Genomic DNA, 144,179 nt, shown 5'->3' with positions numbered 1-144,179 from the left:
ACGAATGATTTGAGGATCAGCTAACATGTTATTGCTTTCATTTTGTTAGTATCTACAAAAGGAGAGAAACACCTAAGGCAGACTTTGTTATCTGTTCTTCAGTTAATATATCAGCCGTCAGTATAATAATTTCTGAGTCAAGACTTTAACTATAATAATTATTTATGAAAGTCTTTGACTTTTTAATAAGACTAAACTCTCATAATTGATAGAGCCTTTTACCTTTGACACAGAACTGTTATCTAAATTTGCAAGTACTGCAAGCATCTTTATGTCAGGGTTTCCTGATGCTGTAAAACCAGCAACCATTTCTTACATATGTATATATTTTCAGATTTATATCCATGAAAAGTAATTTTACTGTCTTAAGAAGACAGATTAGAGCAAATCTCAACTTTTGACCACCGTTGTCTCAATTTTCAGGATCCTTCTTATGATCACTTATTCACTTCAATGGTAACAATAAAGCATAAGAGTGTTGCAATATATATTGTATCCAATAATATCTAACTTGTTGTTTTACTCGTGAGTCATCCTCATTACCGGGTGCCATTTCAGTAAAAAAAATGTTGGACTTAAAGCTGCAGTGTGTAACTTTTTTTTTGCATATTCGTTGAAACTATTGCTATGTATTGACAGCATAGTATGAGACAGATAATCTTTGAAAAAACGTTGAGCTTCCAATGCTCACTAGAAACAATCAATCAAAGCCAGGAGGCATGTCTTAGTGCTGTCAATCAACTTCTGTGTGGCGCTGCTCTTCCTTTTTCTCCTTCCCTCCTTTGTTATTGAGCCTGTTGCGAATCTTCAGGCTAGTTAGCATGGACACCAATGACAGTGGATAAACGGTTTTCTTGTAAAGGTGTTTCTCTGCCATTAGCACATTTAGCAGTGACTACATGAGGATGATTAAGAGCGCTAAGACCCTCCTCCTGGAGAAACATCTTTCCTTAAGTCCAGTTATTAAGCGGAACAGCAAGGAAGCATACTGTGAGCTGAATTATAACTGACTCATACAAAAAAGCAGTGAACGCTGTCCTGCAGAGGCTCTGTGGGGGAAAAAACACCAATCACTGTTATACCATAAGGCAGGAAAAATTGCAGAGTCATGAACAATATTGGTGAGTCAGTAAAGGACAATTATAGTAAAGTATGTAAAACTCAGAAAGTGCAGTGTGAATCTGTGTTAAAAGCTGAGTTAGTCGTATTTTTTTAAAACCAGTTTTATTTTCATATAAAACATAAGTTAATTAAATAAAAAAAGAGAAAACAGGCTATATAAATATTTTAAATGACTAATGGGTAGACCCATAATTCTGTCTTTACTGAACACTTATGATGCTCGGAAAGCTACTTTTCAAGTTTTTCCAAACAAGTTTGTGACACTTTTATGGAAAAATACCTGCTAAGTTCATTACTGATACAGATTTTTTTCCTGGAACGTAATTAAATATTAACATTTAATGTTAGAGAGCAGGGAAATGAATAACAGCTGAATTTAGACTCAAACAGTTTGCTGATCAGCTGATAATTTTTTTAGACCGTTTAGCCTTAACAATTGAAAATATGCACATAAACCTGCCTTTTATGTGATTTTTTTTCTTGATCTTACCGTATGATGGCAAAACCAAACAGCCATTTTTAAATCGCCTTCCTCAAGGCGCCTTTCTTGCCAAGGTTTGGAACGGCAAGGCTGTCATTTAAATGTGAGGATTGTGAGAGAAAAAAAGTCAAGTTGTAGTTTTAAAGGGTGTCCTCAAGCTGAATTGAGTGACCCTCAGTCAAAATTAAGGCTCTTATGAATGCTAACTGCAGTCCAATGATCATTAGCTCTGCATGAGAAGTGCAGGGCTAATGCCGGTGGTCCCTGCTCACCACAAGACCCCCATGTCTCCTCCCACATCGAAAACTTCACTGTTTAGACTTGGCAAAGGGAACAAATGGAGGAAGAAAGGTCTGGTTTCTGACATGAAAAAATATTTAATTGTGGAGGTTCTGATGGCTTTAAACAGTGTTGTTACAACAGCAGAGCTACTTACTGCGATATTTTCTTTGACATTTTTAGATCTGTTTTGGTATCTTTTGGGGATGAGTGAAAAGCCTGATTTACCTTGACATATTTAATCATTGGTCTACTCTACCTGTTTTGCCTTTTGCTCCAATTTCTTATTTATGCATTTTTCAGATGAACTTAATTGAGTTGCTCATCTGATCCAAATTGATTTGCTGACCAGTCCAAGATCAGTAGTTTGATTGCTTGCTCTAAGTCAGGATATTTGCTTTTCAAGGATAAGAAATGTCCTTGAAATGATCTACTGATCTTAAAGTAGATCAGGTGAATGATCTACTTTAAGGCCAGGTGCTCAGAAAAAACAGTTCTTTGCAGTTTCCATTTTTTCCAAAAAACAACCTGGCATAATGAATATGTAAATTTCAGGATGACTGTGTGTGCATAATGTTCAAAACTATGCAGAAGAAGCGCAAATACATCATGAGGAATCCCTTTACTGTGTCATAGTGAAGCATCTATATAAATAATCTGATATAAATAATCTAAATTGGAAGGTGTTTTCATGGCCAATAGCTGAATGTGTAAAAACAAAGCTATCGCTGCAGGTAATTAACATCAGCTAATGTTTTGACTAGAGCTAGCAGGTGGTCCCTGCTCGCCACAAGGTCCCACACAGAGGGATAAAGGCTAACATATGATCTTCAATGCCACTCATTAGATGACCTTTTAAACAATTGCTTTGATTAAGCTGCACATTAGCTTCCTGTAGAGCTGCTCGGTAAGCCCAATAAGCCAGGAAATCAACCTCAGGGACAGCACAGCAAGCCTGCAGATAAAATCTGCTTAGTTGATGAATCGCAAGAAAGAATGATAAAACTGTGAAATATCTCATTCATCTTTCTCAGGCAGTTTTTATTAATAATTTCCAAACCATTTTCTGCCTTCATGCATGTGAAAAAGTATATTTTTTATGCAAAATGTACTATATTTACAGGGATGTGATCTATAAAACTAACTTTTAAAGAGATGGCAAGTTGTCTGGTTCAATTCTTGTTTCTTTTAGGTCTTCAGTGATGTACAATCCAGAAATGGTGACAAAATGTACAATAATTCAGGTTCTGGTTGATAACTTTTTACATTTTCCCACTCTTCATCATCTCACTCAAGCAGGTGTGTAGCAAATCCCAAAAAGCACAAACTAGCTGCAATTGTTTTGATATATGTCTCAGAAAGTCCTCCCAGAAACTGAGCAAACGGCAACAGTCTGTCACCATTAGCCGAACCGTGGAAACAAAAGTAATCCATCGACTCTCTCACTGGAAAAACCTTTTCCGTCAGCAGAAAATAATTCAATCTAGCCACGTAGGCAGAAAAAGTTTTATATGCAGAATTTAGTTAACAGTTCAATTATTGAAGAAGTGGAGGGACTTCAGACACAAAGCAGCTGAGGTGTAGTTCTCCCAACTCATTCCTTCTCCAGCTCCTGTCTCCCGATATTTTTTCCCCCCCTGCAGGTTTTTGAAAATGCAGCTGTCAGGAATAGTATTGTCAAGAAAATCCGAGCTCATCCCACTTCCCCATGCTGGAGATTTAAGTTTAACAGTAATAATAAATAAAGTTATCTTTAAAATGAATCACTCAAGTGACATCAAGGCCCAACAGTAGACTTAAGTGTCAATAAAGTTAGTTTAACAGTAATAATAAATAAAGTTATCTTTAAAATGAATCACTCAAGTGACATCAAGGCCCAACAGTAGACTTGAGTGTCAATAAAATAAATCTGGTTGTGTGTGTTGTTTTTGTCTCATGCAAACTTTGCTTTAATTCTACTTTTTTCTATCTAATCATAAGAAATCATAGTCAGACAGAGAGAGTCATGAAACAGGAAAAGCAGGTTTCCTGGAAAAAGAGGAAGTAAGTTTCCAGCCTGCAGATTTATAAAAATAGCTGAGACTATTCCTTATTTTAAAGCATGAAAGTTTTAAAGAATTAAATCTAAACATTTTGGTAATTTGATAAGATTCAAAGTAAAATACTTATATTAATATTGGTTTACTTGTAATAATATTTACACGTACATTTGTGAGAACACTTACAAGAAAAACAAGTAACTGTAACTTTGGCATCAAATAATTAGAATCATGTATTATTCTTGGTTTCTTTTCAGAAAAACATCTGTAATAACTCACATTAAGATCATAATAAGAGTAACTAATAAGTTATGGTTATAAAATCATAAATGAATGCTAGATCAGAGAAGCTAAAGAAAATAAATGTGATATAAATGTGATTTTTACATTGAACTTGAAATGGTGTAAAAAGGTGTAACTGCAATTAAACATCACTGATATGTTGGAGGTAGAGAGTAGGTGAAAGGTGAAAGGCAAGGAACTAACAGGAGAGCAGAGATGATCAACACCTTATTTAGGTGAAAGGTTGTGCAGGCAGCAGACATCAGGACATAATGTCGGGACATAGGAGGTTGAGCAACCCTGAGACATTAGCACAGACATCAGGAAATGTCTGTAAGACAGTGATGGATATGAGATCATCTGTCTGAGCAGTCAGAAACCCTATAAAAGGTGGGTGCAAAAGAGGAACCTTTTGTTGGATCCTCCGGGCAGCTTCGAGCCAAGAGATGGACAAAGAACTCTGCAGCTGAAGAAGAGCCGGAGCCACAGAGCCGAAGACTGTCCCGCTCATGGAGACCAACCGGTCAGGCCCACAACCTGTGGCTTCACATCGCACTTCTCTCATCAGCTGGGTTCAGACCCCAAAGACAAAGATGAAGATAAAGACAAAGGCAAAGACAAAGAAGAAGAACTGGTGCCTTTTTTCCTGCCAGCACCAAGTCCTGTGTGACCTCACCATCCATGCGGAGAAGAAGATCATCAGACCTACAGAGATTCCTGCCTTCGCCGATCAACATCTTCCTCCTGCTGCAGCACCTTCTTCATCATCAAGCCAGGTCTGGGGTTCGAAACACCAAACTCCGTCCGTCTCTCTCAAAGGTTCTCTTTTTTAGTTCTCAGTCAGCAGTAGGGAAAGACAGACTAGATGATTGATTTTACTTATTTGATTATTTCTGCTACTGAATTAAGCTGTACTGACCCTTGCAAAAATGCTTTACTAATAAAATATTTAGCATAAAGAAAATCTAAAAGATGTTGTGGACATTCAGTTAATGAGTCACCTTAAAGTTCTTTGATGGTTGTAAAATAGCTGTGATGTTTGATTCTGGAGAGGAAAAAGTTTAAAATGTTTTTAGGTTGCTGGTAGCCCAAATTTAAAACGTCATCCTTGGGACTCGCCCGAGTCACTAAAACCTACCTGGTTCAATAACAAATGCAAGTTGTAAAATAGAGAACGAGCGACCGTTAACAGGTGTGCTCTGTGAAACTAGTTGGCTGTAGGCTGCTCAGTCTGGCTAATTCACAGGGGGAAGAAGGGTGGGACACCTGGATGTAGGCCGTCAGAAAACCAGGCGAATCGTTTCTCGAAACCAGCTTAAACAGAGTTTACTTCAGTCCTGGACAGGGTAAATCCCGGCAGATTTAGGAAACTCAATTAACCCGTTAGAAGGAGAGCTGGTAGCACATCTCCCCTCTCAGAAGAGGAAGTAGAGAGTGAGACAGTAGAGACAGAAAGGAGGGGGGGGGTGTTGCGCAACAACAAGTGGCGCCCAACGTGGGGCAGTTTTCAAGAAAACTGGCATAAGGGTATGAGATCTTTCCAGGCACACGCAGAAAAAGATGCATAATGGCTTGGAAGAAATAAAGTAATCCTGTAGTTTGATTAAAAGTTAATTAAGTTGAATAAGTCTGAATAACATGAATATAAGTAATCACTCAATAACTTTCTGCAAAGAATCTCTGATTAATGATCTGTAATGATTTAAATATGTAATGATTATGTTAATAATTCACAATATGGAAAAGATGTGATGTATTGTCAATGAATATGAAGTTATAATCATCTGAAATCAATTTAACAAGAGGTTGAATGTGTTTACTGAGTTTTAATAGATAAAGTGAGTTACAGAATATAGAGAAGACGAATGTGCAGTACAGCCCTGAAAACAGGAAATGTCGCAAGCAGTTCTGAACAGATGGCCAAGGAGCACAGGAAGAAAGGAGAAGGACGGGAAATTCCACTATGGTCAGCAAGCAGGTTGAGAAGGGGGGGGGGACTTTTTCATGAGACACAGCGGCCGTGAAGGAAGTCACGTAGGCCAAACCTTCCCATACACACACATGGTGAGGAGAGGCATAAAAAGGGGCTGAAAAGAGGAACCAGCCGTTCCCAGTCCGGCGGCGGAGAAGAAGAGACAACACCTGCAATAGCATGCAGGAGCAGATTGAAACACGGACCGCACTTCAGAACTACGGGGAAGCTCAGACTTCACACCGCGAAGAAAGGACTGGGTCCCGTTGCCCCATCTCTAGTTCTTTATTTGACAGACGGTCTCGTCTCAACTCAGCACTTTCAAACTCTGCAGCAGGACTTGGAGGAAGGACAAAGGTCCCACAAGGAGGAAGAACTGGGTCTTGCAAAAAGGATTCAGACCCGTTCTGCTTTGTTTCCTTTCTAAGGAGGATTTTTCCACACGAGACAAAGACCTCAACCAAGGATGCAAGAAATTCCTGTTGCCAAAAGATCCATCATCGTCTGGGTATGAGTTGAATCTGCTCATTGAAATTCCATTTCAGAACTTGCGACTTAATTCTTAGGGAAAGGAGACAGAGTAGTGGGATTGTACATGTAAATTTTATTACACTGTTTTTGATCTATATACGATTGATAATTGATTTGTATGTCGCATATCCCTGCTTAAGCTTGCTTAATAAATTTATACCACAAAATTCTAATGAGGTTGGTGGACATTGGAATTAATAGAGTCATTTAATCTTTGTCCAGTTCTTTTAATCAAGGTAAAACTAATGTACATGATTCCAGTAAATAGGAGGCTTCATAATTTCCTTTGGTGAGAGTAAATAATGACCCTGGGACTTACATCTAAGTCACTAAACATAATCTAGCCGGTTCCAAGTGCAAGTTATGATTAAGAAAGTGGGCTACCGTTAACAGAAGTGGTTATTGGAATTATGCAGCTGCGAGGGCTACTCAGCTGATTGTTCCTTAACTGTAAAGGGTCATAACTTCTGGATTGGAGGTAGTTAGAGCTAGACGAGTCACTTTCGCTACCAGTTTAAATAGATTATCTCTTATAGAGTACTCTTAGGGTAATACCCAGGACTCAGAGATTTTCCGGACCTGTTAGACGGAGAACTGGTCAGTAGGCAGCCCTGGGGAGTAGTGAGGAGTGGGCGGGGCTGACTATTGCAGGATAACCTACATGGCGCCCAACGTGGGGCCCAGACTAACGGGAGTAGGAGGGCCCTATGCCAAGTCAGTAAAAACAGATGTGAGGATCTGAATAGCTCACTTGGTTTGTTAACTCTTAGGGAATAGAGTTAATGGTGACTGATAAGGCCGTCAGTCACAACCCTGGCAGTAACTGTATGGCATACAGGTGAGGGAAAGCTTCTACTGAGGATAAATGACCGGATCCAGACAGTGAAGCTAGTAGCCAACATAGTCTAGACCCATCCCTGCTCGAAGGCTAAAGAGAGGCTTTGGGGGATAGACAACTCGAACCGACAGAGAGACGGAGTGATGGATGATCACTTCGAGGAGGAAAATCTGGGGAAGAAACCGGAGGAAGCCGGCCGTCCAGATCGTTTGGAAAAGGAGGAGACCTCAACAGAACTGCATCAGCTTCTACACAGCTACTGTCACTCAGACCTGAAGCAAGAGGGGAAGTTGGTTCCAAGAATGAGGAACTGAAACATCAACCCCTGACAAAGGAAAGTTGGCTCAGTCTTGATGGAGTGGATCGTGATGTAATGCTGACAAGAATAGAAAAGACCAGCCAGCAAGCATGCACAGGAAACAGAAAAGTATCATCAGCTGACGATGGATGAGGAAGCACACCGCGTCCTCCACTGCAGCCATCGAGAAGACATCCGGCAACAGAGGAACAAACACCAGCAGCTGACATCATCACACAGACGCAGACATGGTTAAAGACATCCTGCTGGACCCGGAGCTTGAAATTGGGCCAGCACAACCCACCAGTAAGAAACGACCGCAAGCGACATCTGAGAAGCCAGGACAACTGGAAGGGACAATCTACACCGATGGATCCAGAAAGGGGTCCGACCAGTCGGCATACTGGGGATTTATTCTGAAGCAAGACGGCAAAGAGAGATGCCGTCAGAAAGGAAAAGCTCCCGGTAGTGCTCAAGCCGGAGAAGTAACGGCAGTACTGGAAGGATTGCTGGAGCTGGTGAAAAGGAAAATCAAGAGTGCCAGGTTAGTAACTGACAGTTACTACTGTGCTCAAGCCCTTAGAGAGGACTTGGCCATTTGGGAAGAAAATGGTTTCGAGACTGCAAAGGGCAAGCCCGTGGCACACAAAGATTTGTGGAAGAAGAAAGCAGAACTGAGGCTCCGCCCGAAACTTGAGGTGCAGCGACAAGGCGCACACCTGAGAAGAAGCCCTATGGAGGGGCAAAGATGACGACCTTTCGTGCCACTAAGAAAGGTTGTCTCTGCCGGTGTCGAGGTGGGACAGAACACCTAAGGACAGGTGGTCCTAGAGTAGCACGGGGACCAGGTAGTACGGTGCGTGCATAAGGCCCTCGAATATGCAGGCGTGCTACACCCCCGTGAAGAACTGAGCAAGCAGGACTGCTGGATGTCCCTTCAGCCCATCCGATGCAGCTGTGTGACTTTGAGGTATGTGGTCGATACGCAGGGCACCCAGGGCAGCGGATGGAAGGTTTGTTCATCAAGAGCACAGTCCCATGGGGTTCAGTCTGCATGGATGTAGCAGAGCCAATGGGGACAACAGGAAAGAGAGGTGAGAAGTACCTCTTGGTGCTGATGGACACAGTGACAACTGCTAGAAGAGCAGGTCTTCCCCTGCAGAGGAACTCCGTTCACGTCACAGAAAGCAGGGAGGCGAAGACACTTCTCCTTTTTGCTCAGAAGGAAAAGGGAAGTTGCAGCTCGAAGTGTCACTGAAAACAGGGCAGAGAGTTTGGATTAAAGCTCAAGATCGGCCTGAAACTACGGTGATCAAGCTGAGATTCAACGCCCGAGATTTTGTAAAGCAAGTACTGAACTTCAACACAGTACTACTGATGAAGAAAGGGGTCCATGAGGAAGCAGTGCTCAAGCCAGTTCTTAGCTACAGCGAACCAGAACATTACGAGAAGATGGCCAGAGAATCAAGCACCATGCCATCCTACAGTAGACTGGCCACTATTACAGGAAGGTTGCCGTTCAAAGAACAACTTCAAGGTTTTGGACTGGGAGGGCCGTGAAGAAATTGGACTATGCTAAAGAAGAACTCCTGTCACAACCTGATGGATTAAAATGGAAAAGGATCATGATTACGGATAAAGCGTCATGATGCTTATGCTTTTTGCTTTGCTCTGCTGAACAGCCAGAATTTTTTTTTTTTTGAGGCCTTCTGTCTCAGCCCACCTTCCCTAAAGAACCATTCCACATCCTGAAGAACCGACAGTTCATCCAGCGAAAGTTCCTGTAGAAGAATCAGAACGATCCAAGTTTTCTTCGACATTCATCACCTCATGGGGGAAATCAAAACTCCAAGGAGGGGGTGTCAAGAGAAGTGGAGTTTTGATGACTACACTGAGCCCTCTGTGACAACTGAGGATGAAGAATCTGCATCTTCACATCCCAGACGAACATCTTCTCTTTCCAGGGGATGAGGACGGCGAACTGCAGGAGGGTGATGGACTCCCAGCATGTGAAAGGTCTGACCTCGTGGAGGGGGTGTCAAGAAAATCCGAGCTCATCCCACTTCCCCATGCTGGAGATTTAAGTTTAACAGTAATAATAAATAAAGTTATCTTTAAAATGAATCACTCAAGTGACATCAAGGCCCAACAGTAGACTTAAGTGTCAATAAAGTTAGTTTAACAGTAATAATAAATAAAGTTATCTTTAAAATGAATCACTCAAGTGACATCAAGGCCCAACAGTAGACTTGAGTGTCAATAAAATAAATCTGGTTGTGTGTGTTGTTTTTGTCTCATGCAAACTTTGCTTTAATTCTACTTTTTTCTATCTAATCATAAGAAATCATAGTCAGACAGAGAGAGTCATGAAACAGGAAAAGCAGGTTTCCTGGAAAAAGAGGAAGTAAGTTTCCAGCCTGCAGATTTATAAAAATAGCTGAGACTATTCCTTATTTTAAAGCATGAAAGTTTTAAAGAATTAAATCTAAACATTTTGGTAATTTGATAAGATTCAAAGTAAAATACTTATATTAATATTGGTTTACTTGTAATAATATTTACACGTACATTTGTGAGAACACTTACAAGAAAAACAAGTAACTGTAACTTTGGCATCAAATAATTAGAATCATGTATTATTCTTGGTTTCTTTTCAGAAAAACATCTGTAATAACTCACATTAAGATCATAATAAGAGTAACTAATAAGTTATGGTTATAAAATCATAAATGAATGCTAGATCAGAGAAGCTAAAGAAAATAAATGTGATATAAATGTGATTTTTACATTGAACTTGAAATGGTGTAAAAAGGTGTAACTGCAATTAAACATCACTGATATGTTGGAGGTAGAGAGTAGGTGAAAGGTGAAAGGCAAGGAACTAACAGGAGAGCAGAGATGATCAACACCTTATTTAGGTGAAAGGTTGTGCAGGCAGCAGACATCAGGACATAATGTCGGGACATAGGAGGTTGAGCAACCCTGAGACATTAGCACAGACATCAGGAAATGTCTGTAAGACAGTGATGGATATGAGATCATCTGTCTGAGCAGTCAGAAACCCTATAAAAGGTGGGTGCAAAAGAGGAACCTTTTGTTGGATCCTCCGGGCAGCTTCGAGCCAAGAGATGGACAAAGAACTCTGCAGCTGAAGAAGAGCCGGAGCCACAGAGCCGAAGACTGTCCCGCTCATGGAGACCAACCGGTCAGGCCCACAACCTGTGGCTTCACATCGCACTTCTCTCATCAGCTGGGTTCAGACCCCAAAGACAAAGATGAAGATAAAGACAAAGGCAAAGACAAAGAAGAAGAACTGGTGCCTTTTTTCCTGCCAGCACCAAGTCCTGTGTGACCTCACCATCCATGCGGAGAAGAAGATCATCAGACCTACAGAGATTCCTGCCTTCGCCGATCAACATCTTCCTCCTGCTGCAGCACCTTCTTCATCATCAAGCCAGGTCTGGGGTTCGAAACACCAAACTCCGTCCGTCTCTCTCAAAGGTTCTCTTTTTTAGTTCTCAGTCAGCAGTAGGGAAAGACAGACTAGATGATTGATTTTACTTATTTGATTATTTCTGCTACTGAATTAAGCTGTACTGACCCTTGCAAAAATGCTTTACTAATAAAATATTTAGCATAAAGAAAATCTAAAAGATGTTGTGGACATTCAGTTAATGAGTCACCTTAAAGTTCTTTGATGGTTGTAAAATAGCTGTGATGTTTGATTCTGGAGAGGAAAAAGTTTAAAATGTTTTTAGGTTGCTGGTAGCCCAAATTTAAAACGTCATCCTTGGGACTCGCCCGAGTCACTAAAACCTACCTGGTTCAATAACAAATGCAAGTTGTAAAATAGAGAACGAGCGACCGTTAACAGGTGTGCTCTGTGAAACTAGTTGGCTGTAGGCTGCTCAGTCTGGCTAATTCACAGGGGGAAGAAGGGTGGGACACCTGGATGTAGGCCGTCAGAAAACCAGGCGAATCGTTTCTCGAAACCAGCTTAAACAGAGTTTACTTCAGTCCTGGACAGGGTAAATCCCGGCAGATTTAGGAAACTCAATTAACCCGTTAGAAGGAGAGCTGGTAGCACATCTCCCCTCTCAGAAGAGGAAGTAGAGAGTGAGACAGTAGAGACAGAAAGGAGGGGGGGGGTGTTGCGCAACAACAGTATCCTTTTTCCCATGATGCAATTTATTATTTAACAATCCTCATCCTTTGATCTTCATATATTACAATGACAGCAAAATCTAAAAGTTGCACGCAACAGCGATTTATTAGAAAACTGCAACTTCATTGGAAGGAACATTAGGATTTGAGTTATAGAATGTTTTTAAATGGTTCTGGTTTGGTAATCTTACCCAAACAACGTGGATCTTAATAAAAAGGCCACATAATTGGGTGGGGGAAAAAAAATACAATCGATTTGCAGCTAATTCTAGCAGATCACTCTCTTGCCTGCTGTAATTACAGCATCCATCACACATAAAGAGGCATGCTCTCAGCACTGACACCTTTAAGGCAGATATAGGAACCACCGCTGCTAAATGGGCTCTTTAATTACAAACTGCCAGCTGGCCTTGATACAGAGTATGAACTCCAGCTCTCAGGCGTACACAAACAAACCCAAGCATGTACAGAGACCATCACACACTAAACTTCCATGGCACCCCCTTATTAAACCAATTAGCAGATGTTCTTGGACCCACTAAAAAGTTTTACTTCCTCTTAACTTTTATATTGAAGAGTGATTTTCTAATTTTGGTTTCTAACGCAAGTCAAAGGAAGCTGGTCTTTGAGATGTAATCTGTGAAGACACTTTAACAGATTACATTCACATAAAGCTTTACAGAATATAGTTCAGACCAAGTTAAATTAAAATCAATGGGGTTCATTTCAAAGTAATATGGTGATATAGTAATCCTTTAGGAATAAATATGGCTGAAAATCATCAGCATTTTGTATTAACATAAATTCCTCTCATGCTTTTTATTGATTTTAATGGAAACAAATGAATTGTAAAGAAATTTGACCCGAGCAATAAATCCTGTGGTACTCCACAACTAACTCTGGAGAGAGGAAGATTATTTTTTCTACTTATCTGCACAGTTCAGGAGATCATAAATAGTGTGGTCATCATCAATATATTTATACTGAAATGCTTAAATAGCCCTAATTAGCTCATTAATTCTTTAGAAAAGAAGTGTCAGGATGTAAAATTTAAATAAACTTATGTACTGTATAGCAGTAGCAATAAGATCATCAGTTATGTTTCTTTGGGAAATATTGTACTTAGAAATTGTAGATAATTTCAAAATGACTAAATAATTCAGAAAAAGACATCTTAAGATATACAGTACAGACCAAAAGTTTGGACACACCTTCTAATTCAATGGGTTTTCTTTATTTTCATGACTATTTATAAGGCAAGAAATCTCACTTATTAACCTGACAGGGCACACCTTTGAAGTGAAAACCATTTCAGGTGACTATCTCTTGAAGCTCATCAAGAAAATGCAGAGTGTGTGCAAAGCAGCAATCACAGCAAAAGGTTGCTACTTTGAAGAAACTAGAATATAAGGGGCATTTTCAGTTGTTTTACACTTTTTTGTGTAGTGCATATTTCCACATGTGTTATTCATAGTTTTGATGCCTTCAGTGTGAATCTACAATGTCAATAGTCATGAAAATAAAGGAAACTCATTGAATTAAAAGGTGTGTCCAAACTTTTGGTCTGTACTGTATTTAGTAACTTCTGTTTGCTTGAGTAAAATGATTTCTAGCATATTACACAACAGTTTAGTACATCAAAGTCTGTGGTGATTTACACAATTTATTTGCACAATAAAAATATTCATTGTCCTCTAAATGCATTTAAAATGTATTAAAAATGTAACACTATACGCAAGAGAACTGTCATTATTTCTACTTTTTGCTTCTGTGATTACGTATCAAGACGCTTTACTACTTCATTTTTTAAAATAAAATTATAAAACGTATTACAGCACACTAAAAAAATTGTTTTTTTTATCTCTTCCTCTATTTATTAGACAAAGTCAATATGAAAATAAAAGTTTAACATTAGTATTTGTTGTACAGTATTTATTTTTTTAGTACATTAGCAATGTATTATATAAAATCTAAATACTGTATATTCAAAATAAATTAAATGACAGAATTGCATGGAAAAACAACAGAGAAGTTATTTAACGAAGGGATTGCCAATTTTTTCTATAACTGTCAATTAACATTCCTTCGTCTTGAAGTCTCAAAAATCCTAAGTTGCCAATTGGATTCCACTTAATAAAATAACACATAAAAGTTGCTTTTTCTGGACCTTTTTTGGTGAAAGTCTAAAATAAATCTGCGGCTGACTATTCTTAAATAAAACTTCCCCATCTGCTGCTCCTCAGAGTCGGCCTTTATACGACTGATGAGGGATTCTCCCTGCAGTGCCAGTGGTTCACTGAACCACATGCAGCTTTCTTGTGTCATCTTTAGCGTTCCAGCTACATCCTTGTTTTCAGATAACATTTAAACTTGTCTCGGCAGATGGACTTTCACACTGAGCTGGTTTCTGCTGGTTTTTTCTTGTTAACAGGGGTCACTCCTTTCAGCTGCTGCCTCATTCACGGACCCAGAATCACGGTTCGCTGGTGCAGTCAGCAGTTATAGCTTACAACTACAATCAAAAGATACGTGATTAATGTAATGGGAAGGTACGTAGTTTAAATTAGATCTACCTAAATGACAGGACTGAAACGACTGTAAATTAGTTTTGATACAGAGTTATAAAGATGAACTAAATTAAGCTGAACTCAACCTGAAGCATGGTGATGGTAACATTTAATACTTTAAGCCTGGAAAATCATTATAAGCTGAATAAATTCACAAAAACAGTGCTAAGAAACAATAGATAAAAGATAGAGAAAGACAAAATATCTGCATTAAAAAACATTAATTGTTTTCAGCACTGAAGGTTTTGTTTATATTCTCTACTCAGATTTCTCCCGTCATCATTGTTGATTTAATGTTGTTTCAAATACCTGCTTTTAATAGCTTTCAAAATACAATTTCATCAAATATTTTGTTGGTTCCACCATTAGATAGCAGTAAACACAGAAAAATATCCTCAGTTTTACCAAACAATGACTAAACAGATTTGTCTTGGTACAGATATGACTTAGTTCGCTTCAGGTCTTAACTGAACCCGAGTTTCTTTAACCTCATTAGTTTTTTCTCTCTAAAAGGCTCAAGACTTGTATTTGTTGTCCTTCAACAGGTTTTGGATTTGAATGAACATTTAATTGAGGTTTGTTAATGAGTCACTCTCAGGGGATTTTAATGAGGCTTAAAAAAAATTACTTTATTGTGCCAAACTACTAAGTAAAATCTCTGTGATAATAGCAATTTTCCCACTTTAATGCATGAATGTAATTTCTCAACAGCTGTTTAGTGAGGCTTCCTATCGGTTTTTGTTAGACGAGAGCAGAATATTCGTCATTTATCTTTTTTTATCTCACAGAGAAACAGAAAAAAACTTATATTTTAAGCTCTTATTTGCAATAAACCAATATTTTAGGAAAGACTGTGGTTTCATTTAAAGTGGTAAAGTTTTTCAATAAAACTAAAATTAAAACTGGTGCTCTTTGCTTATTGCCTACACTTTCTTCTCTTCTAATTACTATTTGACAGAGAGTCTTTTCTATGGAGACTCTCAGTGCTATTTGACAGGATAATCTTCATTTTATCTCACTGTTTTAGAATGTTGCATTACATTTTATGAGCAAAAAAATCAATACTTTATCACAGTATAAACTGATAAATGATTTGTTCTTGGCAGTTTAGTAAATTTGCAGGCAGTAAATTGTGTCCATCAAAACCCTTAGAGTGAATCAAATTAATATTTGTGCTTTCTTCTGGTGCTTATTATTAAATGAAGTTATAATTCCTCAACCTTTAATTTGGTTGCTATTTCATTGATCCATCCAGTTCACAATCACCAACTGGGCTAAATTTGTGTTTTATGTTGCTTGAATATTGTTCTTTAGTGTTTTCCTTTATGTTTTGAATGTACAGCTGATTCTACTGCACAATTAACTCAAAAATCATCATATCTTATCAAACTATGCAAATCTTAGCTGGTTTCCTTTGCTGCCTCGAGCTTCTTTACATCATATACCATTTATTCTTTTTTAATTCAATACAGACTCGAACTGACTGACTTGGCCTAATTCTTCAAAATATTACCATTAAATGAAGAAGAACTGGGGGAACATGCACTCCTTTCTGTGCACCTAAATCCCACAGGGAGCTGAACACTGTCACACTGAAAACATCCAAATCTTCATTTACCAGATTTCTAAGATAGAAAAGCTTTCTTTACTGGCACACACAAGACCTGCCTTGTCGTTTTTAAAAATCCAAAGCACAAGCATATTTGCGAATTTTCATCCCTTTGACAGATCTCTGTTGTGGGTATTTTGGCAAAGCAGATTGCATTGTGTTCCTGCTTACAACCAAGACAAAATTAGACTGAGAGAAGGGGAGGGAGATGGAGATTGCACAAACAACTGTATTCCACTGATGAAGACGCATTGCAGATGCACAGGGAAAGCAACACTCTGCTGCCATCACGTTTCTGCTCCGTTCTGCTGCACGGGGCTTTAGAAACCCCCTGGAATGTGGCTGTCACTGAGAAGAGCTTTTAACTATTCCCTCTGACTGGTGTCACACTATTCCCCTGCTGTTTCAGGGTAGAGCTTCTCTTCTTTTTGAGGGAGATGTGAAACCAGATGAGGTACAACAGCATATCTTTTTCCATAGCATAAAGCCAGGAGTGCTGGTTCCCCATATGGGGTCTACGTACAGCTAAAGAAGTTTCAATGTAACAAAAGTAAAACCAGGTTTCAATTTAATAACTCATTTTAAGTGAAAATAAAGGAGGTTTAGTTCTATCAGGTTTAGATTATTGAGGTTATCTTGATTAAAAATTTCTTGTAGACATGTAACTGGATCTTTATAAAAACAAATATCTATGCCACATCATTAAAAAAATATCATACACACAGAAATGTTTTCATCTTCATGAAGTCACACTATGTCAATGAGTTGTTTTAAACACCCCACACCCATAGGGGGCAGTACAACGCGAAGCTAAAACCTAAACTGCTTCACAACAAACACAACTTCCTGTTAGGAATTAAACATGGTGGTAGGAGGTTCGTTTGTGTGGACAGATATAGAGGTTGAGTAACTTTTAAATTGGATATTGAGTATAAAGTTATTAAAATACAAGACAATGTCGATTGGGAATCAAAACAAAGCAAGTATGAAGATATATTAGCACATTATTTGTCATAGACTGTTGCGTGCACAGCCCTGAATCTCCGTTTTTCCGTCTACACACGAACACATATACAATGTTATCTAGAAACTAGTCAGACATTAAACTAAGTATGAGAAATGGCACTTTTCTGGTTAAACAAACCAAATTAAGCGTTTTTACATAAGAGCCATATTCACAAACACATTCATACATTTTTATGTATGAGTATAAGTAGCTCAGGTGTCTTAGACAGGAGCATATCAGCTCCAGAGAAAAAAGAAATGGCAACAATACCAACAGTACCTTGTTACTTTGCAGCTGTAGTTCACTTAAAGGTGAACAATAAAAAAATTAAAAGCTCAATCTTTAGACATAAATGCTAGAGACTATAAATCCTTCCAGCTCGACACAGAGGCACATCACAAAGAAATATTAAAGGTTTTCTGTATTGAGTTTTCATGTCCTCCCTGTACCTGTTCTTTCCAGGTACTCCAACTTCCTCCCGCAGTCCAAAAATACAACTGTAAAGTCAATTCTTTTCCCTTAGCTGCCAGATAAGCAGGTACAGACACTGGATGGATGGATGCTCTGTATGAGATGATAAAACCCAGGCCTATTTTATTTAGATTTTTTTTACAGCTCATTTGAAAAGCAGGGATTTGCACATTCCTACATGAGAGTGAAGAAATGTCACAACCTGGACAAAATGTGCAAGAAACGCAAGAGCCTTTTCAATACAGAAAATAGAGTCTCCATAATTACATATTGTTGCTTTTGACAACACCTTGGTATTCTGCCAGGGAAAGTTAAATTAATTTTCAAAACCATGAATGAAAAGAGTTATTACCCATTGTTAAGCAAAAATAAGAAAACACAAATTAAAGTTGTTAAAGTTTACTTTTTCAGCAGGGCTGATTAAAAACTGTCAGTTGCCACTAGAGGAAATGACTAAAAAGCTCGTAGAAAGCTTTGTCTGCAAAAGTGGAATGGGGATGATAGATGGGTAGTCAAAATACAGCTATTTTTTTATTATTTTCATGACATAAAAAGTAGAAACAGTAGCTCAGATGGAAACTGAAGATGACCTGCGGAGAAACCTGAAGAAGAAACAGTGGTCTACACTAACCACAGTTTTCTCAAGTACTCTGTAAACCATGTACACTTTTTGTTTTATAAAAAAAGCTAAACTTCTTGTGATCTTTACATTTACTTTCTTTGACGTCAAACATAAGTCTCCTATTTTTCAAGCTGTTCATCTCAGAAGCTGCTCAGAGTTGTAAATCTGTGACAGAACTTCAAAACTAATGATTTGAGTTCTATTAAATAAACTTTTTAATATTGTTCTAAAGTATTCAACATGACTGTAGGTTTTGACTTGATTTTTAAAAAAGATTTTTTTCAGTCGAATGAGACAATCATTTCAGTTTTGTTCTATTTTGTGTTCATCTGTGCACAAAATGCCACAGAAATAGTCTGATCTTTATTGATGTCGTGTGTCAAAATGCTCTACAAAAACACAATGTAAAAGGAAAAGGAAGAAAGAAAAGCTTTGCCACAGCGATTAGAAGTTTGCTTCCCAAAACGTGTTTTGCAATTAGAAAACAAACTGAGTTTGCAGGTGATAAAGGCATTAACAGTTTTTAGGAGATTACAGTTTTAAGTCCTAATTAGAAAGCAAATCAAAGGATGTAGTGCGAGTTAAATGCTCTGTCTTCACAACATGCGAGGAACAAAGTACCCATTTAAAGCCACAAAGCCAATGGAGAATAAAATATGTTTAACAAATTAAAAGTATCCTTTTATTGTTCTCTGAGTTAGATGGACGCTTTGTTAAAAAAATGTGTCGATCAGTTTTACTTAATGCCATATCTTCTTATTCTTTTCAAACAAAATTCCTATTCTTGCAATTATTCAATTAGTACACATTCATGCTGTATGTGGGAAAAATAAAAATAGAAGTTGCTGAACAGATAAAATGCAGATTTTTTAAAATCAACTTTCAATAGATCAATTTATTTACTAAAATCTGCTAACAAATACTTAATTTTTTTATTCTGAAAGGGGGGAAGTTGCAATTATTGACTGATTGAATTTGATCACATTTCATCAAACTAAACATTCTTGCTCAGTTTTGTTCTGATTTTGTTGTGTAATCTCTCAGCTAAGAGAGAAAACAAAAGCAGATCTGCTGAGCTGTAATTTAATTTAATCTAATCTAAAGCAATAAGATCTAATTGAATTGTCTGTTTTAATGACACCAGTCTTCCTGTTTCTTTTGTATGAACAAGGATGTCATTACTGTGAAGCATTTAATCTCATTTTATTTTCTCCCAGTATCAGATTGCGTGACGTCAAGCTTGAGTTACAGGAAAAATCTCATCTCCAGTTTAACCAGTTATTTCGGCTGGGCTTTGCAACATAAGCATAACCTCCTTTTTGTCTACATCCCCTCATGTAGTGGTGACTAAAACCATTTAAACACAAACATCTGCGTACTGTAGGTTTGCTGTCATCCATATATTCTTTCACTCAGATAACTCTAAGCGCAATAAAAAGGAAGCCGCGATGCTGACAATAACAGAGTTGGCATTTTACCAGCTGGGAGTTTGTTAGCTTTACAAGGGTTTGAGTCAGGGTGAGATTTCACATGTGAACCAAAAATGATTCAGTGCAACTCATAGGAGAAGTGTTGTTTTGGTAGAACATCTTATTTTTATCCAGACTGTCATCATTTCATCTCATAGCTGCTTCTGTTTTGTTTTATTCATGAATTAATTCCATGCTAATTGTTTCAAGCACAAGCAACATATTGAGTTGAGGTACCACAGTTATGCATACTGATAACTTTGTTTTAAACATGGCCAAAATAAATCCTGAAGTTAAACTGACTATAACTATAACTACTATAAATGAAGAGAGTTATTAAAAGATTCAAATACATATCATGATTTTTTGGAGGGAGTTTGGAAACCTGCAAATCTTGATTGTACAAACATAAATAAATCTAAATTTTGCAGTGATAATAATGTAATAATTTGAAATAGTTTACTGAAACACTCAGATTTTTTTGAAGGCATTAAACAGAAGCTGAATTTACTATTGAGCAAAGTTATTTATAACCCTGAAAATATTTCACATTTTTTCACATTATATAAAACTTGTAACATATTTGTCTGATATATATAAAGTTTTACTTAACACTGAAGCTTTTTGTCTCTTTTTTACAAATGAAAATCAAAAAATGGTGCATGCATTTCATTTATCACCAGAATCACTATAAATGGGACTTGTTAGGACTCTCTTTAAATATGGATTTTACATGTAAGGTGGACAACTAATACTTGTCCTATCAAAGTCTTAGACTATATTTTAGGAGCATCAGAGTAGATGGGGCTGAAAACAAATGCACAACATACTTTTCAGATTACAATTTATCAAAAACAAAACAAAACATGAAAACAGTGAGTCAATTTCCTTTCAATTCATAATTATGCACTACTTCATGTTGGTCTATCATAAAATCTTCATAAAATAACCTCAAATTTGTTACTGGATTATGAAAAACAGAAAAAGCACAAGCAGACGGTATTAATTTCTCTTGTGCACTATCCAGATTTTATTCTTAATAAACCATGCGATTTTCATAAATGCAACATTTTCTGTCAAATAAATCATTTCCTGCTGCCCCCATTCAGTTTCTCTGGTTGCATGTTCGAGAATTCAGAGTGAGAGCTGAGGTTGTTATCTCTCCCTGTTGCATGTGCTTCCAATAGCAAGGTGACCTCCAAACAGGAAGGTAAGTCACTGAAACTGGTTTGGAGATTTGACTCATGCAGCAAGGCTGGAAAATAGCCAGAGAAACCACACAAAACCCAAGTTGGTTTTTCACTCATGTCAGCTGAGGTTGAGCATGGATGTAAAATAATTATTAAAAAAAGGTAATGTAGCCAAGCATGTAATAACTACCTGCTGACTCATTACACCTTCCCTGTTGAGTGCTGCAGAAATACTATTCTTCTACTATTGTTTAAGTGCTTACTGAGTTGGTATAGTTCAATACATTCATAGTTAGTTTTACCAAAACATTAGATATTTGATGTTTAAACTTCATTAATAGTAAAAGGAATAATACTCCTCTTTAATTATGATATCATCAAAAACATGGAAAATGTTCAAAAAATGTTTTCATCTAAACAAAATCAAGTCTAAATGATTCGATTTGATTAGAAAAGATAGGAAATAAAAAGCACAATCAATGCAAAGAACAGCATCAGATGAGTTTACAGCCTTTCCCCTGCCACCTCGTATTTTATTTCTCATTCCATTAAAGGATTCACTTCCAGATGGGGGTGAAAAGTTTATTACCACCATTAGCTCCTGGATGGATAAGGATGCAGACTCATTCGTTCCCAGAGGCGATTCGTACTGGACTGAGAGATGTGATGGGAAGCTAGCTGAGGCCAAACCAGGCAAAGGTCAGACTGGCTTTGCTTTAATGTTGTTCTTTTAGGTGACTTACAACAGCATTCAAACACTTAACTAAAAAAGTGTCTACACCCCTATTAAATGCAGCTTTTTGTCATTTTTCCACCTTTAATGTGACATATAACTGTGCATTTTATTGTGGTTTTTATCTGAAAAAAAAAGACTGTTTAGAAGGGGAACAAAGTAAAGAGAGAGTCCTTTTTGATTAAATCCAAACTTCTGAATTTATTGAAGTACATTTTGATTAGATTTTAGCATTAAGGTCTCATGGACAAATGTGTTTTGGTTTGATGAAATCAAATCTTCGTGCCAAAATTAGGAAAGTTAAATTTGATACAAAACACTGCATAACACCAAAGGAGTATCACAGCTGCAGTAAAACTTGGCAGTGGCTGTATCATGCTCTGGGTTTACTTTTCTCTAAATGAAGCATAAACAATGTGAGTTGAATTTGGTTTGAGTGGAAGTGTTATTTTCTTATTGTTTGTTAAAGCATATATATATATATATATATATATATATATATATATATATATATATATATATATATATATATATATATATATATATATATATATATATATATATATATATATATATATATATAAAATTCCCTTCTCACCCACCGCGGGTGGTTCTTATCCTCTGAGCTCGGGTCCTCTACCAGAGGCCTGGGAGCTTGAGGGTTCTGCGCAGTATCTTGGCTGTGCCAAGGATTGCACATTTCTGGACTGAGATGTCTGATGTTGTTCCTGGGATCTGTTGTAGCCATTGGTCCAGTTTGGGGGTGACTGCCCCGAGGGCCCCGATGACCACAGGCACCACTGTGGTCTTCACCTTCCAGGCCCTCTCCAGTTCCTCCCTGAGGCCCTGGTATTTCTCTAGTTTCTCGTGCTCCTTTTTCCTGATGTTGTAGTCGCTTGGTATTGCTACATCTATCACAACGGCTTTCCTCTGTTGTTTATCCACTACGACAATGTCTGGTTGGTTCGCCATTACCATTTTGTCTGTCTGGATCTGGAAGTCCCACAGGATCTTAGCTCTGGCGTTCTCCGCCACCTTTGGGGGTGTTTCCCACTTTGATCTCGGGGTTTCCAGTCCATATTCTGCACAGATGTTTCTGTACACTATGCCTGCAACTTGGTTATGTCGTTCCATGTACGCTTTCCCTGCCAGTATCTTGCACCCTGCTGTTATGTGCTGGACTGTCTCAGGGGCCTCCTTGCACAACCTACACCTTGGGTCTTGTCTGGTGTGGTATATCTGGGCCTCTATTGCTCTGGTGTTTAGGGCCTGTTCCTGGGCGGCCAGGATGAGGGCCTCTGTGCTGTCCTTGAGTCCAGCTTTTTCCAGCCATTGGTAGGATTTACTGATATCAGCCACTTGGGTTATTTGCTGGTGGTACATCCCATGTAGGGGCTTGTCCTGCCATGATGGTATCTCTGGCACCTCAACCTCCGTTCCCTGTTGTCTGAGATATTCACTGAGCACATTGTCTGTTGGGGCTTTGTCCCTGATGTATTTATGGATCTTAGTTGTTTCGTCCTGGACTGTGGTTCTCACACTCACTAGTCCTCTGCCTCCTTCCTTGCGGCTCGTGTACAGTCTCAGGGTGCTGGATTTGGGATGGAATCCTCCATGCATTGTTAGTAGTTTTCTAGTCTTAATATCAGTGGCTTTTATCTCCTCCTTTGGCCAGCTAATTATTCCAGCAGGGTATCTGATTACTGGCAGGGCATAGCTGTTTATTGCGCGGATTTTGTTCTTGCCATTGAGCTGGCTTCTCAGGACTTGCCTTATTCGTTGGAGGTATTTAGCTGTGGCTCCTTTCCTTGTGACCTCATCGAGGTTGCCATTTGCTTGTGGTATACCTAGGTACTTGTAACTGTCCTCTATGTCTGCTATTGTTCCTTCTGGGAGTGAGACCCCTTCTGTGCGGATGACCTTCCCCCTCTTTGTGATCAGCCGACCACACTTCTCTAGTCCGAATGACATCCCAATGTCCGTGCTGTAGATCCTGGTGGTGTGGATCAGTGAGTCGATGTCTCGCTCACTCTTGGCATACAGCTTGATGTCATCCATGTAGAGAAGGTGGCTGATGTTGGCCCCATTTTTGAGTCGGTATCCGTAGCCAGTCTTGTTGATAATTTGGCTGAGGGGGTTCAGGCCTATGCAGAACAGTAGCGGGGACAGAGCATCTCCTTGGTATATGCCACATTTGATATATATATATATATATATATATATATATATATGTGTGTGTGTGTGGGGGTGGGGGGGGGGGCATGTACATTAATACAACATTACAACTTGTTTAATTTGTTTGTGCTGTAATATGTTTCAAACTATGAATCTGTAGCCATTGTACTTTATCTTTGGTACAGTACATTGATTTTAATTAATTTAGTAGGACAATGCACATTAATTAAGATTTTTTTGCAACTTTGACAGTATCGGCTGAAAGTCTTTTTTCCATGTTGTCCCTGGACAGTCATTAATTTGTCAAAAGATTAAAATGACTTAATAACACAAATTTTGAAAAAAGAGAATAAATACATCAACAAAGAGATGCACTGATTAGCTCAACTCTACCAATCAAGTGGGGTTTTAGAGAAAAAATTATATATCTTCCCATTTTCTTTACTTTGCTTCAGTGTAGTGATTAAATGCAAAATAACACAATGACCAGGATTTGAAGAGTGCTGGTTTTGCTTTGGAACGAAACCCAGGGAGGATCACACAACTCAAGGATCTTTGTATCCTCGGACTGACAGCACACAGCGAGTGACTACAGTTTGCTGCCTGTTGACATTAAAGGAATGTCAGTTTTCCACATGCAACAAAACACAGATGATGTTGGAGCGTGGAAAATGAAACACATAAGAGATTTGTGTCAAAATCACTGATCTAGAAACTACTCTGGATCGTAAAATGACTAAAAATAATTTACATAAAATATTTTCCTTGCCAGGTTGGCAACAGAAACATCTATTATGGCAACAACTACAGCTAGTGTGAACATTGTATAGTGATAAATTAAAAATTTACTCAACTTATAGTTCATTTGTATTGTTAGTTTTATAAATATTAAGGTATTGATGTGTTTTGTTTGTAAAATCAAATCTTGCTGTAAGATCTGAAAAGAAAAACTGATGACTTTATGCGACTGAGAAGCATAATTCTGCATTTAATAAATTTGAAAATTGTTGAAAAATTTATTTCAGTGAGTACACTACATGAATCACGTTAAATAAATTAATTACACACAGACCAATGTTTTCAAGCTTTTGCTTCTGTTCTATGATGCTTGAAGCTAATGAAAATGACACTATGTTGTAAACAAAAGTATGCGTTTGCCCGATCCTATTTTATATAATAGAACTGGGCTGGTACTTTTGTAGGAGAGCAGTGGAATTATGATTTACTGTCCAGATCTACTGAAGCTCAGTTATATTCTTCAAAAAGTGGAGAGAGAGATGTCCATTAATAGAGCTGCTGGCTTCTCATTTTATGTTCAATGTAAGCCGTGCTAGGTTGAAGGAAAATAAGTACGTAAGAGCGGGAGAAAGACCCAGAGTGGATGGGGATTACTCATTTTGTTTTTCTTTGCAGCCTCAATCTTCTCCTATGACAAGACTGTCCATAATGGATTTTCTCATCTTTTCATGTGAGGTAAAATGAAATGCATTCAGCTGAAAGGAACTGGCTCCACATGAGGTTCAAGCACAAACATAACATGATTTTACCTGCAACAATAACAAGACTCCAATCCTTCCCATGCCTCTTTTAATTCATAATGAAAACTCTGTCAAGCAGGATTTGCAGCTGACATATTTAGAAAGATATTTTTAGACTGTTTGACAATTTAAAAAGGGATTTTTTTAAAAAGTGAACTGCCAGAAACTGACCAAAATTGCTTAGAATCATGCAGCTAGAATTTACTGCCTCTTATTTGGATATTTGGCTTGAAATATTTTTCCATCCTTGGCCTTGGCTGTACAGCCTTCTTAAATTGATTTAATCCCTCTAAGAGCTTCAGATGAAGACTTTCATGTCTGCTGCTTTGGAAAAAAATAAACTTGGGGGGGAAAAAGGAGATGAGGGAAAATGCATTCCGATAAAAGCATAATTCAGTCCATTTGTAGCTTTTTGGGAGCTCAGCTGTAACCACGATGCCTTCAGATGTCTCTGTGATATTACATTAGACTTAAAGTGCTGGGAGCGCTGCCACTGCTGCCCATGCCTCAGACACAGAGGCTGAATTAGTATGTGCATAATAATAATGCTTTTGTTGACCTGCGCTGAAGAATAAATGTATGTGGATCTACCCCATTAGCAGATTCATAGCTGCTTTCCAAACTGTCACTTGTGTTTCCAAGTGTCTGCAGCACTTTAGTGATAAAATTCAGTGGAAGATCTTAATCAGAATTAGAATGAAGCACAGATATGTATAAAACTATTAAATGGCAAACTGAATAATCTATAACATATTGAGATACATCTGCAGCATACGAGAAAGAGAAAGCAAGACTTAAGGCAGATAACAGAAAGGTTGGACAGAGTAAAATTCTGTTTTATTTTTTTCATTTTTCTCTCTTGTCTATTATGAAACAATAAATTTGGGAATGTTTGCAGGCTTTTGACTGTTTCATAATGGTAATAGGTATCAGCATGTCAAAGGTTTACAAAAACAAGATATCTAAATCAACACACTCAATTCTTATGTTGAAAAGTTGATGCCATGCTTCTCATCCAGAGTGTGGAAAAAGCAAACTTTATAGTGACAATATGTTTATGCTAGTCTTACATGGAGCCAAGTCCAGTTTTCTTTCCTCCAGACTTCATAATTTCATTTTCTGTTGTTTCATTTTAAGACTTTTTGGTTAGCTCACTATAATAGACTTCAAATATTTTACCAATGTCTCTGGAAATTTCACAAAACCATTAACCATCATATCTTCTAGGTCAGAAAGGTTTTAGTCATCCATTATAATTTCATGAAATGGAGTTCAGTTCATGCTGGCATTTGACTCTATGTGAAAAAAAGATGAACATCCACCTAAGAATTAATCCACCTGCAGCCAGATATGGCAATGGGTATCTTGTCACAGGTACAAGAGGTACTTGTAAAAGTGCATTGACAGTTAGGATAAAATTCTGGTCATGGTCTGACTTGGTAATGGTAAATAAAAAAAAAAGTTGAATGAAAAAAGCATACTGTGGTTTTACACTTTTAGTTTGACCCAATCTCAGCTGATTATTTTAAAGGATGAGAAGAACAGGATCAATAATCACTTTTCTGATTGACAATTATTAGAATGATTTTGCACTTTTGCAGCTTCAGCAGAACAAGACTATAAACCACAATTGGCGCTAGATTGTGCCCAAATCAACCATCATGAGCAAAAACACCAGTTAAAAATATCTTCACATTTTTCATATTACTTCATTTTAGTAGTTGGGGAAAACATACATTTACATATTTTCATTTTCACATTTTATCAATAGTGAAGTCTCTAAGCTGACAGATGTAATGCAATAATTATATTTGACAGATCAGTTTTGCTTTTTTTCCTTCCTACAGCCACTATCATTTATTTGTAATGTCTCGAAATGCATTTTGTTTCAAATTATCCATGATTATACAATAAAGAGGAATTAAATGCTAGCTAAGGTATGTAAAGAAGTGGAATATTTATGGAGAGGATTTTAATGTAGTTTACTTCATTGAAACTGTATAACATAACTCAAAGTTACTTGCACAAAATTCTTGCAAAAATGAAGCTCAACACAGCAAGAATGCAAAAAAACTCATTAGAGGACATCCTCCAAAGAAAGTAACACATTCTGTAGCTTATAAATATTTATCATGTTTAGAAGATGTAGTTATTTTCTCCACTGTGAGGAACTGCTTATAAAGTATGATTTCTGGGAGAGGCAATGGGGAGAGTGAAGAAACACTTTTAAAATATATATTTCACCCCCTCTGTGACATATTTAAATATTTGGGTTGGCTCAGTTTGATTGGACTATTTATGTTTTTTAAAATATTTCCTGTACTTGAAAATCACCATTAAGAAAAATATTCTGTGATTAGTGATTTTTGAATTATTCATTCTCAGCTATTTGAGAGTAAGCCATCGATTTATTTCTTAAAAGACAGAATAACGGGATTTTCCACATATTCATCTTTTATTTCTGTTGTTTCTGGGGAGTTTTTGACTGAAACACTTAGATTCAGATTCACTTGATGTAGACAGAAGACTCCAATCTTAGAAGAATTCAGAAAAATTCAAATCTTAGTTTATGATGGGAGATCAAAAAAGTTTTTTTTTCTGGTGTGCCTCACCTTCAACGGGTTAACATGTAGATTATGTAATAGTTGCTATGGTGACTTTGTTATTCGGTGCAGACATTAAGGTCTCTTAATGTCTATTTTACTTCCTCTTTGGCACAGTTTCAGTTTTTTAAAACTTATTTTTATTTTTATTTTTGATCATATTTAGGCAAATGTTTATTTCTCTTGTTGCTATTCCATAATTCATAAAAAATAAACACATATCTGCCTCACTTCAATGCCATCTTTTCCCTTTTCCATGGAAAATGCAAAATGCATTTTGAAGAGTGGCTAAAATAGTTGGCACTCTGTCATATCATGTTTGTACAGCAGCGAAAAAAGAAAATATGGATTACCAATTAAAAGTACAGATAAACCTAAAAAACATAACATTTATTGAAACTTTCTTTCATATTTCATGGGGTTTTTTGGAGATAGTGACAGGTGTAGCACCTGTGATAGTTAGAAAAATAAAGTTTTCACTGTGAAATTACACAATTGTATCAAAGATAAATTTATTTTATGTTCCATGGATACCAATAACTGTGAAGGAATCTATGAAAATAAATAGCTTTTAAAGTTTATGTTGTAGGTTTGAAGTAAAAACTTTGGATATTCAATGTTTTAGGTCAAAGCTGCAACGCAAAATAGAGAAATAAACCAGTATCCTTAAACACAGCCTGAAATAAATAACCTGAAAAACACATTGATTTTTGTCTGGTTTGTTCTAACAGAGAATAATTACATAATTAAAAAAAAAAACATCCTTTATAGGTTAATTTTGTGGACCATTGATGTGCTGAAAATGTCACAATTGACAACAAAATTAAGAGAATGTCTTAAGTGGGGAAAAAAATCACACTTTCCAGCATTTAAATGTCTAATAATGCAACCAGGTGCTTCTTGTTTAGATTTGTGAAAGCTTTTGAATGCACTATCTTGACAGATATTCAATGTGTAGGCCTTTTATTTAGAGATAAATACAGAGATAACCTAATAAAGGTGGGCAGGGTCTATAGGGGCTTAAATACATTAACATCCAGTTTGACATTTCAGGATGCAGAAGTGTGATGATGAACAGCAAACTCACAGCAGCAAAATGCAAGCATTCTGTTTTCCTGAATATTGTATTTAATGCCCCAGTGTCACTCAGCAAATTGTCCAGATGACAAAATGAAGAAACAAAATGTGCTGACATAAACAGACACATTATTTCATCAAGATCTTTGAAAACTTGCAGGACTGAACAAGCAAGAGAAACACAACTGGACTAAAACATCAACAAAATGTAGATATTTATTTAAAAAAAGCAGAAATTGTTCAACAGTTAAACAAATATTGTTAGTTTTCAAATTAGTTTACTAAAATTACTACAAATTTACAAAACATTTCAGCTTATTTAATAATTATCACAGCCAAAGCTCTTGTTCCATGATTTAATTGAATTCATTTCAGATCAATGAATAAATGATTTATTATACCAGCTGGATTTATAATGCCAAAAGGCAGGCAAGCTGGAGACAGTTTTATTGATTTCAGAGCAAACTTTTCTCAAACAAAACAGCTACTACAAAAAATAGAAAGCACTATCATGTATGGATAATAATGCAGCATTAGTAATGGTACCGCCGAGTCTTTTAAAGAAGAATATGCCAAATGAAGGAAGTGACAAAGAAAAGGATATGCTAAAAAGATAATCTATACAGGAAACATGGGTCGGCACTTCAGTTCAAATTACATTAATTATAACTCACATGTTCTATTATGCTATTAGATAAAGTATTTATGTTCCTATCTTGTTCTCTACAGTCCATATTTTATTTTGTTCCTGTATGTTTGCTTCAAATACAGTTATTTGGGAAAAAACGTGAGACAGTGAGGAGAGGAAATGGAAAATTTTTTAGTAAACAGTCTACACCTACTTCAAAATAAGAGCATGAACATAAACGTCTAACTACTTGAAGAATTCTTAACAATCGACAACCATAACTTCATCACAGATATCAAACTTTATTCAATGCAAAGTTTGAGAAACAGCTACGAAAATTTTCGTTTTAGAATTTATCTGGAAAAATTAAATTGCAACAAGTGACTTCTGGATGGTAACGGAACTCTGTTGGGGTTGCTAGGCAATGGGCTGGGTTTGGCTGGGGTTGCTAGGCAACGGGTAGTGCCTGCTAATTTGTGACTTTACATTCCGGAGGTTTTTTGAAACAGTCCATTTTCCAGACAAAAAACAGTTCAGTGTTTTTTTCAGAACCAAATGAAAGTACAAAAACTTGCAAAATGTGAACTTTCCATACTATGTGCCCTTTATTAATCATGAAGCAGCAAATCATTAAGAAACCTTGATTATTCCAAGAAGAACTAAGCTGATAGGCATGAAAATAAAAATAATCTCTGACCCGGAAAGGGTTCAGTAGGCATAAAACGCATTGTCAGGAGGTTACTCAGATATCATCACACAGTCCTTATTTAATTTTGGAGAGTAACCCTGTTACACTTTCTAATGAGGGAACAGTAACCATAACACATGGTGATTGCGGACGCCTGTCTGGCACCTTGTGTTCCTGACATTTCTGTCCAACCTCGGGCTTCAAGGAGAGGGACAAGGACTGCAGAGGAGGGCAGTGGAAAGAGAAAACATGCAGGGGAAATCTCACCTGATCCACCTTCCTGCTCTGCTTGTTTCCCGCTGGAGAAACAGCCGACTGAGAGCACGACCAGGCTGCTAATGAGGGCAAAGCTGGCCTGCCGTGACGCTTTTATTCACTCCAGCCGCTGCTGTCGTTACCAAAATAAGTGAAAGGAAATCTGTTTTAAATGAAAGAAAATTTCTCAGACTCAAAAACTGAATTGTGAAACTACATATTTTCCAAACATGCATCTCTCTAATTCACTTGGGATAATGCTTTTTACAAGTATCCAAATTATCACATGGTTTCATGACTCAGCCTTCTCCATTTATAAGGTATTTTACACTGTAGTGGTTGAAGAGTTTTCCATTATATGTACGAGATAAAAGGTAACAAGGTTCCACCAGCAGTGAGCAAGCACTTTTCTGGACCATTTCATTGTGCTTCAGTGTATGAAAGAGTTGAAAGGCTTGCTTTGTCCTTCTGTCTAATGTATGCCATTAAAGCTGAGTTGAAGAGTCGAAGAGACTAGACTGAATAATACATTAAAATAAGAAAACAGAAAAACTCAGAAAAAGAAAGAAAAGGACTGGAGAGATTTTAAGTCTTGTGATGGATGGATGGATGGATGGATGGATGGATGGATGGATGGATGGATGGATGGATGGATGGATGGATGGATGGATAGAATAATCATGCTCCCACACATCCAAAAAGACATAAGACTTTCAAAATGATGTAAAATAACATAAAATAAATGCAAAATGGAGCCTTACTTCCTGGTTCAAATCTTGCTGTGAGTTAAATGTCTTTTGCTGCATAATTGGAATTATGAAAATAAATTTGCTTCATGGAAATATGACAGTTAAACAAAAAAAAATTGTAATCCTTGTGCAAAATGTGGTGATTTTTTTCCCACAGTGTCAAAATTAGTGTATTTCGCAAAACTACAATGGAAAAGATTTTTTCGCATCACAAGAGTCATGTGATTAACAACCATGTGTTACTACTGGCTCAAACGACAAAGACAATGATAGGAAGTGGTAGAAGGATGATTTTAATTGTGCTTCTTATTAGATAGAAACACTGCTATTACAAAATTGTATTTTTTAAAATAAGCAATTGATAATGTGGACAATAATGACATGTTATATTCAAGTAGTTTAAAAAATGAACTATTTAGTTTTTTCTCCCACAACTTGAGCTGAAAGAAAGTTAATGCTTTAGGTTCATCCCAAGTTCACTAAGATACTGTCTGACACTCTTGTCTTGATTATTGCAACAGCGTCTTCACAGGTCTGTCCAACAAATCAATCAAACAGCTGCAGATGATCCAGAATGCTGCTGCTCGCGTTCTCACTAAAACCAGGAAGATAGAGCACATAACACCAGTTTTAAAGTCCCTACACTGGCTCCCTGTAGCTCAAAGAATAGACTTTAAAATACTGTTGTTAGTTTATAAATCACTGAACGGCTTAGCACCACAATACATTAAAGATCTGCTGTTGTTGTATCAACCTTCCAGACTTCTCAGGTCTTCTGGTTCTGGTCTGCTCTGCATCCCCAGAACCAGAACCAAAGGAGGAGAAGCAGCTTTCAGCATCTATGCACCACAAATCTGGAACAAACTTCCAGAAAATTGTAAAACAGCTGAAACACTGACGTCTTTTAAATCTCAACTAAAAACCCACCTGTTTAAAATTGTATTTGAAACGTAATCGTTTAACAAATTTATTGACTTAATGATTGATTCTATATTGCATTGTGTTTCTGTGTTTGTAATGATGTAAAGCACTTTGAAATGCCTTGCTGCTGAAATGTGCTATACAAATAAAATTTGATTGATTGATTGATTGATTGATTGATTGATTGATTGATGTTTCAAACGTCTTCTGAAGGAAATACTGGAGGGAGTTAAGCTCAAACTGACAGAACACAGGGAATAAAAAAAAAATATTAATAATGACTTTTAAAAAAAAATACGGAAACATTTAAATGTAAAAATTTGAGGGAAAATGTGCAGATTGTGTTTTGAAAACTGGATATCTGTGGTTCAGATTGGTGGTAATTAAATGACAGACGAAGGTTATTTTACTTAAATATACAGCTTCATGCCACTTTATGTTCTTTTGTTTTCCCTTCAGATGCCATGACTGGGCTAAACTGCTACTGCTGAGAGGTAAATGTGAACATTTACAACCAATAAAGTTCATAATAAAATTAGCTCTGTAATGTTCCTTCTTCAAATTAATCTCAAATTAAAATAATATAAGATAAACTTTATGTATATCAATTTTGTTTTATATGTAATAGCACAAAATAATGACAATTTTTTCTTGTAGGCTAACTTTTACTGTGCCAAAAAGAAGAGAGTTTTCCTGGTGGCTAGCCTGAAGCAGACTGTTGATTTTAAAAATGCCAAAAGGCAATCAGCCCTGGGATCAAAGCTCTGAGGAGGTTTCATGTTCTGGGTTTTATTTTTTGACTTCTTGATTGCTGGAATCCCCGCAAAATGTCTAAAGTGGTCCAGTGTGTAACCAAAGAGGCTGTCACTGCGCTGCAGTTGGTCTCAGTGGGATGTGAGGCCACTGATGGTAAAAATAAATCGTTCAAACAGAGCTGACGCATTCTGGCTGATTCCCAGAAGACAGCAGAATTAGTCCTGGCATGCATGAAAAAGGGAGCAAGCAAATAAACAATGAACATAAAAGCAGGGATTTAGAAGGAAATAGAATTATAGATGCAAGAAGACAGATTTTACACACAGTTCCATCTACACTTTAATCCTGGTGAAACTGGACTAAAGTCATCTTTAGTTATTGTAAATCTTTAAATTCAAAAATTGTGTCACAGTTCTTGAAATATCTTCCCTTATTACTTTGTACAACGTCTTTTTGGCAGAGATCTTTCACAGATTCTCTATTTTTTGTCTTACAGAAACCCGGTTCATACTTTCCTCTAGTCTCCGTATTTTGCAACACAAATTTAAATATTAAATCAGACGTTTTGAACAGTTACTCAGTACTTAAGTAGCCTCCAAATCAGATACATTTTTACTCTTGCTTGAGTAATCAATAATAAATATGCACAACTAAGGGATTTACAGGCATCTAGAGGAAAAGAGAAGCTGCTACGAAGGTTGAGGGATAAAATCTGGAGAAAACTCTTAAAGAGAGACATGAATTTGAATGGCTTATTGTTCCAGAGTTGAGAGGAAGAAGAGATTCTGGCGATGGGTTGTGGAGAGTGAGGTTGGCATCCAGTCGGAGAGGAGCAGATGGATTATGAGATCCAGGTCTTGAACAGAGTGTGTTGGAGATGAAAACGGAGCTGCAGTGGAGGAGCTTCAGAGATCTGTCACCGAGAGGTTTAGAGGAAGGATCTGAGGCTGGATTGAAACCAAAAAATGACTTCAACTTGGAAGGAACAGAGAACATGAAGAGTGAACTTAGACATAGTAGGTAAGATGGGAAACATAAATGAACTTTACACAAAGGAGGGCAAATACCAATAGTCTGGTAGACTCGGTTTGATTGAGGGTCAAAACTGGGAAAGAAATCTTTTCAGTTTTCTGCTCCATCTTCATGGAGCAAAAGATTCTGTTGTCATTAATGTTTTTAAGGCAATTCTGACTGATTTTGAGAAGGAGTCATCTGTCTGTAAATATTTCATCTAAGGAATCTTTTAATATATTTCTTAATGGCAGTGTTTCTGATTTTGTTATGTATGTTCTGTAATTTCTGTGTGCTGCTGCCAGACTTGGCCAGGAATCTGAATGGGATTTTCCTGGTGACATAAAGGTTACAAAAATAAATTAAATAGCATAATTTGTTACATTTTCAGCTGATGCTGTTCCTTTTTACGCCACATCTTTAAGATAAATTATCCCCTTTAAAAACCTGTTCACTCCTGCTTCACCAAGAACCACTGAAAGAAATGACAAAAACCACAGAGGAAGACATTGAGTGCAACTTTCTTTTTTCACAAAATGTAAACAAAAAACAGATTCAGACATTGTAGGATTTCTCTTTTGATTTTGGCAAAAGACTACAAGAAGTTTCTCCTACTAAGATTAGAGTTGCCCATTTGTTTTGGTTGTATTTACCCAGAATGCCCTGCGCTGCATTGCACTTCCCACTTTTGGAGCAGCTTCCTGTCTGCGTGCACATGTGCATTTGAACCATGTTACAGTTCACAGTCCCCAATCAAACCTGAACTTGTAAGGAGGGGAATAAAAACACATAGGTCTTGACTTCATAAAGAAGGCTGATCATCAGTCTAACTCTCCAACACCTCTTTAAATCCCCATCAGCCAGCTACACCTGCGCCAAATGAGTGGTTAATGACCCAGTCTTTGCAAAACGTGGTCATTAAATTCTCAAGGAGGAAAATCATCCTTCTGATTCAGGCGTGTTGTAGCAGGAATGCATCCAAAAGTTGCAGGACTTGAGTTAAAGTCAATAAGCAAATGAATGCCAGGATTTCATCTAACAGCTCTTTGACATCCACCATGTTCAAACTAAAAGGCTATTTTATGTTTTAAATCTACCAATGCAAATTTAAATAAAAAGCAAAATGTTAAGAAAATAAATGGAGTGCAGCTCAAGTCTGAAGTAACATTTTACCTAAAATGACAAAAGTTTTCTGCTTTCATGCTAAATATGAACAAAAGTAGCATCAAAGCTTTAGCTGATGCATTTAAAGATATGCAGACATATTTGTATGTTCATCTTTATGAGGAAAACACATATTACATATTACAAATCAGGCCCTAAATTAGGCGAAACATTCAGATATTCACAAAATGTTGTAGTTCAAAAATAACCTTTCTTTTTTTTATTAACTCTGAGAGCTTAAAAGTAAGCTTGGGGGAAAACAGTTTTTTGTTTTATTTTTCTTTTCCTTTCACCTGACTTGACTGAAGTAAAGATTATTGGCAATAAGAACCGACACCAGAAGGTTCATCTCTCCTTTAAATGGACTTGAGGCTCTCTGAAGAAATCATGAAGCTCCTGCTGGCAAAAGTTACTCTTTAAGTTTTTCTCTTTTCTTAAGAGAGACAAACTTATCATTTTCCCCTACAGGTAATTTTGATTTTTTCTTTGAATTATCCTGTATTACACCAAACACTCAATAAAGCAGTTCCGTGTCTGAGAATATTAAGTGAATCGAATAGATTAGGTTTCTACTACAAATGATATTAAGATTATAATTTCTGTTGCAACAGAACAGAAAGAAATTAACTTTTATTAAAAAGGCTAAAGGAAGATTAATAACAACATTGTGGAAAACAAATTTATTTTTGTTCTCAATAAAATGTAATTATGTTTTTAAGGTTAGATTTGACTGCTGTCAGATAGCCCCAAGTATTCAAGTTACCTTTTCTACACTGATGTATAATTATAGAATCATTCTGTGCCGCCCAATGGATCTACAGAAATCACATGTGTTTCCAAGGAAACCAAATATATGCAGCTGAACTTTAGGGAATATGAATACATTTGTATCCTATGCTTGTCTGTTTTGTGTTCTGTGAGAAAATACTATGCAGAAAACAAAGAAAACATATGTCACTCTCAATAAAACACTCACAATAAATGTATATCTGTAAAAGGTTAATAGCATTATCTTCAATTGTGATTTAAAAAAAGCAAAACAGGTAAATAGATCCCTTAGAAATAATTTTCCTTATAGATGTATTTGGACCTACTGCATTATTCTAATCTTCATTAAGTTTAGCTGAATAAATTCATGATTAGATATTCCTATAAACACCTAAAATTAAAATAAATATTAAGTATCAAATTGAATACTTTTACTTTAAATAGATTTCTTGGGAAAACAAATAAGTGTGCACCACTGGTGATTTAAATGAAAACATTTACTTTTAAGTGTGGACTTTCTTTCTCCTGAATAAAAGTACTTTAATTACTTTTTTAAAAAGTTTTCAGTATGAGATTATGCTACTGCAATAAAATGTTATTATATAGTGAAATAATCTGTTACTGAAACAAGACATTTTAAGTTATAATATGAGAAAATGTCTTGTGCCACTAGCAGATTATTTCACTTATAACTAGTATTTCTTCATTAATATTAAGGAATTATTGACATAAACGAGCTCCTATATTGTGCTGAAAGATTGAAAGTTAGTTTTGTCTTATTTCAAGTATAGTAAGGTATTTGCACTATAAAATAGATCAAAAGTACTTGGTAATATTTTTGTGTTTTTGCAGTATTTCCATATGGGCTTTTTATTCATTTACAGTTCCTACCTGAAGAAAGAGTTTCTTGTTTTTCCGCTACTTTACACTTTGAATTAGTAAAATCTTGAAATACATTCAAATACTCAACATGTTAGGAGCATCTTGAAATAATTTTTGTACCAATAAAAAATAAGAGAACATACTGTATTTCCGCTATATATGAGTGTTCGTAATAAGAAATGTCAAAGCCAGAGGGTGAATCTGGTGTCTAACAGTGAACCTGTGCACGTGCATGTCTTGAAAGTCTGTGACAATGAGTTTTTGCTTCAGCTCTTTCACTTTGTCCTCACAACCTCAACACACTTAGCAAAAGGTGAGGTCATGGTACTGTTGCTCCTTTAACAACTGAAGTTTCCACAGTTATTATTGTGGGTCAGTTTTGAGGTGCAAGTGTGAACTAATAATAGAACTTGGACAGATGAGTCACTTCAGCTTAAAACTTTTGCCAGAATCTGCAAAGAAAGTTTTGTTCTTTGTGACCAGATGCAGAATTCAGACACAAATCTATGAAATGTTAACTATAAAAAAAAACTCATATTAGAAGAAATATTTTAAAAATGTTTTATACATGGGTGGTTGACATGATTAATGAGACAAGGACATGTCAAAATTAAACAATTTGAATCAATAAATTCAAAAGGAAATGAATTTTCAGCTTTTTACTCAGAAGTTTAAAGGTTTCCAAATTCACCCTGCCTGTTTTTAGATAATAAACTTCTTCTGATTATCTGCCTCTTTGTTACTCAGGTGAACTGGGTGAGTCTTGGGATTGTGAGCACCTGGGCCAGCGTTCCCATTCTATTTATACCTGGCTGTTTTCCTCACACCAGTGGCTGATGGTTCTTTACCCAGCAAACAGTACTGGTATTTTTGTCTTGTTTGTTGTTTTGGTTACGTTCAGCTGCTTTTGCTTTCTTTGAATTTGTTTGGCATTCTGTTGGTTTTCTTTTGGCTAATTTTGGTTTGGTGCTAATTCAGTTTGGTTTTTTTTCTTGTTTACAACTTATGCTAATTTAATTTAAAAAAAAACAACAACATAAATTTGCCTTAAAATTGGTGAGTCTTTCATTTTTGTCACAATCTCATATTTGAAGCATTATGTTTAAAGGGGCAGTCTTGTGGAAAACTGACTTTTTTTTTTTAGCTTTATGTCATGTTACAATGCTCCTTCATCAAAAACATACAGGTTTGACAAATTATTTAATCTCCATGGCAACCATTCATCTGTAAAAACCATCTGGTTGGACTTAGTGCCACCTTCGAGACAGACCTCCCCCTCAGAGCTGCAGTTTCTAACTTTCCAAGCTTCTGCCTCCCAGTGCAGCCCTCCCAAAACTAGCTCCTTTAGACTAGCCAGCAGCAATTAGCCAACATCTGTTGAGCTACTTTTCAGCACTAAAATGTTTTTAAAGGGGTAATAGAGGAGCGCTGTTGTGATGACTTCCTGAAGGTGGAGTTTTAAAAAGATTAGATTTTTTTAAGAGACAGAGGCCCAATTCCAAGGCCTTAAATTACAATGTCAAATTTCTTTTAAGAACTAAAAGTCATAGTTATGTGATTGTTCTAAAAACTTTCATAACACATACTTCTGACTCTATGTGAATTACAGAAAAGTAATTGAAGTTGTATGCCACATACTGGAAAGAAACAATGCTAATGGTGTCCTTGCAGATGAAGTGTGCATTTAAAAATAGGAGTGGAGGAAATGCATGTAACCACAGCATCTTGTTGGGACTTGGTTAGCTCTAATGTAGGACCTATAAAAGGTTGAAATAGTTGAAAGACTGGGGTCACCTTTCTAGAAAACATTAGAGACCCGACTTATTTTGAGTTTTTTTTCCTGATATTTCGTTACATGCATGTTTTTAGCTGTGACTATACTCATGTACAAAGTACAGAGGCTTATCTAGGTATAAGGATATTTGGATAATGAGGTCTAAATGGTGACTTCTTTATTAGTGGTTAATGTTTAAAATTCATCTCGTCCTTGTTCCTTTTTGTGTCAGAGGGTTGGGAGTCCTGAATGTCTCTTTTAGGTAAATATGACACAGAAAAGGTTCCTTTTTTCCAGTCATATGGCACCATGGGATGTAATCTGAATTTAACACCGAATGGTATAAAACAGCACCAACACAGCAGATCTCTTCATTGCAACATTAAAGACACCCAACTGGAACATTGTGTAATTTTCTTTAGCAGCTCCAGCTGGGAGCGAAACGAATAGACGCGCTGAAAAAGCAAGAGACGCCAACATGTTCTCCCACAGTCTGAATTTTAAAGGTGGCCTATAAACCGATTGCATCTTCTCGCTGCAGAAATGAAGCAGGCAGCCTGCCTCCGGGCTGAATAATTGATCTCTCTGTGTCGGTCAGGAGGACGATGGTGGGACGCTTCTCTCTGCATGTGATACGGTCCCATCACGGTGTAAACGGCTGCAAACCACCACCCCCTCCACTCCACTCCACTTCTTCCTCCTCCTCTCCTCTCTCTCTCTTCCTACGTGTGTTTGTGTGTGTGTGTGTGCAGACGAATCGGAGAGCAGGAGGAAGCACCAAGGACGTCCTTTTTTCTTTTTTCTTTTTTTTTTTTCCCCGAGCCCCTGGAGCCGGAGATGCGAGGGACGAGCAGTCATTAGCCCGCGCCGCTGCCGCCTGCTGCTGGAGAACTTCGCTGGTGTTGCAGCCTGATCCCCGCTCTGTGATCCCCGCTCGCTGAGGTGAACCGTAACCTGCCGGACGGAGGTAAACCGATGTTTGATGCGGCTACTTCAGCGCTGATAGGCGGCTTTGGCATGTGGAGCTATCCGGGTAGCGCTGGTGCTGAAACCACTCTGATCGTACAAGGAAGTGCATGTGTGCTTTTACGCCATCTGCGTGTCTTGCAATGTTGATTCTGTGAGCAAATTTGCAGGATGTTTTTTGAATGAATGCATGCACCAGGTAGGATTTTTTAAAAATATATTTTTGCCTGATTAACGTGGTTTAGGAGCAGCTTTTCTTCCCGGAGTGGGATGGCTGTGTCCAGGGTCCCTCCAATGGAAGATGGAAAGTTTTACCACATGATCTTAACAAATACACAGGAGTGGTTTAGTCCACATGCGTGACAACGGACCGTCCTGTGGAGCCTCATTAAAACTCGTCTAATTCGGAGTGATAACCCGAACGAAGCTTCAACTACATTTTAAATAAGATTAACAATCAGGCCATGATAAAAGCTGATTCAGGATGCTGTTGAATAATTGACCTTCGTGTCCTTCAATTTGCGCAACGAACGAAAGCTCACGAAAGCCCAGTTAGAAAAATGGTTTGTTTTTTTCACTCTCCGAGGTCAGAAATATCAATTATGTGTTTTTGAAAGAAAAAAAAAGTTTCCATCAACTGGTAATAAGCCCAATTGTTATTTTGTTGTTGCTTTTAGATCTGAAAACACAGGATTCTACTTTTGTGCAACAATTGAATGTAACATCGATCGGATAAGGAAGGCAAGGAATCCAAAGCCATCACTATGAATTTCGTTATGAAACAAGCGTTGGGAGGTAAGTTCCAACCTTTTCAAAAGGCATTCATTTCATACATATATGTTGTTTTTGGATATATATATATATTATTTTGACAGTTCTGCCTGATGCATAAAACATTTTTGGCCCCAAGGGCCCCTGAGCTTTCTCCTTTGTGGTTGCTGAACCATTGTGGCCATTCTGTGTTTCATGAAGCAGCTCTATACAGTTTCATCATTACTGCTGTGTGGTGCGTCTTGACTGGACGCCGCAGTGACTCTCGTCCCTCTATGCTGAGTGAACACTTTCCCTCTGAAGGAGGAGGAGGAGACGGCGATGGGGGCGTTAATCGAGACAGAATCTAATCTTCAATAATTTCATTCCAGCATTCAGGAATGTGAATGAGTTCCTAATTGCTTGTGCTGCAGCGAGTCCCCGGACGCGAGATTCTCATAACAGATTAATGGATTTTGAAGGAATATAAGCTGCTTGTCCTGTGTGAATATGCGGATGACGCAGTGGAAAGTGAAAGGACTTTAAGTGGTTTTCACAAAGGAGCAAGAGTCTCAGCAGGGTGACTGTTTGTTTAGAGAAAATGTAAGCCACTTGTCATCTGAAAATCCAATCTTTTTGCTGTTTACTACGAGTTTAGGCAAAAGGCTCTAGAAAAACTGTTTTTGTTGCATATTACTAACACAACTATTCATACCAAACAGGCCAATGTGTTTTGAGCTTTTATGTGACAGAACAACAGAAAATGATGCATAAGTTGATTTAAGTAATAAATCTGACAGGTTTAATACTTTTCAGTTAGTTTTTTGTGGTATATCTCTGTCAGCTTTACGCATTTAGAACATTTTATCAATTTTTTTCTGTGACAAATTTCTAAAGTTCAGTCAAATTGGATGAAGAGTGTCTGAGAAGATCAATTTTCAAGTCTTTCCACAAGAGTCTTAATTGGCTTTAGGTGAAGACATTGACTGAGTCATTCTAATGAAAATACTCTTAGATGTAAATCCTATTGGAGCCCTTTCTGTGTTCAAGGTTGTATTTCTGCAGAAAGTAAAACATCTCTTCCAGGATTGCCTGTATTTCACTCAATTGATGCAAAATAGTTCAAGTTCAAGTTTTTTTTTTTTAAATGGGACAATATGGACATTTACTTGTAAATGCATGAGAATATAGCCAAGTAGCTAATTTTCATCTCTAGACCCATTGTCCATCTTCCTGGTCCCTGTTGAAGTAAAGCAGCCCCACAGCATTATACTGCCACTACCATGAAGCAGAATAGTGTTCGATATGATGTGCAGTTTTGTTTTTCTGCAACACACAGTGTCTTTTCTGTAGGCTAAAAGCTTCCATTTTAGTTTCATCTCACAAAAAGACAATCTTTGACATGTTTGTGATAATGTAACAAACTGCACTCACTGATTTTTATGGTTTTCTTTCATCATTGTCTCTCTTTTTGCTACTTTCCCATAAAACCCAGATTTCTAGAGTTCACAGCTATATGTTGGCTTGTCCACAGATTCACATACCTGAGCTTTATATCTCTACATCTCCTCCAGAGCCAATGATAACTCCAGAGTTATCATTGGCTCTCTCTATTTACAGATGATGGATTGACTAATGATCTGTGATACATTCAAAGTTTGTAAGATTTGTGGTACTGCTTTAAATCTCTCCTTAATTTTCTCATTATCTGCTGTGTTCGTTGTTCATTATGAAGCATTTTGTTCACTAATCTTTTCTAACAAATCTCTGAAGACTTTCTGGACTGAAAGCAAATGGCACACAAGATTAAGGCGAGTTATTGCACCAAATATCACTGATTACTTAATTTCCATTCTGAAAAACTTTGAAAGTTTACAATGGGTTAATCCATCACATAAAATCCCAATGAAATTCATTACAGTTTGTGAAAAATTGTAAAAACAATGAATGTCCTTGAATACTTTTGCAAGACACTGCAACTCCACCATTTTCAAAACTGAAGCCCTTTTCAGTTATTACTCCAAAATATCTCAAATGACTTGAAATTTTTCTTGTCATGAGAAATCAGAAAGGGTAAAGCAGCTGTTTTTTGAAGCCACAGTTTGATACGGCTTTGACATAGGGGCATTAGGAAAATTTGAAGACGTTCCCCACTGGGCTCTGGAACAGCAAAGAGGCTCCACAGCTGGCCCAGACGTCTTCTCTGCGGATATGTATTAAATCACAAAAATTTCACTTCCTTTAGAGCTTAAAATCTGGTCGTGTATCATACTGGATTAGAAAGAAACTGCATCCACTTGTAATGTCCATACTTTCAACAAGATGTTAAAATTAATCTGGTATTGAAAACAAAAACGGCAGTTTTATCCTGTTGTTTGCTTTCAAAAAGATATAACAACCTAATTTTCATAATGACATGACAATTTGAAAAGCCTTTTTTACTAAAATATCTCCTGAATGTTAAGGTTTGCCTTCCTGTTTTGCATTAGTGAATAATATGCTATTCTCTTGCTTATCTCCAAGGCTTTACACAGCTGTTGTTGACAGGTTTGTGTTAGTGACTCGCAGATAAAAAAAAAAAAATGTTGTCACCGGCTACAGTGAAAGGAGCTGAAGCTCAATTCAGCTAAGTTGAAGTTGCTGCTCTCTTTGCTTGGCATGCATCATGTTGTTTAACTGCTTGTTGGTTCCTTAGAGGGTATCCCAGGAGCAGCAGGTGCCCCCCCACCAGCCAGCTTTCCATCATTAAAGACAAGTCAAAGCCGCTGACATGTGCACAAAAGAAATTTCACACGTGGGGAAAATCATGCAGCTTTTGCCGAGGTCTTCACCTTCAGAATGGTAATTCTTTCCAACCAGGGGAGCAAGTTTTTATGCTACCTTCTTAAGCAGTAATGAGTTTTCGGTGTGTAGTGGATTAGCTGTGGGCTATCATCTAAATTCTTTCTCTCTGTGCACGGCGAGGAGATACTCACACTCCATCTGCTCCAATTTAGACATCTACAATTTTTTTTCTGCGTTTTTCATTCAGTGATGATGAGAAAGGTCGACTCAGCACGCATCAAAGGAGCACTCATCTGTTACCATGACCCCTTCACCTTTGTAGTCCAGACGTTTTTGGGCTGTTTATGCTGCAAAAATTGTCAAAAACTTTGTTAGTTAGAGTAAGTTGACTATTTACCATGAAAATCACATCTTTTTCAATTTGGTGCTGAAATCAAGGTGAAATGTATCTTCCAATGCACTGCTTCAATACCTATTATGTTAAGGGCTATGTCTATAATATGAGTCTGGTTATGTTAAAGCATGGTGGTATTTCTTGTCTTGGGGATTTATATCCTGCAAAACACTTTAAAGATACTTGGAGCCTAATTTTACTGTGAATTTGTTTGTTTTTTTTTACAAAAAATGTATTTAGTTTTACTACAGCAGAGTGATAGGGCCATACTATAGTAAAAAATAATAATATAATTACAAGAATTAAGTCATAAAATTACTAGAATAAAGTTGTATGAAAATAACATCATATTACGAGAAAAAAGTCACAGTATTATGAAAATAAAATTATAACATTATGATAAAAAAGTCACAGTGTTATGAGAATAAAGTTAGTCTAATTTTACTGTGATGTTTTTTCTTTACAACAAATGAACAGAGTTTACTACGATGGAGCATTAGGGCCATGCAAACATTTTAAAAATCACAAAATTACAAGAATAAAGTCAGAAAATTAAGAGTATGAAGTCATATGAGAATAAAATCATATTACTAGAAAAAAGTAATAATTTGAAAAAAGTCATAATATTACAACTGTATTTTCATAATATTATGACTAATATCATATTATTATGACATTTTTCTTGAATTATTGCAACTTTATTCTTGTAATTTTGTGACTTAATTTTTTTATCAGTATTGCCCTAACATGGTGTCATGAGTTTACACAGTTTGCTGCACCTACAAAAAAAATCAGAACCATGTTAATGTGAAATAACTGCAGATGTATGACTAAAAATGAGAAGACCTTATTGGCTACATCGCTACTGTGTGAAGTTGCTCTTAATGATTGCATCTTGATAGAGAAGCTGCACTGAAAGGACAGCCGTGTAACTATCAGGGATAATTCCTGCTAGTTGATGTCATTGAAGTAGTCAGTCTGGTCCAGCTGTCACAGAAAGTAGTCCCATTATTAAAAACTCACAGACCCATCATTAATGTAGTTCCTTGTCAGTTTTAATGAGTCTTTTCCTCAGTACCTGGGTACAATCTAATCTCGATAAACATCTCAAGCACTTTAACATTACCGGTTTGCACCTGTTTCAAACTGGCAAATCTTGTTTCATTATGAGTAAGTCAATTATTTCTGCTCCAGTTTTTGTCAGAATAAAGACAGTCATTAAAAATGTTGTTTTCATAGGAACAACTTTGCAACGGTCCATTGTCTCAAATTCAAACACTTTGCAGTCCTGATCCACCCAAATATTGTTCTCTCTTAAGTTCTGGTTTGCTTGAAAACCTTTCATGTGCCAGGAGTTAAAAAAAAACAACATTGAGCAAAAATAGAAAAAAATCTAATGTTGTAAATCTATTTATAGCTGAAATCTTACTCTTACTGGGGCTCCAAATACTGTTTATGTGTCTCTAATATATCAGTGCTACTCAACAAACATGCTCTAAAATGCTCTAAAACATAACGGTTTAACCATTCAGTGTTGACAGCTACACTGCTATCAGAACCGATTGCATTTAAAGTGGAGATATAAAATACATAACATATCAAATCAATCCTATCTTACAGAAACCAACATTTGCAGTGCCTTACAAAATTATTAATACTATTTTTTCGTTTTCACATTTTGTCACAAAGCAAACACTAACATTAGTGTATGCTGACAGCTTGTGAAAGAGAGAAACAAACTATTGTATATTTGTTACAAGGAAGTGAAATTATTAGGGGCTGGAGAGATGGATTTATGAGATGAATCGCAAGTGTAGTGTTCAGTTATTTCTTGTTATCTTTTCTTAAAGGTAGCTTTACCGAAAAGCCAACACTACGTAATTTAATTTAAACCAAAAATTAGCTTGTTTTGTGACCGCCTTGGAGATTTCCTAGACAAAAATAGTGAGCAAACAACTGCATGGAAAAGTGTAAATGCATTTCTATTGACCATATAATTCCACAAATTACACTTTTGAAAATAAATTAGCTTAATGGAAACATGGCAATTTTGAAAAAACCTTTTCAATAAAAGTTTTGGCACTAGAATAAGGTGGTTTTTCTGCCGTATCAAAATTGGTTTATTTTGCAAAACTGTAATGGATAGTTTTTTTTCTCATCACATAATAAATAACTGGATGTTGCCACCATGTTTTTGAATAACGTATTGTGTGAACAAACTTATTCACATTTGATTTCTTGTTTCTTCTTTGAACACAGCAATTGCAAAATTGTTTTTTCGACATTAACAAAGTTTTGCACACATTTATAATAGAAACGCCATTATTGTGTGGTGGAAAACAAAGTCCTTAAACGGAAAATGCCCACAGTGAAACAAAGTGGTGGCAGTATCATTCTGTGGTTATGACTTTTTTACAGCAGGGAGAGAGAAATATAGCTCAATGTACATTTGTAAATGTGGAAACTGGTAGAGGCATCTCACCAAAAACATGCAGCAGCATTGTATTGAAGCTTCACTAATTATTGATTCAGGAGGAATTAATACAATTTCACACAATACTATTTGTAAAAATCATAATTTTGCTTCCACTTTATAAATGAACACTGCTTTGTAATGTACACATTACATACATTAACCTTTGGGCTTTGTATGAAAAAACTGTGAAAAAGTACAACTGGTGTGACCCCAAAAGTAGAAAAATGAGATTGTTATCATGAGAAACTATGGCTTTAGGGCAGAATAAAACTGATGTAGAGCCTTTCATAAATTGGTTTAGGACTTCCTGGACTTTGGTCATAGCTCATCAGTGACATTTAGGGGAATTGCCTCCCTGACTGCAAACAAAGAAAGGATTATTCATCGATGCAGAGTATGTCTGTGTTTGTTTAATGGCTTCAGAGAATGAGAAAATGGTCGCGCATTAGATTTACAATAAATGACTTCATCCAAAATGATGGTAAATAGTGAGCCACCATCCAGTCCTGTCTTCCCTATAGTGGAGGACGGAGGAAAATGAGGTGTAGGAGGAGAGGAAAAGTGACAAATTGATCTTTAAAATGGGGTGTTATATCATCAGCGGCTGAATGCTGAGGTTGTAAAGTCTGGACCAGCAGAGGCTGTAATAGCGCTTTAATGGGAGATGTTTTCTTTGAGTTTCTCCTTCTCTAACACTCTTTCCACCAAACTCTCTGCCGTTTTTTCCCTCACCTTTCCTCTCCCCTGGGTTGCCACCTCTGTCACTCTTCCTCCTTCCCTCTTACCACACACTTCCTTAACTCTGTCTTCTTTCACTTCATCACTCTCCCTCTCTTCCCCTTTGTTTTTCTATCCTTCAGTTTAGCTTTCAATCCCTTTCTTCTCTACCTTGCTCGTTCTACTATTACAGTACATTTAAAGGTTGAGGCGAGAAAACCTCAATCAGGCAGCCACAGGGGAGGATGCGGTTGTGTGTGCAGCCATGATGGCGTGTCTGCATGTGTGTGACGAGAGATGGATGGAGAGTTAGAAAGAGAGCTGTGTGTGACAGGATGAGGGACTGGATGGACCTTAGTAGTTGGGTTTACCTGGCATTAGATGATAAAGCGTTAGGGTGTGTGTGTTGTTTGAGTGATGCAAACACAAATACAGCGAAGCACACATTTCTGGCAGGCTACACACACATGCACACACACAGTACAAAGGCATCAAATTTCAAACTTCCTGACATACTGATAAACAAACCCAAACACACAGACACACGCTGGGAATCACAATCAGTGGGATGCGACAGACCTCCCACCCCGCTGAAAACCACAGGAGGGGGAAAAAGCACCACAACAGCGCAGATATGGCAGCCTGCAGCTGAGCCATTTACACACAACCACTGGGCAAACATATAAACAATCCCTGAAGGAAAGAAACTTCACCCTGGGAAATACAAAACGCTATTTACTGTAAAAAAAAAATCCAATATGGGTCTGATGAATATAAAGTTAGGAAAGATGTAAACATACACACTTCATTTATATGCGAACAAAAAAACTGTTTATCGGGGCTCCATTTTACATTTTATGGATTGTACTGCAAGGATTCAGACTTAGCAGACATGTTTGCAGTCTTTAAAGCCTAGAATGTTTTATTTCAAACAATTATGATTGCAGTCTGAAGTACCAGGAAATAAAGTTTCTGAGTTTACATCTGTGACCAAAAAAACAAAGAACCAAATGTAGCAAAGATGGAGAACCATACTCTGCAAAAGCACAAAACATTACCAAGTTTATAGTACATATGTTTTAGTACACTTGAAATAAGACAAAATTAGCTTATAAGTAACTTTTCAGCAAGAAATATGTCATAAAGTGCGGTGTAGAGGTGGTGAGGCAGAACGCTGTAGACCCAGGATGCAATAAATGAATGATTTTAATGATGAATGTCCAGAAAAACACAGTCCAACATGGTCCAAAACAACGGGCAGCACGGCCGAGCGGAAGCCAGGGCTCGACACCGGTAGCAACCGTTACACAAATGGACGAGACGACGGACTGGGTACAAAGACGACAGACTAGAACTCAAATGAGACGAGGACCCGACACACAGGTGACACTAAATACACAGGAGGTAATCAGGGAACGAGAAACACCTGAGAACTAATCAAAGGGAGACAGGACAACACAGGAAACTCAAAATAAACACACAGATCACAACAATATGAGCTTGTTTTAAATCAATAATTTATTAATACTGCTGGAAAAGTACTAGTTTCACTAATTTCACTTATAATATGGGAAAAATGTATTGTTCCACTGGCAGATTACTTTGGTTAAGACTAGTATTTATTCATCTATATTAGGGAATTGTTAACCTAAAACAAGCTCCTATATCTTGCTGAAAGTTACTTGTAAGTTAATTTTATCTTATTTCAGTCTACTGTGATATTTGTACTAGAAGCTAAACCAAAAGTACTTAAGATATTGTGTTTTTGCAGTGTACTATTTTTTATTTTATTTATTTATTTTTTGCATATTTTATATACGTTTCACAAAAAATATTAGCCCTAAAAAATCTTTTTGCTTTTAAATGTTGTCATTTGAGTTTTTTTTCCATTTCAAATTGTATTAACTTTGCTCCTTTTCTGAAGAAAATATATTTTGGAACATTTTTAACATCTTTAACTAAAAAATTCCCTAAAGATTTATTTTATAATTTAATTTAAAAAAAAGATACAATCATCTAGCCTGTGTTCAGGCAATGTGTATCTTTATGCAGTTGAAATTATGTTTTACTCAAATGGATGTTAAGCTCCAAACTGTCTCTTTCCTGCTGCTGGCATCACTTTATGGCTTACAGTTAAAAACTATTGTGAATAAAACTATAAGTTTTATTTTTTTCATATATGCAGAGATCTCAAAGAAGTACAAAATGCAGATAAGCCTCCTATAAGTTGCAGGGCTTTTACTGGTAAATAATCTTTCTTTCAGCATACCTATTGAGCGTTTATTTAACTAGTGAAAGTTACAGAAAATAATTTAATAATCAAAATAGAACTTATCTTAATTTATGGCTTTTACCAAAGTAGCAACAACTGATTGTGTCGCTACTTTAGTCACAAAATAATAATCAGAGTACATTAAGACTTAAAACTTTGGTCTGACGGAATTGAAGAAGTATTAAAAATTGTTTGTATTTCTAGTCTGACTTAATCAATGACATCAGTTTCTGAATACTTAGCATTAATCTGTGTTTAACTATTTATCTCAAAGTGAACTTTTTCTAAACTTTGAAATAAAAGTAAGAATTTAGAGATAATGTAGCAACCTAAACTTCTGATGTATTTTGGAACATATGAACCGGATTTTTTTCTGCTGGCAACTTAAAACAGTCTCTCTCTAAAATATATGTCATTTTGTCTATAAATTTTGCAGTGTTTCAAAATAATTAAAATACAAATATATATTTTTACATGCAAATATAAAACTAGATATGTGGGAAAACCTACGAACTTAGCAGACAACCTCAGTTTGTACTAATGATTTAATCACTGAAAAAAATAGGGAAAAAAGTTGCTTGAGTTAAGAAGTAATGACTTGTGTGCTTTGATCATTTTCATCTTAATGTATCTTCTGAGCTCATAAGCAAGGAAAATTAAAAATGAATATGATAATGAATAATGTTCCAGTCCATTGAAAGATATTGCATCATTGCAAATAAATTCATAGTGATTTACTGTGTAACTGAACAAAAATCATAAAAACTGGGCCCCAAGTGACCTTTTGTTTAGGTTACAACCTTGATCCAGCTGCTTAGAAAGCACAGAGGTGTGATCCACTTGAGTCGAACATTTGTTTAACTGTGGTGGTGAATGTTGGACCTGAACTGGGATTTTAATGTGTCTTTTAGAAACCACAAACATTATCTATACCCCAGAATCCATTACTTTCCTCTGATGGATTTCCTGTGAATGGAAAACATGTAGACCATCCAATATCTTGTTGGCCCAGCATGTATTTAGTATTGATCTGTACTCCAGCAATAACTATGCAATAAACAGAAACAGAGATTAAACTTTAAGTGGTTGGGTGCCTGTAAAGGTCACAAAAATCCATCCATATCCATCTCCTATCGGCTCTGCAGCGCAGGGCTCGTTGTTGTATCTTCAGGTTTAGCTTGAGAAAAAACTGAATCCATTAGAACTGGATGATATTGGTTTATACTAACAGCTTTTCAGGCATGAGCTCTAAACCATCTTTAATCAATTTGATTTTGCAACTAAACTAGACCCACAACATATTTACAATATTTACAACTAATTGCTTCCATCCAAAATGTCTCAGGTCATTAAAAAAAAGAATGACTTCTAATTATAAAAGCGTCCATTCTGCTGGAAAATAATCACACTGGAGGACATTACGACAAGATTTGCTGCTCGACAGCAAAACCATCTCTTTTGATGAAAAGTTTTTGCATATTTAATTTTGTTGTAACGTCTGTTTATGAACAAGTCTAGTGGCTTCTGTGAAGGGATTCACGAGCTCATTTGGTGACAAAATGGAGCCTGTTGAACATGAAAGGCCTGGTAGCAGTTTCAGTAGCTGTTGGCACAATTAGTCACACAAATACACATTTGTTAAAGCAGTGTGGGTGTAATGGGTCATGTTTGTGTGTAATAACAAGAGACAGTGTGATGTTAGATCCATGCATTAATTGTGAAGTACTGTGACTAATATTGATAGTGTAACCGTGAAAAAGCAGAGCAGAACTCCCTGTGCTGTGGTTGTGTGGTCACTTAGGAGATAGCACATTATTATCCTCAAGGATTAATTAGGATTAGCTGAAGAACCCTGGAGGATACGTGGCTATATGGAGATACACAACTCTTGTTTGACCTTTCCAGCAACCCTGGTGAATGGGTTGTTTACTTCCTCATTACCAGAATATTTAACTTTTTTATGCATCAAAAACTTGAGCTACTCTTCCAATTTTTAAAATACATTTACGATACGCAAAGTGCAGAACAGAACTGAGAAAAAAAAAGAACTTTACTGACTTTATTCTCAAGATTCTGAGTTCAGAAAGTCATCATTCTTTGTTTATCTGTGAGATTAAAGTCAGATTTTTGAGATTAAAGTCAGAATTGTGAGACAAAAGTCTCTTTGTGTCATTTGTCGAGGAAATGCTTCAGTTCATTGTCCTTTGGCTGTTTGATCAATATAAACTCAAGACTTAACTCAAATACCAACCAGTTATGTCTTCAAAATATGTTTTTTGGAGCAGAATTTATGCAAATGTTTTTCTGCTACTATCTGCACATGTTGCAGCAGATGTGACAAATCATATGAGCTTTTACTGTTTAACCAGAAGTTTACATAAAAACAAACTGTAATTTCAGCCTAACAGACAACTCCTGCTGGATTTCATATTAAACCTTTGCACATGACTGAGTAGACAGTGAGCAATTCTGATTGGTTTCTTCACACTTAACTGGCTTGCAACTGAGTTGAAAGAAAATCATAATATTTCACGGAGAATATCATCCCACTTTGAGCCATTTTGAATAAATGAGCCAAAGAAGAGAAAGCAATGTAATTCTGATAAACTGAGGTGCGGTGATGCCAAGTTCTCTGATTTCTTCTCATTTATTCTAGAGGAACAGATTAAGCTCCTGTTGGCTCCAACTATGGCACATCTTTAGAGGGATGTTTTCACATCTTAACCATCTCTGTATGATGTGTTTATCTCTTGAGAGTTTGGCTGCTGTGCTGCAACGTTTACAAAATCTGATTGTGATAAATTTGTTTTCTGACATACATTATATTTTTAGCTAAGTGACTTAGGAAATCTGATCCATCATTTTTATGTTTTTTTCTTGTTTGTGACTACAGTTTTTAGCTGAGACTGTGCATCTTTAAGTCATGTAACCTAAATTTTAAAATTATGATTGCATTTAAAACATGGGGCATCAAGTTAATGTGTCAACTTTAAGATGAGTCCAGATGTTTCACCACAGTGCCTCCAGTGGTAGAACATAGTATTACATAAGCAAAAACAAAAAAATTTGCCTCTGTGGGCAAAATAAATTTCAGACTGAATAAAAAATATATATTTTATGATTTAAAAATTATAATGAAGCTCATGAAAAAGCTGTCACTTTATCAAAAACATTCTTACAATCCCATGCTGCATTCAGTCACAGAAACAATTGAGAACAGCACAGGCAGGGAAAAAATGTAATCATCAGCTCCACCTCTCACTTTGAAGACCATTTTCTCTCTTGTTTAGATTGTATTAAATAGCAAAATGCCCTTTTACTTTTTTGACTATTACCCAAAAACATAAAATATAAAACTAATTATTTTTTATCCTTATAAACAAATTGCCAAATTACACAAATCCTTTGCACACCTTCCCTTTAAAGTGGTTACAATTCTTTATGAAGGTAATATTTTTTAACAGATGGATATATCACTGCATCCTATTCAACTTCCCCTCAGACAGACAAAATCAATAGTCATTTAGTTCCTGTCTCTTTAACGCAAAGCAGAATGTGTTGGATAAAGGCACTAAATTATTCACATTTTTATAAGCTACTTTCAGATTGTGCCAACATTCATAAGATTCATATTTCTCGTTATATAATAAGCCAATCAGATCTGAAGCTTCATGATTTTCTAATAAGATTTAGACTTAATCTATGAATAGAAGACCAGGCTCATTTTTATCTAATTTAAATATGTACAGTGGTTTGATGGTGCAAAGCTCGATATAAACCTTGAAAGCCTTCAAATCTTCCAATAGAACAAAAGTAATGATCTTAATTAGACTTTTAATAAAATAATTGGTAAAAAAAAATGGAGTGGATGCTAAAGAGCCAACTCTTTCTCCCCTCATTCCTTTGGGAGTACTGATATTACAGACTAATTGTTTTAATCAATTTGGGATTCTGATAAATTGGAGGAACTGAGTCACACTTTTGCTCTCAATGTTTCTCTCTGATGGTCCATCACGCCTGAATTTGACTAGAAAAGGACAAATTTCAGTATTAAAACACTGATGACTTGCCAGAATTTGCAGGGAAGTGCTCTGGCATTAAAGTGATTCATCGTTTTCCATTTTATTACAGTTTTAAGGACTCAGGATATGAAAAAGGCTAATTAAATTTGATGAACGACAGAAGCTATAAAGTCAGATGAGATTACTGCATACTTTTTCATCAATATACTAATTTATTTTAACTAAGCTAATATAGAAAACACTTGAGACTGGGGTGGAGGTTCAGAACAACAACCTTAAAACATTCAGTCAGAGCTACTGTTAGATTGTTTAGTTGGTCTAGTCAAAGTCTAGACCTAAATCCAACCTATGGGAAGACTTGAAAATGGCTATTTGCATGTTTTTCATACAGACTGAGCTTGAGCTGCTTTACAAAGTAGAAAGAACAACAATTTCAGTATGCAGCAAAAAAGCATGCATCGTCATGCCTTTTAGATTTTTAGTTGTAAGAAAACAAAAACTGTGTGTCATTTTGCTTTCTTTTGAAGCTATACTTTATGCAGTTTACATAAAAACTGCAAAGGTGTGATGATTTTACTAAGAACTATAACCAACTGCAAAATACATTCATTTTTGCTTCACTTTTGATGTTCTGTTATTGGCATTAATAAACAATAGTATTTAACAGAATATTTCATTCAGCTTCAACTAACTAAAAATGTTGCATTAAGCTGAACTAAAAACCATGAACAAAAGAGGAATAAAGCATTGTTTTAATTTAGTAACTGTATCTCATCAGAAGTGAAAAATGTAACATGGGAAATAAATTTCCCCTCCTCAGTATTTTTATGAACGAAACACGAGGATGAGAGACAGGGTTAGGAGAAAAGCTGTTGAAATGTTTCAGTTTTCAGTCAGAAGATAAACTCCATCTGTTATGCAGCATCAGCCAACTATAACATTACGACCAGAATCTCACTGAAACCATTACAGACATAGAATGATAACATTAGTAAAAACTGGTTCGAATGATACATCACTGGGGTGTGTGTGTCTGTGTGTGTGTGAGTTGGTTTCCATGGATACCATCAGATTTAGGTTGGTATTTGTAGAGCTCTGAAGCTTTATGGCAGAGGTGTCCAAAGGTCATTGGTGGCCCCATAAATTTATATCATTTGTTTGTGTCATAAACAAATGATACAACTTTGTTTATTAAACTTTTTATTTTTAATCAGGGTGAAATTTTTATTGACATAATTTCCTTATAACTGAAATTACAACACAATATATTAATCGTTTTAAAACCAAACTTTTATAAGTAGAACCATGTGACTTTTACTGAAAAATCAACTTTGCTGATTTTGCTGATTTGCTGCACCCAAATCAACTTTTATTTAGTTTGTTAAATAATAAAGTGATATTTATTTAATGTATTTCTTTAACTTGTTTAACTGATCCTATAAAAATTTAAAATTAGACCTTTCGTTTAATACAGTAAATATGCAAAATAATTTTTTGGGATCCTACAAAAAATATAGATTTTATTTTGATTTATTTATTTTTTCTCTTAGTCCATGACTACTTTTGACTCAACAATTTTGGCCCACATAACAAAAGGTTTGGACACCCCCACTCTGGGAACATCAGACAATAGAAAAGATGCAATAGAATATACTTTATTGTCTCCTAGGAGAAATATAAGTATATAATAAAATATCAAATAATAAAATATTAAAGCTCTTTATAAGTAGTTTCTGGCAAAAATGTTAAGGTAGTTGCCAAATGTCAACTTTCAGGTTTTTCTTGTGATTCGTCATATGGAGTTGAGGAAGTTTCTCCCTTTACCTGTCGATGTTTGTAATGTTTCAACATACAGTATATTGTGTGACTGTCTATGACACTCCAATCATATTTTAAACAACATATTTTACCTGCATTACTAACCTTTCCTTTAAAAGCCACATGAAAAGACATTTTTCTCTCCCAGTCTCTACAGAAGAGAGAAGTTCAAAGCGGTTCAAATGACTCTTTGAAGACATCTGAGGGTGATGTTTTTACTTGCCACCACAGTCCAGTAACTCAGCCCTGAAGGTCTTCATGTCACACTTTTGGTGTCATCTGTGTGGTGATCAGGTAGCAAATGACAGGGACTGACCAGGGGGATTTTTGAAAACTTAAGTTACGCTCCACAGACACAGCTTTTATGATGAAACAACACACAAGTCTCAACAATCAATACATTTTTTGCAGTAATACACTCAGCTCGCTGATTTCACATGAACAAGGCATGACTGCAGTGACATTTTCAACAAACTCGAAATCTTCTTTTTTTCACAGATAGACTAAATGTTTCCTGACTGAATTTAAATAATTTTGTAATGATTGTGGGTTATTTCAACCCATGTTTGACAAAATCCCATCCTAGATGGTAAAAGGAAAAAATAGCGATGACAATACCCTTTGTTGTGTTTTCATGCAAGTTTAATAAAACATTTTCTGTAATGACTTAAATTATGTGGAGAAAAGTGATGCTTTCATTTGCATATTTGATGTAAATCATTCTGCAGGTCTCTGGATTGTTAGGTCTCCAAACTGCTGTTTCTAAGGAAATAGTTTTTATCGCTTCTTCCTCTTTATTGAATAAACCACTTTATAAATCATCTTTGCATAAACTGAAATTAGGTCAAAAACCTAGATATCACAAATTTTGATTTAAGTTTATGTTATTTATTAGTTGCTTGTATTGCAGTCATAACAGCATCTCAATTTTTGGTTAAATTATAAATTTCACACATCAGATTACAGTTGAAAATGAAGCTTAAAACTATTATATTTACCCTTTTAAAATGTGTTATGTATTTTGAACATTTTTTAAAACATTTGGGGATGCGGTATGAAACAGATTTACTATATTAAGAAAGAAGGTTTAGGCAAATAAAACACAAAACAAAGACTGTTATTAAAAAATGTCAGTAGTTGCTCAAAATCCTGTTGAAATTCACAATTTTTGTCAGGCTATTTTTGACACCAATTTCTGAATCCGCCTCTACACTCTTTTTGTGCTGTAAAACTAAATCTTATAATGACAATAAATTGACATTTTCCTGTCTGTGGGGGTTTTTTGCCTTTCAACAGCATGCCGGAGGCAAACAGTCCAACTGCCGCCGAGGTAATCCCCATGTGGCAGAGGTGCCTGTCGATCACATCTTTTCATTTTTTAACACCAAATGTCCCTGAGGTATCCACTGTGCAGAAGCATTTTTGAACTGACATGAAAGGAATGTGCAAAATAAGGTGGGACACACACCTGCTCTGGACAAAGCAAAAGCCCAAACGCTCTTTCTTTGACTGACAACTTGCTTTTGTAGTTCGGTGGTTTCTATCAGTGAGCAGACTGATTTCATAAAATGTTAAATGTTCCTGCGCCTTTTAGCATCAACCAGGCTTTCTTGAGTGACTGATGGGTAAGTCTAGTGAAGCTGACACAAAAAGCTGTAAGAGAAAAATAATAAATGAGAAAAAAGTCGAAGGTCGGCGGACCAGAAAAGCCACAATAAAGTTTAACTTTTGTGGCAATAAAGCAACTTCCAGAAGTCCACAACTCTTTGAATGTGTTCAGCACAAAGGCTAACAACAGGTTGGGATTAAACTAAAAAAAAGGCAGAACCGCTGATGTGCATGAAGACAAAAATATGGACTTAGTGGATGCATAGAGGACAGTCCCAAGCAAAACTGTATGCAAAGAGCAGTTTGACATGTTTTTTTGTTTATTGTGTATTAATTATGACTCTAATATGTCTTGGTTTTAACATCACATCATAACCAGTGTATTAGTGATTGATGGGCCAATTTCTTTATTTTTGGATATTGAAACAAAACAAGTGAATGAGTAAATAAGTAAATAAAAGTGCAATCTGCACCACTCAAAAGAGGACCAATTATGAAAAATTCACATTTTGCATGTTTTTAAACTTCCATTTTGGTCTCAACTGCATTTAAAAATAGCCTAAGAACTTAGAACATACACCCAACTGTTGTTTTGGCAATAAGTCAATGTTTTTAGTGTCTGGAAAATTAGCTGTTTCAAAAGCCTCCTGATTGTTGAGTCACAGTCGACAGGCACCCCGCCGTTACTTACCATCCAGAAAGCATTTGCTGCATTCTTGTTGGTTGTGCAGGAGGCTCTACTTCTGCTTGTCATTTTTACCATTTCTACCATTTTCATGTAAATATTGAATTGGGGGTCATGGAGAAACAGCAGCTTATTTGGATTTAAAGTGACATGACACCATAAAACAGTTCAGTATGAAAAGAGCACAAATTATGCAGAACTGAGCAGACTAAAATCTTACTATACAACAATAATTTTGTGCAAAAAATATATATATAATGAACATGTTTTGTATAGCCCACAAATCTATTCTAACCTTTTCAAGGAAGCATAATAGGTCAGCCTTAAAAAGTGCATATATTTCTTTACGTTGTGTGAACTGGTAAAATAAAAACTGATAAAAAAATAAAATAACATTTTCTTAAAAATGAAATATTTTCCCTCTGAGTTTGCTGTCAGCATGACAAATAAACATATGCAAGCGTATATAAACCCATAAGCAACAAGTGAATAATAATAATAAATCACATTTTTATAGCGCTTTTGTCAAGAGAACAATTCACTCTCTCATCCCTGCAGACAAATAAGTCTCTCTGAAGTTAAACCTGCATGCACCTTGATTTTTTTACTTCATTGTGCTAATTACTTCTCTTAATGGATTCCCATTTTAATCTACCAGGACAGAGTTTGGGATTTGGAAACACCTGCATTGTCAAGAGACTCTTTCTGCATGACAGTCACTGAGGCTTACTATGATTCAGCGTTTGACCTACAAAGTGGTTAATGGTTTACACTCTGGCTGCATGATGCCTTAACCACACACTGCTGTGAGGAGGATGGCCAGATAGCACATTAGAGTCCATTTTGATAGGGAGCTGCATATCCAGCTCTGTTATGTGAATCACCATAATTCAAATGTCACCTGGATTCTTTTCCTTTGAGGGGTTTCTATTGAGCAAATACGCTTCCTGGCAGAGAGATTTTTTTAAAGCTGGAATCGTTAGAGCATGATTTTTTTTTTTTTTTTTTTTTGCATTAATTCAGTTATCTTTGTTCTTTCAGTTAATTTTTTGATGGATGGTATGGTACTCTTGTAGTTCGCTGGCCGGCTTTTGAGAGATCAATATCAGGAATCTAACAATACCAGATGGCATCCTGCCAGGCTCCTCCAGGCTGCTGGGTGGGATTAAAGAGAACAGTGTCCATGTTAAAAAATGATTGTGTTAAAGCAATCTCATTTTTCAGATAATAGCTGAGATTTGAGCACAAAAGAACGAGAAAGATGGCGTATCTAGAATGTTAGCTCCAAAATTACATGATAACAAAGAGTTTTGCTTAAAAACACTGACTCAGTGCACAAATATTACTTTAATTTAGTGTGTGGCTGCTTTTTCTCAAGCTATTATAGTGTTCTACATAAAAAAGATTAGATTGTAATTTTTTTAAAAGATATTTATTATGCAGTATTTGAAGTTCAGAAGTAAATCTATGCCGGAGTGGCCCTCGCAGACCATTAGGGCTTCTCACAAAACCTTGGATAATTAATGAGATTAAAAAAGCAAGCATGCATCCCTCATTATTAGTGACCCAAGAGAAGCTAATGGATGTCATGGTTGTGGAGCCATTTGCTTTCAGGTGACATGAGTCACCATCCCAGACAAATAAAGGATGATGCTGAATATAATGCTGCATCCTTATCTGATGTTTGGCCACTGCAGATCATGATCCCTTCAGAGCAAAAGTTCAGAGAAGAAACATCCTAATCACATGAATATCTTAAACTTTTTAGTGTTGTCTTTTTTCACATTGTCTCTAAAGAACACTACAAATATTCACCAAAACTTTATTAATATGTACAAGTTTCCTTTGTCTTCATACTGATGTATTACAAAGAGACATTCTGATAAAATACATTTTGCAGCTGTAAGGTTAAACATATGAAAACGTTCAAGGGATATGAATCATTTTGCAAAGACAGCAATAGCTGAGTGCAGCAGTCTTGCATTGAAAAATACTGTAAATGTAGCGTGAATATGGCTACATCAGCCTCCTACTATTAACACAGCATGTGTTTGCATTTTAACATTTTCAGAAAGCTCTGACTTTGTATGTAGATGGAAAGCAGGGAGGCATTCTGTCAGCCAGCCCAGCAGCATGCAGGACTTTATGCAGAGGTCAGCAGCTGTTTACTTGGCAAACACACCTGAGCAGGCAGTCACTGCGTTCTGAGCGAGGGCAGAAGGAATCAAAGGAATCAGTGATGTGTCCTGATGAGATTCCCAAAGGATCGTGATGCAACCAACCTCAAACCTACTTAAAATTCATTGACTTGGTTTAAAAGTTGAGTTTGTGGTAGGAACAGTTCAAATCGTGCCTATCATAACAAAATATGTGTGTGAACTTTGACCCTGTTTCAATTTTAGAAAAAGCTAAATAATTCAAACTTGTTAACCAAATTCATTGAAGTTGTGTGCTATAAATTATTCCATCTTGTAAAATGATTGCATGCATCATTGATACCATGAAATTACCAGGAAATGTAGACCTATGATGACAGTATGTAAACTTCTGATGAGCACTGATGCATACGTAAACTAAAACTGAAAACACAAATTAGTCTAAAACACGTATGTGTACAGAGACTCACAGAGCAACACATTAGTGACACAAACGCACCCCCCAGATAGGCTCCCTCTCCACCTCTGCAGTAACTGCGATGAGAGGAAATGAGTCATCTGTGTGGCCTGAATGTTTGCACCTACATTATGCAACATCTCTGTGCCGACTTCCACGGTCCATTTATTACCGATTTAACATCAAACGGCAATGTTTAGCTTGGGTCAAAAAAATTGAGGAGAGAGAATATGGAAGCACATCTGCCATGAAATCAGAGCTCAATGAGAACACAAAGATCTAAAACACAAGTGGTAATCTGTCGAACTATTTCCAAATGGCTCTTCTTCTCTAAACAGTGGTTATATTAAAGGTGCAGAGAGTCATTATCAGTTAACCAAGCAAATGTGTCTCTGACCTGAAGCAATTTAATAAATGTATTTTTGTTTGTTTAAATTAAAATGAAAGTTAAATAATTTTGAGAATCTTCCAACTCACAAAATGCATTATCAAAGACAATTTTCTTAAATAGCACGACTAAAAAAGACTAAAAAAGGACAAGCGAAATCAATCAGTTATAAGTTAAATAATCTGCCAGTGGAACAAAAACGTTTTCATCCATATTAAGGAATTATTTACTTAAACTTATCTTGCTGAAAAGTTTCTTGCAAGTTAGTTTTGTCTTATTTCAAATGTACTAAGATATTTGTACCAGAAACTAGACTAAAAATACTTGGTATGCTTTTGTGTTTTTGCAGTGTGCTGAAAGCAAATCTAATAATAATTGAATTATTACCGTAAATATCAATAAACAATGTACAGCTAGAATCTAATATGCTAACCTTATATTTAAACATAAATAATATAGATAAGCCTGTGACAGGTAAAAATGTTTTTCTTTTTTAATACTTTTTAATCTTATTACGTGATTTTACAAATCTAAGTGCGCTTTTGTATTTTAGCTTTTCTAATGCTGCAAATTTCATGCAAATATTGTTGCTGATTATGTAAAGGAACTTCTGTTGCCGAAAATAACCACTGTGACGTGATCTGATCTTAGATTATCACTGATCATTTTCCACTTGGCTAACCAGTCCGGCATGCTGTGCTTTCGCTGCCCAGTGAGAACAATGTGTCGCTCTCTGGCGACAACGAAAAGTAACAGCTGACCTTCACCGCACCCTCTTGAGGAGAGTCCAAAATGGCCGCCCTCTTCCGTATGTTATCTTGGCATTACATCACTATCCAAGGCTGTAGCTATTCAGTCATGAGTAAACTCTTAGAAGAATATGAGTGAGTTTCCTTGAGTTCTGCTGTGAATTTATCAACATACACACACAGAGGAACCCGTGAGAAATAAACAAACAGGCCTGTCATTTATCTATGCTGCAAACTGAGCTGCTGTAGGTCCATTAAATTTTATCACCCCATTTATTTTGAGGCCTCATAAATCCAAGAACCTCTTGGAAGAGCACAAAAAAATAGTCCCTGCAGATTTGGGTATCTTCACCTGGCATATGGGAATTTATTGGGAGATGCTTAGTGGTGCTGATGTGGATCTGAACGCGACAGAGCGCTGACTCTGTTTGATAAACAGCACAAGGTTCAGCTGAGAGCCTGCGGATCAAAGAGACACCGCAGAACACCCACCGAGGTTTCAGTCAAGGCTGCTGCTTTTATCCCAGAAGCTGTGGTCAGATTTTCAACCTGAAAGCAGAGTTGTTATGAAGCTACTTATCTCAAGTCTCCTGATGGAACAAAATATCAGTGTCAAAAAGATAAAATCATCAAGCTGAAAATAATGACCACATTTCAGTCAAAGCAAAAGAAATCTATAGAAAAAGAGTTTACGCAAAAACAAAATCTTACCAAGCATTTTGATCTTGTTTCTAATGCAAATGTCATGGTTTAACAAATGGTTTAAGTACACTTAAAATAAAACAAAACTAGCTTAAAGGTAACTTTTCAGCAAAATATAGGAACTTGCTTTAAGTCAATAATTTTAAAATTGATGAAAAAGTACTAGTGCAACTATCAGATTATTTCACTTAAGACATTGGAAAAACATTCTTGCTATAAGTAAATTTTTTTCAATATTAAGTAATTGTTTTACTTAATGTCCAATAATTGATAAATTATTCCAAACACAAAATCCTTTTTTTAAGGCCATACACAAGAGTGATAATTAAATCAACAATCTTTACTTCAGGTTAAAGTTCTTAAAATCTATTCAATTATATTAATTGTCCAATTTTTGCCATCATGTTTTTAAGTAGACAATTGTCACTTTTCTGAGTATATACAGTACATACACTACAGTAGATCTTTTTTTCATCTGGTAGATTTTACTTTCTCTAAATGAATCAGCTGTGCATTACTTTTAATATGAATATGTTATTTTTACTAACTAGAAAGACTTGTTTTTCTTAGGTTGTAAGTTTGTCCTACTATACAGTCTCTTAGGCTTACCTCTTTTTTCCCCCTTCATGTGAATATTTACCTTAAATTGCTGATGAGACAAATAAATTTTCCCATTTTGGGACAAAAAGAAATATTTCTAAAATTCTTTTCTAAACTATGAACAGTTTTGTTGCAGAAAATTGGGACATTTTGACAACAGAATCCTCTTTTTCATCTCCCCTTTTCAGGAACTTATGATCAGCACAACTCATTTGATATATCTTACAATTATAGATTTTCACAATGCTCTAGTGCTTTAAGAGTCTCAGATTAACACTTCTTTATTAGTCTGATTTCTGTTTCCTTGCCTGCAGGGTGCAGGGTCATCTCCTCAGCTAAATGAAGCCAGATGAATGATATAGACTAAATATACATTGACAGGTACACTTTTTGGACTGTACAACTGGAAGCTAATCAGGCTGAACTGATAAAGTCAAAGTACTAATTTACTCAGCAAACGCACAGAAAAAAAAAGCTCAAGAGTTATTAAGTTCCAGGGCATAGATGTTCAGGGTAATGCACTTTATGAATCATAGATCAAATGTTTTCAGTCATTTTGTCATCTTTTCCACTGCACTGTACACATTTGCTGGTGTGATTGTTTTTGTTGTAATTAAAAGGTGTTAACAGCATGACAAGGCTTCCCAAGTGTACTTCAGTGACTGATTAGCTGGCAGCAGTAAGAGCCAACAAGATCATAGAAAGTAAAAAGAAATCTTTGTGTATAGCTTTAATTTACGGTTCGCGTAAAATAAAGTAAGCAAGTTTTGATATATTTATTATACTAATTAAGTGCTTCTATTTGTTTTTCTTCCAAATCCTTCTGGTTCTTTTAAGTTAGTTGGTTCAATCTGTGCATGACAAGCTTTTTATCCTACTGGCTGCCATATGTCAAGTAGCCTTAGAAACCTTCACTCTCAAAATACCTGCCAATATTTCTGTGGTTTTGCTCCTATTGGGCCAAGCCATGCAGAAAATGTATGCACTCGCAGTTTTTTATGGTACTGTGGAGTAAAAGCTGGTGGTGGTGGTTGATCCCGCGGCTGTAAAGAGTTGGACATGAGGACAAGGACAGCATGGTCGAGGCAGGGATGGTGAGCACACAACACTGCCGCAGCTCTGTTGATAAGATGGAGTACACATCATCCGCCATCTGTTGCTGGGAAATTCCTCCTCACTATAGAAACAGAATATAAAGAGACAAAATGCAGCGGCAGATGTGCCTGCAAGGCAAGCACTCACAGCTAAACACACACACATAGACAGGTTACCAAATTTCTCACTGTTATGAAGCGATTTTGAAGTTTTAATTAGATTTTAGTCTTAAAATCAAGTGCTTGATATTTAAATATCATAAATCTTAGTCCAAATATAGATTTTTCAATCAGATTTGCTGTGTGGTTTGCAAGAAGAAAAATACTTCAAAGTCTGATGGATACAGATATTAGTGGCTTGGGTATTTGTTTCTGTTGGTTTATTACTGGGACATCCAGCTAATTTATAGTTGTCTCTTCTGAGTTGGGGTTCTGTTGCTGTTCACGATTTGTAAAACATGTATTTGAGTAAAATAACTGTTTGGCAAGATTTTAGTAAAGCTAAAAGAATAAAAGACAACATAGATAAAGGAACTAGTTTAGTCCAGATGTGATATATCTTACAGTGTTTTCACACCTGATAGTCTGATAGAAAATTGTTACATATTCTGCTGGTGCAGTTTGTTTTCACACTGCACTGAGTCAAACGAACCAAAACCTTTGGAAAACCTGTTCCTCTCTTCTCCTGTGGTGGCGCTGCCCCAAGAACCACTGAAAATAACAACATAAAAACCTCTGAAGAAGACCATTCAACGTGTTGTTGAGGACTGTACTGATTTATGTTAACAGGTAATTGTCAAAATTAGTTACTGTGGGGTCATTAAGTCAATTTTAATAGATTAAGAGAAAATTCAAATGGTCTGTGTGACTCTTTTTGTTGTTGTTTCTGCAGCTTGCTTAAGGTTTGTGCTCTAATCTATGCTGAATATCAGTTAATATGTTTTGTCTTAGATAGTTTTGGTCTGTTTCGTGTGTATTTGCCTTTGAGTCCTGGTCGCTCTTGAAAATTAGATTTTAATCTCAGTGAAACATTTTTGCTTAAATAAAATATAAAAATTTGATCTTAATGCAGCATTTTTTTGTATTTATTTGGGAAGTTAAATTGTGGGCTGCCTCCCCTGTGTTCATGTGATGGGATTGTTGTGGTTGTTGGAGACCTCCCCACATATCCCTCCAGCATTGAGTCATAGCATGATTAATGTGTCCTGAGCTCAGGTGATGAATCTGGGGAAAAAACTCACCAATCCTGAAGTTGAGCTAAGCTGTCAGACTTGATATGCCATCCACAGTGGGTTGTGTCCATCGCTACTATATACATCTTCCTGTTGGACAACTGCTGACAAATTCTCAATGTTTCCCTCAGACATTTGCCTTTGGAAGCAAAAACAACAGTCTTAAAATGTTAAGCGTTCAAGGTTTTAATCCAGGGACGTCCAAACCCTTCGTCAGGTGAGCCAAAATTGTCAAAAGTATTCACTGGCCAAAAACCCAAAAACAAAACAGAAAAACAGCCTAAAATAAAGCAAGTAAGGCAGCAAAATTGTTTTCCATTGTATATATATATATATATATATATATATATATACAGTATATATACTGTATATATTCATACATTCCATATACAGTATATATCATAGTAAATAGTTTAAACTGTATGACAGAAGTGTTGTTTGTTTGTTTGTTTTGCACAATAAGCAGTTAAGATGTAAACTTTGCAATAGATCACAACTCATTTGTTTCTCTGTAGGTATTGTAAATTGTAGGCTTCATAACTGTGAATCTGTGTGAAGGTACATCGGATGTGGGTGTTCAGAAAAGGCTGCTGGGTTTCTGTGAGTGGGAGTGCGAACTTCTTGTGATTGCTAAAATGTTTTATTAAGCTTCATGAAGAGTTACACCTAAAGAGCAGCAGCAGGGATTGCTGAAACCAGACTGCACTTACCTGCACAGCTGGCTTGCAGGTTAAACTGACTTTGCGTCCATGTTTTCACAGCAGTGCTACTGATATTTTCTTTCTTCTATTCATACCAACATAAAAAATTGCTCTAATGAAGATTGCAAAAGAAGAATGTGAGATAGCTTCAACAATATTCTCAGTTTTAAGCATGCTGTGCCACCTTGTAGCATTTTTTCTGTAACGAAGATGCTCTGACTGTGAAAGCCTGTAACAAACAGGAATGCTGATTCATTGAACGCCTGTTTATAGAGCAAAGTAAATTTTTACTCTGTAGGATCTCAGGCCAGTAAAAAAAGATGGCGCCATGGAAAACTAATTAGTTTGCAGACCTCAATTTTGGGGACAGTTAAATGTGTCGCTTGCAGGATGGAAGAAATTTGTGATATTAGTCTGCTTAGCTCATTTCTCTCTGAGCTTATTTAATAAATCAGTCGAACATCTGTGTTCATTATTGTTTGGATGTGAGCAGGAAACCCAGTTAGGTTGTTTTATTTATTTGTTTTAAAAAAAGACTGGTGAAGAGCAGTAGTCAAGAGGACTTCTCAAATGATTGACTTCAGCTTTGTCAGCAGCTGCTTTGATATGACTATACTGATTTGGTTCTATTATTCTTGTTAAGGCTTCCTATCTCCTATCTTCATGGTAATTTCATGTTTGTGTGTTTTGTTTATTCTCCATTCCTTGTCTTTTTGGACGCTTTGTGAAAGTTAGTTGTTGTGCTATCTCTGGCATATTTCCTATGATGCTTACTGCTGATATGTTGATTAATATTCCTAATTTAACCTAATTGAACTATACTGTGGCCACACCCCCCAACTCAACATTTATACTCGTACGTGAAAATGGCTGCAAACAGATACTCAATTATACAAGTGTACATCTTTAAAAATCATACAGCAGTTTGGGTTGGAGCTCTAGCAGCCCAAGCAGAGTTCCAAACGTCCTGAAACTCCTTTTGGGTTGCTAGGTAACGGGTCAGGGCTTTGGTGGGGTTGCTAGGCAATGGCCTTAATTTAGCTGGAGTTCCTAGGTGAGGGGTCAGTGCCTGTTGATTTATGATATTACATTCAGAAGATTTTTGAAATAAATATTTTTCCAGATACCAAGAGAACATTAACTCATTCCCCAAAAACCTGCTAGATGTTTCTTTTTAAGTACTTGGGTTGGTTTTAGAAGCAGCAGAGCTATAAAATGGAAATAAAAAAGTATGAAAATGTAAATTTTTCATAATAGGTTCCCTTTGTATGAGTTCAATCAGATGATTTGCATATTTAATAAATCCAAATGTAATGTAATATAAAGACATGGAGATTTTTCTGTCAGTGTATCATGTGTAATGACAGAAGACTCTAGTAATGCTTGGCCACTGGTCCAATAAATGACTTTAGTTCCTGCATGCAGCAAGTTCAAGTGAACACGCCAACCCATCATTCTCTGCAAAAAAAAAAGTGCAGACAAAACTTCCTCTTAAAAGTGAGTCCTCCCATAGAAAAACTGTGGCTCGATATTAACTAACAGCTTCCACAGCGTTCCTGAAATCCCGTCACCCTGCTGACTCCACGAAGGTACAAAAAGACAACATAACCTGAGTGTCATGCTGTTAGGGGGAGAATTGCTCTTTCTATTGCCAGAGTCATTATGGGAGTGAATTGGCAGCTTTGTTATCAGGGCGACGCGCAGTCCAGACATCAATGCCAATTTTTCCCCTCCAAGACAGTACAATACTGTTCAATCCATATCTACTGCAGCTATAAAAGAGGTTTGTCATAGAGCGGCATCAAAGCACAGACTGAAGCATGCTGATGGAAAACTATTGATAGAGATGGCTGTGGCTGAGAATATATCAATTCCATCATCCAATATGTTCAAAAGAACTTTTGACTTTGACAATTAATTATTTTAAAGCCCCCATTTTGTAAAGATAGAATTTCAGTTTGACAGAAAGCAGCTTTTAGTAAAAATACTGTCACTAGCAACCTCATACTTCACTTTCAGACTGATGCAAGAGGCAGACTCTGATTTACTCAGATGTTCCTCAAATATTGTTGAAATAAATTAAATCAAGGTTCTGACTTGCACTGTGACATAAGTCATTCAGAAGAGGAATAACTTTTGTTTAAAAAGATAAGATAATTATAATAAGATTTTTTTTTCTACTCAGCAAAAATATAAAATACTACCAAGTATTTCAGTTCAGTTTTAAGTGCAAATGATTTAGTAAACCTAAAATAAGACAAAACTACCTTAAAGTTAACATTTCAGCAAGATAGTTTTTTTTAATGAATAATCCTTGTGGATTTTAAAAAGACCTAGTTCCCTGGTAGATTTGTTCACTTATAACAAGACACTTTTCCTGTCTTAAGTGGAGAAATCTACCAGAAAATTGTTTTAAAATCCTCCATAAATATTAAGAATAAGCATTTATCTTTCAAAAGTTGCACTTTTAATTTATTTTTGTCTCATTTCAAATGTAATAAATTTTGCACTAGAATTTAGACAAAAATTTGGTGTTTTTACAATGTAAATTTGCCTGCATCCCGAGCTTTAGTCTGCATTTGTGTTTGAATGTTTATTCCCCAAATCTTATCATCTGTTGCTTTTGTTCTGTATGTTTTGAATTCGCCCCTGCATCGACGAACCTGATTCAAACTGTTTAATTTCTGCTATAGCACTAAAACGAGGAAACAGAATTTTCAACCCTAGAAACATTATTTTTGTTTTGATTGATATTGTTTCTGGGATTCTGGATCTGACTTGTACACCTTACAAAAAAATAATTATTTCACACATTTCTGTGCGAACAGGTTTAAAGTGTGTGACTGGTGCGTTTGCCTTTGTGCCTGTCAAGCTCAGCTCCAGGCTGAGAAAGACAGAAAAAACTAATGAGAGTGTGAAGACGTGATGAGCAGCATGCAAATGAGAGAGACCAATTTTCAATGCTCTGCTGATGGTATGCAAATGTTGAGGCTGCTAATTATTGGGGATTCTAGTTGAAAGGAAAATGGAGATGATATCAAGTCATTTGACATAAGAAATCTTGATTGGCCTATTTTTCTTCTTTTTAAAGGGAAAGACTGCAAACTTCTGATGCTTCTTCACTTAAGAAAGACTTCAGTGAGTGTCAAAACAATTCCTTAAACAAAAGGATGTGGTCCACAGCAATGGTTTGGTATTACTGTATTACATTCATGGGGAAAATTAACTTGGTAGCATCACTGGGAGGAATTTTTTTATGCATTTGAACCATTCTTTTCTACACTGGAGGCTTCCTCAAAATCCCTGAAATACAGACTGCTACTGGAAAAATAACTTTCTGAAGAATTTGAATTAATATGATTTACAACAACATATAATTTTACTTTGCGATCAATAAAGCATTTAGATGAGCTCTTTTTGTATCTTGAGAAAAACAAATAAATTTTGTAACAAATCTTATTTTACCAACTTAAAATGTTTGTCAAAGATCATATTTTTCATTAAATATAGTTCTGTTGGAGCTGATGTACAGCAGCCAGCTGCTCCTGTTTTGACATCATGGTGCCAGCAGGATTTAATAGTCAGCCATAAGAGTGATCTAAGCTGCTCTGACATCTGTTTATTCTCCATCTTCTGGACCTGCACCTTCCGGGTCCACTTAGCCTCCTAAACCCAGCACACATGAGCTTCTCCTCCCAGGCTTTAACACAGTCTGCCAGCCACCAGCTCTCGGCGTTCAGCCCTGGGGAATAAAGGTTAATTTTCCGAGTGAGCTGCTCCCGTCTCCGGTCTAAACGTGCTGATTCATAAACAGCGTTACAGCTGTGTGTGGGACCGTGCGTGACTGCAGGCGGAGAGTTTATGTGGTCATGACTCGTGCATGATTCAGGGTGACTCCCAGACATAGAGCCTGTCAGAAGAGTTCACTGAGCTCTGGTTTAGCTGCTGCTAACCAGCGCTGAATGAGGGAGCAGAGAGATTGCATAGGAAAGAGGGAAGGTTGGTTTCTGCACTACAGCGTCAAAACAACACTGCCTTTAAGGGCAGTAATGAAAAAATTGGAAAATGTTTTCTCTAATCTGCCTGTTTTTGCCAGACAGAGTAATTAGAGACTCTGTCTTTTGATCTACTATACTGATTATCAGTAATGTTTCAAAGACCACCTGGTTATGATTCTTCAGTTCAATTCAAACACTCCTCTTCTCTGTACAATATACATGTGTTGCCTCTGTCTACAGTTAGTTTTGTACTTTGTCCAACCACTACAGAATCAGAATCAACCTTTATTGTCATCATACAAACAAAATTTGTTTCAGAACAGCCCATTCGGAGAAAATAAATAAACAACATGAGACTTGGGTAGACGGGTGTCTGAGGTTGCAGCTTTAGGATGTGTTGCCTCTTCATTAGATGAGAACAACATTGAGGTAGATGAAGGGAAAACATCTTTTGGGGCTGCAAAAAACCCTCTGCACATGAAAAACAATATTTTGACAACATAAAACTGTTATGCAACTGATCAATAAGGAAAAAAAGTGAAATAAAAAGTATTTAATTGTGTTAATATAGGCATTCACACTTATTGGTACCTCTATTAGAGATTAGTAAAAAGTATTTAAACAAATCGTTTTATTTGAGTAGAATTATCCAACCTGTAAGATAAGGCAAGTAAATTTTTTATGAACATTTCAGCAACGGGCAATTCAAGTTGCTTAACATGATGGAAAATATAATTGTTGTGCTGTAAAGCACCCTGCCTCTTCATGTGAGGGATGTACAGATTTTGTATATTTTACTCTAGTGATGCATGCAGGTCAGACTTCCAAAGTACAACATCTGTTTTATTTGTGTAACTATTCCCTAATCGACTTCAGCTCAGTAGTTCCCAATGAAAGGCCAAGTCATGGTTTACAAGATGCTGCTCTCCAGGGTATAAAACATTAAAATAGTTTCACTGCTATCATCAAACTGGTTGGCTTTTGTTAAATCTAATATACTCAAGAGAGCAGAAGCAAAAACTTGACCTTCTTAATATTAGACATCAGAAAAATATCAGCAAGACTTGAAGCAAATCAGCAACTCACCAATTTGCTTCAAGCTAAAAGTGGAGGGCAATTTTGGGACTCGCTGCCTTTATGCTCCTAATCAGACTGAAGTGTGTTTTATTTCTAAAGGTAACATCAACCAGCTGCTCATAGAAATGAACAAAAGCCATTTCAGATCAAGCCGAAGGCAAAGCTTGAATAAACGGTCCATTTTACGCCATTTGTGTAGACAAAGTTTTAGAAATTTGCATTGTTGTCTGTCATTTAGAATACTGCTGATCTGATCTGTCTTCTGAAATTTCTTTCAAAAAACGTTTTTGACCAATGCTTGGCAGAAAGATAAGGACATTTGTGTTGAATAAACACTAATTTTATGTTCATGTTTGGTATCAGCAGAATGTGGCAACATTTAAGAGGAAATGGCCTCTTAAATCTTTGTTAGAAGACCATGAAAAAATTGGCAAAACACATTTTACTACTTTTTTTACCATCTCTGGTGGTACAATGTTTTATTACTACATTGGCAATAGCATTTATTGGTTTTAAAGGGAAGAGCTACTGTTTTCTTTCCTGCACCAAAGCACAAACTGTAGTAGTAATATATCTAGCTAGATAAACTGGTTAGTATTTTTAAAGATACTGTATAAACACTGGGGTAGTGAGACATAAAATTTGTGCAGCTAAAATTCCCTGATCTGTTACCCTCTACAGGATTTCACAAGAAACAGAAAATTCAAGAAGTAAGGGACCAAGCAGGAAAAACATAGAGGACACAGAAAATGTCTTTAAGTTGTGTCTTTATGGGTCCATAAAAGAGGTCAACGAAATATAACTCCACTCAAAAGGGTCTTACAAAATATTAAACAAAGGACACACAACTTAACTTAAAACAGACCTGCTGAAAAACACAGGAAGCTAACTAATTGACATTTACACAAAAAATAGGGAAAATAAAGATGATATTTCTCCGATTTGACAGGAATGTGCCAGCCAAAAGAATCAGTTTTCGAAATGTTCATGTCTGAATGATGTGATGGAGTTTACAAAGAACTGAATGGATCCACTTTTATCATTATTTTAACATTTTATTCATACATAACAGAAAAGCAAATTGGTGCACAGAAAATAATATTTTAATTTGTTGATTTCATTTATTTATTTTTAATTTAGCTTTTACTTTACATTCACAATTTCCATAAAACTTTATTACTGCCTTTTTTCTTACTGCTCTGTTTATTTAATTCACCAAAGGCCTTGTGAGCCACAGCCAGACTTGTCAAACACTGTTAAGAACTTGTAAAATTTGGCCCGGCTCGCTCCGCTCTACATGAGTGGAGAAAACATTGATATTCCTTTCTGTCCTTCTTCCTCTGCCAGCCAAGGTCAGCGACACAAATGAGTCAGCAGCACAAAGCCCGCCGTCACACTCTACTTCCTTATCTTCCTTCATCACAATTACCTCCCAGCCTCTTTTTCTCCACAATTTTCCACTTTTCCTCATTCCTTTCTCTCTCCATGCAATGCTTCAGTCACTCTTACCATCTCTTTTTTTTTTTTTTTACTCCTGTTATATGCTCTTTCTTCTCACATGGTTGTTAAAATTCCTGAAATTCAGAGGGAAACTGCAGAAGCAGATCAGGAAGTGCCTCACCACAAATAAGACTTGCAGGGAATCTGAAGCTGACCTAAATTTACCGCTTACTTCTTACACTTTGGGGTTTTTTCCTCTTTGCACAAGAATTTCAAAGAGATGTTGGAAAGTCGGGTCTCCTGGTGAACATAAGAGGACATGCAGGAATGCCCAACCCTGCTTTGAAATACAAAGTCAGACTTAAATTTTCTTCTGCAATCAATTTTCATAAGTAACCCATTATTTCATAATTAATGGTCAGACAGCAGTGAAACTTATGAAAGTCAAGGTCAAGAGGAGATTTAGAGGGAAAAAAAGTATTTAATGTGAAAAAGCTACCATACCTTTGATTTCTGGTATTTGCAGCTTCATGCCTTTCTTATCATAAATAATGCACTGAAGTCTGAGAAGTGAAATCAAAGAGTGTGTGGGGAGGAAAGCTCATGGTTCTGCTTCTTTTCATCTGGCTTTTTCTCAACTACACCCACTTGTCGCTTACATGAATAGAGAAGAGAGAGTTGCTTTTATGTAGAGAGGTTGGAGTCAAAAAGGTTGTTTTAGTCTGGAAAGTTCCTCACCACTACTTATTTTCATATTTATAACTTCAGCTACATTATGCACTGTGCATTTCTGTTACTCCCTACATTTATTATTATAATAATAATAAAGATTAGATAACCATAAAACTGTCCATCTTGCTAAGGTCAGTCCGCTTATGCAAAGTGCTTTCTAAATGCTTATTTCTTCACCTAAAAGTTGAAAAAGATTGACATGTCTAATTCAAAAAAAATTATACAATGTATTGCAAAGAGTTTTTGTCAACATCCATTTAATTTGGTTTGACAATTTTCTCTTGAGGAGTCTCCAGATGCCCTGAGACAAACAAAAAAAACTCTTAGCTGCTTAAACAGTTTACTGAAGGAAAACGGAAGGTTTCAGTGATAAACTTCACTAAATAAGATCTAATTTCATCTGATTTGGTGATTGTTTTATTGTTTCAAAATGCTGGGATTGGATTATTCCAGACTGTTACCTTTTAACGAATATTTATTCTACACTTCATTTGGTGTTTTTTTTTCATCACACCATAACATATTTCTATAGATTATATACAGACTTGCTTAAACTTCTGATTGAACAATTTAAATGTAACTAATGTCTAATCACTAAATTTTTATTTAAATTGCTGTTTATTTTTGTTCGTGTGTTCAAAATAAATTTAGCAAATTGCTAACAATGCATCTGTATTACTAAAATAATAATCTGCTATTTTTCTAATTGAATCGTAATATTTCAGTGTTTTATGCAGCTGAAGAGTCTGAGTGAGACTGCATTTATTCTTTTTCTCTGTTATTCAGCTCAGTTGGGTTTTATTACCAGCTGTCACATTATTTCATGATGAGATAAAAGCGAGTGAATCAACAACATGAAAGTTTGCTGGATATTCTGCAATAATCACTGAAAGTCATTTTGCACCTTTGATTTGAAACTTTTAAAGTGTGAGTCACTTTTATTTCTCTCCCCTATCGCTTCGGGCTTTCATGAATTTAATGAAAGGCGTTTGTGATTTTTTTATTATTATTATTATTCAGATCACAGTAATCTGGGGTGTGCAGAGCCCTCCAGTTTTTTGCTGTATGTCGTATTTCCTCTGCATGGCCACTCATGTTGCAAGAAGGATTGGTATGAATTGCATTTTCATATTTCACAGAGCTTCAGAGCCAGTGTGGCAGCATGGCAGTCAGCATGATCTCATGTTTGAATGATGGAGTTAGTTATCACTGATATCAGATCTCCCCTGTGTGATCGATGAGTAGACTCAGAGTAGCAGGGGAGGATGAGGAGGCCAGAGTGATTATGCATCGTGGGAAGCTTCGAACCCGTCAAGCTCATTTTCACGCCAGGGCTCTCCGAAGTCATCAGGAGGCAGAGAGGACCGAATCATGTCTCCTGGTATTATCACAGAGCCAGGAGGTGAAATTAGAGCTAAAAAGCATAACTTTGGGTTGAGAGGGAAGCCTTGCTCTGGGTCTCAGGAATTGATCGGTGTGCATAATGCTGCCGATACACGGAAAACAAATCTCCTTAAGCTTAGTTCCATGGAGTGAAGAAAAGCATCACAGCTCATTCTAGGACTGGAAAATAAAACAATAACAATATAAATCACGACAAGTGATCAATACAATGTTCAATAATTTAGCTGAACTCTGCTCCATAACCGCACAGCATTCTGGGGAATGTAGGCAGAGGAAAGACTTTATCGGCTCAGTTTCTCACAGCCAGCTTACCTAGACCAGTGGAATCAACTAACTGGCTCACTCTTTGGTTACCCAGCAACTCACTCACTCTTTGGTTACCTAGCAACAACTGTTGAGTGACTGACGAAGCAGTACTTTAAGGTTTCACCACTGTGCCTCGTAACATCTTAAAAATAACGCAGTGGAGTGAAAACTGTGGATTAAAAAGGAAAGGTCACGCCGCCGGTTTTGCAGTATTTCAGATATTTAAAACAAAAACATTAATAATGATCTATTTTGACTGATTTGAAATGATTATATTGTGATAGATTTTTCAGCCATATCATTCAGTATCAGTTCAGTCCAAGTTCGAGACTTTAAAGCTGCATTATGTAACTTTTACAAAACCGTTTTTTTACGTATTTATTAATGGCATGAGACAGATAATCTGTGAATAGACTAAATTCCTCCAACTTCTTCCTGTGATACTACTGGCGTCTAACAAAATGAAACAACCAATCAGAGCCAACGGCTGTTAGCGTTGTCAATCAACTTTGCCTACACGCTGCTAAATACGGAGAAACAACTTACTATTCCAGAAAAAATGTTTATCTACCGTAATCCATGGCCATGCTAACTAGCTTTAGCATGCATGGCATGCTATGTTCCACACAGCAAGCAGAGAATGTGAGGAGCAACTACATGGGGATGATTGACAGCATTAAGACCCTCCTCCTGGCTCTGATTGGTTGTTTCTGATGGAGAAGTGTATTTCTAAAGTTAGCACTAGAAGTCACTGGGAGAAGGCAGGGGAGCTCAATTTTTTCAGATTATCTGTCTTATACTGTCACAACATGATGATAATTTTAACAAATATGTTAAAAAAAACATATTTTTATAGAAGTTACGTAGTATATGGCATACAATTGTGACTCTGTGTACATCTCAAATAGAATTTTGTATAATTCAACTAAAGTCTGCTCTTTATTAAAAGTCTTACAATAGATAAAGGGATTTTCATGGTGTCCCAGTTCTTTACCCGAAAAAGTAAACAAGCCTGAAACAAAAAAAAAGAAAAAAGTTGTTGACCCACTTCAAGAACTTTTCGAGTCAGTAACATCTTTTTTAGGTTTATTTTTTCTATCTTTCTACAGCTTGTCAGCACTATATTGCTTAAGGCTTATGTTCTTAAACACTTGTCTCTCATATTTTCTGTGCCATATATGGCTGCATTTTAAGTGAATTCCCAATCTAATGCATTCCTCCGCGGCTTCATATGCAGCTCTCTGTTAATGTAATCATCCTGTGATTGGATCATTGCTCTTTAGGAGTGTTGTTAGATTTAAGAGCCTGTCAGCTGAATAGCTGGTGGTGAATTTTATTGCAGTGCAGTATTGGTAATTTAGGAAAAACTTAAAAGAAAAATGCTAATGTAGGACAAATACATTCTCTGAAACAGCTCCAACTGCAAAATTAAAGAGTAGATGCATTTATTGTTTTTCTCAAACAATAAAATTCATGTTTTTAATGGGATTTCCTGTAATAACTCCACAACAAGAAGCATATAAAGTAGAACACAGCTATTCATGGTTCAGGAGTCATGAATTCACCTATTTGGGGATTTTACTATGGATCATCACTCCAACTTACTTACTAAAAATTTGCCTACTTGCAGATTTTTTTATGTTTTTTGTAGAATCTAAAACATTTGAAAGAAATGCAGCTTGGAAAACCTTGACACTCTATTGCACTAGAAAAGAGAATGGAGCTCCAACTTTAAAAATATATATATTTTGCTAGACTTAATTGAATCAGGTTTGTCAAACTTAACTAAGTTCTATGGTTGTTTCCACATGACAACTTAATACAGTTAATTTTGATACTTGTAACAAATTAACACACTTTTTTAAAAAGTTGGATCGCCTGTTTTCTTTTTTCAGTGTAGCTGACTTTACAAAGCAGCCAATCAAGAAGCGCCATTAATTTTCCATTATGCAGATTGGCTGCCAGACAGTGAATGAAGACTGAAGATGTTAGGTTTTGTGGAAGTGCTGAGATGATTTTCACTTCATTTAATTTTTCTCATTCACTCAATAATACATATATATGATCATGTAATAAATAAAAGAAACCATGAATGAAAAGGAGCAGAAAGAAGTATAAGCTTATAATATCTACCCCGCATTCACTAAAAAGAAAATTAGCTTATCAGCTCAGAAGACTATTACAGAAGTATTTCAAATACACAAAGAATATATGCAGTTTTCATGCATATTGAGCTATACTTTGTGTCTAAAATAATAAAATAGGAAGAAAACAGTTCTCTTACATTCATAGGATTATGGGGCTGATTCCAATATGCATTACATTGAATATTATTTGAAACAACTGGTTCTAAGTACAATTTTAAAAAGCACAAAATCCATTTAGTTACTTTCCCACTGTGGTGTGAAACAGAACACAGATTTGTTATTCACAGCTTTAATTGAAGGATTTGTCGATCAGTTTTGTGCTCATCTGCTCACAAAGAATGGAGAGGAATCTGTTAATTAGTTAACCTGTTAATTAGATTTCAAAGGTGTCAAAAGTCACATCTCAGGTATGTTGAACATGTGAACAGGATATAAAAATAACCCAACATAAAATAACTTGCAAACACGCCAAAGCTCTCCTAATGTCAGCAGCTGGATTCAATCCAGACATTGCACATTATTGAAGGATTCACCACGATCAATTATGCAGTTCTGTAAATGGTTAAACAATTTTTGGTGACATCTGACATGAACATAATTGCTTGCAGGACTCCTACCTGACGGGACAAAGCGAACAGCAGCAGTGCACAACAAACCAGAAATAATTAGGTTTTGAATTGGCCTAATTACTGAGAGAATGAGCCACCATGACCGCCAGTGACTGACAGGCAAAGTTACAACAAAGCTTCAATTAAATAACCACAAAGCAGGTTTCATTAAAAACGTTTCTTCCCCTCAGATGTTTTTATGGATTAAAGGAAGCAGTATACTTAACAACAGTTTCCTTTGTCTGTCATACAACATACACTGTAAGAAAATTTTGAATTTAAGAAAAGAAAAAATGTCTGGTTAATGTTACAAACATTTCCATCAACTCAAAAAACAAATTTTTATTTTTATTTTTATTTTTATTTTAACTGTTTATCACGTTTAGTCCATCCCAAAGTGAATTCTTCAATATTTTTTACAATGTAGCACTTAGCACATTGACAAACATTTCTGTTTAAAAATTTTAATCTTTTGAATTTTTAAAATGTGTCTCACAAACATTGACATGAAGGAGAAAGTACAGGCAAAAAACTGTTAAAAGTTTTAATGGAAAGTTCCTTTACATTTCTAGGGTAGATTTGCATTTTTTGTGTATTTTTGTGATTTGCATTTTTTGCAGCGTAAACATTTCCTGTGGATGCAGAAAACTTAGACATCATTAAACCTGTCTAATTTTATCATCAACAAAACTAAGTTATCAGACGACGGTAACTTGGGTAGCTTTAAAAAGCTGTTTTTAAATAATTTAAATGTAGTTATTGAAAAAAACAAGCAAAGAATCTAAAAACAACCTGGCTGTATGAAGGTATACTTTGTCTCCTTTTTACATTTTAAGCTAACTTTAAATTGGACTTTATATTACAAGTTATTGTTGTGATCAGAGTCTGAAAAAGTAGTAGCTTCTTAAAGAGACAGGAGACAATTTAAAAGCATTAAATTAGGAACTCAAATTTCTTTTCAATTATTTTGGACAAATAACATAGTTACTTGATTATGCTATAAAATGACTCTATGATCTGTAGAATGAATAAATAACCGAAACAGAATGTGTTATTTAAGGCTAAGTCTATTGCAGGAACAGTTTCACAGTATTTACTGCCTTTCTCTTAATTTAAATTATTTTGGTTTGATTGATGTGACTTGTCACTGCATCGATGCTCATCCAGGTGGCTGAGCGACCTGGACGGCTAACAGCACCTGTTTGTGTTACATATTGAACAGACGCTATTTCAGGCTGCGCTTAACAGGCACTTATTGCCTTAAAATATCCAGTGAATAATTAAAGTCCCAATGAAACAGCATGACTTAAAATTAAGATTAAAACACACATATGATCACATTGAAAATGTTACTAAACCCTGGAATAAAATAATTATTAACAATTAAATGGAGGATGGGGTAAAATTTTATGTTTCTTCAGAATGATGCCAAATAATTTTTCACCTTCTTCTTTTACATATTCAACTTTTTCTGCATAACTGGATGTTTTTTCTGCTAAAGAATCATAACTCAGAGATTTGAGCTTCAGTTTTAACCAGCAACAGAATGTTTAATCAGAAATATATTTATTGTTTTACATAAACAGAACACTATAGTTTTAAATTAAATAAAGCATACAGAAAAAAATATGATTCAAACTTTAAGCTCTAAGGTGATTTAGTTGTAAATCAGGGTAGAAATGATGAAATTTGCAATTATTCTATTATTTTTCTGTTTTTGACAACTGGTGTAGTGTTTTTGTATTTCCTAATGAGCTGATCTTTTTAATTAGACTAAATAATATAGCTCAACCTCTGATGACCCTTGTGTTGGATCACTGTATGTGAACGGAGAAGCTGGAGAAGAAAGAAAAGTCTTTGAATTTGTAATTATGTGAGTAATAATTAACATCCAAGAATAAAAGGTCCCCTGACTAACTATGTCCAAAATTAAATACAATCAGTGATGCTTAAATGTCCCTTACTGGTTGCCTAGAGAAGAAAAGTTTATACTTTGTATAAATCGCATTCAGTGATCATTGTCTTGTTTGAAGATGATATGTAGCTCTGCTAAGAGTTAAAGGGTTTTTGGTATAATGCTAAATCCTCATATCAGCTTCATAAGATTACTTGGTGTTAGACTGCAGAAAAAAAAGTCTAGTACTTATTAGAAACCAGAAATAAAACATCCAACTGTGGAGTTTATCTATTATACTGTCCTTTAAGTGAAAATTTAGGACACCCTACACAATTTTGTTGAATTTTTATATCACATTCAGGCATGTGGATATTAAATAGAGGATTTTTTTATAGCAACAAAAATAAAGATCAACATAAGAATACAAGGAACAGCATACAGAACACCAATCCATACAACAATCAGGAGTCATTTACAGCTAATGAAGTTTAAACTGGGGTACAAATTCTGTTTTGGATGGACAGTAATTTGTTCCCTGTTTTCAGTACCTTTTGCAGAATCACTTTTTAATTTTTTCCAGGGAGAAATAAAAAATAAAAGGATACCTAACCCAAAATGTCCATTTTCCATCTCTTCCAGATGTCTTCCCATTTGTAATGCTGAAGTCTCATTGAGAAAGTGATTCTTTTCATCACAAATATATCATATCCAAATGTAAAGTACTCCTAAATGTGTCCAAATCCAGTTATAAATTAGTAGGGATAGTTTGTCTTTTATAACAATGAAGGAGAAGAAGCTAAAAAAATGATTTCACAATATTGCTGCTGTCATAAAGCATGAAAATTAAGAGTTTTAGAAATGTGTAAACTGGTGAAATATTTTTTTAACGCTTCTTTAAAGCCTGCAAAGATTTTCCTGACAGTATTTGCTCAACTTGTTGTATTTTCGTGTAAATGCAAAGAAACACTTGAGGAGTAACTCTGTTTGTTTCTGTGGATGAATGGCTGAGCTTGTCCTTGGTGGTGACCTCAGACCTAATGAATGTGATAAATGAGGTCAGACTCTGTGAGGCTGTCCTCCTTTGATGAAGGTGATATAAACCAAACAAAAGACGAGTCTAACAGAGATATGCTGAGCTTTGCAGCATGGAGGCATTGTAAACTGTTTTTAAAACCAGTTAAATCTGTATAGTTTGCCTGTGGTGAATAAAGAAATCATCTCACTGTTTATGAGTTTGTGTAATTAAGCTTTTGATTACTTTTTTAATCTCTGCAGTCTCATCATGCTGAATAGTATTTTACCAAATATATTTACTTGTTAAGTATCTTATATGCCATGTATTTATGGCATGCATATATACATGGCCATGTATTTAGCACAAATGTTAGCCACGCAAAGGGATGGAAATACGTTTACAAAAACCTCACTTGCATGTGTATATCAGAGTTTCTGCATTTATCTACCTCTTATGACTCTTCAGCATAAATAACGTTTCTCAGAGAAATCATGCATGCATTCAGGGAAAAATATTACAATATTTATGTATATATTTTTTAAATAAATCAGCCAAAGGGCTAAACCTTTTAATGACTTCTACTACTAGATTAGCACCTGCAAATTAAAAACATTCACATCACTTATTGATTCAGAAACAACATTTTGAACAATATTCTTTTTTCTCTAAGCTTCCTATGAGTAATTATTTTTCTCCATCTGTTTGAACATTTCTGTCCCTGCTGTGTTTGTGGCTGAAGTGGCAAAAGCATGCATATATTATCTGCTGGACTTCATGCATGTTTTGAATCTGTATGTAGAGTTATTAGTGCAAAATGAAAGCAAATAGACAATGCAAAATGTGCAAAAGTGGAGCAAAATGAATTGCTGTTTGAATTGTACAGTTTATATGAATGCAAATTAAATAATAAGCTGGTTGTTTAAATGCGAGTTCTTCTCTATAGGTTAATACATAGATAAAAAAGTAAGGTGTCTTACATAACTGCTCACAGGAGATTTACCTGAGTAAACATCAATAAAAAATAATCCTTTCATGATCAAACGCTGTCTCTTGAGCTCTCTAAGGAAAGCTGAGTTCCAGAAAGCCCAACCAGTAAATAGTCAGGGTGAGCGTGAACAGCTCAGTGTGAAGAGTGAGTCAGTGCAGCTTCAACAAAAGATCTTTTTAAGGTGTGCCACTGAGGAAACCTCGTGTAGGAGTTAAAAACACGCTTTCAAGATATCACATTGTGTGCAAGACTTCTTCTCTAACTTTAATACATTGTCAAGGTTTTTGTGTTCTGGTTTTCACTTTATCAACTCCTACATTTGAGCAAACCTCAGCACAATATACACATTTTAAAACGCACAGGAGACGATGAAGTTCAGGGGGAAAAACAGGAACTCTTGCGGACTGACACCGATTTTTCTTTTCCACCAGTGAAAAGCAGAAAATATTTATAGATAAGCATTGTGTTGATAAGGTGGGTAAGAGCAGCACCATTCATTATTTGCAGAAACAGATTTTTTATTGTGTTATTAGCAGAAATGGGTAGAGTAGTCAAAAGCAGCACTCAAGTAAGAGTAGCTCTACTGCCACATATTTTTACTCAAGTAAGAATAAAAAAGTATTTGGTAAAAATGGTACTGATCATAACATCTAATTTAATGTTTTAAAATATCACCAAACAGACAAAATATAAAGTTATGTGCAAATTCTGGAACTTGTGGATGTCGCTCCCTTCTGTACGTTTTAGAGAACATTTATGACAGAAAAAGATGTGACGCTTAATTTGTGAGAAGCAGTAAAACAAGTTTCCCATACGAGCTTAGCTCCTGCTAAGTGGAGCAGCGCCGCCTGCCTGGTTCCCTCGGCTGTCTCCCCGTCGGGGTTCAGTCCACCTTTCTGCTGGGCCTGGAGCAGGAGGTCACTGATGATGGCTGCTGTGGGCCTGGGGGCCTGAAGCCGGGGCCCGCCGCTCTGCAGCCGTGTTCCTGCTGAGGACTGGTGACAGATGGGAGAGCAGGAACACAGAGTCCTTGAGCTGATCCTGTTGTTTCCTCTCTCTTACTATCACTTGTTTTATTTTTTCTGCCCTGTCTTCTGTTACCTCTCTTACTCTAATGGCTGCCTTTTCATCTTCTCTTCCTTCTTTTTTGTTGTTTTGGTCTCTTGATTTGCTTCCTTCCTCGCTTTCTCAGGCAGAATTGTTCAAATTTTTGTTAATTTACTGGGTTTTGATTCGGATTATTTCCACAATTCAATTTTCAGAGGCATATTTGTTTTTTTATTTGTATTTTTTCATCTCTTTTCACTCTTTCAGTCTGCTCATCCTCACTGCAAAAACACAAAATATGTTTCATTTAGTTTCTAGCACAAATATTCTAGTACACTTGCATTAAGACAAAACTAACTTACAAATAACTTTTCAGCAAGATAAGCAATGTGAAAATGGCAGTTTAATTTACATAAAAACTATGTAAAATCACAGCAAAAAAAATTATGCAAACTTGAAAAATAAAATGTTTTAATTCACAGCTATTTCGTATAATAATATGTGAGTATAATCAAATTTATTTGTTAAAACTACATATGATGGTAAAATAAAACATATGTAACAAAACAATTCAGTTATCATTCAAATACTGGAAAAACTGTAGTTTTTGAAAATACAAAACATGCAAGTGACAAACTTTATGATGTCATGCTGTACGTTTTACATGATTGATGGAAGAATTTACATATATTTTTAGAATACATTTTGATCAGCAACATTCCATTGTGAATCTGGGATGCTGTATTTATTTATATAACAATATAAAATCACAAAAACATTTATGTATTAGATTTGTACAGTAATGTTAAATTTAGCATTGGAGCTTTTTGACAGATTATTTCGCTGGAAGCAAAACATTTTTCACACCTTGTAAGTGAAATAAACTCCCAATAGAACTAGTACTTTATCATCAATATTGTGGAATTACTGACTTAAAATAAGCTCATATTTCTTACTAGTCCTATTTGAAGCATACTAAAATATTTGCAATATAAACTTGATCAAAAATATTTGGTAATTTTTTGTGTTTTTGCTGAATTCTGTGCCTGATGCCTGTGTGGTTTCAGCCTTAAAGTTTGCAGCTACGTATATGTGCCATATAAATGGAAACACACAGATATCCACATGCAGCAGCAGCCTAGACACACCTGGAGGAAATTCACTCAATCATGCATTAATAGCAAAGGAACAAGATGGTAGCAAAGCCATCCATGCACAGAAGCAAGCAGGGATTCAGCAGCTGCACGGTTTGTTCTCGTTTGGCTTATTCACACACATTTAATGCTATCTTCTCATGTTTTTCCATGCTCCCTAAATTAAAACCCAGCCTTTATTTAAATGCTCACACTATAATCCACTTCTTGATGCAACCATCCATAACTTCTGAGAGTTTTTCTTTTAGTTTCCACGCTTCTTCCAGCTAAGCCTCTTCCAACTTTAAAATTAGTCCCGAGGCCTCCGCTGACCTAGAAAGCTGCTTCAAAGCTGAAGTGAGTTATTGCTAGCTCAGTGTGTTTGCTGCTCTGACATTGAAACAGGTTTGATACAATGATCCAAGCCAGTTGAAAGACTTATATTTTTCAAAAAACACAACAATACTGCTGCCATTTTTGGTGTTTATTTAGAAACTGACTTGGAATGAACTCAGATCTCTAGAAACCATTTAGCTTAGCAACATACAAACGGGTTTTAAACACTTCAGTTTGTGATCTAAATTGATTAAGAGTTAGAAGTTTTTCTTCAGTGCTGCAGCTGCCAATCCATTGAGCAATTATTGTTTCTTAAACAATAAATAAACCCCAAATAATTTTTTTAATGCAAATAAACTGTCTAAAGTAGTAAGGGGGTGTCTCCATGTTTCTTGGTACATTTTGACAGTTTTGTGTACAATTTGTTTAACGTTCTATATTTTTGCCGAAGGTCATCTTAGTGCTGCCCTCTGTGGGTGGAATAGTGGTTACTGCAGCCAGATTTTCCTATTGGTTACAGCAGTACAGCTTGGTTGATGTCTTACGCAGACACATGCCCCCAGTGGTGAAACGAGAATTAATCGTTGTCATTTCTCAGGTTTGCATGTGTGATTTATGTGCAATGTGGACAGGAAGTGGAATGCGTCTCCTCTCCTCTTTCTGCGCTGGCTGCTGGCGTTTTGCTCCAAGACAACCTCATGATTCTGACTGCAGTGTTTTCGAAGTACTATGTCAAATTACATGGAAAGTTCAGTGGAAGAAAAGTGTGGCATAAGGCTTCACCTAGAATATTTTATGAAAATAAACTCTTGAGATCTATATATTGCATCTTGAGCTACAATACTGAAATTAATTAACTCTATGATGACGGTCTGATTTATTAAGTTGCACTTGCATGAAATTTATCTTTGCATACAAGTCATACTAAATAGCAAAGAGAGATGGTAATCATCTGATCCATCAGCAATTGTATGTCTGATCTTGTTGAGTACCAACAAAAGTCAGTTCATCCATATTCAGATGAATATATGTAATATAATATATCACCTTTGTAATATAACATCTAAAATAAGAAAACCCTATTTTAGATTTTAAAATATAGTCGTAAATTATTGTGACCACAAGAAGAACAAAACGCCACTTGTTGGTACTTTTTTCATGTTTAGATTTTCTTTCTGTGTCCCATTTTCATCTGATTATTTGAAGACTACCATGCTTTTTGTGAGCTTGGTTTTGTGTTTTGCTTCATTTTGGTATTTTATGTGCATTTATATTCTGTTCACTTGTTTGGTGTGATTTTTATCAGCCATTTCTCCAATTTTGCCAGACCAGCTTCAATTACAGTTGTGCCCTGTTTCTAATCAACCAATGGCTCCTTGTTCAAAAATCACCTCTCCATCTTAAATATGGGTCATTTTAGATGCCATCCTGTTATTCCCATCAGCATTTTTTAAAGTGCAATTGTTTCCTTGGGCCTTTCTCTTTACCATTACATGACAGTAACTCTCTTTTCTGTTATTTGAATTTCTGATTAAGAGGATAAGGTTTTGTAGTTTTTATCAGGAACATATTTTAGTTTGTTTTAATCAATTTTGAGGAATAATTTCCAACTTCCACATGCATGTTAGCTCTTGCATTTCAGATTAATAGTGCCCAATTATATCAGACCATTACGTAGCCATCTACTGCCATTTAAAGGAAATACGCCATTTCACAAGTAAAACACAGAGTTGCTCATTATCTTCTCTAATTAAGCCCCTTAAATCCTGTTTCTTTGGGGGGGTTTTTTGTTCTTGCTGAAGCCGACGCTCTCATCTCTTACTCTGGAGCTCTCCCAACATACAGACTCCACCACAGGCAGCTTCTGATGACTCCAAGGCTTTTGGGAATGACGCCTGTCACAGATTTCCACACAGCCAGTTTGTCACAATCAGACGAGCTAATTAGCCTTGAGCATCAAGATTGCACATGTGAAGGTTTGAGAGAAAGTTAAAATAAACATCAACATATGGGAAAGACAGGGGAAAAAATAAAAGGAACAATAACCAACAAGTAAATTCATAAGCAGAAACAACTTAGAGGTTTTACATCTAAAATATATATTTATGAATGCTCCAACTTTAGCTAAAACTTTTTAACCTCATGGTTTGTCTTTAAATCGGCGATGATCTTATTTCGCCATCATGTTCTTGTCTATATTAGGGAGAGAAAATACTGCACAATATCTGCAGTGTAATCCAATTTTAAATTCCTGTGTGTAATATAAATTCAGCATCATGCATAATGGAAGGACAGAAAAGATATGAGCTCGAACAATGTAATTTTGTGTGTCACGCCTTATTTTAAAGTGTTGGAGCAGAGAAGACTAGTTTTCATTTGAAAACTTTCTGTCATACCTGAGGTCATGCAAAATATTATCCCTCAGTCTTTTGCTTTGTGAAGCTTGCTACTCATGCAAGATTTGGTAAATCTCCTCAAGCTGCAAGGAACAAAGACAGAAAAAGTTTAACTTCTCCTTTGTCTTCCAGCAAATCACAGAGCAGCAGAATGTTTAAGAATAAACTCCTGTGGGTGTTATCTCCAAGCTGAGAGAGTCACTGCTGTTTTTGTGATTGCTCAGAAACACGTTAATAATGTAACTTGGTGACTACATGCAAAGTGTGTGATTAACCAGAATAATGAGATTGAGACAGCGGCAGAAAACGGAGACAGAATCTACTGAGAGTTTAACAAAACAACATGAGCAACTTTACCACACATTTATAGAAACTAAATAATCAAATTGTAGTTTCTGACCGAAATGAATCCTTTCTGTGGCTCAAGTAATGCTTTTCTTTAGTCATCCATTTTTTTTCCCTCACCATGTTCATTATTTTAGATACAAACATAGGAAGTGCTTTTTTAATGGCAAAATCTGCTGCTGTTCATGTTAAACTTACTTTTATTTATTTCAGAGCAGCTATTAAAGGTTTTATATAAAATATGTATTGATTCATTTTACATATATGTGATTTTTCTCTCATGAACTAATAAACAGAAAGTCTGAAAATCATCCTCACAACATTTTTGAAGATTTTTGTGATCAATATTTATTAGGAATGTCTGCTAACTCTAAGATTGAGGCAAAGAAGTAAATTAATATAATGTTGGAAAAGTGATTGAATTATCCTACTATTAAAACTGCAGAATGTAACTTTTATTAAAAAAAAATATTTTTTACTTATTTATTAAAGCTGTCATTATGTTGTGACAGAATAATAATAATATATATAATCTGTGAAAAGATTAATCCACTGTACACGTTATTATCAGGCTAAAATATGCTGGTTCAGACTCATGAAAGAATATATTTTTTATATAAAAATTAATTAGCAGTCCCCTCATGAATGACTGGGGCTTGTCCTGGTACAATATGGCAAGCTCAAGACGTCAGCAGGGAACCTCAAGGTTAGAAATGTCTCATCAATTTCCATGCAAAGCCAGATGTCTCTGCCTTTGAGTTCTTCCTCCAGAGACTTTGCAAGTCTCTACACCAGAGACATGCAGAGACCGAGGTGAAGACAAAGGCCCTAATAAAGACAAGAAGAGTGCCGGACTGAGGTTATTATGGGAGTGGGATGGATTTCAAATTTGCCCAGCGTACTCAAGAAGGCCCAGTTCTCATTATAATCTCTTCTTTTTCTGTGGGTTGGAATTGAGTGCAGAGACAAGGGTTCAGGATTCGTCTGACCACTCTTAAAGCACTGCCTTGTTTCCAGCCATTGAGCCGGAAAGAAGAGCCAATATCTCAAGAGTAAGAGCGCACAGAGTCCCAAGAGAAGGCAGCGAGCTCAGCATGCAGACTGACTCTTCAAATAAGTCTGTGTAGCTGTCGGACTGGATACTTCCAGTTTAAAACTTTGCCAGTCGACCCAGTGAGACCACAGAACCAAAAATAACAAACTCAGAAAATGTAATAACATATCCTGTAAACTCTATTTCTCAAATTTGCAGGAATATTTTTCAGATTTAGCTTTACCGCAAGCTTGGTAAGACCTTAACATGAAATATTTATTATATTTGATGTTGAAAATCAAATATATTTGATATATATACAGCTCTGGAAAAATTTAAGAGACCACCTTAAATGATCTGTTTCTCTGATTTTACTTGTTATAGGTATATTTTTGAGTAAAATGAAAATTATTATTTTATTCTATGAACTGCTGACAACATGTCTCTGAAATTGCAAACAAAATGTTTGTATTTATTTGCAGAAAATGAGAAATGGTCAAAGTAACAAAAAAGATGCAGAGCTTTCAGACCTCAAATAATGCAAAGAAAACAAGTTCATATTCATTTAGAAACAACATTAATGTTATAACCCAGGAAGAGTTCAGAAATCAATATTTAGTGGAATATATACATATAGAGGTGTGTGTGTGTATGATCGATGAAATATATATATATATATATATATATATATATATATATATATATATATATATATATATACACTACAGACCAAATGTTTGGACACAACTGTGTGTCCAAACGTTTGGTCTGTACTGTATATATATACAGTATATATATACTGTATATATATATATATATATATATATATATATATATATATATATATATATATATATATATATATATATATATATATGAGACTTATTTTGTGCTCTTCAATTAAATTTTATTGATTGTTGATTAAAAAGTGAGAAATGTTTAAGATGCACCCATAACGCATATATATTGTTTCTTGACATCTATATGAGAGATATGGCTTCTCACACTCATATAAAATATGGACCCTTTACAGAAATTATTTATTTCAATGTAAATAAATAAATAAATAATAATCTTACTGTGATACCTCTGGCAGTGCACACAAGCCAAATATTTATATGTTTAATAAAAATTCTGACTTCAATCATGTTGTCCCATCTTCACACCTCATAATAAACATAAAATTTTAATTTCCTCGATCAAGCATAAAAATAATCCCTAAATAAAAACACACAGATCAGCCATGTCAGCTGGTGCCTGTAGCAAACAGAAGATGTTTTCTTAGTGAGGATAGATTGGTTCATGACAGCTTTAAAACTGCCTGTGGATGTTTTCGTAAGCCTAAACTCAGAGTAATGACTTCATTTGCTCAGCTCTCTGGTATCTCTTTAATCTGAGAAATGATTGCATCATCAACAATAAACTACATTTAATTTCAAGTTTTGGATTGATGCGATAAGATAGCACTTCATTAAAAAATATCCTAACAATTTCAAGACAACTGAAACACTTCCTTGCAAAAGTATTCATAAGATGCTTAATATTTTATCATATTACGACAACAAACTTGATGTTAGCACATACTGTAGTGTGTATTATATTCATAAATTAGCAACAAGTTGAGTTGCAATGGGCCCTTGTTATTGTATTTCAACAGCCTTTTGTTCAGGCCTTGATCCAAGGTCAAAGTGTACACTTTGCATGAGAATATAAATTTCTGTCAGAGATGACAAAGGACAACAAAGCAATCAAGAGAATTGTTAGTGAAATTACAGCGTCTCTTATCTCTGGGTCGTGATTGTGGCACTTGTTCCATCTATTGCTGCAGCTTTCTGTCAAAGGGAGATAGTGCTGCTGTTTTACCGGCTTGAAATTTGAAATACAAAATCATTTCTATTCAGTTATCCAACTATTAGATGTACCTAGTTTTGCAGCAACGAAAATAAGAATTGTTTATTTATTTCATTGAAGTGACCGTCTCTTTTCTGCTACTTCTGTCAACAGGGGCCACTAAAGACATGGGCAAAATGCTTGGTGGGGAGGAGGAGAAGGACCCTGATGCTCAGAAGAAAGAGGAGGAGAGACAAGAAGCACTGAGGCAACAAGAAGAGGAGAGGAAGGCGAAATATGCAAGAATGGAGGCAGAGAGAGAAAACATCCGACAGGGCATCAGGGACAAGGTCAGGAAATACATCTGGACATTTTCCGTATGTTTTTGGTCAAAATGTGAAATAAAGAGCTTAAAATTACAATTCTTTACCAAAAAATAAAAGAAATAATAAAACAGAAGATATTTTCCTCAATTCTTTTGATTCAGTGCAATAAATTTGTCATTCAACTCCTTTATTTATTAATTTAAATTAGCTATAGGTATTTTTTGGCCCCATCCCTGGTCATAATTTACTGCCACAGATTTTTGCATCCAAGGGTCTGCAAACGCAAACATGGCTGATTTTCTTTCTAGGCAGAATAAAAACATGTTTTCCATCCCATCTCCTGCTGAAACTGACAGCAAGAACTTGCAAGGGAAAAAGAAACCATAGTTGATTTTACCTGTCTGCATTAGATTTGGCAGCCTCCTCGCAGTTACACTGTGTGGGGCTGATGTCCAGTCAAAAATAATAAATTACCAAAATTATCTCAGAAAGCTGAGCCTGCCATAGATGGTAGCTCCAGCAGCTACAATTTAATCCTGTAAAAAGCATTTTATGTGCTCTATTGCTCACTAATCTAAAGTTATTGTGCAGAGATCTGGAGCAATAATTACAAATCTGCAGTGTAAGAATTAATATTATTAGAAAATAAGAGTAATCCATAAAGAGGAATATTTAGAAAACACACTTTATGTAAAATTGAAAGTATTCAAATTAATTGACTCTTTACAAATCCACAAATGACTGAAAAACATTCAAAAATTGTTTGACAAAGAAGCAGAGTTTTGCCATTTGCAAATTTAAGTATGAATTATATATGTAATAAACATAAGGTTATGTAGGTGGATAAAGAGTGGGAATATTGATTTAAGTTTACACTTCCACCCACTACCTTCAATATGTAAAGCAAAAGTTTTGACATTATGCTTCATGATGTTTTTCTTTTTTGAACATATTGGAAAAAAGTAAATAAACAAATGTTTAGTGAAATACAATTCCTTCAGGCTGTAGTTTCTTGATCAGATGTTAAAATTTGATAAAATTATTCAATTTTAATAAAGTCTGTATATTTTAACAGTAGATGAGATACATTCAGGGACAGCTGGTGGGCTAGTAGAGCTAAGCCCATCTTAATCATCCAGTAAGATTGAGCCTTTTTTATTTTTGCAAAGAATGAAAAGCAAATATTGTCTAATTTATAATCTAAATCATTGAATTGTTTTTTTTATTCAATCCTCTCAATACGAATAGTTGACGTCACAACTAAAATAAGTAGTGAATGAAAAGGAGCAGAAAAAATAATAAACTTATGTCTCCTAATCATGTAAAAACAAAATTAGCTGATTAGCACCTGACACATTTCAAATACACAAAAAATAAACAAAAAATACACAACAAAACATCAGCTTATTCAACATCACATCACTCCATCATAATAATTTCCAAATTTATTTTAAATTCAATTTTCCCTTAAAAGAAACTGCTTCATAGCAAGATTATTAGTTCAAATTTTCTTATCTATGCATAAAAGTGAAGTTAGAACCTTAAAGGCTTTAAAAAACACTAAAATTATTGGTTTTGTTTACTGATATTTCAAACTGCAAAGATTTATGATTAATATTTAATTATCCTCTACAGGTGTTTCACGCTTCTGGTAAAATATTACTCTTGACACTGCTAATAATGCATTAAATGTTTGACAGGAAGACTCTTTGAAGAGTTGGAGAATCTCCTCTGAACTCCACAGCGTAAACAGGGAAGGGGGAAACAAGATGAGAGATAAAGTGTGGTTTGACAGCGAGTCTTCGGGAAGTGTTTGACTTTATGCTGTGGAGAGGCGCTGACTAAGCTTGACGGTCTTCACTTTTAACTGATGCAAGCCTTTTGTTGCTTTGGAATAAGCCTGAGAGCGAGAGAGAGAGACGAACAAGACAGATTGGAGGAGGTCGAGTTAAAGCAGCATGAGGGAGAAGTAAAGAGAAGATCTCCAGCAAATATATCAATAAACAATTGCTTCAGTGGCCTTTCGCTGTTAGAAACACTTCCCAAGTTATATGTTGAATCTCAAAACTTTTTGGGTCAAAGCACTTGGACAGAAGGAATGACTACCGTTGGTTTTAGCTGTCAAGTTGTCAACTTAACATAAGTCTTAAATGTACGTGTGATATATATAAAAGAAAAAGGGACGCAGTGCTTTGCTACACTAGGACAACTATAACAAGGTCAGGAAAAAGCTTTTAGAAACAGAAAAAAATAGTGAGGGAGAAGTTATGTTATGTTTGCTTGACTTTAACAACCGTAACATGTAGACGAGGAATTTGGTTTGTTTCGGTTCAGTTAAAAAAAATTTTAAAAAAACACCAACGCTGACAGATCGTCAGTAGAGCACCTGTTTAGATGAGCTAATCAACCACCGCAGTGTTAGCTTAGCTACTAGCAGCGGTAGCTCATCTACCAAAACGAGCACTTATTAATATTCGCAAAATAGATATCAAGCCTAAAAACACAAAAGTGCAACGGACTGAATGTCCGTTACACTGTTTGAAAAACATTCAAACATTTCCCACATTGTGTGGGAAATGTTTGAATGTTCTTTTGGTGTTGAATCGTGAAACATAAAGTAGCGTTGTTGTCAGTTGCTACGGCAACGAGTCTGCGTAGCGCAGCCGACACAGAGAGCAAGAAAAAATAGTTGGTCTTTAACTGTTTTTCTGCGCCATTTTTACCTCTGCTGCTCTGAATCAATAAAACTTACATCTCCAGGTTTCATTTAGTTAACGTTATTGTTCTCCCGGGGCATCGCGGCTATGGACGGCATGGAAAAGAATAGCCCTCCAGCTTTATGCGCATGCGCAAAATTTCCAGATGTAAACAATAACATGCAAAGGGTCCATAGCCTCCATGTGTTAACTTTAAATGTAGCTGCTACTGACTGCTAAGTACAGATTTATTTTCCTCAATCCTATATTTATATTATATCTAAGATTTTATCATTAATTAGGCATATTTAAAAGAAAAATAAAGAGTTACAGTTAAGAAAAAGTCTGCTGGAAGTAGCCATCAGAAAACAAGTATACTAGTCGGAAACAATGTCTAGAGCATTAAGTGACCCTAACAAAGAGTAAATGGAATGACAAAAACTACTTCAATTATTCAATACCACATAGGCGCCAACTGGACATACAGTAGCTGATAGTTGTTTTTGTTTGAGTAATGGTTATAATCCCTGATATTTTCATAAACCGTCTTGCAAATAAAAATCACAATGGAAACAAGGTGTAAAAATACAATTTTCAGACAATAAAAAACATAGATAAATCAATATGTGACATTCAACCTCTTTTATGAGTATTCTTTAAAATATGTAGCAATGCAAAGTGGTTAACTACACATTTTCAATTACAGTACATGGGTTTCAAAAAACCAAGACATGAACAAAAGCCAGTTCTTTAAAGACAAATGGCAAAATGTTATTAAAGTCTGGCCCTGCTGCGTCATTTTTCCTTTCTTGTTTCTGCAGTATGGCATCAAGAAGAAGGAGGAGAAGGAAGCCGAGGCTGCCGCTGCCATGGAGCAGGCCTCAGAGGGCAGCCTTACCCGCCCTAAAAAGGCCGTCCCCACCGGCTGCGGCGATGAGGAGGAAGAGGAGAGCATCGTGGATACTGTCATGAAATTCATTCCAGCCCCTCTGATGGATATGTTCAATAAAAAGTAACAGGGTTTTGCTTGGAAATATGGTTAACTTCTTACAAAATCCTTCTAATTAATGCTGTACCAGCCTGTCCCACTTCAACCTGCCGTCACACTATTCTTCACACTTGTCCAATCCCATCAAACCAAATACTAAGTGTCCTGGAATTACGCAGTGTGCCATGATTTTGTCTTTGAGCTGAACTATCCAATCTCAGACAGTGATTCATACTTTTAATATCATGACAAGAGAATCAGTTATCCTGTTTAAAAAGTACAAAAACACCTACATATATCACTTTATTTAACATCTTTTCAATCCATTTCTCAGAATAAGTTCAAACATTGCCGACAGCCACTTTTTTGTTTGTAAATAATATAAAAGAGTACTATATATGAGTGAAATATGATATATAACAAGATTACTAAGAGTATAAGCCATATTTTTAACTTGTAGGGAATTATCCAAATCATATCAAATTTAATTAAAATTTTCATTTTCCTTTTATGTTCCTGCTAGTTTTTGATACATAGTGTACAGAGATACATGCATTTTTTTTATTGGTTCTTCGTTGTGGCCATTCACCCTTAAATTGATTATTATGTGAATGTGAAATATGAACATGACATTTTAAATGTGTAAAAACAAAGTCAAGTAAGTTTGTGAAGTGAAGGAATTTATTTCTATTGAGACAAATTTGTTTATTTTGTATGCATGCATTTAATACCTACGAGGCGATGTGCATATACTGATTTAAATTGTAGTCATGAAAGAGAAGATGTTGGTATTTCAGGCAATAAATTATTTAATTAAAACATTTCATTCAACTTCACTGTACATTAGGAGATAACTGATTGTTCAAAAGGTTCTTCCATGGAGAAATATTTTCTCTATATGTAAAACTTGTTTTAAAACAGGAGGGTAAAATTATATAAATTCAAAAAGTTCACTGGTTACATTATATTTGATTGTGGCTTAGAAAACTCTGTTTTTGCCAGTGTTATTTAGTCTTCTTTTGAATCAAGACGTGTAAAAACTTTACCTGGCTGGTTAATTTGAAGCTACGTGTAATATCTTTGTGTTTTCTTCTTTTATTTTAATGTAAAAAAAAAAGAATAGAAACTTCACAAACACAACTATGTTGTGTACACACTATATGTGAACAGACAGTGACAATAGTGCAATATATTGTTCAAAATGAAGTTGTCCTGTGTCTGTTGGTTTAACAAACGGGAGTGAAGTCCCAAATCAGCAATAACAGACAATCTTCATTGTTTTGTGTTTCAAAGTTACCCCTAAATGTGTTAGTCGATGTTAACGGCACACACGTGTCAACGTACTGTAACAGTGAAAGTTTTGTAGGTCAGACACATTTATTTAAAGAGGGAAGGTGGGACAATTTGCTTCATGTCGTAAAAGTGTTTTAATCACATGAGCGTTCATCAACTGGAATTCACAAACCGTTCACTGTAATGAGGAAGGCTAACACAATGAGAAATGATTCACAAAGCTTCATGGCCCAACAAGGCAAAATATTTAACATTCCGACAGATTCTGGTCTGTTGTGCTAGGAAATAGCTGCACAAATTCAAATACTTGTACAAATTCTTTTCTATGCCTTTGTTTTTAATTTTACTTCATTCCAGAGTGTCTTGTCGAACATTCCAGATATTTCTGACATTCCACCAGATTTATGCTGGTAATCCACCTACTTAATTGCAGATAATTGCAGTAGGCCTCAGTCAGCTCCTTCTTTGCCTTTTAGACTACTACATCACAATGTAAACCTTAAACTATTTGTGCTTTTATAAGTCAAAAATTGAAGATTGACTCCAATCTACGGTTAAACAGATGAGATGTGTGCCAATGCCAATTAAAGGGTAATATTAGCTGCCATGTACAGAAAGTCCAAAATCAAATCTCTGTAATCATCAATGTGCTTTTGAAAACAGTAACTTAGATATTGTGGTAGATTTTTTTTACTGAATGTTTTGTGATCCACTTGGGCACAGTAGGTGTAGTTGTAGCTGAGGTTTTAAAAACCACACATTTTGCCTCGATGTTGCAGAACTTGTGTATTCCTGTTTCTTCTATAAAGGGTTTAGTTTTTTTGTGTTTTGTAAACTGTATAATTATTTCAGATACAATATAACACACAACACTGGCATAATGCCACCCATAGAGCACATTCCTTTAACGTCTTGTGACTTCATTGCATTTGTAAACTGCCGGCAGCTGTGGCAACATTACGTTAGCAGTCAACCATTTGATAGTTGTTGCCATGTTAGGGAGCAGTTATTTAATTATACCAAAGAATAGTGATGTTGATAGCAGATTTAGTAAAAGAGCTTTCATTTTTGTTTTAGTAAATTCTCAGGTATTATAGCTTGATGTTTGATTAGTAGCCGTTAACTACAGCTGTTGTTGAATTACCGTCAATATAAAGACATATTAGTTTCATTGCTAACAACTTAGCTTGTCAACAGCTACTATTAGTTTTGAATACATTCAGCTAAATAGTAGTTGGGCTACCTAAAATACTGCTAAGCAGTGACATAAAAGTTAAAAAAGGAAGTCATATTTAATATGTTTGCATTTAAACCTGATGGATTCTGATGGCATAAACTCCAGTTTCACGGCTAGCTAGAAACTAGGGTTAGCTAGTTGGTTAAACCTAGGTTTAGCTAAGCTTATCTAAATTGGGTTTAGCTAGCAAAACCTAGCTTTATTTAAAGCAAGCAAGTTGCTCTATTATAGCATTTGATTTTTAAAAGTTTTAAAAGATACAATTCCTGCCTTGAATAAGTTCCCAAGCAACAAAACTTAAACTACTGAGCTAGCAACCTAGCTTTATTGTTCACAACAAAACTTTTTGTTTTGTTGTGAACAAGTTTTTATGGTTGGTCTACAGGTATTTTATTAACATAAATTCATGTCTTTAATAAAGTAGTTTCATTTCTGGCATCCTACTTTATTGATGGCAAGCCAGTTAACACATAGTAACTTTAATTTAACAAAATCCTTAGCCCGGGAATATTTTAGAAACTTTACTTACTCCCTTAAATCAAGCAGTCCTGTCGCTTGTAACATTTTGATTGATGGAAAGTAAGTACATAGACAATTAACTATGATTTTTGAATCTTTTGCCCGGCTAGATAGCTACTAATCCTGCCCTTGATAAAGCCCTTGCTAATAGTGAAAACTGCCTGATCTAAAAAAGAAAGTTACAAGTATTGCCTTTAAGTTCTTTGTTAGCTAGTTTAGCTAGATGCTATATCAGCATCTAATTGAACTAGTAAAGATATTTTGTCATTTCTTCTGAAAGTTTCGAAAATATGCTAACTTTTATTTTAGAATATCTTCAATCCCAGATTTGTTAGAAACTTCAATCACTGCCTTAAAATGAAAAGTCTGATCGCTAGTGAGCTGTTTTTCTTACTGCTAGCAACTTAGGCCACGGTGACATTTAATTTTATCACGTTTGGTCTTAAAATATTTTAGAAAGCTACAATTACTGCCCTTGTGAATGATGCCAAGCAACAACATCTTAGCAAAAATCATGTGTATTCAAAAGTATTTTTCAAATTAATAAAACCCAATCACTGTCTGCATCTAATATTCCACCAAATACAGTCATAAACATTTTTATCATTATCTTATAAATAGAAAATTGATTGCTCTCCTGCTGCCCAAACAAACTGCCCAAGCCCTGGAGGAACTCAATATGTTGCCATTTTGTGAATGTTGAGTCAAAAGCCCACAAAAGTTGAAAGTCACCTATTTATGTCACTCGTGCACTCATTAGTAGGTTTTAAAAACTGCCTGAATATGAATAACATGGCTTCTAGAAGAATAATCCTTTGATGTGACTTGAATGTAACTGTCTGACGTTTCTCTCTTCTTGCATCTGTCTTTTCTCTGTTCTGTATGTGCTGAGGAGATGCTATTTCTGGTGCCGTTTTTTCTCCCTGTCCGTTGTCAGTCCTGTTTTCTGTCCGCTGGTGGCTGGTATTCTGAGTAAAGGAAAAAAAAAAGAAATATGTTTATTTGCTGCATTATTTTGTACTGCAAAAATCTCCTCACCTTTCTCCCAGCCTCTTCCTCTCTGTATCCTCCTTATGTGTTGACAAAAGTGTATGCATGCTTTTGGTGTGCGATGTAGGCAAGGTTGTGGATATAAACGTTTCGTGTCCTCTGTGTTTCAAAGCTCCACCTGTTAGCCTCACTGCATGCTATTTTAGACAAATATTTCAATATGTAACTTTCCTGCAAAAGTGGAATCACCGCACACTGAGAATAAAGTGATTTCATATAATTTTTTATAGTCTTGTGTTTCTGCATTCAAACTGTTAAAAAGCACACTGCAAAAACACAAAATCTTGCCACATAATTTTGGTCTACAAATATTTTAGTATACTTGAAATAAGAGAAAACTAACTTAGAAGCATTTTTTTCAGCAGGATATGAGCGGTTGTTTTAAGTGAATAATTTCTTAATATTGATGAAAATGCATTAGTTCTATTGGTAGACATTTTCCCCATAATTTTCCAATAGAACAAGTACTTTTTCAATATTAAGGAGTTATTGACTTTAAACAAGCTCATATTTCTTGAGAAAAAGTACATTTTCTCTTATTTCAACTAGATCAAAATTTCTCAGTAAGATGTTATGCTTTTGCAGTTTATGTGTTTGGTTTTGGAACCACTGGTATTTCTGCTTTCTGGTAAAAAATCACTCTACATTTCTGAGACTAGGACTTAGCCTTACAGTTGTGGTCCATCCCATTGCATGACGATCAGTACAACATTTAGTGTAAACCACATGTAAATGTGTCTGTCAGTAAATACTGTTTTTCATTCTCGGCATGGCTTTATTTTTTCTTTTAACTGGGATTTTAACATCAATAAAAGTGAAAAGGGCTGTAAACAGAATGCAGTGTGTCGTTCAAATCATGACTGAAGAGAGACTTGACTTGTGATTGTCTCACAGTGATTACACGGACATCAAACAGATAAAATTAGCATCTCTGCCATATAAGCTTTTTGTTCTAAGTGGGTCTTTGATATGAGAATATCCAAAAATTCAAATGCCAGGCAAGGATTATGGATTACTCTTTAAATTTGGTTTATTTCTGCTCAGAAAATTAATTGATTGTTATGCCAATGGTTAGGTAATCAGTTTTGAATTTTAAATTAGCTTTTTATTATTTGTGAGATTTTTGTTATTTCTAAGATCCCTTAAATTGTTCATAAAATGGCAATTTTAGCCCAGATTGGAAGTTATTTATTTCTACTGTGAAAATTACCTTTTAATCTTGTGTTGCAGACAAGTCAACCCAGTAAATCATATAAACACAGTAAAAATAAAAGCATTTTCTTATGCATGATGAATTAGGCTCCATGTGTTGTTCCTTGCACTGGATGAAACTAAATATTTCTTACTGTCTGCTGCAACAGATGTTGAATAAATCATACAGCTCCCCCTATGCAAAATAGATTTGTCAAATGGGAAGGCTGTTATTTGCACTTATGCAAAATTAAATAGAAATATGTCTAGCAAATTAATATGAGTTTTAATATTTGTGAAAATAAACCATAAGCAGTTTTAATTTGAGCTATAACCTTGCAAATTCTTCTTCTTTATCTTATTAATCTAACTTTAATTAAGATTAGCCAATGGACTAAAACTAGAGTGTTATAATGTTCTTGCTTCAAAATGTTTTTGTTTTTTTTATTCTAGATTAAACTTGGTTTTATTGCTACTTGTGAGGAGGGAACATTCTGTTATATTCTTTTCACATTTGCAGGTACAGGTGTGAAAATAACTGTTCCAAACTGTTTTGGTGAAATATCCTCGGTGATGAGCTTTAGGTCTTTGAGGCAAGACAGTGTCTTTGTCATCACCCTAATCTTTATCTCCCTTCACACATTTTCTATAAATCCTGGACATCTAGTTGGGTCATTCTCACATCGCAAATAATGTTTGCAGAATTAAAAGATTACTTTGAGTGTAATTGTGCCTGGGGTATGAGTAGTTTGGGGATCTTTAAGGTGAACTTTTGCCCCTGATAGTAGCCTCCTAGTGGCACCACTGGATGCTTTTATTGCAATAAACTAAAAGTGTATACCACTCCAAAATCCAGATGTTTGAAAGCAGTTCAAAGCATTAAAAAAATGCTACAGGGAACAGCAATGAAGCAGATGTCAGAATGTGTTGTGATACCAGGAGCGTGACTAGATTTATTTTGTTTTGGGGGGACAGCAGAAACACAAACTGCTCTCTAAAATTGCAATTTAATCTAAATGCACAACACTGGGCAAAATTTTGAACAACAAAACTATTTAATGAACAAAACAAAACACATGGCTCTGTTCAGGATGTGAAAACTTTGCAGTAGATTTGTTAGTTACAGTGGTTTAGGACCCAGGCTAATTTTTCTAGTCGTTATCCTGTTTAGCTTAGCATAGCTTAACTGTAGCTATTTTTAGAGCTGTTATGCTAACTCTATTCATCTTATCAACTTAAAGTGAAAATTATTGAACCATTATAGACTAGAGATTAATTATTCTGCTTTGCTACTTTGCTATAATATCATGTATTTGTAGGTAAAGGTTAATATGTATCTCATTTCAAACAATGAACAAAGGTTTTTAATAGTGGTTGTGAAACAACAAAATGAGCATTTTTATCATCTACTGACAGATAAAACGTTAAACTATGATCTGATTTGCAACCAGTTTTCTCTCATACATTTTACATTTTGACACCAGTTGACGCAGCAACATTTCCAGTTCAACATTTCTCCATCTGATTGCCTTGATTTTCACCTAATCCACCTCCACTGAACACTGTTAATGGCTCAGGACCTGGCTGCTCGTTCTGCAGTAGGACTGCGATATATCTGGTGGTTTTACTGCGCCGCTGCCTTTCCGCCACTTCAGGCTGTTGAACACACACGAGAGCGCCGCCTCCTCAAGTCTCCCAGCAGGAAATGGAGGTATAAATCAATTCCATTAGTATTCATGCTTTGAGGTAGCCTTTTCAGACCAGGCTGCCTTTGTGCTCTCTGAACAGCACTCTGGCTGCAGGAAAGTCACAGCTCTATTGCTGTCCTGTAGACATGAAACAGTCACTGTCAATTAATCACTCTCCACTGGGCACTGGCTCCCAGTCATATACCCCAGCTGGTATGCACCATCCAGACACTAATTTATCTTTGGAGCTGAGAAAGTTGATTACAATCACAATCGTTAATTTAGACTTTTCTGTTAATATCTTAATTTGCTCTTTTTGTGTTGAGATGACAGGATTTGGTGATCAGATTTTGGCAGTAAAATCTTACTTATTAGATTTCGATCACTTTGAAGCCTCAGTTTTGAGTTTTTGCTTTGAATAGACACAATGTCTTCAGCCAGAACTATCCGTTCAAGGAACGGATTGTTAGTAGCTGCCTTTTCCATTGACTACTGGCAGAAACGACAAAGAAGACAACAGAAAGTAGAGGACGATGGCTCAGCATGTTTTTTAATGACTTATAGCATGAACAAACTTATTTAGGTGTGATTTTAGTTCCGTTTCTTACTCAAAGAAAACATAGCAATTGAGAAATTTAGTTTTTCGACATTAATGAAATAGTGACAAATGTTTTTGCACATTTGTAATGGATAGATCCCAGTCTGAAGACCCTGAATCCTACTAAAAATCAGAAGAATAAGCTAAAGCTTTGATAGGTCCAAAAGCAATACAGAAATATCTGTATGTTTATGAAATGTTACAAGTAACAAGTAAATCTTTTTTCCAACATTTATGTAGTCTTTTTTATTTTTTTTATTTTTGGTTTAAGATTCATGGGTAAAATCACAAAAAAAAAAACGATATGCATAATAACTCATATATCTTTATTAGAAAATTGATACACAGAGGCTAATGCCACAATATGTAATAATATAGTAGACTCAGGCTTCAAAATGTAATAAACCATTAATTCACATTATGTAATGATGAAAAATGCAATAAAATCAATGAACATATTTTGCAATAGTTTCTGCCGAATATGTAATAACATTATTAAATTTAGCGCTGATTATTTTGACGTTCTAGAAATGATAATTTAATAATGTGGAGATAAACAATGACTAACTTTACGTGCTCATCCTAATTATTAGACTTCTAATAAAGATAATGTTGTAGATGAAATATTGGTCATTAAATGGCAAACTTTTAGTCCTTTAGTTTCTTTTTCAGGCAATGCAAAATGATTCAAAATGTGTTCAAGTATTTTATTTTTAAAGCCAGTTTTATTACATTATTACATATTGCTGCATTACATGTGTTTTTCTATGAATGCTGATTCTGCTCTTATTTGCATATGTTGTTATTCAAATGAAGTTTTGTGAGATATTCTGAGTCATGTCAACTCCATCAGACAGCTGCTTGACTGCTGTGACTCTTGAAATGCTTCTTCCTCCGCCCTCCAGCTCTGAATCTACGGGACCTGAATAGCTATCACCGCATCCCAGAGAGACTCTGATTGACAAGTCCATTGCCTTGAAATCTCAGCAGCTGCAGCAGCTCAGATGAAGCTATTATAGGTCTATTTAATGAATAAAGTAGAGCTGAGACGTTGCTCACCCACATCAGCAATTGACATGGGAGCTGTTTCTCCATCCACCTTGGTGACAAGAGGTTTGACGTAAAGTAAGGCATTTAATTTAAACACAGCTCTCCAAGGGGACAGTCCTCCATTTCGCCATGTTAGAAAGTGCAGACAAAATGAGCTGAAAACGGATTTTAAATGTCCAGTAAGGAAAACTCCTGACCTCAATTAGTGAGCCTTCCTCCCCTGGGTCTTAGCTGCTAGCTGCTGCATGATGATGCCAAGAATTTGGCTTTATCTGTCTGCAAATAAATCCTCACAGACTGAAGGTATGAATATTGTAGGTGAAGCTCATGAAGATGTAAACAGAACTTTCTGTACAGTCTATAAATACTTATCTGCGTTAAACACTCTTTGTTGTGTGAAGCTGTCAGCCGTGCACTGCTATGCTTGTCACCAGGAAACTAGGTGTAGAGTAGATCTGAATAAAAAGCATTAAAATTGTTGAAACTGTTGTTTCCACTTGTTTTTCATACTTATGCTGAGAAATAATAGGAAAAACCTTATTACCGTGACAGCTCATCATGCTGTAGGCATCAAAAGATTAAATAATGTGTGCAGAGAAAATTCATGCATAAGTCATCTCCAAACCATAAACTACTTTATTAAACAGTTCTTTGAAAAATCATTTGTGCTTGTTGGATTTTTGACATTTTGTCAAGGTGAAACAACAGTGTTTGATCAGTCCCTCTGGGATTTTGTGATTGTTTCTGTGATTTGTTGCAATCAAAATCATCATTTGTGGAGCAACTGTAGAAGTATTTGCAAGAGGTTTTCCATTCTCTTCTCTTCCTTCTTGTAAAATGTGCAAAATAATTTCCCAGACTCTCATGAAGAACAGTGAGTTCACGTTTGCTCTGTCCTTTCATGTATGAAAGTGACGTTTTGATACTCGATCTGTGATACTCGATCACAAATCATAACATCAAGTGAGGCACCGAGAGCAGTGTAGCAGAAGTTAGAAATACTGCCACCTTCTGGTCGGAGTTAGCAGTCATTTAAAAACTAACGGTATGGGCTACTTTTGCAGAAACTTTGTGATAAACTCACAATTATGCATTACCATAAAAACTTTAACTTTAGTATTGGTTGACTGCCTTTCCGAAAACCTTTGCTCAGTGTTGTATGTTTAAAAAAAAACGCTCCTGGTTTAACGTTACAGATTTGTTTTTCCCCCTTCAAACATGATATGTTGCATGTAAAAGGAGTTCATTCAGCTAAATCTAAGCTCTGCTTCCCTAGAAGGTGCTCTTTCTGCATTAAGCTCTGCTGAGCTGCAAAATTGAACTGGCACCATGTATGGAAATTTGATATAACTGACAGTAGTGCTCCAAGCCTGATGTCTGAATTTTGATTCTGAAGCAGCTTTGGCACTGAGTGGTATAAATTAAATCAACTTATGGATGGAAAGGTTTACCATGCAGCAAAGGCAGGCTCGAAAAATGTAATAAAACATGTTATTAAAATTGCACTGGCTCTTATTGAGCCTGTTAGCTGAAACATATGGGACTCCTTAGCCCATCTCTGCAGCTGCAGCCCTTAATCCACCCACATGCCCTTTTATCCTGGCTTGAGATTTAGTTTTTGGATCCATTTGGAAAACAATTCAAATTTAGCAAGCTGCCTAACTGTCTCAATCTAATTTAAGACACTCAGTGATGCACAATGTTGAGATGGACCAAGGTTTACGCACAGAAACTATGTTCAGAAACCTGTGGGGCTTTCATGATGCATAATCCCAATACAGTGATGAATATTTGATGACATAGTGATTACATTTCTTTAAAAATTGCAAACATACATTTAGAAAAACAGATATTTACTTAAAATTACATATTGACTAAATACGTATATTTTCGCTGTCCAAGATTAAACCTGTTTCGGTTTCCGGTCAGTAAGAATTACCAAATCTTTTTGTATTCCTTAGATGCCAAAAACAGAGAAAAAGAGATTATTTTAGGTGTATTTAAAAGTTCCTTCTTATTCAGACGTTTGCAAGCATTAATAATGATATGCTTTGTGGCTTCAACCAATTTGTGAAAGCCCAGATGGTGTTGATGATGTGACTTTCAAAAACTGCTCATATCTTAATTTGCATGGGGAAAAACAAAATCAGTGCAGAGTTCATAGCTTTGGATGTTGCTTTATAAATCAAAAATGCTTTAAACATTTTTCACAACTTTAAACTATCTCAGTTTTGTTACGATTCATAATATATCTGTTGACCGTGTCCCTAAAACAATGCTGGAGTTAAGGAATTTAACTTATAAATCATCAATATAGACTTGTATTTGTTACAAAATTAAGTGTAAAGAAATTAGAAGGTAACTGTGCAGTTTTTGAATTTTAATGTTTCTATGTTGTGTTTATCTCAGTTAAAAGGTAATTATAAGCATTTGAGTAAATTTTATCTTAAATCTTTCACACAGATTATGCCCAAAAGCAAAAGGCAGAACTACTTATACACCAGTAGATTGTAATTTTGTGAACATGTTGTTTCGTTTTGTAGCAAACCCCTAACATTCTTGAGGCCAGCTGTTATTTTCAGTAAGTTTTAGTGTCACTCTGGCATAAAGCCTAAAGTGGCTGCACATCCATATTTAAGGTCATAAGGGGAACTGTAGTGAAGGTTTAAATTGCTCTCCGCTCACAACAACAGACCGTATAAAACAGAAACACTCTTAGTCCATAGCATCTCTTTGTTACACTTACCTTTCTCCTGCTCCCTCCAGAGAAAGAAAACAGCCAAATATGACCTGAGAAAAACAAACTAAGCACATAAACAAAGAGTCTTTGTACCGAGGGAGAGATCCATATTTCCTCCACACAAAAGAGACTCCCGGCTTTGATAATAGCAGCTGCAAATGGCTCTTATTTCCCCAGGTGCCACAGTGAGAAAACACGATATAGTTTTTATTGTACTGAGAAGGTGTAGCATAGGATATTTCCATCTCTCGTTAGTCTCTTTAGTGGCTGCTCTTAATTGGATTTCTTCTAAAGTTCAGATTAAACTCCAGAGGTCTCAGGCTCTGGTTGTGACCCAGCGAATAGCTTCCTATCTGTGAAGCTGATTAAATTGCATCTTGTTTCTGGGAGCTGCTGGTCGTCATGTCTAGACCTGCGCTGATTGATTCCAGTTTTGCAAACAACAAGTGTTGTGAAGTCACAAGGGATTTGGCAAAGAATCTGGAAATTAAAGGACTTCTTTGTTTGATGATACAAAAACAGAGAAATTTGTTGTTTTAGGCCCTTTAATTACATCATACTGCAAACTAAAAGTAAATAATGTAATGGCAGTGAAGCAGATCTCTCAGCACAACATTAATACATTCAGAAAAAAATATTTTCCAGTTCTTGGGGCATTTCTTGCCCTCATAAAGGAAGTCCTCATATATTTAATTAGTGTGCTCATTTAAATTTCATTTGGTACTTGCATAATTTCATATTACCTGTCCTTCGGCTTCATACATATTCAGTTTATTCTTCATTATCCTGATTAAACTTGAGCGTTTAAACACCAACCGTAATTAAATGACAGGCGAGTCTTCAAATCTTTTCTTTTTTAATACAGTTCAGAAAGTTATCAACAAATGATACCAACTTGAAATACAATAGTTTAATGAGTGTTAAATGTCATACACTTTTAATAATAATAATAATTTTATTTATTAAAATGCTTGTCATATTTTTGAAAATACACTGTAGAGAAGAAAATAAGACACTTTAATCCTGTTAAAGACGACTTCATCCATCTTTTTAGTGTCAAGTTTTTCTCTAGAAAGGATACATGGCCATGCAAATGTTTTTAAATTAACTGATATACAGAACAAGGATATAAAAAAGCACTTAGTATAGATTCCTGTTCACTTGGTTAGTTGAGCTGGTCTGCAATAAATCATTCCATTAAAATACATTAACGTTTGTGAATGGACAGATTTATACTTCTGCACTCAGGGAAATAACACAAAATGTCCCAAAAGCTGACATAGCAGCTCAAATTTTGACACTTTCCTGGGTTCTTTTTGCAGAAATCAGGACCTTAGATATTGAATATCATTCATTACTTCATGAGTTCATTGCTAAAAGACCATTTGTAGTACAAATCAGTTTACAGAAAACTACATTTAGTTCACCTCCGGAGCTGTTGATCTGTTTGCTGGCGGCCTGAAGCGAAATCAGAAGTGCTCTTGTCTCTGTGGGGAGCAGCGCAATGAACAGATCCTGAAACATTGATGCAGAAGGCATCCGTGTTCTTGTCCCTTAGCTGGAACGGCAGGCACCTCCAGCAAAGACTTTCATGGTGGAGTTCACCGCAGGGAGGATCCGTCATGCTGAATAAGTCTGAGCTTTTCATGATTCCCTATCGCTCCTCATAGGACGAGAGTGAAATATTTGGATTACAGTTTTTGCAAGAGTTTTGCTTGAATTCCTCTCTATTAAACAAAGCATATGGTTAATCTCAGTAGCGTGGTGTGCCATAGTTATCCACAAATGCACAAATAACTTTTATGGAGTCGGATCCCCAGTGAGATCACTGAAGCAGTCCGAGTCCAGCTGTGACAAAACTGGAGAGATCTCATTAATTTTTCTAACACGGACCCTTAAGATCTTTCTGTTCTCTGTCCCTGATGATGTGCAAAAGCTGCCAAATATATTTGATTCGGTCACACAGATTGAATAATAATCAAACCATAACAGAGGAGACACGTTGTGTCATTAAGTGTGAGGCTGCCACAGAAGCATGGAGGATAGAGACAAAAAAAGCCACATTGTTGCAACTTCAAAATGTAATATAAAAACAGAAAACATACAGAAACACAAAGGAAGCTTAACTAGATAAAAAAAAATAATAATCAATCTTCCTTAATGTAGGAGAATAAACCAAAACAGAACACAAGAAATAATCTCAACACAAGGAATCAACTGAATATGGCAAGACATTACTAATATATATAAACTCAGAAATATTAAGTAAACAAATACAGTTACCTGTGGATTATGATATACAAACTATTTTGATAATAATGTCTTAGACAACCAGGAAAAGAACAGTTTAAGTATATTTAGGGCATAATTATCAAAGTCTGATATTTTCTTGAGACAGCACAACAACAAAAAATTTATTTAGCTGCTTTCCAAATAATACTTATTAATGCTTAATAATACTTATTGTCAATTATCAAATTGCTGGCTAAAATTTAAAAAACAAATTAAATTAATTTTATAATAAGTTTTTATAATAAGCAGAACCACATCTATAGAGACACTTTTACTGTAAAACCCTCAAATCAATTCTATTAAATCAAACTTGGCTAAATGTAGAAAACGCTTAGAAAGAAAATGACCCAAATCCGTTTGAGTACCCCAAAAATGTTACAACTAGATGCCTTTAATAAAGCAAATGTCAAAATCCTTTTTACATTTTTGATCTATGATGAATAACATCACTTTCCTACAAAAAACAACAACAACAGATAAATAGATCAGACTACTTGACATGTTTGATTTTTGTTTTTCTTTGCCTACAAAAGCTTTTGACTTGATGCTTTCGGCGTATATGATGAAGTTTGGACAGCCCTAATCTCAACCTATACATTTCTACAGTCAGAGCAATATTTTTTAAGGATTATGGTCTTGCTACTAGATGGGTTTTATTAAGGAGGTAAAACATTTTTCAAACCTAACTAATGGAGAACAGAAACATGTTTTTGTATCTTGGTGTCACCAAGTCACATCAACATCAGATACGGATCCAAAACAAATAGATAAACATTCACTCTTTTTGTTTTCCTTTTTTTTGTAACAAATGTTAATAAAAATTAGTGGAAGTCACAGCAATATTGTGAAAGCTAATGAAGTTTATGCACTTCATTACCACAGTGAAACACAGGGAAGGTTTTCTTGATGCTGGCAGACATGTTGACCTACATATAGCTGCACTGTCACAGGAAAGACAGTAAATAAATTATTTACAAGACCAGTGGAGTGGTACTAAGAATGCCCCTTGCTGTCTGTGAAGTAAAAATCCATACATTTTGCTCTGAATCAAACATCCTGAGAGCCTTGTGACCATGTAATCATCGGTTGTGTCAATATGCAGAGGGTGTGGTAAAGACTGGAAACCCAAATTGATGGAGTGACGCAGTGAAGCTTGTTACTTCCTCCCTGACAAACACCCTCTGCTTTTTTCTTTGCAGATATGCTGCACACCAGATCTTTGAAAACAACAGATCCAGCTCCAGAAAAGATGAAAACATTTTGTTGTTTTTGCTGATTTTATGACCAGTACTCATAAATAATCACAGAATTAAACAAGCATAGCAATAACCGAGATTTGTGTGTACACAACTTAATCAATTACTAAACTATTTGAAATGATGCAGCCTGCTTATGTTGCTGGTTCATGATAGAGATGATTTCTAAATCCAACTTTCTTTTGAGTACTTTTAGTTTAAATGGTAAAGTAAAAGGGCTGACAGTGTGTGTATAGAAGCATTTTTGGTTCAAGTAACACTATAGACCTTTCAATTATTCATTTGAATCATAACAAGCTAATGAAGAGCAGAGGAATTAATGACAAGGACCACCTTTAGCTCAGAGTATCAATTTGTTCCCATGCATAATTTAATCGATTCCCCGTGAAGCACAGTCGCTCCAAACACAAGCACTGAGATGTGATTGAGAGAAAAATGGGAAATTAATGTTGCAGGTTTCTTAAAATGCATCTTTCATTGTTGTAGTGTCCCCCAGGCTGCTGGGTGAGGTTTTATCCCTCTAACAAAAAGAAAAAAGAGATTATAAAATGTCTTTGTTTATTAAATGAAAAAGGAAACATTTAATTTAAAAAAAGAGAGAAATTAGCTTAATTTGTCTGTAGATCAGTTAGTTTTTCTTGAAGAAAAAAAGACGTGTTCTGTTTTCAATTCAGTAATTCCAAACTTTGTTTAGTGAAGCATTGGCAGCAGCTGTTGTAAGCTGTGAGTTTCTGTTGATTTGTTCATGAAAGTGATGTCATGTTTTGATTATTTTCGGAGCTGTTCCATAAAGTGCATTGATGCCTCTTCGAGTCGTTTGAAGAAAGCATAAAAATGGGAACAGACAGCTATGTGTTACTTCATCAGACTAACAGACGCTGTTGGCATCAAAATCTTAGCAACAGATGAATTGTGTCCAATCATAAAATCAGGGATTCGTTCTCCAGCTCTGCTTTTAATGAGATGATCAGACTTGTGAGGGAGGGAATCATGTAAAGAGTGAAAACACAGTGGGAGCACGGGAATAATTATTGTGCCATTTCTCAAGAACCTTAAAAGTTTCTAACTTTTCTGACATTCGACTCCTGACCTTCTCAGAAAGTGAGACAAATTGAAAACTGTTGGCAAACGCTCACACTTCCTGCTCTACTGTTAACAAATGACACCAAAAGGTCACTGAAAAAGTTCATGGTCCTCATCTGTTGAGTTGATAAAGGTTAATAAAAATACCAGGAAAATATTCAGGTGGAGATTGCCCCCATGGGGTTACTGTTTTGCATTTCAATAACGTCGAGACAGCTTTCACCTAACAGTGTCTGTTCATTGCCTTTAAGGTACCCAATTAGTTGTGCAACGCTTGATGTGGAAGCGCAGAGGTGTTTTGATTACTAATTCATTTATGGCTGATCTTCTCCTTTGATGACCCCAGTCTCCCGCAAATGTAAATGATATGATCAGAAGAGAGGATTCATTAAAAAAAGTGACTCTTTATTTCAAGATGTAGACATCCTCCAAAATCCAAACACATAACACCTTATATTGTTCAAAAGTTCAGAGAAAACGTGTCATATATCCATCGATTTATAATCTTCCACAAAGCTGGGATCATCTTGCGAGGGTATTTATTGAAGCACGAGTTCCAGAGATCAACTTGTGTTGCTAGGTGACGGGCTGGGCTTGGCCGGTGTTGCTAGGTGACGGGCAGTGCCTTCTGATTTGTGACATTACATTCCAAAAGTTTTTGAAACAAGTCAAAAACCTTAGTGATTCTTTAAGTGCTTGGGCTGTTTTATATATCCAGTCACAAAGTATTTTATCAGGCGTTTTATCAATGTGTATTCGTTTCCATTATAATCCCAAATTCCAGATCCCAACTTTTAATGGTTTTAACATGTCATGAGATTTCTTTTTTCATCCCAAACAACATCCAAAAACACAACCACAAGTCAGGGATTTAACAGACTTTGAATGTAGTCTGTTAAATCCTAGACAGATACCATCAGGGGAAATTTCAGACTTCCTGTATATTGGCATCGATCTGAAAAAAGGCTCCTAATGATCTGTAAAGATTCATAAGGTTTAAAATTAGAATTAGCCTCCTCTGGGTTCAAATAAAAAGCAGGCACAAAATTTCCCAAAGCAATAGTTAGAGACAAGCTCTACTTTTTTTTTTTTTCGTGGCCCTTAAAAGATGGAGTGGAGGGCTATATACATCAGTGGTCACATTGCTGCTGACTGTCATGTCAAAGCCTGAAGGGAGAAAAGCCTTGTGAGATCATTAGCTGGAAAGAATCAAATGGACCTCCACTGACTTATTTTTAACCTAAATTTACAGCTGCACCTGGCAAGATTAAGTCCACTAGAGCACTCTTACAGGGTTATTACTGCCAGTCGGTATGAGTGCAGCTGGATCAGGCAGCACCCCATCTGTGTCCAAACATTTCGCTCCCACCAGACTCACCAATAGGTTCAGCTTTGCTTTTATGTGACTGAAACTTCAGATGTGCAACATTTTCTTTGAGTCAAACCTTAGTTGTGCATAAAATAAGCACAAACCAATAGCATAGAACTTAATAACTGAACTTATTAAGTTCAGATATTGAACTTAATAAGTTCAATTTAATTAACTTAACTTAATAAGTTCAATAACTGATTTATTATTGAACTTAATCATTAAATGTGATCTTTATGCTTCCTTGAACCAGTTAGGATAGGTCAGTGGGCTAAAAAAAATACTTTCATTAAATTTTTTGCATTTCATTTGATTTTAGGTTGCTCAGTTCTCCCTATTTTGAGAAGTTTTGGTGCCTGTTGTCACGCAATTTTACAACTGAACCTCTTTGAAAAGCAGAAGTGGTAGATTATGAGACTGATTAATTCTAACTTTTAGACTGCATTATGGGTTTTATAAAAAGCTTATTCATTTATATTTATAAATCTCACTATAAAACTAAGTCACTTGGTCCCCAGGGATGATAAACATAAAGTATGATAAGAACTAAACCTAAAGCAAATTTCTACCATCTTCTGAGGCAGTTTATGTGATGCAAATTCTGGAAAATGTCTGCAGGGAACATCTAAAGCTTTTCTTGTCACAGTGTATGATTTTAAAACTAAAGCGGTGTCAAAAATGTAAATATTAAAGTGGTTAAGACTAATTTTTGCTGTGTAAAATCTTAAATTCTACTTAATGAGGTGGGTTTGTAATGGGACAACATCCCAAATTTCGTCCACCTACTAGTTTTATACAGTTTCCAGCAGTATTTTATAACACTAGTTTGTTTTTTAATCTTTAAGAACCAGTTCCTTCCTCAGGCACATATACTGAGTCTTTCTAACCAGGGATTCAGATGGGAATAGTCTTTCGCCCCAAGGCTTAGGTAGAATGATAAGACAAACAACTTTTTCATGATAAGTCATGGCAAGAAACACATTTTTCGGTCTGGTGCACACTGTAATAGTCTGCTGTTTTTGCACGCTCCATCTACTCAAAATGTATTGCTCTCATTTTATGAATACAGAGAAAGAGTGCAGATAGACATGGACATGAAATACCTCATTTACAGCTTTATGCTTTAAAAAAAGATATTTAAAATCTTTCCCCTCATTCCATAGAGGCAGAAATGCAAATCGTATCGTGTTGAGTCAATCCCTGATGTGAACAACTGTGGACAAAGAAGCAGCAGTGCAATGCAATGAGCTTTGTTTCCAAACCTAAATGGAGGACATTTCACCTGCATTGATAATACAGGAGGTAATTCAGTATTTCTATGCACCAAATTATGTTGGGTTTTAAATGCTATTTCACAGTTTTATTCATATCTGTGCCATAAAGATGTACATCTTAATAAATTCACATAAGCATTCTAATGAAGCTCATTTTTTTAGATTGAAATTATTTTAAAAATAACAATAACAGAAGGTATTAAGCACAGAAGCATGGAGTTGCCACCAAGGAAAAACTGGAGATATTTCATATTGTAACATCAATATTTGATTTTACTAATGATACATTTCCTTTTTACACAATAGGCTATTTATGATTAAAAGAAGTTTTGTTGTTGTTGTTGTTGTTGTTGTTAGTCTGATTTCATATTCTAACCTCAGAAAATAAATATCATGTTTTCATTAACTTTAATCATCATAATTAACAGAAATAAAAGGCTTTGAAACATCAGTGAGTGAATTGAGTGAATTGAGATGCTGAAGTCATGAACGATTTTCCTCCAAGATAAAAATAGTAGCTTTGTGTTCAACTATCACATGAAATCCAAACTGAATACATGTTATATTGTGGGTATCATGTAACGAAACCTAAAAAAGTTGAAAGAGTGTGAATATTTTTTACAATGCCCAGAAAACTCCGTAAGTTTACCAATTTTAATAAGAAAACATTTGCACCTTTTGTTCCCTTTTAATACTTTTGATGCTTACGAGACGCACAAAATAAGAACTGATTTACATCTGGACATTATGTTCTCCAGGATTCTGTGACTGCAGTAAATTTCTGTTCCTGTCCACCAGAACAGTCTGTTATTGGATTAATTAGTTGCTTTTGCTTTCCAAGAACAAAATTGCCTCTTGGGAAAAGACCATGAAGCAGCTTCCAGCTTCCAGCTTCCACGCTCTTTTCTCATGGCTCAACAAGATGTAGTTAAACTTTCAAGATCCTTTTATTTGGACAGGACTGCCAGTTTACTCACTGCACAATGACTGAGAGGAGTTTTATTCGGCGCAGGCATGTGTCCCTGTCACTGCTTGAGACTCCAGACTTCATGAAAAGTATTGAATCTTGTGTCTTTGTCCTTATCCAACCAATTTAGCACTGTGACTGCAGTGCGCCCTAAAAGTATTGTCTTGAGGCACAGTCCCAGTGGATTGATTTATGGCTCTCTGCCTCTCAATTCTTACCCAGCCACCAGGAGGAGAAAGAGAAATTACAGTCAATGATGGCAATTAGCTTCTCTTCATATCGCTCTGCGTCTTTCAGAAGCAATTTTCATTTATTGGATGACAAGCAGTTCATTTAAGGGTCAACTTCAGAGCTTTTTAAGAGATTTTGCCTTATGAGTCTATTTATATGTTTCAGTATTTCTGTGTTCATATGGGAGAATTAAACTGATTAAGGGTTGCAGGTTAGTGCTAATAACTGTCAACTTTGTCAGTTTTTTGGTATGTTTCTACTTCAAATAGCGTAGTACATTTGAAATAAGACAAAACTAACTTACAAGTAACTTTTCAGCAAGATAAGAGCTTGTAAGTTAATAATTTCTTAATATTCGTGGAAAAAGTATTGGTTCCACTTTTATCATTTAACTCATGTTTGTTATAAGTCTTATAACATGGGAAACAATTTATTGCTATAGTAAAATAATCTGCCAATGTACTTTTTAAAATCTATATTAAGGAATTATTTACTTAAAATGCTGTAATATCTTCCTGAAAAGTTACTATAATTTAGTTTTGTCTTTTTTCAGGTGGACTAAACTACACCAAAGACACGGTACCGGTTTGTGGTTTTGCAGTGTTGGCTTGTAATAAGAAGTAAATATACCGTACAATGATCTGTGAGATTTTCCAATCTGCTTTAATTTTATGTGGCATTCTTTGATATTTCAATCTTTCATAAACTTAAATATATCCTATTAACATAAATGTTTAAAGTATTTATAAGCATAATAATTTTACAAAACTGTGGTGTGAAAGTTTGGAAAATGTTTTTGATTGATATCAATTATTTACGGTTACCATATAGCAAATTGTTCTGGCTCTGCAAGTTTGCACAGATGTGTTTGTGTTTGATCCCAAAAAAAGACAAACAATCCACATTTGCATGAGCGTTCAAGCGATGAATTATTCACTGCATGTACTTTTGACCTTCCTGCTTAGTTCAGTCCACCTTCAAACCAGAGCAATAAAAAACTGGCTTTTAAATGGCTTTTAAATGGGTTTTCACTTTATATACATTTCCAGAAACTTGTATAAATGTCTGTTCACAATACTTTTTCAACCAAGTTACTACGTTTGAAATTGCAATAAATCTTATGTCCATATTGTCCACCCTTACTGTAAGACCTCAATCACAAGCTGCGTTTCCATTGACCATAAAACAGGAAGTGATAGGAGGAGAATGGCACGGTACGTTTTTCGACAACTTATGACATGAAGGAACTTTTTCATGCAGGATTTTAATTATGTTTCTTACATAATGGAAACACCAAAATTGCCTAATTGTGTTTTTTTATATTAGTGGATTATCAACAAAGTTTTGCACACATTTGTAATGGAAATGCTGCCACAGAAAGTGACTTAACAGAGAAAAGATGCCTTCCAACAGACCAAAGCCTTGTAATTTATTAATTTATTATGCTTTTTGGTTTATTTTACTGGTCATGGAAAAGAAACGTTTGTGTAAAGTTTGATCACTGTCAGAGCTACAGAGATAAATGTGCTTATCCACATGGGTTTCAATACCCATTTTATGGGAAAAATATGTCTAATTCACAGTATTTCAACAAAGAAAAATTTTTTATAAAGAACCACAGGAGAGGAACACAAAGAAAATATTCACACTTCCTATGCTTTGGTCTTTGCAGGTGATACACCTGGTCCGGGGTTCTCTGTGATGATGACAAAAACCTTTGAAGTCTAATCCCGATCTGATGTTTTAGCCCCTCAGAGCCTGAAATGTGCTCTGTACTAGGCCTGCCAGGTACACTCCCTCATCACGCCAGCACCAGATGAACAGCAATGGAGCAGTAATTGAGGCAAAAATAGGTCTCTCCCTCTAAGCCGTATCTCCCCCCTCATTTTCTCCTGCCAAAATATAAAAAAGAAGAACACTCAGTGCAGAGGCAGCAGAGTAATCCAATCAGCTCTTCTCCACTGTTTTCATTTGCTGTTAACTGTCTCCCCTGCTCTTAGAGGTCACACACCACATTACAGAGGTGGCCAGTGGAGCTGCCGGCTACATCTTCATAATGGCTCCAATTCCCCACGGGATTTCCACCAGTGGTTCCTCCGAATCTGTAAGCTGCTAAAGCCATTACCCTCGATCGACCAACCGATACCTGCAGCGTGTCAAATAATGTTCATGCAACGTGATTGAACCACCAGCAGCACATGTGCATGCTTTTTGATGTCTGAGGACAGATATACAAATGCCTATTGAATATTAGCTGCATTTCCATTACAAATGGATGCAAGACTTTGGCAATATTCTGCTAATGTCAAAAAAACACAATTTACAATTTGACACACAATTAAAATTACACATGAATAATTTTTTTCATGCAACAACTCATTAAACATGTGGTGCCATCATCCTCCTACTACTTCCTGACGTTTTCTTTGTCTTTTCCCCCAATAATAACACCCGATTGTTGATTACATGACTTGTATGATGTGAAAAATATTTCCATTGCAGTTTTGTGAAATACACAAGGGGTGGGGCGATTACAGTTTTCTGGCCATTCGCCGATTACAATCTTTAAAAAGCCTGACCTGCCAATTCTGATTTTGGCCAATACTAATTATTTTGTCTGAAATGCCACTAAATATAGCAAGAAAGTCACTGAGTTGGTAACAGTTGAGTAATGTTAGTTAACTGCAAATGTGCAGACATGACCTGGTAGGCTGATCCGTCAGTCAAACCTCTCAATGGAGAGCAGAAAAGGACTGGGCTTAATTTTAAGATCCTTACTGAAATAGATAAGATCAGGGGATAAGATTGGCTTCACATGTAAGTATCGGTAACTATCGATACCCGTTTATTGAACAAGTACGAAAGTTAACAATTCCAATAGTATGGACAGGTTTTTTTTAAAACATTATTAAATGTAACTTATCATGATAAAAATAAATCAAAATTCTTATCAGGAAAAGAAATTTATCACAGTAATACAATAAATGCCCATTCCTATGCTGCAGTTTCTGTCTGTGTTTTGTTTTCGAGGCTTGAAAGTACCTTTAATCTTTACATAATCAACATCTGCAAATCAAAGCAAATAATTTCAGACATTTTTTTTCCATCACAAGGTTTTACTTTGTTAGTGTTTTTTAATTAAAACGTTGAATTTAAAGAATTCTCAGGATGTACCAGTTGAAAGTTGATGGATGCTTTCTCAATTCAATTTGCAGACTTGAGTTTTTTTTTTTTTTACTTTACATATTTGAAGCAGCAGCTGCTCTTAAGAGATTTAGCTAAGCTGAAATAAGGAACAACTATAGGAGTGGGAATTGCATTTAGAGCGACTTTGATGTTTTTGCTGTGCTGAGATAAAAGTGATTGTTCTGTAGGAAAACATTTATGAAGAAACTCTGAATGAAAATTAGCTGAACAAAGAGGAAAAAAGCAAAGAGCATGCTTCAGAGAAGCTGTATTTAATTAACTTGCAGATGTAGAATAACTAGAGTTGTTATTTAATGTATATGCTGTGTTTAATTTATGTACCCTTCATTAAGTATATGTCTTTAAATCTATGGTGTTTAGGGAATACTTGAAAATGGGTTACATTATGAATCACAAAAAATGCAGATAATTACATGGACTCTGGCACTTCTCTGCTTTGTTCTACATGAGCACACTAAGTCATTTAGAATGTGGTTATCACAGAGCATTTAAATAGCTAAAATATTGCAATCTATGAATTATTAACTTAATACATTTTCTGTGAATACTGTAGAATAAAAAACTGTTAGGAAACTTTATGTCACTGCTGAAATGTCACCAAACATGACAGATGTTAGGAAAATGGCCAGAATTTTCATTAAAACCAAGAAATTGAAATAACAACTTTACTACCAACCTCAACTTCAAAATCCAATATGGCTGCCCATTCCATAACATTAATTGTTGAGTAAATTGTTGTCTCTAGTTTCTTTTATCTTCCTTTTAAAAAAAAAACTCCATTGATCCTTTATATTATTGACTGGTTAGTTTAATCAACCACAGAGTTACCATGACTATTATGAAATCAGGTATTGGTACTGTTGGTAGCACGGGCCGATACAGAGTCCTGCTGGAAAATGAAATCTGTCATGATCCGTAGGTGTTCATACTTTTAGTTTCATTTGTGTTTCTGCTTTTGCTCATTTCTAATTTCCTTAAATCTGTTTTTTCCTAGTTTATTCCTCTGCTAGTTCTTTTAATTTGTGCATTTAGATTAACGTTCTTTAGATTAGTGTTTCGTTGTTTACTGTCTATGCTAACTAGCGTTTTTTTCCCAGTTCCATTTTATGTTCTTCTTTTCTCAGCTTTGTTTCTTTCTCTTTTCTTCAGCTTACCAGTTTACTTCCCTCCCCACTGTTAAACATTTGCTTTCACCAGCTGCCTCTTCCTACCTCTGATTAGCTCTTCTGGGTGACCTGCTGCTCATTGTACCTGGCTTGTTTCTAAGTTTTGTTTCTCATTTGATTATTTATTAAATACTCCACTCTTTATCTTCTGCTTCTGGTGTTTTTGTGGTTGGATCTTTAATAAATACCATTAAAGCAAAATCAGCATCTCCATGAGGCTTGATGGCAGAGGGAAGCATGAAGAGCTTTAAAATTTCCTGGTAGTCAGCTGCACTGGTTTTGAACTTTGATTATACCCCTATAGGCGACACGTGAGCTCAGATTATAGCATCCCAAATTCTAAGAAAATGTCATTAGAACGACACTATTTAAATCTGGAAACTGAAATTAATTTACATTCTTTAGTATTTGACTTCCTGACAGCTGAATTAAAACCATACAAGGATTTCCAGGTGTTGAAATGAAAGCTAAAGATTTATTCCTCTGAAACATTTTCATTTCATCTTACGTTAAGTGCCCTCTATATCCTGTCACAATGCCCTGTTCATAAAAGTGCTGGATTTTTCAGTGCCCCGACTGCTTGACAGTGATGTGGAAATAAACTGCCTTACCCAGTGTGATGTGCATTGAGGAAAAAGACTGAAAGAAAGTCTTTCCTCTTGTTCCAGACAACTGAAGGCTCCTGGTAACAGAGGAAAATGAAGCTCACTCAGAGGTGTTCTGTTCTTGCCAAATGGCTCCCTGCCTATCTGCCACCTCCGTGCTGAGAGTGCCGAGCTTCCTGTTTCTGCCCACAACCACCTCCATGACGATACCACTGAGGTTTGGTGGGAAAATTATAAATATAAGAGACTTGTAGCCAAAAAACGAACTTAAAGGAGAGTTATTATGCAAAATTCACATGTTGCACATTTTTGTGCTTCCATTTTGGTTTCTTCTGCTTCTAAGACATCCCAAGCACTAAAAAGAAAAAGAAAAACAGCTCCTTTTTGGCGATAAGTTAATGTTTTTTGGTATCTGGTAAATGAGCCATTTCAAAAACCTCTGAAATGTCCCTAACTTAGTAACCCCAGCGAAGCCCAGTCCATTACCTAGCAACACCAACCCATCACCTAGCAACCCAAGCAGAGTTCCAGCACATTTGGTCAGCTGGTCTTACCACTTTATGCGCTGTACAATGGCTGCTGGAAAAGACTAGTGTTTTATTGTTGCCTATCCAGAAATCACTTGTTGCACTCTTGTTGGTTGTGCAGCAGGTTCCACTTCTGTTTTTCAAAGATGCACTATTGTATAATTGCACATGTTTGCAGACACCCAAAAATAGCTGTAAAATCCCATTATCTAAGAACAATTTTGTGAAAAAAATGTAATGAACATGTTTTGTATTTCCTGTGGACCTATACTAACATATTCAAGGAAACATAATGGCTTACTCTTAAAGTTATTCTCAGACACTAAAACAAATTTACTTGGGTAAATATTTTCCAAGTATAGCAGAATAATTTCTGAGAGTCTATTAAACAGAACAAGACACTTTCTGATAGATTAGTTTTAGATTAACTATCACGACATTACCTCTGAAACTGCCTGATGTTTTTAATTAAAAGCTTACAAATCAGTGGGTACTGCTGTCTGTTTCTGATGAAAACAAACCCACAGATGAATTATTAGGTAAGAGGCAGAGCTGATGGATGGATGGATGAAGGGGGGGGGGGAAACCCACGGAAAACAAAACGGCTCATTACCGCAGACAAAAGACTGAGAACAATGAGATATTATACAAAGACACAGACTCAGAAACACACACTGTGGATGAAAATGTATTCTCTTCGGATTGGAGCACACACGTTTAGATTTAGCGAATGCTGTTGTTTTTCCAAGGTAATGCAACACAGAGATTCAACAGAGATTCAGAGGATAAGGCTCCTCTAGTATGAGGGATCAACTGCAAAGCTAAATTTTTCACAGGATAATTAATCTGAGCGAAGGACATGATGGATAGCTCATATCCATGGATTCACTGAGAAAAGTAGCTGATGATGAACAGGAACAGTGGGAGTGGGTGAGCCAACACTTTATTTATCACGGTATGTGGGAAATAAATTGTCTCCACTGTTACAGTGACAATGTGTTTCTTAAAGAGGATAGAAAGTTACTGATGGATAGAAGCATGAGTCTATATTGATAGCATTGGCTTGCCATGATTCAAATAAATTCCCACATGACCAATCAGCCTGGAAACTTGGAGAAAAAAGCAAATGAGGTGGATTGTATAGAGTGAGCTCTCTATTGGAGGCTTATAGTTTACTCTTCATTCATATCGTATTGTAGAGTACAAATAACAGAAAAAGGAAGGAAATTCTAAGTAAACATCTTAACTGTGAAAAACTCATGTTTTGATGATAGGACACAAGTCACTAGGTAACATGTTTTTCTATAAACATGTCCAATTTTTTATTTAGTGGTAAACCTAATGGACATTCCTATAATTCAGAATTGCTAAAAAGAAATTGTAGGATTTGGCTTTATTTCATTTCATGTCCTTAAGTCTGCTCATGTTATTGATCAAAGCCTTAACAGGTCTCTATGGGTCATATTTAGTTTTTTTGTTTATGGTTCAACTTTTACCTCTCTGGTCTCTTCCTCTGATGTCTCTCAGATGGAACGGAGAAAAAAAATCACAAAAGTGTGCCTGGCTTTCTTCTGGCTATTCAAACAGAAAAAGCCCACTCTCTGCACTTCAATGGTGAAGCAAGATGATAGAGCCAGAGATAAAGAAGATGTGGATCTTAACATTATTTTAGCAGCAATAAAAAGTAATTGCGCAAGAATACCTGAATGTTTTAAGAATAATGATACTGGATAACAACCTTCTGAGAGATGTATTTCCCTTAGATGTATTCAGTTTTGAGGCACAGAAACTAAATAAAAACTTCATTATCTGCTTCTTTAGGGCTGGTCTACTGGATAAAATTCCACTAAAATACTTTAAAATTTGTGGTAGTAATGTATTGTAACCATAGGCACTGATGAAGCATCCATGGGGTCATGCAGTCATGTAAGCATGTTGAGCTGCATGGATATAATTTGATGGATAAGACATCGCCAATTAGCTGGTATAGCTAGTGACACTCCTGCAGGCGCCTTCACTGTGCATTCAGTCATGTCAACAAAATTATACTGTTACAGAGAGCAGAATGTGCATGAATTTGTCACAAAAATGCTCATAGTGCTCTTTTTCTGTGACTTAAATTAAAGCCGAGAAGCCTTGATGTTTTTATATGTAAAGTACTGTATGTATTCTTTGTACATTTAAATCAATAAACAGTTCAGTTTCTATCAGTTCTTTCAAGATGCAAAAGAGGACTAATGTATTTATTTATTTTTTTCAGACAATGAATTTAATGTTACATATTTGCTGCTGTGGGAGACAATTTGTTAAATACTTTATGAAATATTTTTTATTCGATATGGCTACCAATGAGGCAATTAGTTTAGTTTTTATTACTTACTAAACTTCTTCAGTGTTTTTCTTCACTGAAAAACAGGTAAAGAACAACTCAAAGTGACTGAAATTCTTAGTTTTTCCTCGTTCTCTGTGTCGGCACGCGCACTTGTTGTCATGGCAACTGGCTGGCAACAGCTCCGCAATCCGATAGATAAGAGATTATATACAGAACAATCAGCCCATTATAGGTTTATGTTTTTAGGTTTGATGTTTATTTTGTGATTATTAATAAGAGATTGCCTGGACACAAGCGGTGGTTGATTAGCTAGTGAGCTCCCTCTAGCTAATAGGTCACCTTTTATGACATAATGGGTCAACAGCACCAATAACTGTAATACAATGTGGGGAACTTCAAAAGGTATGTATATTTTTTGTAAAAATCTATATCAATCAATTCCATACAGTTAGTTCAGCAACCTGAACTCTGAACTAAATTAATCAACATGTCACCACGACACAAAACCCCCTCAGGCTTTAGGTGTGAATGTTTTGTGATACTGCATACAGTGCAGGGTATGTAAAATACATGCCCGTCAATATCTATCATTTTGGTTTCCTCTGCAGCAACAGAGTGGTCCAGATTATAAAATACTAAATATATACCAAACGAATATCTTAATAATGCTCATCTCTGCCTCCCATTAGGAGAATCATCTCCATTTATGTTTGTCTACGCTCGGTAATTGGTTGGGCCTGTAATTGTTCCAAATATAGTCAAATACCAATGATCAGGGTCACCAATTTTATCACTTCACAGTCGAAATAATTGAAATCCCATGGAACTAGGTAGAGGTTGCTGCTGTGAAAATTGTTAAGAGGATTTCAGTTCTTTAACTCCTGAGTTTCAGCACCTGTCGAAATATTCAAACTGAAAGTTTGCAAGAGACAAAAACATATCTTAAACGTGCAAAGTTTTACTATCTGAGAGGAATTGAAATGGTGCTTTTCTTGAGGTGTTTGGAAACTCCTGCAACATTTTAATTAGAGGTGACAACTGAAAGCCAACTCTTCAACCTGTATAGACTGTCGCAAAGGAGGAATTAATTAAATGTTTTCTAAACCTTTCTCCGTTTGGGTCATTGTTGTTCCAACCTATTAAGGCTTTTTTCTATCATAAGGAATCCCAAATAAGAAAATGTTTCCAACAAGTGTGAAGAAGAAGCTGGATAGGACCTTTCACTAATTGAAAGATCTTAACATCTAGTATTTCTACCAAAAAAAGCTTTAGGAAAGACAAGCATCTGTATAAAAACAGGTTCATTTCATCAGAAAAAAATTTGCCATTTATTTAGCAGAAAGTAAACACTAGTTGTTAGCTGTTGCCAAGTCTGATTGTGGACTTGAGCAGAATCACACACAAATTGGAACATTCTGAGTTAATTTATTTCAGTAATTCAGTTTAAAAAAATTAAACACACTTGGATTCATTCCACACAAATATCTGAAGTGTTTATTTCTGGTAATTTAGGTGATTATGCTGCACAGCTGATAAAACTCCAAATTAAGTTTGTTAGGAAAGTTTAATAATACCAGACAATGAAGAATGACAAAAAAGGACGTACAGAAACGTATGAGATCTTTGTGTAAAATTCACATCTACAAACAGTCCAAGCACTTAAAAAACAATGTTTTTTGGAAATAAGTTTTTTAAAAGCCTCCCAAATGTAACGTCACAAATCAGGCACTGTCCATCACCTAGCAACCCAAGTAGAGCTCCAACATATTTGGTCACCTGGTTTTATCACGTAACATATGGATTCCATATAGATAAATAAAAACAAAACATTTTGTTTATCTTTGGTAATTCAAACGTCTGAGATGTAAAACTCACTAAACTAGACTGATGTTAGAAAGCTGGCAATAAATTTAATTATTATCTGATTCCAATACAAATGTGCACAAAACTTTGTCTATATTCCGCTAATGTAATGAAAAGTGAAATTTTTGTGGTGTTTCCATTAAATAAGAAACTCAAAATCACACATAAGTATGTTTGTTCATGCAATAAATCATTAAAAAACATGCAGCACCATCATCCTTTGACCACCACCTGTTGTCTTTGTCTTTTCCGCCAGTAGTGACATCTAGATGGTTGATTACATGACTCATGATGTGCAAAAAAAAAGTGTTTCTAATGCAGTTTTGTGAAATACACTAATTACAATACCATTTGTTATCAAGAAATTTGAGGGGTTTTTTTGATTGACATGGACTATTAAGCAAATGCATTTTAAGGTCAAGGGAAACAGAGCTAAAAACAAAGGTACTCCAATCCAAAATCACTTTATTGAAATATTTATGTACAAACTAAGAATTTTCTCCTATTTCAAACACAGAAACAGTGAAGAAAAGCATAAATTTTCCAAATAGATCAAAGTAACATCTAAACAGGGTGTGATCAGAGAGATTTGGACTTTACTGTTTGAAGTTGATGCTGCCAAGCTTTGTTCAGGGCAGACATTTGGTACCGTGTTTATGTAAAAATCTGCTGTTGTTCTACTGCAGGACACATGAATGCCAGAAGAACACAGAAGCCTGGCATTTCAGCTTCATCCCTGACATTTACAAAGGGACCACTGCGTGGACCATGAGAGGCTTGTTTCCAAAAATGTGTTCCGATTAAATTGTCACAGCGCCACAATAAACCTTGTTTCTTTTTTGTGTGATTCCACCGTCTCTCCTCTGCTGCCTCGCTTTCTGGCACCCAACTATTGGATCTACTGCCAGCGACTGAGAAGAGAGCGATATCGCTGCCATGATGCACCTGCATTTCTCATGACAGGACCAAGAACCAGAGACAATTCAGCTTCTTTGGTTCATTTATTTGTAATGTCAGCACGCTATGTTTATCTAAAATAATGTATCAAGAATTTTTCAGTCACTTTACACAAAAACACAATCTAAGTATTTTTGGTCTAGTTTCTAGTGCAAATATGTCAGTACACTTGAAGAGAAAACTAACTTACAAGTAGCTTTTCAGGAAGCTGTTTAAGTCTATAATTCCTTAATATTGATTTTAAAAAGTAGTTGTGCCATTGGTAGATAATTTCACTTATATTAAAAGATTTTTCCCACTTTAGTCACAAGTGAAATAATCTGCCAATGGAACTAGTACTTTTTCATCAATATTAAGGAATTATTTATTGACTTAAAGCAAGCTCCTATTGTAATACTCTTTATTGTAAGGTGTTTTCACACCTGATAGTCCGATAAATTCGGTTCTGTTGGGGACCAAAATTGCAACATTGTTACAATTTTAAGCTATTGTGGTTCACTTTCACACTGCATTGTGTCAAACAATCTAAACTACTTGAAAAAATTTGTTTAGATTGTTCCTTCCCTTGCCTGCGGGAGCAAGGAAAGGAACACAAAAAGACACGAAAACCTCTGAAGAAGACATGAGTGCAACTTCCTTCTTCAGAAATTGTAAACAAAAATGGAGTGGCGTCAGATTTTAGTGATTGTAGAATTTCTCTTTGGTCTTTGCTAAAAGACCATGAGCTATTTTTCCCACTAGCGTTAGACTCTCGCAATTGTTTTGGTTGCATTTACCCAGAATGCTTTGCACTGTAGTTCGGTTCCTACTTTTGAAGTAATCTCATGTGAATCCACTTGGTTTCACATGTACAGTCAAACCAGACCAGAGTTAATTTGAAACAAGACATAGGTTTTTAGGTGGACCAGAGTTTGCCTAGTTGTCAGTGCTAGTTTGTCAAACTAGAGTTTGAATGTGTTTGATTACACATTCAAACATCCACAAACAAACTGGACTTTCTAGGCAAACAAACTAGAGTTTGACCAAAGAAAACTAAATAAAACTGGTGTGAATGCATCCTTAAAGATGTATCAATCTCAAATCATAAATTTTTAATTTTTCGAAAGAGTAAATCTCATCAACGAGTTGCATTGTCAAATATTTGAAGCAAGTAAAGAATAATGAGGTTGTGTAGATTTATGAAAAAATGAAGGATTATTGATGGATTCCATTTATCATTAATATCAAGGATATATCCTCCAATGAAAAATATGCAAAAAAAAATTCTGTGAGTGGAATTATACATCCAAAATATTATCTAATGTGATTAAAGGTCAAACTTTTAATCAAAAGTTTTCTTGACCTGGTTCTGCAGTTTAAAAAAGGGCTTGAGGGATAATTGAGTTATGAAATGAAATCATAATGTGGAGTGAAAAAATTATTTTGAAACAGAGGAAGGAAAATGGATGAAATCTGAGGTATTTGCATCCACTACACATTTAAACTTTTACATTTTAGTGCAAAAAATGCTATATTTTTGTAATTTTGTCACCTGGAAGTCTGATTTCTTATCTGCTTCTTTTCAGTACTGAATGTACAGAACATGCCTCTCTTAATGTTCTATAGAGTTAAAGTCACTGCTTTCTGTTGGGTAAAATCAATTTGTGTAGTCAGAAATGATTCATGGACTTATCTGCATAAAAAGCGAGTAACTACAGTCTGATTGCTCAGGAGGGATATTAGTGGGAGGTCTAAAAAGGTCCTATAGCTGCTCGCTTTGTTCTTTTGCCAACCTTTGACTGAATATTATTTCATGCAGAAAGAGCTGTAGTAGTAGAGAAAAACTGCACACAGCACATAGTGTGTTCCTTGGTATTATTTGCATTGAAACTAAAGGTATAAGCTGACACATTGGTAAATAACCTGTTTTTCACTAGTAATCCAGCTCATGTTTTCCTGAAGAAAGCTACAGCCCCACTGGGCTCCAGGCTGAATCTCTATGTTTAATATTGGCCTCAGTGTTATTACATATCCTCTTTTTGGGTCAGTATGTGAAGAACAACTTTCACTTGCATTAGTAGTTTAGTAATCTGTCCTTCCCAAAGCTGAACTGCAGCAGACAGCTCCTCCTGTCCACCACATAAGGAGCTTAGAGAAACTGCAGCGAAGGCAGAAATGGAAAATGATGGGTCAGAGCGTCTTTTTGTGCTAAAGAAAAAGACAGATTATTTCCACTTGGAAAGACATGTGACATTTCATCAGAAAAGGCAAATATGTGCAGATTGGAGTGTGTGAGACTCGCTTTAAGTAGTAAGTGCTAGATTCTGCCATGCGGCGTTAAATAAACAGGCTTGTATTTCACTGTCAGTAGGAAAGGTTTCAGGTTTTATCTTTGAGAAAAAACAACAACATGTGCAACAGGGAGAAATAATTTTACTTTCACATTTACAACAAAACTTAAAACTAGCATTTTGCATGTTTTTGTACTTTGATTTGGGTTTCTACTGACTCTAAAAACATTTCAAGCACATAGATAACCATCCAGCCATTTTTTGGCAATAAATTAATGTTTCTTCGTGTCTGAAAAACACAAAGCCGTTTCAAAAACCTCCAGAATGCATCGTCAAAAATCAGAAGGGACTGCCCTTCACCTAATGTCGGGGAACCCATTCCATTACCTAGCAACGCCAGTGAAGCTCAGCCAGTTACCCAGTAACCCAAGTGGTGCTCCAGCACGTTTGGTCAGATGGTGACACGTTTGGTCACCTAGGCTTGGCTGTATGTGCTGTACAATGGCTGCTGGAAAAGACAAGTGTTTTGTTGATGACTTACTATTCAGAACCCAGTGGCTGCATTCTTGTTGGTTGTGCAGGAGACTCCACTTCTGCTTTTCAAAGATGTGCAGTTGCATAATTGTGCATCTGTTTGCAGCCATTTTCACATGCAAATGTAAGTGTTGAGTTGGGGGGCAGAGGGAAGCACTGTAATTGGGGCCTGCCATGCAAAGCAATGGCAGGAACCTATTACTATTGTCGGAGAGAAGCGTCTCTTTAATCTTTATTTTTCTTCCGTAACCGTTAATGCGGCTCGTACCGCTGGGTGCACACCTACAAATGAGGTATCAAAACGTGCAGAAAATTCACGCCATTGGAGCTATTACTTCTGGTGGGATTTGGGCTTAACGTGGCGACATAATTCGCAAAAAACTACGAAAAAAACCCCATTATAACTCAATGGGAAAAATCCTAGAAATACCCTATTTTTGAGGATTTGCTGTGTCGTCACAAATTCACCTAGAAATGCCATTCAAATTTCATTTTGTAGATACGTCTGTGATCTCTTCGAAAGTGAAGACGGCTCGTCGATACCAGTTACGGTTTGTCCACAATTTGCCTCTAAGCGACCCAAACTTTCTCATTTTTGCTCAAATTACAGTGACAGCCGATCTCGGTTCAGATCTGGGCACAACATTTCTTTCTCTCATCGCTGTAAATGCTCTGAGTGAGGTACAGATATGAATCTCGGGACTATCGCAGAAGACACATTGACCTGTCATACGCTTAAAACGCTTTTCCAATATGTATTACGGTTCCCGAACAAGAAGGATTTGTTTCCAATGCTTTTTTTCAGTAAAGTGTGTTTGCTCAAACACACTTGTGTGTTTGAGAGCTCAGAGCTCACAGCTCACACCTGCTGAGACCATTATTTACCATAGCAACGGAACTCAAGAGGCTATTGGCTGCTGGTTAGGACTACGAATACGCATCACTGTAGTTCTATCTACCCTCAGTTGAAACAGATCAGGACTGAGAACTGGCCTTTAGAACTACCTGCTGCTATGGGCTGTATATAACTGATTTAACTCAGTAACTGTTACACATGGGATTAGTTTTAAACTTTAAAATGAAGCATACTGAAAATTTCAAAATAAAAGCCTTGAATATTTTACATGACGTAATTGCTCTTTTTGGCCGTATATGACTTTTTCATCCAAAGCAATGTTACACATGGGATTAGTTCGGAACTTTAAAATGGAGCATAATAATAATTTCAAAATAAAAGCCTTGAATATTTTTACATCAGGTAATTGCTGTTTTTGGCCGTATATGACTTTTTCATCCAAAGCACTGTTACACATGGGATTAGTTTGGAACTTTAAAATGGAGCATAATAATAATTTCAAAATAAAAGCCCTGAATATTTTTACATCATGTAATTGCTCTTTTTGGCTTTATCTGACTTTTCCATCCAAAGCACTGTTACACATGGGATTAGTTTGGAACTTTAAAATTAAGCATACTGAAAATTTCAAAATAAAAGCCTTGAATATTTTACATGACGTAATTGCTCTTTTTGGCCGTATATGACTTTTTCATCCAAAGCACTGTTACACGTGGTATTAGTTTGGCCCTCTGAAATGAAGCATACTGAAAATTTCAAAATAAAAGCCTTGAATATTTTTACATCATGTAATTGCTTTTTTTGGCCGTATATGACTTTTTCATCCAAAGCACTGTTACACATGGGATTAGTTTGGAACTTTAAAATGGAGCATAATAATAATTTCAAAATAAAAGCCTTGAATATTTTTACATCAGGTAATTGCGCTTTTTGGCTTTATGTGACTTTTTTATCCAAAGCACTGTTACACAATGGAATAGTTTGGCCCTCTGAAGTGAATCATACTGAAAATTTCAAAATAAAAGCCTTGAATATTTTTACATCATGTAATTGCTCTTTTTGGCCGTATATGACTTTTTCATCCAAAGCACTGTTACACATGGGATTAGGTCGGAACTTTAAAATGGAGCATAATAATAATTTCAAAATAAAAGCCTTGAATATTTTTACATCATGTAATTGCTCTTTTTGGCCGTATATGACTTTTTCATCCAAAGCACTGTTACACATGGTATTAGTTTGGCCCTTTGAAATGAAGCATACTGAAAATTTCAAAATAAAAGCCTTGAATATTTTTACATGACGTAATTGCTCTTTTTGGCTTTATTTGACTTTTTCATCCAAAGCACTGTTACACGTGGTATTAGTTCAGAACTTTAAAATGAAGCATACTGAAAATTTCAAAATAAAAGCCTTGAATATTTTTACATCATGTAATTGCTCTTTTTGGCTTTATTTGACTTTTTCATCCAAAGCACTGTTACACATGGTATTAGTTTGGCCCTTTGAAATGAAGCTTAACAAAAGTTTCAAAATAAAAGCCTTGAATATTTTTACATCATGTAATTGCTCTTTTTGGCTTTATTTGACTTTTTCATCCAAAGCACTCTTACACGTGGTATTAGTTCAGAACTTTAAAATGAAGCATACTGAAAATTTCAAAATAAAAGCCCTGAATATTTTTACATGACGTAATTGCTGTTTTTGGCTTTATGTGACTTTTTCATCCAAAGCACTGTTACACGTGGTATTAGTTTGGCCCTCTGAAATGAAGCATACTGAAAATTTCAAAATAAAAGCCTTGAATATTTTTACATCATGTAATTGCTTTTTTTGGCCGTATATGACTTTTTCATCCAAAGCACTGTTACACATGGGATTAGGTCGGAACTTTAAAATGGAGCATAATAATAATTTCAAAATAAAAGCCTTGAATATTTTTACATCATGTAATTGCTCTTTTTGGCCGTATATGACTTTTTCATCCAAAGCACTGTTACACATGGTATTAGTTTGGCCCTTTGAAATGAAGCATACTGAAAATTTCAAAATAAAAGCCTCGAATATTTTTACATGACGTAATTGCTCTTTTTGGCTTTATTTGACTTTTTCATCCAAAGCACTGTTACACGTGGTATTAGTTCAGAACTTTAAAATGAAGCATACTGAAAATTTCAAAATAAAAGCCTTGAATATTTTTACATCATGTAATTGCTCTTTTTGGCTTTATTTGACTTTTTCATCCAAAGCACTGTTACACATGGTATTAGTTTGGCCCTTTGAAATGAAGCTTAACAAAAGTTTCAAAATAAAAGCCTTGAATATTTTTACATGACGTAATTGCTCTTTTTGGCTTTATTTGACTTTTTCATCCAAAGCACTCTTACACGTGGTATTAGTTCAGAACTTTAAAATGAAGCATACTGAAAATTTCAAAATAAAAGCCTTGAATATTTTTACATCAGCTACTTGTGTTTTGAGCATTATATAACTATTTTAACCCAAGGACTATTACGCTTGGGATTAGTTTGGCCCTTTGAAATGAAGTTTAACAAAACTTCCAAAATAAAAGCCTTGACAACATTTTAAATCGTACCGAATGGTGCACGTCCGCCTCGCTTAACGTTCTTGCGGTTCTCCGCGTGCCACTGATTACGTCGCGGCGTTCTTTAGCGTCGACGCCGATTTGTAGCGTGACGACGCCGGGCCCATGCCCGACGGGCGCGCCTTGGCAGGCCCCGGCTAAATTTCTTCCGAAATTTTCTAGTTTGACAAAACAATTTCAAAAATTAGATTTTTGGTTAAAAGCGTCATGAACTGTTTAATTGAAACACAAAGATATCATCTTTGATTACAATGGAAAATATAATCCACGTAATAAGCCAAGCTTTTATTCGCACAGATTTCAATCAATTTAGATTTGAGAAACATACATAATGAACTTGGACTGCAGTTTTATCCTGATCTGCTGCCTGCAATCACATGAAAGAATGGGGTTGTTTCAGGTTACAGCCATATCTGGATGAGAAGAATAAATCCATTCCTGAGGGAAATGCATAGAGGAGTCATCCGACTGTCGCTGATGAACATCAAAGCAAACCGTCCTCTTTAAAGATTCATGTGCGTTGTGGGTGCTGCAGAAAGGCACCAGCGGGAACTCCAGTGTGTCCCAAATCTCTGAAGCTGACAGAACTGATTTGTAAAATTTTACAGGTTGCTAAAGCAGAAAAACCCTTCATTCAAAGTGGTTAAATATTCAAAATTGAATGAGCAATGACATAGTGTTGTTGCAGTTTGGGGTAATTCATACACATGTGGAGATTAAGCGTGCAGTCACACCAGCCCTGTTTGGTCCGCTCTAGTCAAAGTTCAGTTGGTTTGGGGAGGTGTGACGGCACAATCAGACCAAAAGTGCTTTACATCATATCAAACACAGAAGCGCAATGCAACATAGAATCAACAATCAAAACACGACATTAAGTCAAGTTCCATCAATAAATTTGTAATTGATTACGTTTCAAAAACATTACTAAACAGGTGGGTTTTTAGTCGAGTTTGCATCCATAGAAGGTTTACCTGTTACACTCCTACTGTGTTATATGGAACAAAATACCTGCTGCTATTTTTATTCCCACTCACGCTCACAATCACACAGTTTAAAACGATGTAGACAGCATTTTAATGGGCTTCTGGCACAAGGCTCCGTACACCTCTTTTACGGAATTTCAAGCTGGGACTCCGCCGTCCCTCACGGATTTTTGTGCAATTCTATGGTACCTGTTAGTGTCTAGAATTTACAGGTTTTCGGTTACGCGCAATGACCCTCAGTCACTCGCCGTTTTTCTTCCTGCACGGGGCTCCGTACACCTCTTTCACGGCATTTCGAGCTCTGGTGCGGCTCGAATGCATGTGGATTCAAGTCGACTGGAGCAGGGAGCAGAGTATGGCACAGGGCATTCTGGGAAAATGCAACCAAAACAAATGCAAAAGTCTAGCACTATTGAGAGAAATAGCTTATGGCCCCATCATCTATCAGCCATCAGAGGAGACATCAGCGTCTTACTCAGGCATTGGAGTGACTAACCTCTGGTACAGGGGAGCAGCTATAGAGCTATGGATTCAACATGTTTGAATGACACCCAACGTTTTATGAACTGTGTGATGCTGAGAGGGCTCTGGTGGAGCCAGCTGCACATTGTCTGAAAAACAAAACAAAAACAAAATATCATCCTCCCCCTACTTCTTGTCATAGTCTTTGTTTACTTCAGTAGTAACATCTGGATGTTGATCATCTGACTCTTGTGATGCGGAGAAAGTGTTTCAGTTGCAGTTTTGCAAAATATATCAATTTCCATACAGCTGAAAAATCACCTCATCCTAGCTCAAAAACTTTTCATCAAAAAACATGAGTTTTATGGAAACTGGCATGTTTCTAATTAGAATTTCAATTTTCGCAATTTTATGGTTAATGAAACACAGCTAGCGTCTTCTTCAGAGGTTTTGGTGTTGTTTCTACCAGGGGTTCTTGGTGCAGCACCACCGCAGGGGAGCGGGAGAATATGTTTCTTCAATTAGTTTGGATCATTTGGCACAGTGCAATGTGAAAGCTGAAAATGTAACAAGTGTTGCAATTTTGGTCTCCAATCAAACCTGATGTGAAAACAACTTAAATGGTTCAGAAGAGACCTGGGTTGTAAAAGCAGAAAGTAGAGAACTGTCTGTGTTTAATGGGAATCTGGGGTCTCCAAGAGGGCAGACACCGCTTCCTCTATGTCTAGTCTACCTCTGAAGCCTTTCTGCATGATGAAACCAGATAAAAATGTTTGATAAGAGTACAGTCCAGGCATTGCCACTGCTTTGTTACACATAACTTCAGTCTGAATCAGGCCTTTTGTGAAGTGCCTTACACTTAAAAGTAAAAGGCTTGGGGATGTAAAAAAGAAAACTGCTCAGTATTCTGGTTGAGTTGTCAGTGTCAAGTGCTTAAAGTATCGTGGAAAACTTTCAGAAGAAGATGTGCTGCCTGAGCCTTTGGAGCCAGAATGCCTGTCGCGCTGAAGTGCTTCCGAACTGTGGCTCCAAATATTTGCATTCTTTCACCTCTGCAGCAACCGAAGTGCAACAGCACAAAAGGAACAGTACAGTAAATATATCGTAAATGTACCTACTGGATTATAAAATGTCAATTTTATTGTAATCAGCATGTGTACAAAATGATAATCCTTTTTGACTTTCAGGAGGATTTTCTGTTAGGACTTGAAAAAAAGATCTGAAAATTGCTAAGGAAAAAAGATATAAATTGATTTATAATGATAAAAATCTGAGATGTGAAGTTCATTTTTATTTCTCATTTTCTTAGGTACGTCTCAATTAAATTCAGTGAAATCACTTTCATTCAGACGTCACCGATTAGTAAACAGAGTCTAAACTCAGAGAATAATCACAGTACTATGAAGGCCAAGAACCACAGCAGTTAGATCAAATATAAAGTTATGAACAAGTCTAAAAATGGTTAGGTTAAAAAACAATAACCTCAGTGTTAAACATCTCACAGAGAATTAATCAATCCATCATTTCACAACTGAGTGTGTGCAACAGTTTGCTATGGAGGCAAGATAAATGCCATACAGTTTCCTGTTTCTCATGGCGCCTCAATTACCTTTGACTCTAAATTGATGTAGATGACATTTGTTGCGCTGCATGTGATTCAATCTGCCACAACTACAGGCCACAGAGAACAAGTACAGAGAAGAAAATATTCAGCAAACATAAAAAAAACTGTACAAAATGCAGAATGATGCACGTCATTGGAGCATTCGATAATTAATCTTTTAGTTAGACAATGTGTTTAAGCTTTTCATTTGAGCAGGAAGCTCATTTACTTTAACACAAACCAACTTGTTTGGATTGCTAAACTGTTTTATATTTTATACTTTAAATAAAGTTATTGAAATTTGGGGAATTTTTATTAAGATTTTGTTCTTGGACCAGTCAGGTGTATAGTGTGTGTAAGAGAGGCATTTCAAAACATAAAATGTTGTTATATTTTAAGTTTACTTTGTCCCTGCTATGTAGAATACTATCACAGAATATTATTAATGACAGTAATAAATGATGACATATAATAGTTTATTTATACAGTTTTTATCTCCAATGTGTGGTGCTGGAAACTGATCTGGTACAAAGTAGCTCATACTTGTCCATCGGCAAAATAAAGAAACAAAATTCTACCAGTAAACATACATTTGGTCCATTCAAATAAACCCCAGTCATTCCAACACAAGCAATATTAATTGCAGAAATAAGTAGATATCCATTGACATTTAAATATAAAAATCTTAATAAATACATTTCATGATCTAAAGACTTATGCTATAAAGTCAACCAATGTACCCTAACCAAACCAGCTCAAGTGATTTATAAAGGTGAAGAGGACCATATCAATCTTAAGAACTTTGCAGACTTTAGGTTTCTTGTGTTTTATTAAAACTCATAACATTTAAAAGCCTCTTTAAGGGAGTTTTTGTGCACAACAGCAGGAGCGAGAAACACCCCTATTACAAGTTGAGTCATTTCATAGTAAGAGCCCCTCCAAACCTCTGGGGAACAACTGGAAGACCAGCATATTAAAAACATTTGTTTCCTTCATGCAGGCTGCTCTGCATGAAAAATATTTGCAAACTGTTATTAATATATTTTGGCCCTTAAAGAAGCACAATTTACAGACTGTTCTTTTTTTATTGTTGCTGCACGACTTTAATTACATCCACAAGTTAAAACAAAATTAAGTCATCATACTGCTTCCACAATAATCAATAAAACTTGGTTTTAGGGAACATATTACCAATGAAAGCTGCTCTTTCATGATGCCCACAACCCAAAACTTAGTTTCTTTTATTTGATTCAGTCTTTCTCCTCAGCCCAGATAAATTCAACAACCAAGCTGTCAGATACTTCAAATGTTTTTTTATTCAGTCTTTGACTCTGAATGTTTGTATATTATCATCGTAGCCTTCTTTGTGATTCAAAATCTCTGCTGCAAGTGTGCTTAAACAGTGCCATGAAATATTATTGATCTATCACAGCATATTTGGACCATGATAGATAGAAATATAAAAAGGAGTACATTTATGAAAAAAAAAAAAAAACGTTTCATAAGTTAATTATTTTTTACTTTTAAAACTCAGAAATTTTCAAGACAAAAATTGGGAATTTCTGATATTAATCTCAACATTTCTCTGTTTTTCAAGCATATTTTCGACTTGTTAAACTCAGAAATGTCATTGTTTTTGTCTTGACATTTTCTCAAATTAATATCTAAATTTCTTATTTTTCCCACCAAATCCTTTACTTTTCAAACTGAAATTTCTAGAAAATTTCTGAGATTAATCTAAAAGTTTCTTAGTTGTTTATTGGATTTTCCTTTTCTTTTTTGTTTGTTTTCTACAACAGCCCTAACACACCGTGGTATTAATCTCCATGTTTTAATGTTACAAACACAAACTGTATTACATTTGGAATTTATGTGGTAAAGAAAAGAAAAGTATTACAGAACAATGAAGTGATTTTAATATATTTTTAATTTCATTTAGAAAATGTTCAGCTAACAATTGATTACCTTTGATTGAAAAATCACCATTTGCAACCAAGTTGTTTTTTTTATCATCTATACATTTTGCTCTTGTGTTTAACCCTTGGCAGCCTTTCATAAACATCATTGGTTTAAAACAGTTTTTAAAAAATGAAGCTGATCATTTAAAAGTCCCAGGTACATTGGGATAAATTATATGATCTGGGTTGCTGCCTCAAAGGACAATCGATGGATTAACAGCACCTTTTAGCAACTTAGATGGATCTCTGCTGCATGCTCCTGATCAAATAACACAATCAGATGTTTAATCATTTTGTTCTAAATTGATAGCGGGGAAAATGTCCCCTGCATGATTTCTGAGTTTCTTTTAATCAAACTGATGGTGAACGATTCCTGCTTGGGCAAAAAGCCAAACTGAAAGGTGGAGGCTTTCATAGCTGAGGGTAAACATGTCACAAATGGGTTGTGAGCTCAGTGGGAGAAACGGCGTGAGCCTCTGATTGCCTCCATTATTACACCCTAGAATCAGAACGTCACCCAGCACGAGGAAAACGGTCCCCACAGAGTTTCACCCACAATTAGAGGATCAGTTTGTGTTTCAAATGTGTCGAGAAGAAAAATTTCAGCTTGTTTTTCCACATTTTAACATCATCATGATGGTGGTGAAGCTCTACAGCTGTGAAATAAGGGTAGAAAGCTGTTATTTCTATATCTACCAGTTGTGTGTTGGAAGCCTTTGTAGTGTGGTTTGCATTTTGTAAAGGTCAGTTGTGACTCAAACAGTGTGGGTTATACTCTGGCATTTGTCCATATATTTTCTGTTATTAGTGTCAGACTCTGAATTACATGTTATATCTGGGAGAAAAATCTTAAATTGCACAACAGCAGCCAAATAAGTTAAGTGTCTTTTGTATCAGGTTCGTATTTTTTAGTGATTTAACTACGCAAATATTCACTCATATCACTTTTGATAAGATACCAATATCTGAGGGTTAGTATCAATCTGATACAGAAAACCAGTGTGAATAAACTTAAAATATTTATTTTTTTAAGAAAACAGACATAAAATGTACTGAATTACAAATTCATTTGATAACACTGCTCAAGTACTGCATCCTTAGATACACCAAAATGCAAAAACAGCACAATTTGAATTTTAATCAATTTTAAAGAAACTGAAACAATATCAGTCCATCTCTACCCACAGCATGACTGACTCGGCCACCACTGGGTTTCGGGATGTGGATGGTGCTTTAGGGGTGAACATTTTTCTGGGTCATTTTGGAATTTATGACTAAAATCTTCATATTTAGAAACAAAATATCAGATCAACCCCTCATAATCATGACAGCTTGAAAAACCGATTTCCATAAACTACAACAACAAACTGAATTTAAATCTTTAACACAAAGCCAAACATTGCACCTGCTCAGCTAACCTTCAGGCTAAATAAAACAGCAGAAAATAACAACTGGTAATTATCTCCTTTTATAACAAAGAGCAACAAATGTGGAGAAAACAAGTTAGTTTTATGTGTGCCCTGAAGAACATGTTGTTCTGCAGGCTGCAGCTGTAAATACAAAGAGCAGCTGCAGCGTTAAAAGGTCATTTGGTGATCTGTGACCTCCATTGGACCTGCAGGAGTCATTTATGGAGAAGTCTTGAGCATGAGGAAGATAGCTAATTGGAGCAACAGAAGCTCTTGTTGAACAGAAAACACTGAAGGGAATCCATGTTAGTCCTGCTGCAGAATGCCTACATTCTTTTAAAAGAATGTGACAGCATAACTTAAAAAAGATCAGAGAACTGGGAGAATTGGCATAGAAATCTACAACCAAGATGTAGGTATTATTTTTTTAAAACCCAGCTCTTCCCTATGCTTTTGGTCCACAACAACTCACATTGTTTGGAGCAGAGTTATAATAGTTTTGGGGCTTTCATTGTAGCTTAGTTAGTTATGTTATTTTAATAACATAAAATGAAGCCTAGGCGCAAATTCAAACTGGAAGACTCTTTTATCCCCACCGGGACCCGTTAATTGAAGCGACCTGCCCACAATCGTCGACCTATCAACGCCGGACCAAGCCACGTCACGTCCAATCACCGACCAAGTCCCAGCTGATAAGGACCTTCATCCATGGTGTCCTTCGTTCTCCAGCCGAGCTCAACCTGTTCAGCTGCACGCCTCAGCTCTCAGTCAGCTATCTCACCAGATCCTTTTCGTCGTCATTGCTCGTCCTTCCACCTCTAATGTCAGTCACAAAAGCCGCTTAGCCGCGGGCTCGGCGCCTTCTTTTCCTTCAGACGCTCCTCGATGGAAGAAGAGTTCCTCACGGTCCAGGCCTCATTCATTCCAGACAGCTTCTCCCGCCGCTCTCTCGCCGATCTGGGATCTACCGGCCCTCGCTCCTATGCCACCCGCTTCACGATCTGTCTCTGGCAAGTGGACACATAATCCCACCGTCTACGTTGCATACATCCCCTGGCAGCCTTTCTCCGCCCCGGCCGGGCCGCAACGTCTCGCTGCTTCGATCTACGCTGCCGTTTCCTCCCAGCTCATCGTCCACCATCTTCCTTTCCACCGCCAGCGTTCATCGCACCGCCTTCCCACTGGTTCCCCGCTTTGGCTCAAATCCGCATGGCCGCTGTCAGCCCGCCCGTCAGCACCTCCCATCGGACTTCCCACGCCACGCCCGCCTCGGGCTTCGGGGGTAAGATGTAGCCTTCACGTGCCTCATTCACTCTTTACAACGCGACAAAACGTAGGAACTTTATTAGTTTATCCCCTTCCTGAACTCGCAGGCCCTACTCGCATGCGCCTTTCAGGCTGCGTTCCAAACTTCATCATTCTTACATCAATTAGTTACATTGGGGGCTTCCGTACTTCCCATGCATGTGTTCTCGCTCTTTTTCGCAGTTAAAACTGCTTATCTGATGTTTTCATGTCGTGGCCTTTTTCTCCAAGCCGCCTTTAAACGCATCATGAGTGCTGAGACGCTCGCGCTGGGTTACCCCGAGGGCAGCGAAGGAGAGCGCAGGCGCGTTAGAACCTCGGCAACAATCAGCAAACGCAAAGAACCGTGCAAATGTTTCCCCAAACCAACCGACTGAGGCGAATAGGGCCGTTTGATACAGGCAATCATAGCTAAAAGTTCACTCTCATAAATACAGATAGCTAAAAGGCGACTCTAGCACTTCAGTTAGCTAAAAGGCGACTCTAGCACTTCAGTTAGCTAAAAGGCGACTCTAGTACTACAGATGGCCAAAACGTGACTAGCAATTCAGTTAGCTAAAAAGTGACTCTAGTAATTCAGTTAGCTAAAAAAGGTGACTCTAGTAATTCAGTTAGCTAAAAAGTGACTCTAGTAATTCAGTTAGCTAAAAGGTGACTCTAGTAATTCAGTTAGCTAAAAGGTGACTCTAGTAATTCAGTTAGCTAAAAGGTGACTCTAGTAATACAGATAGCTGAAAGTCGACTCTAGTAATACAGATGGCTAAGAGTTGACTCTAGTAATACCTTAAGCTCGTTGACAAGTAGCCTGCAGGCTACCGATGTTGTGGTACATGTTCAGCCTCGTAGATTCATTTCGCCCTACCCGTTAAATTTTATCCTGAGCCAGGGCGGTTCTCCGCTAATAAGCAAGCTGTCCCATTTTTTCATATTTCAAGCTCATGTCCCGTCCAGTGCTTTTACGCTTCATCTCTCATCTGAAATCTGCATACCATTTTTTCTCAGATTATCCTGCCACTTCCTGGTTCACTCAGCTCGTTCTCTAGCTCACTCAGGTTCCAGGCTCAGATGCGTTCGTTCCATCTCGCTTCTGAACTAATCATCATAAAGCACCCTCCGGTTTCCCTTACGGATTCGTTAACACGGCCATCAGCACTTACAAGCCGCCCTGAAGCCACGGCTTTTTATAAAGGAACCAAACCCCCTCATCATCGCCTGGGTCCAAGTCAAGTAGTCGCACGGCACTTTTCAACTAGCCAGCCAAATCAATCAATCAAATTCCTATCGTATAGCATGTCGTAAATGGATTAACATAACTGCGCTTTAAGAGCTCAGGAAACCGTCCGATTCACATTTACCTTGATTGGTTCCTTGTACTCTCAAGCTGCATCAGCCGTTGTTGTAAGAGCTCACGTTCAGCGTTATGAAGTTATCGTTAGAGGCCGTTCAGAGCTGTTTATTCAAGAGACCGGGAGCGGGTCAACGAATAAAAGTACGTTTTCTCCGCGTTCAAGCAGGATTCGTATATCCGAGCAACTTAAATTCAGGTATGACAATCTAAAGAGTTATCATCACGATAGTTTTTGCGGTTTATTTGTCGTCTCGCTGCCATCCGCTGGTACAAAAAAAAAAAAAATTAACTCCATAGCGAGTGAAAATAATAGCTTCATTTGTCTCATCTTCCGTATTTCTCGTAGACCGCTCTCAGCTCTATTTAATAAATTTCGAACCAGAAATCTCTCCTCTCATCCCTTACCGGATGCTCGTGGCTGCTGTAGTATTTAAAGATCTCACTCAACAAAGCTTTTTAGCAGCAAGGTGTCTTCAGCGCAAGTGCTTTTATATCATAACAGCTCAAGAACCAAAGTCATGCATAGGGAAGCAACAAACAAAATATGATATCAAGTCAAGTTCCATCATTAATTTTGTAATTGAGCATGTTTCCAATACATTCTAAACAGGCGGGTTTTAGTCGAGATTAATCAAAGTCGTGTTTCAGCTGTTTTAGGGTCTCCCGGGAGTTGCTCCAATCCGCGGGGTTTAGATGCTGAATGCTCCTTCTCTTTCTGGCCTGGTCCCGGGGTCGTAGAGCGGCTCAAACCGAAAGACCTCATGAGCCTGGGAGGTTGATGCTTTACGGCAGATCCTCATTGTTTCGTGGTGCCAAGTCGTTCAGTGATTTGCAAACTAACAACGGTATTTCAAAGTCAATTCTTTGGACAACAGGGAGCCAGTGTCGGGATCTTAAAACTGGCGTTTCGTGCTCCATCTTCCTGGTTTTAGCGAGAACGCGATCAGTAGTATTTCTGATCAGCTGCAGCGTTCGATTGATTTGTCGGAAAGACCCGCGAAGTCGCGTGGCAGTAACCAATGTAACTGAAGATAAACACATGGATGATGATCTAGATCTGGCGAGTCATTGTTCTTTATTCCAATAAGTGCAAAAAATTTTACATAATTTATATATGGGCATATATATATAAAAATCCCCAGTTCATCTTCAGCATTCTTTTCACGTAATGAGTATCTCTCCTCCATGTTCGCAGCTTCCCTCAGTGCCAGACGAGCACTGCACGATCCACTGGTGGTGGTTGGTCAACCTCAGGCAGAAGTGCACACTCTTATGCAGCAATCGTGATGCATGTCCTTCCCCTCATCGTCCTTCACACTTTTATTTTCAGGTTCATTCTAGAATGATCTTGTCTTTCGCCCGTTTCCTCTAACGTCACCCTCTGAGTCTGATCCTAGCATCAGCATCCCACCTTCAGTAGCAGGCAGTTATTTTCTCACTCTAGTCTATTCATTCTCCCATCCTCTTTTGCTATCTCACAGCTAGCTTCCTTTCACCAGCTAACATATCTTTTCATAGCATCCACTTTACCTTTGTTCACCTTCATCTACCATCTTCTCGTCTCTTACTTCTATCTCTGCAATCATCTTCTAATTACTCCTCGAGACATAGCCCGTAAGCCCCTAGTTAGCCTAGCCCCTCCTGCCTCTAATTCTGAGCTTCGGCCCCGGCCTCAGCTCTTTTTGGGGGGATTTCATTCTCTATCAGTAATATCACTCCATAGTATCATTATTTCACCTCTACTGGCCTTCACCCATCAGCATTCCACCTTCTCTTGCCCCGCTGTGTCCCCGCTCACCCATAGTGATCACTCTTCTCCCAGCGGCACTTCTCCCTATGCCTCGAACCATTCCCAGCTGTCCTTCAGCCATCTGCCTCTCTCCTCTAATGCCTCGCTGCGCTTCCAGCTTGCTTCTTTTTCTAACCAGCTGCCCCTCATCCCTTGTCCTGTTCCTTCCTCTGCTGGTCCCTTCCATGTCTTCGTTACCTCCTAAGCCCTGCCGCTACCAGCTGGCTTCTTTTTCTAGCCAGCTGCCCCATATCCTTTTCCCTGCTCCATCTCCTCTATTCAATGCATCCCTTTATCTTAAGCCCTGCTCCCTCTATCCTATACCCTGCTTTAGTTAATGCTGGCGTTTTTTAACCAGCATCCCCCCATCATATGCCCTGCTCCCTCTATCCTACACCCCTCTTTAGTTAATGCTGGCGTTTTTCAACCAGCATCCCCTGTCTTATGCCCTGCTCCCCTCATCCTACACCCCTCTTTAGTTAATGCTGGCGTTTTTCAACCAGCATCCCCTGTCTTATGCCCTGCTCCCCTCATCCTACACCCCTCTTTAGTTAATGCTGGCGTTTTTCAACCAGCATCCCCTGTCTTATGCCCTGCTCCCCTCATCCTACACCCTCCTTTAGTTAATGCTGGCATTTTTCAACCAGCATCCCCTGTCTTATGCCCTGCTCCCCTCATCCTTCACCCTCCTTTAGTTAATGCTGGCGTTTTTTAACCAGCATCCCCTGTCTTATGCCCTGCTCCCCTCATCCTACACCCCTCTTTAGTTAATGCTGGCGTTTTTCAACCAGCATCCCCTGTCTTATGCCCTGCTCCCCTCATCCTACAACCCTCTTTAGTTAATGCTGGCATTTTTTAAACCAGCATCCCCTCTTCTAAGCCCTGCTTCTATCCCTTCATTCTCACCCCACGCATTCCCCGCCGGCTTTCCTATCATCATGCCCTGCCGTGTCCTCTGCCAACTATCGCCAGCCCACGTCCATCCCACTAGTCCCGCAGCATTTCCAGCCGGCTCATCCTCCAGCATCCCTATGCCCTGCGTTCTGCTACTCCATGCCCCGTTGTGTCCTCAGCCGGCCGTCACCTCCCAACATCCCTTCCTCCCTTGTCCTGCCGTATCCCCAGCCGGCTCTCACACCACGTCCCTATGCCCTGTGTTTTGTGTATTCTACCGCCTCTTACCCTGCAGCATTCCCAGCTGGTCTTCACTTCCCGTCCTACTCTCCCTCTCCTTTAACTGTCATGTCACATCCTTTACGTTATTAACTCGGTAGCCAAAGTCAGCGCAACTTCTTTCCCCCTTTTACTTTCTGCCTTATATTCACGGCCTCGGCCCCGGCCTCGGCCTCTTTTTGGGGGATGACGTTCCTAACAGCATCGGGGATGCTCATCTGAAGCCTATCGCTAACGCTGCGATAACCGTTATCCCCAGCCGGGGCCCGAGCGCCAAAGACTTTAAATTCTGTTTGTCAATAAACTCTTCTAATTGTCTTCTCATCTCCGTCTGAGTCTCTCCAGATTGAAATGTTGTTTTAATGTTTTACATTAAAACAAAGCTTCTCTGAATTTATGTCCATAAATCTTGCTTATATTTATGCCAGCAAAGCTTTCAATTGGCCAATGCTATGTTTTTATTTGTATTTATTTGTAATTCTTGAAATATATATTTAGTTAAATCTTAAAGTGAAAGTTGGCACGGTTTTAATTCTAAAAATATATGTTTAATCGAAGAAACTGCTTACTTGCATAAGTTGTGCACACTTTTATGATTGTGTATTTATTTTATTTTTTCCAGCTGTGGACAGTTTTGGTTATTGAGTTATGTTATTCCAGGTCCACATTGAGTGGTAGCAATATTTTATTTTCCTGTGGAGAGAAAATCCAATTTGGCCTCCATCCCTGAGTCATAAACATGGGACCTGCATTGAGAACTTGATTATGACAGCATATTAGCGCTATACTGGCTCTGCCCAAACCTCATTATATTCAATTAGGGTTGTGTGTTAGAACTGATCAAGAAGCAAATGTGTGGTAGAGCATCAATGCATGAAGCAGTGACTCATTCTGATCATTAGGCTCTAATATTTCTCCAGAAAAAGCTGCTGAATTTTAACACACTTCCTTTAAAAATAAAAGGCTAAGGTCTAATTATGTCCCTGACATGTTGACATATATTTTTTAAAAGTCATAAATAATGCAGCCTATGGTTAATTATCCAGTTCCAGACTTGCAAAAGATTGAATGTAGTTTTATTTGAGTAGTTCCTATAGCGGAAAATTAAAAATGTGGGTTAACAGCTCATACATGTTGGATTTCATGACTAAAATCTTTATAGTGAAAAATCTTAACCTATATTCTGTAAGTAGTACATTGACATTAACAATATTTTTACCATTGTTTCACTAAGAAGTAGCTCAGACAATGAGCTCAGCAGATGTGCAGTTCCACCAGGTGTTTGCTAATTGTTGCTGGCTAGTCTGAAGGAGTTGAATGGGGGAATTGCGTGGGAGGGCAAGCTTGTGAACAGCAGGAGGACTTTAATCTGGAAGGCGGGGCTAGATCCACTCAGGTGTTTTGCGCAGCTGAATGGTTGCCATGGAGATTAAAGGATTTCTCTAACATGCAAGAAATAATCAAGGTAACACTCCAGGTATGTGGAAATTATGTTATAACATGATGTAAAGCTAAAAAAGCCAATTTTATACAATACTGCCCCTTTAATGTCCAGAGTGCCCAGCAGATGTGAGCGTGTTGGGGTTTCTGTGTAGAGATTTATCTGCCATGAGAGTTCAGGCTGCAGGAAGGACCGGTTGCCTTCATTGTTGCTTTCCTTGCAGGGAGTCTCTCCGGGTCAGATATATTATTTTCCAGCTCAGTGTGAATGGAGATGAATCACTGCTGAAGCTTGAATGAGGGAAAAGATTGCACTCTTTCAGCTCCCTACATGCTTTTTCTCCAGTTTTTGTGAATCTGACTTTTTTTTTAACCCTTCCATCAAAGACAATTATTTTTGTTCAAATGTTGATCAATTTGCTTGTTTTGTTTCTCATTTGCCAAATCTCTATCAGGATACTTCCTGGACACACTACATTATGAGGAAAATGTGTGTATTTCAGATTTCAGAGATGCAGGTGCGCCGAAAACAGCGTCGGGGTTTTTATTTTTGAGAAGAATAAATCAGGCTGTGATATTCTTTGGCTATGACTTCACACATTAGGCATCCGGGGCTCTCGGAGCAACATAATGACTTGTTGCCTTCCAAGAGCGTCCTCTCCTATTTCTGCCCTTCCGTCCGGCTCTACGCCGTGGATCCAAAATTGTCTAAATGAAAGACAATTAAAATGTGTCACACACAATTATGTTTAGCATCCTTGCCTCTAATTGCATTTTGCGAAGCCACAAAATGCTGGAAGATGCTTCCTTTCATTTGCATGACCACACAGAAGGAAATATCACAGTTCTCTGACTGCATTAGAGAAGTTCTGTTGAGTTGTTTTGGCACATTAAATGTAATATATTTAGGATGCTGTAGTACCTTTAAAAACATATTGGCCTAAAATTTAAAGATGTTGGGGCATATAACCCAC

General features: G+C 36.3%; 1 protein-coding gene across 1 annotated transcript; it reads left to right on the top strand.

Moving 5' to 3' along the window:
• The first annotated feature begins 39,425 nt into the window (after positions 1-39,425).
• LOC116714189 (complexin-2) lies at positions 39,426-97,910 on the top strand. The gene is made up of 4 exons (XM_032554565.1): positions 39,426-39,629; positions 40,306-40,423; positions 89,140-89,315; positions 92,809-97,910. The coding sequence occupies exons 2-4, from the start codon at positions 40,393-40,395 to the stop codon at positions 93,001-93,003; spliced, it is 402 nt and encodes a 133-aa protein (XP_032410456.1). The 5' UTR covers positions 39,426-39,629; positions 40,306-40,392; the 3' UTR covers positions 93,004-97,910.
• The last annotated feature ends 46,269 nt before the right edge of the window (positions 97,911-144,179 follow it).

The sequence above is a fragment of the Xiphophorus hellerii genome, chromosome 23 (genome assembly GCF_003331165.1).
Source record: "Xiphophorus hellerii strain 12219 chromosome 23, Xiphophorus_hellerii-4.1, whole genome shotgun sequence".
NCBI classification, from domain to species: Eukaryota; Metazoa; Chordata; class Actinopteri; order Cyprinodontiformes; family Poeciliidae; genus Xiphophorus; species Xiphophorus hellerii.
The sequence above is the reverse complement of the archived record's forward strand: the minus strand, read 5'-3'. Positions and strand labels throughout refer to the sequence as shown.

Excerpts from the sequence above, each read along its gene's own strand:
- LOC116714189 (XM_032554565.1), top strand. The coding sequence starts at position 40,393 with ATGAATTTCGTTATGAAACAAGCGTTGGGAG. Across the intron at positions 40,424-89,139 it reads TATGAAACAAGCGTTGGGAG|GGGCCACTAAAGACATGGGC; the intron begins GTAAGTTCCAAC and ends TTCTGTCAACAG. Across the intron at positions 89,316-92,808 it reads GACAGGGCATCAGGGACAAG|TATGGCATCAAGAAGAAGGA; the intron begins GTCAGGAAATAC and ends TTGTTTCTGCAG.